This window comes from Miniopterus schreibersii, assembly GCF_964146895.1.
Source record: "Miniopterus schreibersii genome assembly, chromosome: 10".
Classification (NCBI taxonomy): domain Eukaryota; kingdom Metazoa; phylum Chordata; class Mammalia; order Chiroptera; family Miniopteridae; genus Miniopterus; species Miniopterus schreibersii.
The window spans coordinates 38,957,441-39,101,619 of record NC_138110.1 but is presented as its reverse complement, the minus strand read 5'-3'; the positions used below and the strand labels follow the sequence as shown (position 1 = coordinate 39,101,619).

Sequence of the window (144,179 nt, the reverse complement as noted above, 5' to 3'; positions counted from 1 at the left end):
CCCAGTGAAACCCATTTTGGACTTCTGACTTCCAAAGATTATAAAAGCGTGTTGTTTTAGTCCACTAAATTTGTTGTGATATGTTACAACATCATTTGTTGTAATTTGTTACAATGGGAATGAACACAAATTTTGGTACCAGGAGTTGGGTGCTGCTATAACAAGTATCTGAAAACGCAGATGTGGCTGTGGAATTGGGTAATGAGAGGACAGAATAATTTTGAGGAACATGATAGAAAAAGTCGAAGTTGCCTTGAACAGACTGTTAGTAAAAATATGGATGCTAAGAACTCTGCTAGCAAGGACTCAGATAGAAACGAAGAACATGTTACTGGGAACTGGAGGAAAGAGGATTCTTGCTATACAGTAGCAGAAAGCTTACATGAATTTTGTACTGCAGTTATTTAAAAAGCTAAATTTTTAAATTATGAGCTTGAATATTTAGCTGAGGAGATTTCCAAGAAAAGTTTTAAAGGAGCAGCCAAGTTTCTTTTTGCTGCAACAATAAGTGCCAGGAGAAAGAAATAGATTGAGGGAAGAATTGTTAAGCAAAAAGGAACTAAGACTCGATGACTTGGGAAATTCTCAGTCTATCCAGATTGCAAAAGATGCTAAAATTAGGAGATTCACTGTCAGGAAGTGCACTCTGAAGAGAAATCTAAAGATGTGTCTAGACAACCTCTGGCTAGTGTCTTGGATGGATCAAAATATCAGAGTATTCAGTCGCTCAAAGGGATCTTTAAAGAGATTGAGCGTGTGAGTTATAAGTTCCCTCAGCCATCTCAGCAGGAGCCAGGAATAGAAATGAGGTTATCCGAAAAAGATCTGCAGTGGAACTTCTTGTATAATGGAGGAAATCCCGTGACACATATGGGAGACCCACAAGGTTCTTGAGAATGCCATACCAACAGAAATGCTGCCAGCTTGGACTGACAGGGACAGAGAAAGTGTGAAATGGAAGAAAGCTGTCATGCTGAAAAAAACTACTCAGCTGCAAATATTGCTGCCTTTCAAGAAAAAGAAAGGATGGTTCCAAGAGCAGAGATGCAAACCCCAGGGCATAGCCATGAGCCCAGAGGCAGAACTGTGGACTACAGAGGATTATTCCTAGGCCTTCATGTTTACCTGGTTGAATTTTGAAATTGCTTGGGATCTGTTCTATTTTCACCCTTTTTAAACGATAAAGTATATATTCCAGTATTTGTTACCCTATGCCTATCCCGATTGGAAGTAAATAAATTGTTTACTTGTTTCACAGAAACAGTTGGAGAGAAATTTTTCCCTAGAATGGATTATACCCAGAATCCCATTCATATCCAATTCAGTAAATTTAGGTAATCAGATTTGGGGCTTTTGAGGTGATAAAATTTAGATGAAATTTTAGACTTGAGTTGATGCTGTAAAGACTTGATATCTTTAGGGGCCTTGAGGTAGGGTGGATATATTTTACAAATTAAATAAATGTGAATCCTTAAGGATCATTGATAGGACTGTGGTAGGCAGAATTATGTCCATAAGAAGTAATCATTATGGATTACACATGGTTCTAATGCTGTGTGCATCTGTTTGTGTGGCATTATAGTCTAGTATTGGGAAGTAAATGAGAAAATCATGGACTCGGAGACAGTCCTAGCTCCTCACACCCATACTAGTTGTGTGGCCTTGGACAAATTACTTAACTTCTCTAAGCCCCCGTTTCCTTGTGTGTGCAATAAGACTAATAATACAGCACCTATCTTATAACCTAGTGTTAGAATTACACAAGTTTCTATATGTAATCACACTCTAAGAGCTCAGGAAAGGCTTGTTCCTAGTCCCTTCCTGACATGTGGGACTATGCCTGTGTTCAAATATTCCTTCAGCTGCTAGAATTGAGTATCTTCTTCTGCTGACTGTTTTTCCTTCCTCTGGATTTAAATGATTTTATAAAGAAAAACTTTTTCTAAATGCTGATATTTAGGAGGTAATGATTTAACTTGTTCTATTAGGCCTCTTTTAGGAAAAGGAAATACTCCTTAAACAGGGTTGCTTTGATACTAAATGTGTGGGGCAAGAAAGGAAGAAAGAGAAAACAAAAAATTGTAAGTGGGCCCATTTAGAGCAATGGAAATCAAAATAACTCCTTGGATATAACGATAATGTAGCTCCTAAAGCAAAGCTCCTTCCCCAGCAATATCACAGCTCTCACCTTCTTTCAGCTCCTGTCAGACCTCTTTCCACATCTGTTATCCCTACTGGCACTTTTCCCCCATAACTTGAAAATGTTACAGTTGCTATTCCCATTTCAAAAGCATGAAGCCTCCACAGGGAATTTATTTGCTTTTGTGTTTTTGTGATTTGGGGGGTTGGATTAAGTTGTATTTCTCTGGGGGGTGGGGAGGTGGGAGGAAGAGATAGGAATTGTAGAACAGACAGGCTCAGGAGATGAAGCCATCTGAGAGTCAAACCCTCTTAGAAAGCTAAGTTGGCTAATTCTTTTTTTTTTTTTTTTTTTTTCAGAAGCGACTCAAACATTTATTTTGAAATTTGGGAGAATAATAGTAAGCATAGGTAAATTATAAATCTAGCCAGAGATGCAGATACATTTGAAAACGAGAATAGTCACACTAAACAGGTTACACATTCCGATGTAGATATGCACTTGACAAGAGCTAAGTTGATTAATTCTTCAAGGCAGTCATCTTCATCTCAGCTTCTTTTTCTTTTTTAATATGTCTTTATTGATTTCAGAGAGAGAAAGGGAGAGGGAGAGAGAGAGATGGAAACATCAATGATAAGAGAGTCACTGATCGGCTGCCTCCTGCACGCCCCCCACTGGGAACTGAGCCTGCAACCCGGGCATGTGCCCTGACCGGGAACCGAACCTCGATCTCCGGGATCCTAGGTCGATGCTCAACTGCTGAGCCACTCCGGCCGGGCTCAACCTCTTTTGACTTGGTTCCTTCAGTATGCCTCTTTGCTGCACCATTTACAACGAGTAATCAGGAAAAAGGAGTATGAAAAGAAGTGCGTTAAAAATGTTAATGATACACTGTCAGATCACAGAAAGGGCAGGAGAGTCTTAGTTATGTCACAAAAGATAAATGCTCTTCGAAACTACATGTAGTTTACAGCCCTATCTGTTACTGTTTGAGAACTCAAACTTAATAGTGCTTATCAGCTTACCTGCATATCCCCACTGCTGACTCCAGCACAATTTCTGTTTTGACCCTAAGATCATATAACTCTGTATTCACTGAGACACAGGGAATTCCTATAGCCCTGAACAGGGGTCACTGAAGTTGTAATCTCTCCTTTCTCTGCCTTATCTCTATTATAAATCCAAGGTGTCTCTGGAGATGGATAGGTACCAAGTTATCTCACTTAGCTTGGCCATATAGGCATCTGGGGAATTTCTCCTGATAATACAATAAGAGCAAAGTCCCAAAAGTACAATGGACATGTGCAAAGCTATGCTCCACCATTTTTTTTCCTACCCAACATTTGTCACTATTCCCCAAATACCAAAGGAAACAGAAAACAGATAGCAGCAAAGGGAATGAACTTGGAGAAACATTAGAAAAATAATGACTTATTAAGATAATAGGGGGGAAAGCACAAAGTCCAGCAGTATAAGAAAGTTACCTAACAGGACGCAAGCTGAAGATACATAACATGAGCCAGAGAAACCCCCTGGATTGTCAAATGACAAATAACATCCTAATTATCAATCTCATTGATAATTACCAAACTTTTTTGTATGGTGTCTGGACTCAAATAATACCACTGAGGTAGGTAAAAAGAGAAAGAAAATATAGGCAAAAGAAAACACTGAGAAAATAGCTACTTATAGGATAAAAACACTTGTATGGTATGGGAGACAGGAAGCACTCTGCCTGAAGCAACTGCACTGCAGTGCAGACCGGGGGCAGGATTTTGCTTCTGAGAGTCCCCTCAGTAGTCCAAAATTCCACGGTAATATTGGTAGTGTGCCCATCTGGATGAGCTGAACCACTCAGTCATACTGAAGCACAGCTATCTGCAAATTGATGCCCACATATATCAGGCCCAAAAAGCCACTATGGAACTGGAGAGAATGGACCTTTTGGGTCTGAATTATCTAACCTGGGCTAGATTTGTTATTCCATTTAACTATGATGCAAATTATTTAGGTACATTTATGTCCTTTGCCGTCTTCTTTTTTTAAATTAAAAAATGAAACCAGTCATTCAAATGATGCTAAAATAGCTATCCCAGACCTTCCTACTAGTCTGTCCTTTCAGTTGTTTTCCACTGTAAAACTCCAATATGTCTAACCCAGTGAAGATGAGAAATCATTAGCAGCTAGTTTGTCATGTGTCATAGTCATGACAGTGCTCCTCTAGATCTTCCACTGTGGGAGCATAATTGACAGTCTCAGATTCTGAGTCTCTGAAGCTACTACTGCATTTGCTAGAGGCCACACTTCCCATGAACTGCTCCCGGGCAACAATGGAGCACAGCAGAGGTGCTAAGGCAGGCCAGTCCTGGCACTATGCAGGACTCCTCAGGGACTATGACTGCAGGACTCCCCATCATCCTGGCCGTATCTTTGGCACTACACTGCAGTCTGGGACCTCTCCTACCCAATCCTCAGTCCTTTCCTCTTCTCTTCCACAGCTACAGTCTGAAGATTTCCTATCTCTTCCTGCTCCCTCCCCCGATAAATGACTCCTTTATTTTTAATCCCACTTTGGCATTTGCCTTGGGTGGATTCAAACTAATACAGTTGGTACAGTGGTCTGAGAAAACAGGCAGGAAGATGGGGATTTGGGACTGGCTCTCTCTCCAAACAGTAGATTAAGAGGGTGCCATTCTATGTGGTAGGTGGGGGCTCAGTTGCTAAAGATTTCGCCAGTGATGACCTGGGGAAATGTTCCACTGGAAAAGAACACTGGTACTGGTCCAATCATCCAGGCATTTGAAAGACACAAAATGACTACAAAGACAACAGATTTGGCAGGTTATTGCTCAGTTATATGGATGCGTAATGAGAGGAGGAGTAATGAGAAACTGAGGGCCACTGACAAGCAGTTAAAGGGAATTCTTTTACAAAGAAGCTCTTATCTCTTCAAGCAGAAAAGAAGAAAGGGAGCAGCAGGCTGCAGATCTAATAGTTCAAGTTGCAGCGCTCCAGTGATATTTGAATGTCAGCTAAGGCAGGTCTGTTATGCTAAGGCGAGGGCAATCACTAGGAAAAACTGGGACCCAGAAAAATGGTATGGGGACATCTGGATGAATGTTACCTGAAGATATTGGCTGTGCAGATTCTCCTGCACCCTCAGAGCCTGCAGAGATGCCTACCCATCCCTAGTCAGAGGAAGCACCTCCGCCGTGCTGGAAAATGCTACAGAGGCTGTCCTGACAAAGAAACAGCTGCCACTGCAGGAGATGCCCTCTCCTTCACTCTTGGCTACTCAGCTGAAGGCCTGCTTGGCCTGATAAAAGAAGAAAGAGACTACACCAAGAAGTTGCGAGAATTAGCTAGCATGTACCAGCGAGAACCAGGGAAGTAAACCCGGGATTGGATTTTAAGAGTGCTTGATGAAAAGGGCCAGAATATAAGACTAGGTTGGGTCAGACTGGCTTGACTTGAAAGTACTTTTCTTGGGACACAGGATTTAAAACCTGGCAGGGACCCCAGAGTATGGGGGAAACTCATTGCTAGGATGGCTCTGAGAAGTCTGATAATAGCAATGACCAACACTCAGAAAAGTAGAAATGCCTGAGTTGCTCTGACAGATGTTAGAGATGAAAATAGACTAAGGGAAGTGGACAAGGCCAAGATGAAGGTGAGGCAAGAGAGCTGCACAGGGGCAAAGTTTAAGGAGTCACTCACTCTCAGAGTCGGCAAGAACAGTCTCCTGCCTCACCCTCTTCCCAAACCTGGAAGCGGGCATCCTAGAATGCACACGTACGTGAGGCCAGAAGGCCTCCCAGAGGGCTTGTTCCATAGGAGGGCCCAGAAAGCCTTTTCCCACAGCCTTCAGGATGCACTGAGAGGGGCAGCAGCAGCACTAAGAAACTTGGTAGCGGCTCCTCTGCAGGCCAGGGAGGATGGTAGGAAAAACTATCACATTACTGGGCTCATTGATGTTCACAGAGATGACAGAGTCCTCAAAGTAGAGAAACCAGGTGACAGTACTTAACTGACAGATGTCAGAAGGTTGCAATTACCTTCATGACCTGCAAGACCAGAGGAGCCAAGAGGTTGGACCCATGAGGAGTTGTAGAAATGGTTAATAGAGTATGGTTTTCCTAGGAACAAAATAGAAGGGCAGCCAGTAAGTTTTCTACTTAACATCTTTAAAAAGGGGGTTCAGGGGATGGCAAGAATGGGAGAGCAAGAGGCTGGCAGCAACACCTATAAAAAATCATAATGCTTTGCTCAGTTCCCAGACCTGAGCAAATTTTCAAATTCAGAACCCCTTGACTAAACACCACAGAAAATACATACTGTAATGATTCCTATCAGACCTTCTGAGGCAACCCCTACATTGGGCCCTTGTCCCATGGAGTAAGAGCTAGCAAAGCGTGGAAAGCAAAGTAGAGATCTTTGAATTGTCCTTCCTCTTAGCCAACATAGTAAGTCAAAAACAATAGATATATTGCATCTTGGAGGTGATGTGGAAATTAGTGCTGCCACTGAAGATCTAATGGAGGCAGAGATGGTGGTTACCAGCATATCTTCATTTAATTCATTAATCTGACCCTTGCAGAAGCCATCTTGGAGAATAATTATAGACCAAGTTCAACCTAGTAGTAACCCTGATCATGGCAATTGTGCCAGATGTGGTACTAATACCCCTCTTCTAACTTTCCCCTCAGAAGGAGGAGCCCAAGTGGAGCTACTCCCCAAACCTATGTGAAGAAGGAGATCTGTGTGGTCCAAGGAGTAGACTGAGGCAGTCATGAGGTCTGCTCTCAGACCTCTTGTCATGGGAGCAAAATTGACTAAACAGCCTCAGATCCAGTCTCTCTGGATCCACCACTGCATTTGCCCCAAGGCCACACTTCCCATGGACTTCTCTCAGCCAAAGACAGAGCACAACAGAAATACTAGGCAGGCCCATTCTGGCAATATGCAGGACTCCTCATGACTGTGATTCCAGGATTTCCCATCAACCTGGCCACATCTTTCTTGGCACTGCACTGCAGTCTGAGACCTCTCCTACCAAATCTCTGCCCTTTCCTCTCTTCTTCATGATCTGAAGACCCTCCCTCACCTTCTTCTGCTTGATCTCCCAATAAGTCTATTTCTTAGTGGATCTAAACTAACACATTTTGAAAGCCTGAAGGACTATGGAAGAAAGGATCTGCATTTCCATTAGCAACTAGAATGTTTTAAAAGTATACAAGGGGATTAGAAACTTATTTTTCTATTTTTATTACAATGAAGGTAACCAGTTAAGAAAAGTAAAGTCTGAAGATGATTAAAAAAATAAACCTGGAACAAAAATGGCTTTGTATCTTAAAATTTGCATAAAACATAGCCAGAGCACAAAGGAAAAGGTGCGGCCTCAGTGCCAAGGTAAATGCTCACTATACTACTGGTGCCAGTCACACAAATGGGATCTGCCAGAGCTGGTCTTACTTGTATTCCTAACTTGTCTGAAAATGTTGAGAGATTGTCATTCCTGGATCAGCACTTTTAGTTTGGGTCTTGATGTCAATAACACCTTTAATTTTGTGGTTTCCATTCATCTGCTATTGACTTAGCTGTTGATGCATGCAGCCTCACCCATGTGATAATAAATAGTTCCCCACTTCTGGTGGAGTAAACCTAGGTTAGAAGGCATAGGGTGGTGGCTCTGCTCAGATGCGTCAGGTTCTGTCAGGTTTGTGATCAACATAACCTAAAATAAAATGTAATGATCACTTTCCAGATATGTCTAGGATTCTAGGAGTGGTCCAGGTTAGTTTGGATCCAGAAACGTGTGATTTACTGGGAATCACCCAGAAGTAAGGGACCTTAGAGTTATTTTTATTCTTGGTGACTAATGGACAGACCATTTAATGTCTCTGTCTTCATTTCCTAATGTATATAATAATCCTTCCCTTTGAGAAGGTTGTGATACTTTATATGTTGGTATGGAATGCCTTGAAATCCTTAATTGGGATAAGGGAAAAAAGTTCTCATATGCATCATTTTTAATATAAAAACAAAGAATTTAATTAATCCTTAAGGCTTAGTTCATTAAGCTTTCTCAACTTAACTGATCTTATCTATGCTGAAATCTCTTAAATGAATATTTTATTGGCACATTTTATTTTATTTTTCAAAAGTGTAGACTGCCTAGTATATCTTTGGCAGCAGTACCTAGCACCATAATAAATATTTAATAAATGCACATCAACCTGTAGAAAGCAATTTGGCAAAGCAAAGAAGTCACTGACTAAGATCCTGAGACCAGAGCTCTAGTTCCAGCTCTACGACTAATGCACTATAGAATCTCCCACAAATCTCTTGGCTTTAATGTCTCTCTTCTGAGGATGAGCACATAGTGTTAATCATCTCTTAAATAATAGTCAAGCTTTTTAAAAAAACTATCACAATTTATAAAGTTGTAAGTCTTTTATATTATTCTAATGATGAGCCACTTTTAAAAAGAAGAAATATGGACACATTCATAAGTAAGCATTTTTCTATTTTATCTTTCTCAAAATCTGTACTGCTTTTTAAAAGACACTGTGGTATAATTCCAAGAGTTCTAGACCTGTGTTCTAAAAGTGGATTTGCTATTCATTGTTTTGGGGGATTTGGTAACTCATTTCACATTTGTAAGGCTCAGTTCCCTTATTTGTAAATTACAGTGTTAGGTTAGATTAATTTAAAGTGCTGCCTATTCAATCTAAGATCTGTTTCAGGCCTAACAGTCTAGGATGTTTCCAGGTGACATTTTAAAATATTTGGGTGGGTTTTTTTTCTGATTACAGTGTTAATACTTATTTTAAAAATGTTCAAAGACTACAGAAATATATTAAGCAAAAAGTTAAGAGTCCTTCATGCTATTCCTTAGAGATTAGTGTTAACAGCTTAATATATAATCTTTCAAATTTCTCACTGATATACTTACATAGATGTATTATTCTTACCTTTATTTTACAAAACTGAGGACACATCATACATACTTTTATGATATTTGTTTTTTCATTTAATAATATGTAATGAACATCTTTCAACTGGGTACATATAGCTCTATCTCATTCTTTTTCATGATTCTTTTCCATTGAAGGGATGTATCCAATTTGTTTATCTTCCTCCTATTGAACATTTAAATTGTTTTAAAATTTCTATAATGGGAACCCTGGATCATCTACAGTCACCTTTGGTCATCTATTTTTGTACAACTTTGGAAGTATTTCTTTAAGGTAAATTCCTAAAACTGGAATTTCTGGATGAAATGGTGTAATTTCATATGTAGAGCCAAAATGCTCCCTAAAGAAGTGTTAACAATTTACATTCACACAAACAACGTATGAGATGAGTACGCTGTGTAGTGCAAAGCATGCTAATTCAAGTGCGCTACACGGCAAGGCTTGGGGAGCCTTGTTATCTAGTTTGGACCTTGCTTCAAAATAAATCTAGACTAGTGGTGACATAAAGAATATACCCTAATTCAGTCTGGTTGGTCTTTCATCAGGCATGTCACATGCACTCCCAGAAAGCAGGATTTAAAATGTATAGAAATAGCAGACAGGTAAGTTCTGGCTCAATGAAAAGACAAAACTTTCTATCATCAGAATTTTCCCATTAAAAAGTAAATTGTTTCTTAACTAGGGAGTAACCAGACACTACATTAAAGATGGTGATCAATCAAAGACTGGATAACCTTTTGTCAAATAACTAACTCAATCTGATGATCTCTAAAGTTTTCTTCAGATTCGGAGGCTCAAGGACACCCAGATTGGAAAGATAAAAATTGGGGTTAAATCCTCCCACAGGCACTTACCTCCTAGATTCTGTTTCATGTCAGAATAACACATTTTTATGTCTTCTTTATTCTCCATATTTGCATTTCATTAGGTTAATTTTTATAAGTTTAGATAGCTACCTCTTTAGAGCTCAAGGATAATATTTCCACCTCCATTCAATCATTCAACAAATATTTATTGATCCCCTACTGGGGATCTGACAATGAGCAAAACAGACAATTCCTGCTCTTTTGGAATTTATAGATCATGCATGTAAACATAAGCTCTACTTGCAGGCAGCCATAAAATATTTATTTTAACTGACTATAAAATTAATCAGATAGGCTCCCCAGTAAATCTGAATATATTTATTAAGAAAGTCAGAAATATGACTAATATTTTTAAACCATTTCTCACTGTTGATTTTTTTTTTTCAGTAGACATGAAGCAGAACAGAAAGCAGAAATAATTAACTGAACATTTGAGGTAAAGGTAAGAGCCAAAGTGATTAATCCAAAACTAAAACAAAAACAAATTTACTCTGATCGTCTAGGAAATTGCATCTGTGTTCCCCTTTCACCTATGGGTTTTCATGGGCTCAACCTTTACGATTAGAAACCTCTGAATACTTGAAGAACATGACTTCTCTGGTCCCAAGCCCAGTGGCATATTTCCTCTGACAGAAAGGCTACAGAAACAAGAGAGGATAATGGTCCACAGGATGGCTTGGGTTGAATTGTGTTTATTAAAAAAATGCCAACTAGATCACATGTGTCATGAGGGAAAACACCATAAAGAGATTTCCCTGAGAAATCCCAGAACCAAAATCCTTTCTTAGGTATAAATATTATCTCAGGTCACATTCCTCTCCTGTCATGCATGCATGAGCAGAATGCTTCCTGTTGAAAGTACATTCTGAAAACGAAATGCAGTCCCACAGTGAGCTTCCCATGAAGGCAGGACAGAGTGAACAGAATAATCCTCATTTTCAGCTGTATTTCTTTATTTTAGGTAGGATCTAGAATGCTCAGGGAATAGAATTTGAGAAATTCTCACCCTTTGAAATACAACCACACCAGTTAAACTTGGCCAAAGTTTTTAAAATCTCACTTTAAAAAAAAACCTCAGAATCTTAAAAAAAAAAATTAATCAGCTATTTCTTTACAAGGTTCCCAACCTGACATTCAGTGGAAATTGTTACCTTTAACCCCACGATCCAAATGTTTCTCTGATTATTTGTAACTAACTGGTAAAGTCACATGGGCAGACATGATTCTTTCCTATAACTTGTTTGGAATTTAACCCATTTAATGTGTCATTTTTACTTTAGACATTAATTCCTTCTCCTTACCAACCTCAAGGAGAGCTCTGTGTCATGATATGGAATGTACACTTTGATTTTTTAGGTTGCAACAAATGAAATTGCCAATTATGGACCATTTTTGACCTATTAAAACAGCAATTTCACCTGGTTCAACTCAAGCAAGATTTCATTTTTCTAGATCTCTCTTCAGCTGTAACATGATGATGTTCAAGATGAGCTCAAAGATCCTAGGCGTAATATTTTCTGATTCTAAGAGCTATGGGATCAAGTTCATACACAGATGCACAGGGGAACACATGCATGGGTGCCATTTGCTATTGTAATTCTGCTACAGAAGGAAAAATATCTCATTTAACAAGTATTCATTGAACACCTGCTTTGGGCAAGGCCTTATTAAGTAGGTATGTTTATGATATCCAAATATTAGAGCTTATGGGCTATTTATGGAGAGAGATGCTAAAATAATTTTTGGGCTTGAATTCCTTGAGCTTTAAACCAAATTTAATTTTGTGTATGTCAAATGCTTGGTCATGCTTAGGAATTCAAAGAGTAGTGGTTAATAATTACAGTCATAATTTTCTCCCAGTGCCTTCTGGAGCCCTGGGCTGAGTCTATGAATGAAAAGGAACACGCTGCACCACAAGAGTTTCACAATTTCTTTCAGGGACTCACTTAATTATAAAGGGTAATTTATGAAATCATAAATGTGCCAGATTCTCCCTGAGTAGCTGCTCATTCTTATGAATAAACAATAAACCACTAAAAGTGCACTAACTCTTTAGGCAATCAATCATTCATCCCGCAAACATTGCCTGGGTGTTTATTAGGTCAGGCACTGACTGAACTAGGATTTGAGATACGAAAATAAAAAGTCCTTCTTTTCAAGAAACTCACATTCTATTGGGCAAAACATATAAGTAAACAAATATTTGAACTGCCAGGTAACAAAGAACTATAACGACATAACATGAAAGGAGAGGGGCATTGGACACTTACACACTTACTTCACAAGGAAGGTGACATCCGAATTGGAAATTGAAGATAAAAAAATGTTTGCTATATGTCAGGGGTGTGGGGAATGGGGTAGGGAATGGATACTACAGGCTAATTAAACAAGATGTGAAAAACGTGAATGCCTGAAAGAATATTTTATATTCAGAGAAAGATGGGAACACCGACCTTAGGGGTACAGGGTATGAGGCAAAGATATTAAAGGAAATAAGATTAATAAGGTAGATTAGGACTAGCTTTTGTAGTCCTAAAGGCCAGCTAAAGAATATGAACTGTTCTGTATGTAACAGAAAACCACTGAGGGGCCTTTAAGCAGGAGAGCAGAGTGATCAAATTAGAAAAATTAGAAAAATTATTGAATGACAGTGTGGATGATAGTTTGAAATAGAGTAAGTTGGAGTCATCAAGATCAGCTAAAAGGCCAGTCTAACAACAGTAAGGAAAACAGATGAGGAAGGACTAAATTATTAGAGTAAAACACTCTAAACTACCACCAACTAGCACCCAGAAACAAAATCATTCATGTGTTTCATTCAATCTTGAGTTCAATCTATTCACAATTGATCAATTTGAATCTGTGTAAAGCCAAAACAACTGATTTGACTGATTTTTTCAACACATCAGCCAGTTTTTGTGATTCAGATAAAAAATAATTATCTGTTCATTAATTGCCATAAAATCGTGCAGGCTAGGAGACAAAAAGGAAATTTTTAACTTATGGAGGTGTTTTTATGATATAGTAGATACCTAAAGTGCATCTGTTCTAGGTGAGAAAAAAAATCTAATATTACATTTAAGTTCTCCTACTTGAATATTACATAAACTCATTAAATTAACTTTTAATATTTTATGTAGAGAGGAAACTGCAGGAATAATCTAACAGTAGAGAAACAGAAATTCAGAATTTTGGAATCTTTCAGGTAAATAGTTCTTAGCAACAACAGCACCATCTCCCTATGTTTTTTCTTAGATTAATTTTAAGATTTATTTTTTTTATATTTTAAAATGTATATTTATTGTTGAAAGTATTACAGATGTCCCCCTTTTTCCCCCATTGACCCCTCCCCTCCATCCCTGTCTACCCTCCCCCTTTCCCTCTGAGATTTGTCAGTCTGTTCCATGCTTCCATGTCTCTGTATCTATTTTGTTTGTTGGTTTATTTTGGTCATTAGATTTCACATGTGAGATCATGTGATACTTGTCTTTCTCTGACTGTTTATTTCACTTAGCATAATACTCTCCAGGTCCCTCCATGCTGCCTCAAAGGGTAGCTGCATAGTATTCTCTTGTGTAAATGTCCCACAGCTTTTTTATCCACTCATCTACTGATGGGCACTTGGGCTGTTTCAAGATCTAAGCTATCGTAAATAGTGCTGCTATGAACATAGGGGTGCATATATTCTTTCTGATTGATGTTTCAGGATTCTTAGGATATATTCCTAGAAGTGGAATCACTGGGTCAAATGGCATCTCCATTTTTAATTTTTAAGTGGCAGGCCACAAGCAAGCTAGGATATAACAAACCTGAGAGTCAGCATTTGCTACAGATAATCCACAAATGCATTATGCCCATGACCAAAATAAAATATTATTCTCAATTTCTCAATGTTAGATGATTGATTGGTAGTCTTCTCATTCTATCTATTAGATAACTATATAGGATGGAAGGATGGAGATGGTCAAATAAAAAGAATAAATTAGCTGCACTCTTATGAACTGTGAATCAAAGGACCATGCTTCTCATGGCCCAAGTTTGGCCTGAGTGAGAGAGAGCCCTTGAGGCTCTACCTTTATATGATCAAAAAGCAAAATAGAGATGGTCTCCAGGAGATGAATAAAGACATGTCCAGAGGCAGCAGGACTAAACTCTAGCACAATGAAATAAAACTGAAAAAACAAAATGGTATCTACATAAGTGGATCAGCAAATTTTGAATAATGTCAAGATCTTATCTTTTCATTCTTTTAACAGTGCCTTTTGTAAAGCAAAAGTTTTGAATTTTGATGAAGTTCAGTTTATCAGTTGTTTCTTTTATAGATTACATATCTTCAGTGTTATATCTAAGAACCCTTTGGCTCATCTCTGGTCATGAATATTCGTTCCTATATTTTTGTCTAATAGTTTTATGATTTTACATTTTATACTTAGAGTTATAATCTATTTTAATTTAATTTTTGTATAAGGTATGAGGTTTAGATGAAGGTTAATTTTTTTCATGTCCATATCCAATTGTTCTAACACCATTTGTTGAAAAGATGACCCTTGATCCACTGAGTTGTCTTAGCAGCTTTCCCACAGTATAGATCCCTTTACCCTCCCCACATCACATTGTATTTGTCTTGTGTATTATAGCTACATACATTACTGCTCAGCCCAAATTTCTACACAGGTAGAAAGCTAAGACTTAGTAAACGGACCTTCTGTTTATAACCAGAGTGTTTCCCAGAAAAAAAAATACACAGATTTCTCCTTGTGAAGCTGTTGAAGACGTCTGCTCTCACACCAACCTAGTTACCAGAGTCCAACCATTTTATTTTCAGGATTTGCTCAGTACCTAGAATGGTGTTCTGCACATTGTAAATTCTCAATATAAAAAATTCAAGTCCATTACTCTGCAGTCATATTATGTATATCTGTTGTTTTTATTCCATTTAAAATATTCCAGTGGATTTCTCCAAAATACACAAGGACTAGAATATGGAGTTAAAATTTACTGCGGGTCCTAATTACACTATTTTACTTGCTTTAATCACCAACACAGTGCCTTTGAATATAGTGGGCATTCAATAAATGTCGGAAAGGATAAAGGTATAAATAAATGAGTTAGCTGGACTACAACCCTAGATGAGGGAAAGGAATTGGCCCATTCTTTCTTGTGGCTCCCTGCACCAAACTATCGGAGCCAGCACGCCCACAGTGAAAGAACACCATCTGAATGAAGCTTCACAACTGCTCTCTCATTACCACTGGGCTTCTGGCATCCAACACATCTTAGAGTCCTAGTGTTAAGGAATGCATTCTGAGCCTCTGCCGGCACAGGCATGTCACAGTGATGCTTCTAAAACAAACTGGAGCTCAGATTTGTTTCAAGTCTTCACTTGTTTTTGATGGAAAGTGCGCTGGCAGCTGTTGTCATCATTAGCCTTGTGGCAATACTTTTTCCCTTAAGTGTCTTATGTCTTATATGAAAGCTTAAAGCTAGTTAAATAGGGAGGGACTTTGGAATAGGTGCCAATGTCAAACAGTAAAGTTTTTATTTTCTCTTGCTGTAACAGCTTTAAAGGTCTGAATTTCCAAATCTCAGTCCCTAACACCACTCAGGATTTTAAGTTAGATAATGGGGCAAGAACAGGAGGATCCCAATTCTCTCTCCTCTTTTTGTGATCTTTTCCAGATAACTAGGAAAGATTTAGAACCTGCTAGGCACTTGGGTGTGTAATTCTCCTGTAATCTTGATGTTTAGGGAATGAGTGAGCTGTCCATCCATGGCTCCTGGAGAGTTAAGATATCTAAATCTATATGAACAACCCAATAGTCCTCAGTGACATTAACATTTCCCAACATCTGATCCAAATGACACATTTAGAAATTCATAATAACTAATGTTCACTAGATACTTACTAAATTACAGGCAATATCTTCAGTATTTTACAACATAACATTTTCACAAAACACTCTGAGGTGTATATTTATCTCCATCTAATAGATGAGAAAACCTTAGATTAAAGAGGTATGGAACGTGCGCAAGTTCTTACCCACTGAAAGGAAGACTTTATTTTAATCCTCATTCAAGGATATATTTTTATTAATTTTAGAAAGAGAGGATGGGAGAGGAAGAGAAAACCATTGATCAGTTGCCTCTGGTACACACCCTGACCGAGGATCAAAGCCACAACCTGGTATGTGCCCTGCCCAGGAATAGAACCCCTGACCTTACAGTGCACAGGACAATGCTCCAGCCAACTGAGCCATAGTGCCTAGGGCTAAAAAGGGTAATTAACACAGCCTAATATTATGAAAACACCCACCCCACTGAACTGTATAGATCTCTAAGGCAAGAACTATTATTTATTTCATCTTTGTATCCCCCACAATACCTAGAACAATGTCTCACACATACAAGCTTCTTAATAAAAGTTTACTGAGCAAACGAAAGGTTCCATAGTTCTGGAGTGGCTGTATGCCCCCCCCCCATTTCTCTGTCTCTGCTTCCATTTTCTTGATAATAGGGAATAAGTTTAGGTTATGCAACCCTCAAAGTCATTCATACTTATATACATACTCATTTACCAAGTTTACCAGATCCCTTCATCAAATCCCAAAAGGTACAAGCCTCTGGGGCCAAAAGCAACAGCTGCATCATAGGTGAACTTCAACACCAAGTAACAGGTTGAGACAAGTAATTAAAAATATAAAATCCATTTGAAATTGCAGGGGAAATTTTGGGAAGTAGAATGTATTTATCAGAGTTGGAATTTGGCCAGGATTCTAAGGAAAACATCAATTACTCTTTGATAATATAAAGTAGCACATAAACATTGTTTAAGTGAATTTCTGTCTAAGGTAAGAACTTCAGAGACCCACAGAAAGGACACATCATCACTGGACAAATTCTTCCATTAAGGAGAGTTCTTTGTACTTTCATAGTAACCTCTCATATGCAACAAAGAACACCTCTTGTCAGGTTAGCAGCAAAAGTGAATCCCAGTTAATGGAGTTGAAGGAAGTAAAAGGTCATTCTGGCAGTTCAATCTATTTTGCACATTAAATTCTTCTAGATAGCTCCCTTCAGCAAAGTAACTCCATAGTCTCAGATATCTCAATGTGGAAGATACCTACCTCAAGAGAGCTGATTTCATCAAAATCAGATAGCACCTCTCTGTCCAAGATAGTTTAGGTGTGATCTTGCTTGACGTGAAAGTGAAGGAATGGATTGTGTAACCTCCCAAGATCTCTTTCTACCTTTAAGATAAGAATTCTGTTAAAGGATCTAAGCCAAAACATAACAAATAAATAAGAGGAGAAAATAAATAGATTTAAGAGATATACCAACTAAGTACCATGTGTGGACTTCATTTGATATCTGACTCAAATAAATTGGGTTTTTTTTCTTTTTTTTTTTCTTTTTATTGTTCAAAATATTACAGATGTCCCCTTCTCTCCCCATTGACCCCTTCCACCCCTCCTCATCCCCCAGTCCCTCAACCGCACTATTGTCTGTGTCCTTGAGTTATGCATATATGCATATAAATTCTTCGGTTAATCTCTCCCCACCCACCCACCCCCACCTTCCCTCTGATCCATGCTTGCATGTCACTGAATCTATTTTGTTCATCAGTTTATTAAGTTCTTTAGATTCCATATATAAGCGAGATCATGTGATGTTTGTCTTTCTCTGCCTGGCCTATTTCACTTAGCATAATACTCTCCAGGTCCATCCATACTGTCCTAAAGGGTACAAGATCCTTCTTCTTTACAGTTGCGTAGTACTCCATGGTGTAAATGTCCCACAGCTTTTTTATCCACTCATCTACTGATGGGCACTTGGGCTATTTTTTTTTTTAAATGAATTGGAGAAATTGAACATCAATTGAATATTTGATGACATTAAGGAATTGCTGTTAAGTTTTCAGTGTAACAATGATAAGTATATTTTAGAGATGCATACTGTAGTATTTATAAATGAAATAATATAATGTCTAAGATTGATTTCAACATGGCAGAGAAGTTTGTGAAGGTATAGATGAAACAAGATCGGCCATCTGTTGATAATACCTGAAGCTCAAGTATGAGGATTCATTATACTATTCACTTTCACTTTGCATGCTTGAAATTCTTCATAATAAAACTTTTTAAAGTAAATTAATATGACTGTTCACCACAGGTTTGAACATAGATGGGATGAGCCATGACTCAAGTGCAATTTCTAGAAACAATTTTCTCTTTTTCCAAAAAAGAAAGAAAAGAAACCATACAAGAATGTACATAACCTGAAACCTGTATAATTTTGTTAACCAGTGTTACCCCAATATATTCAATAAAAAATGGGGGAAAGAATGTAAATAAATGAGGACATTTTATGGCAATAATTTTAAACTTTTGCTAATTCATGAAATAGGTAAATTTTCTAAAACTTAAAATTTTTAAAAACATAAACCTTATACTACTATGTTTGATTTTTTCCAATAAAAGTTTTTTTAAAATTTATCTTAAATCAAGCAAATCACAGTATTTTTCTAAACTCCAATTGAGCTGAACCCAATCAATTAATGCTTTATTGACCAATAGATAAAGCCAAAGCACTTTGGCGGGGGATTTTTCAGCACTTTTGTTTTTAAATGTGCAATAAAATCATTCACTGTGTGTTTGTAAACATTCAAACAAAATTTACTGAATTCCTACATGCTCTCATTAATATGCTAAAAGATACTGTGAATACCAGTAAAAAGTAGAAAATCATATCTGCCTTAGAGAACTTATAGGCAAATTTGAAAGATAAGATTTACATAGGAAATAATTAGAGCATAATAAAAGTCTGAGTACTCAATTGATTGACTTACATTGCTAATCAGACCTAGAGTTGTTTTTAATGATCTCGAAATAAAACTGAACCCAACCAATTAACCATTCAGTCCAGATTACTGTATCTATTCACTTATTTATAATTATTTTTATTTTATTACTGCTTCAGTTGTTTTGGTTTGGGGGTTTTTTGGTTTTTTTTACATATATCTTTACTGATTTCAGAGAAAGGAAGGGAGTGGGAGAGAGATGGAAACATCAATGATAAGAGAGTCATTGATCAGCTGCTCCCTGCAGGCCCCCCGCTGGGGATCGAGCCCACAACCCAGGGATGTGCCCTGACTGGGAATCGAACCATGATCTCCTGGATCCTAGGTCCATGCTCAACCGCTGAGCCACACTGGCTGGGCTGGGTTTTTTTTATAGAGTCTGTTGCTGCCTGAACTTCTTTAAACCTATGTGCAGGTAGACTGCATGCTGATTCAACATGGTCCTCTTTCCAGTGCTCCTCTTCCTAGGCTTCCTTTTGCCTGATCCCCTCCACTTGAGTGTAAGGCTTCTCGCCAATAGAACAGGACAAATATAATGGGATAACCTATCACTTCTATGATTACATTATATTATATACCAGTCTGTCTTGCTAACAGACTTTAGAGACTCTCCTTTTGGTTTTGTAAATTAAACAGCTATGTTGGGAAAGCCCGCATGACAAGAACCTGTGGAAGCCTCAAGGACTTGCATGCAGCTGCTAGGAGATGAAGATGGCCTCCAACTGACAGCCTGCAAGAAGTCCCAGTCTTACAGTTATAAAGAAATTAATCTAGCCACAAACTGAGTGAGTTTGGAAGCAGATTTTTTCCCAGGCCAGGACTTCAAGATGGTGGTAGAATAGGTGGAAGCTACACTAACCTCCCAAAACCAAATTGGAATCACAACTAAATTAAAGAACAATCATCCTGAATAACCAGCTGAAGACTGGCTGAAGAGGAGTCTTATAACCAAGGATGTACAGAAGAAGCCACATTGAGACTGCTACAAACAGGTTGCTGAGGGCCAGGCACAGACAGCGTCTGATATTTGCCTACAACAGAGTCCCTCCCAAGAGGCCCAGAACCAACACACCAAGTGGCCGGCTTCCGACATCAGAGTAGGATCCAATAAGCTTCACAAAGAGCATATCCAAAGGGAGATCTCAGCAGGCACCAAACCCTGCTGAGGCAAATACCACTTCGCGTGGTCAGCACCTGCAAAGCAGCTCACACACTGTGGTTGGTGTCCAGCCTCATGGTCAGGCAACCTAGGGGTCAATCCCACACAGGAATGGGCCAATAGCAACCAAGACTCCATTGCAACAGAAGGACCCATATAACCCACACAAGGGACATTCCTAGAGCACCCAACTCAGGTGATCAAGGAGACTGTGCCACTAGGTCCCACAGGATATCTACTACATAAGGCCACTCCATGAACACCTGGAGTCATAGCATATTTATCTAATACATAGAAACAAACAAAAAGAAACAGCCAAAATGAGGAGATAAAGAAAGAGGCCCCAAATGAAACAACAGGAGAACTTTCCAGGAAAAAAAAAAAAAAAAGCTAAATTAAATGGAGGCAAGCAATTTATCAGAAATGGGTATTACATGCAAATGAAAATGCAAAAAAAAAAAAAAAGCTGAGGTAGCAATACTTATATTTAACAAAATAGACTTTAAACAAAGGCTATAGTTAGAGATAAAGATGGGCACTACATAATGATAAAGGGAGCGATCCAACATGAGAATATAACCCTTGTAAACATTTATGCACTTAACATAGGAACACCTAAATAGGTAAAGCAAATCTTGAGGGACATAAAGGGGAAGGTTGACAGTAATACAGTCATAGTAGGGGATTTTAACAAGACAGGGATGTCCACTTTCACCACTCCCATTCAACATAGTACCAGAAGTCCTGGCCCCAGCAATTGGACAAGAAGATATAAAAGGCATTCAAACTGGAAGGGAGGAAGTCAAACTGTTGACATGATACTGTGTGTGGAGAACCCTAATGGTTCCACCAAAAAGCTACTAAAACTGATAGATGAAATCAGTAATCTAGCAGGATACAAAATAAGTCTCCAGAAATCAGTTGCATACTTATACACAAATAATGAGCTATCAGAAAAGGAAACTAAGAAAACAATCTCATTTTTTAGAAAAAGAATGCAGCTCAGTCAACACCTTTATTACAGCTTGGTAAGACCCTAAACAGAGAACTCACCTAAGCCATGCCCAGACTCCTTGACCACAAAAACTGTAAGATAATAAATGTGTGCAATTTTAAGCCAATAATTGGGAGGTAATTTTTTACAAAACAACAGAAAACTACTACAGCAGGAATTTTAAAATTGTAATATGTAAGAGTACAATTGAATCCTGCTGTGCATTGTTTTAAAAAATAACAACACACAAAGCCAAAAGATTTGCCTGACTACAGTCAGAATGTCTTTTAAAACGACTTCTATTCCACCCTGAGAAATACAGTTTTTTAGATTTAGTCATATTTTTAGAAGGGCACAGCAATTCCAGAGGAAATACCTAGGAAAATTGGTGTGTGCTATACATGAGTTAGAAAGGAAGATGAATATCCACTAATCACATTTTAAACCAACTTCTCACTCCTGGGATAATTGATCATTATTTATTATACTTCTAACTTGCTAAAATTTTACAGATTTTTGAAGTGATGCCTATGAAGGATACTGGTCTGTACTAATGTTTTTGTGTGGTTTTGGTATCTGACTAATGCTGCCCTCATAAAATAAATTGAAAAATATTCCCTCTGCTTCAGTTTTCAAGTCTTCTATATCCTTATTCATTTCTACTTTTTTTAATCAATGTGGAGAAAGTATTGAAATCTCTGGCTAAAACTGTGGACTTGTCTATTTTCCCTTTCAGTTCTATCAGTTTTTGCTTCATGAATTCTGAAGTTTGTCATTAGGCACACAAACATTTAGTATTGCTATGTTCCCTTGATAATTGACCTTTTTATCATTATGAAATTAGCCTCTTTCTTCCTGATAATAGTTTTTGCTCTGAGATCTACTTTGTTTGGTACCATTATAGCCACTATATCTTACTTCTGATTAGTGTTAGCAGGTTATGTCTTTTTTCCATTTTCAATTTTTAAGTTATTTGTGTCTTTATATCTAAAGTAGGCTTCCTGTAGACCACTTACATTTCATGTGACTATTAGTGTGGATGGGTTTAACTTTACCATCTTGTTTTATTTCTATTTAGCCAACCTGCTCTTTGTACCCTTTACCTTATTTTTTCTGCCTTTTCTAATTTTGGATTGATCTTTATGATTCATTTTATCTCCATTATGTCATATTAGTTATAATTCTTTGTTCCGGTTTGTATGCGTACATGGTTATTGAGGATCTACCTATCATTGGCTACAATCAAGTAATATATGACTTCATTTACACAGTCCCACCTTATCTGCAGTTTCACGTCCCAATTTAAGTTATCCATGATAAAACCGGGGTCTGAAAATATTAAATGGGAATTCCAGAGATAAACAATTTATAAGTTTTAAGTTGCAAGCCGTTCTGGGTAGCGTGATGAAATCTGTGCTGTCCCGCTCTGTCCTGCTCAGCAGGTCAGTCCTCCCTTTGTCCAGCGTATCCACGCTGTATACCCCACCCACCTGTTAGGATCGGTTATCAGATTCACATAACACTTATTAGAGTATATTGTTATAATTGTTCTACATGTAATACAAGACTGTTACAACAGCATACTTCCATTTCTCCCCTCCTGGTCTTTGTGCTATTGTTTTTATACATTTTACTCCTTCATATGTTATAAATCCCACAATATATTGTTATGATGGCTGCTTTAAACAGTATGTTATCTTTTAAAGAGATCTTTAAAATAAGAAAAATGTCCTATATTTACTCACATATTTACCTTTTCTAGTGTTCTTCCATTCTTTTGCATAGATCCAGATTTCCATGTTATCATTTTCCTCTTTAACATTTCCTATAATGTAGGTAAGTGATAAATTATTTCAGTTTTTGTGTGCCTGAAATGTATTTTGACTTTATTTCTGATAAATATATTTACTTGACATAGCATTATAAGTTGACCGATTTTTATTTTCAGCACTGCAATGCTTCTCCACTATGTTCTGGCTTGCAATGTTTCCAACAAGAAGTCTGCCAACATTCCAACAAGAAGTCTTGTGTCATTGTCACAAGGATATAAAATGTCACTGGCATTTTTTATGTCAATAAAAAATACCTTTATTTTTCTGGACGTAATGTGTGTTTTTCCTGAATACTTTTAATATTTTCCCTGTGTCACTTGTTTAATTTTCCCCCCTTATCACTGTTTTTAATATTTTCTTTTTATTGCTATTTTATTATGGTGTTTATTCTTCATAAGCCTTGTGCTTAGACTTTGTTGAGCTTTTTGGATCTCTAGGTTTATTGTTTTCAGCTGTTTTTTCTTCAAATAATGTCTTTATATCTCCCTCTTACTCCCCTCCTTTGGCAATTCCAAGAACATATTTGGCTTGAAGTTTCCCATGGTTCACTAATGCACTATTGATTATTTCTTAAATACCTGTGTGTATTAATGTCCTAGGGCTGCCATAACAAATTACCACAAACTTGTGCTTAAAACAACAAAAGGTATTCTCTCGCAGTTCAGGAGGCCAAAAATCCAAAATCAAGGTATTAGCGTGATTGCTTCTCTCTGGACACTCTGAGGGAGAAACGGTCCTGTGCCTCTCCCCCACCTTTTGGAAGTTGCCAGCAATTCTTGGCATTTCTTGGCTTGTGGGTGCATCACCCCATCCTCTGCTGCCATCTTCACATGGCCCTCTTCCCTTCTCAGGGTTTTCCTCATTTGTTTCCTTTCTCTCAGGGATTACTATGCTTCACTACTTGATGTCCATTGTCTAAAAACTATCCTTTCATATATTTTGTTGCTGTTATTGTTGTTTGGTTTCTGTAGGAGAGTAAGTACAGTCTCTGTTTTCTATCTTGTCCAGAGACAGAAGTCTCCCACTACACTTTACACAGTAGTGTAAATGCCCTCTCCGTGAAATGTAGAATTTCTCATCCTGAAAACTACATGTATGTTTCACACAGCCTAGTATCTCACAAGGAATGAAATCAGTAAAGAAGAAGCTACGGTGGGTCATTATGATAAATAATTTGGACAGTTACAGACATTCCTCTTCTGAAGAACTGAATGTTCAAGCTCTTGAGTTACACACGTCGGAGTCTTTGAAATGCACACCAGCAACTTTGTTCTAGGGATAGATATCTTTACCCTGTAGAATTCACTATTTGTAACCTTGCAAGCCCTTTAAAAGGGGGGAGAAATTGAGTGAAAATCACTACGAGTATTTTATCTTTAAACGCTTCCATAAATTTTTCATTAGTGGTTTTGCTTAGTTTCTCAAAAGCCCTTGTGCTAGAACATGGCATTTGGATACAAATTAATTATATAAAGTAGATAGAAACTTCTGCTAAGGTGGCTACCTACAGCAAGACTTTTTAAAGCCTAGTAAATGACAGGAATCTTCTATTAGGGGATGCCCAAATCCCATTTCATCTCAATCTCTGTGCTCACAAAGGGTCCACTTTAGTGACTTATGAGGAAGGGATGGTATATCATTCACTCACTTGTTATTTTCTTCAAAACATTTGTTGGGTGGTTTCCCCAGTGAGAGAATGGATACTAAGTTTGAATGTTATAAATTTCCTGTAGTGGAGTACAGTCTAGCAATACACATAGAAAAGTTTAGGTATAAGAACGCACTGAATGGCAAATCCCTCAGCATTTAATTCTAGATGATGTAACTGAGCACCAATACAAAAGGCATCATAACTCTACCCACACATTGTAAGCCTCCAAAATATCTGTCTCTGCAAGCCCGGACATCCTGTTAGCTGACAGCCGCTTTGGGTAGTGAGATTGCTTGACTTGCCATGGCAAGGTTCCGTGTATTATGAATATACAGTGGGGGGAAATATTTGAATGGGTCCAATTGTATACTACCCCATGTCCCACTAGGACTGGTCACAATAAAGTGACTGACAGATCCTGCACTGCAAACCGTAATTGGATAGACTGTGTCTTCACCATGTTGAGAAAAGGCTATTAACTGGTTCATGTAGCCTTTTCTAATATTTGTACAATGGATGCCAAAAATGGAAATAGTGACCATCTGAGTCACCCATATGTCAGGTGTTAGTTATTTAGTCCTTCAGGAAATACATTTTCAACCAAAAATTAGTTCTAATTTCATAGTCTCAATCCTGTAGAAAGTTTCTCCTCAAACCCAAGATATTTCTATTTCCAGCAACAATTTTGGGTTATTCAGGGAAGGTAGTCTCTGACTTTTTGTTATTGTTTAGGTGATATTTACCTGTTGCTGAGCTACAAAGGACATCTCCCATTTCTTCTTTTGTTCTCAAAGAAAAACTTCCCAAAGGAAAAGATTTTTCATTTATGTCTGTAGCTTGGAGTCAGTCTTCCTGGTTTGGCTGCCTAAGGAAACACATAGCAATTAAAGCCCAAGTTAGCCTCTCAGTGTTTCCAACATTACCTAGAAGCCTTTGTATACTCAATCTCATTTGTTTCCCTATCTGTTATACTTGATTAGAAATAGCGATACTATTTTTTAGTCTTTGAGAGGGACATATTTGTTTACTGCTGTGAGAGCTGGGGTTTAGCACCTTTCATCTAGAAACCAATATGAATATACAATTATTAATAGGTATAATAATGCTAAAAATCAGACCCTATTTTTGATAGTGCTCATATTTACTTGGTTGTCTTGAACAAATATGAATATGGCAGAACAAGAATCCAGGGCAAAATAAAAATGTGGGGCCCTCACTCAAAATATTTTTTATATTTTACAACAGAGCATTAAACCAAGCGTAAGCCCTGTTGCGTGCACGGCTCTCTGTGACTGCACCGCTCACACACACATTGAGACAAAAGCCTCTCTTTTGCTAAATGTTCTACCTACTCGGATGATTGCACACATCACCTAATGACATCTTAATACCAATGCAGAGAAGTTTAGAGTAGTGCCACTAGGAAAGAGGAAAATAGATGTTCATGATAAGAAAATTGGAACATTTATATTTTATAAATTAGATGGTGATCACCACTTAATTATTGAATTTAATGGTACTTTGGGTCAAACCCTTTAAAATGGGTTTTAATGTTTAACCTATCAGTGATCCCCAAACTGTTAAACTATTTTATGTTTCTCATAATTCTCCCACCTGAAATCAGTTCATCAATGTTGAAACCAACTTGAATACTGAGAAGCCAAGGGGCAGAGGTAGGCAGTGAGAGGAGGCAATGGAGCTCAGGACATTAACATCTTGATATCTCACGACTGCGTACAGCAAGCTGCATATTGTAACACCCCTTGTCTTAGTCCATTCAGGCTGCTAAAGCAAAATACGACAGACCGGGTAGCCTGGTGGAGTGTGCAATTGGAGGACATTCGGGTCAGGAACAACGGAAGCCAGCTTAAGGACACCAGACCTGTTTATTAGCAAGAAAATAGCTGCCTCTGGATGGTAGTTGTTTTTTTCCCCCTCCATGATTCCCAAGAGATTTTTTTGCCTTGGTGTAAGCAAAGAGAAGCTTAAGTTATTTTCAACATATTCAAAAAGCCCCTTTAAAGCCCCCAGACTTCGGGCAATGTCTAGTCCAGAACTGGTGCCTGCAAAAAGGATGTTGACAGGCAGGGGAGCAAAGAGCCTTAGTTCTTCCTTATATCCCTGTGTTGAAGAGCCTAGGGTGCTCTCTGAAAAAGAAAATCTAGAAAATTGACAGCTTCGGTGCTAAATCTATGACAGGTGCTTATGATTCCCTGACTATCAGGAAACATTACTAAGTTTTTGGCGAGAGGGATAATCAATGGAGACCTGTAGTAACTGAAATATAAGGCTGAATGAAGGATGGTCTATCAGTTATAAATGCAGAGGTAGCTATTACTGGTCCTCACTGTGTTTTCATTAAAGGCCCAACAGAGATTTGGCTAAAGAGAATGGGATCCTTCCTAGCAAAGCAGAAAAAGAATGTAAAACTAAAAGCTAAAGTGTTACCCTGTGTTATGTAAAGAAAGTAGAGCATGTCAGACTAATGCATGGCAAGGGTTTAATCTGTGTTTGATAGTAGAAAGTTTGTATCCATTTTTGACTGAGATCTCAAAACACTTAATTTATATGAAAATTAAAAAAGCTCTCAAGAAACACGCCAAGCCCTAGTTATCGTATTTATCCCTTCAGGGGCTTAACATTAGCTTTTAGTTGTTTATGTGATATACACGATGCTTTGGTTGTGTGTGGTTTCGTTGGATTTTTGTTAAAATTTGGAAGATGTGTGCATTTTTTTTCTGCTTCACCTGAGGAAAAACTGATGTCAGAAATAGATTAGGTTTAGATAATTATTTAAATCAGAATCCTAGTTGCTGCATTACTGGGGAGAAAGGAAGTGGTACTTGTTAACCTGCATACTCTCCATTTATCTACTTATTTAGATGCAAATTTCTAAGGCTGTAATTACCTTAGCATTTTAATTGCAAATACCAGTTTAAGAGTCAAACCAAAAAATTATTCTACTTAAAAGGTCATCAAGTTCTATCACCTTTTTTAGTGTTCATCTATGAAGCTGGGCTTAACACTGTGCTCTTCAAAAGTTGGGTTATGATAAAAATTATGCTAAAATGGGGAAAAGATGGATGCACCAATATCCACTAGCAAACACAATAAGTTGGATTGTTTGAACAAATAACAAAAATTATGTCATTCCAGATATGAACAATTGTAAACCATTGTTCCCACAATTTTATTTGTCTGTTCCTCTGAAAACAGCTGCTTTTCCTCCAATTGCACAGAAATAGCATGACTCTAGCCGTTGTGTGGCCACCATGACCACTAGACATGTTGAGGCTTCCACAGTAGATAGACTCCCAGAGAGAACTAAGGCTAAATGGATATTGTGAGTTTGGGGAAACAGGCTTTCTCAGACATTGCTGGTAGGAATGCAAAATAATACCACCTCTCTCCCATTCTCTCTCTCTCTCTGTCCCCCTCCTCCTTCCCTCCTCCTCTCCCTCCCTCTTCCCCTCCCTCCCTTTCTCTCTCTCTCTCTCCAAGGGCAATATAAGTTAAAGAAAGAAAGAAAATTTCTACAATAAAAAGTATTTTTAAAATCAAAGATAATTTGGTTTTTAAAAAGGGAATGGAAAGGAAAGGAGGGTGTCAAGGGCTTCAATAAACAATTCTTGTCCATATATCTTCTCATACCAGTGTGAACATAGGGCAGGAGGTTGAACAATTAAGTGAACAGATGGTGGATGAGCCAGGTTTCTTACTGTCAGAGGTGAAAATTGCAAGATAGAATAAACCATGTGGTGCTGGATCACAGTCAGCTTTTAAAACAACTGAAGAAATGTGCACTTGTTCTTAAAATGAAGCTGCAACACTGTGCAGGAACTCTACAGACACCCAGAACAGAATAGCCTGTTTCAAAATTCAGACTAGTTACATTTGGTAAATTGGACAAAGAAGCAGTAATACACACTCCGAATATGTTACTTTCTTCTTAATCCACAAAGCATTTAGCACATTAGGCTAAGCAAAACACCAAAATTAGAAAAGGTAAGAAGCTACAATCTTTACTGATTATTCACTATTTTCATATAAACTTTCTAACATTTAAAACGGAAGATGAAAATTTAGAAAACTCTTAGCCATAGGAGTTTTCTAAAATTCAATAGCAAAGCAATAGGAATAATGAAATCCTAAAATTTGCACTGTATTTTGCTGAAGTACACTTCTGTAATAGTAAATGACAGGAAATGGGGATTATGTAAAAAATCTAGAGATATGAATGGCAATAATAAATTGCTTGAAGCTTCAAGTTACACAGCTAGAAAACAGAATCTCTGGTAAGTAATATCAATTACCACATTTTGCATTGAAGAGATGAAGTCTTTAAGCAATTCTGGCCCCCTTTCCCCCTTCTTAGCTACAGCTTGCCCAGTGAGCTGAGATTCATACAGTCCTCATTCTCTAGGGAATTACATGAGAGGGATTGTTTGAAAATAAAATGAGGGATGGAAACACTATACTTCAGAAGACAGAATCAGTTACCTGACATTCAATACCAATCCTCACTGTGTTAAGAATGTCAGTGTTTCACATACCCCGCTCCGGAAAAGGGTTGTTTCAATACACGCTTCTGTGACTTTATTCTGTTTGGTTACACCTCAGGGAGTTTAATTTCATGCAAAGCTTTCAGATAATGCTTTCCAGTGACAGGAGCAAGTCCAAGTACCATAAGACAGCACTTAGAAGTTCAGGGGAAATGAAAGCAGCCTGGGTCGCAAAAGCTTGGTCAGAACTTTGGCCTTGCCCTGGAGTTAGCCTTCGAGAACTGAGAAAGAAGTAGTGTTGGCAACTCCTGATGTAAACATAATGGAATGAAAGATGATCTGGTTAGATTGGGGGCTTATATTATGGCCATAAAGGGAAATGGCAATGAGAAGTGGATGTTGGAGATTTAACTACACTGAACTGATTTCATGAGAGGCTTAAGAATCAGCCTGGCTGGGAAAAGAGAGGCAAAACACCTGCAATACTAGTCCCCACATGAACAATGCATTTATTTTCAAACAAAGAGCAGATAATGCTCAAGCTTTGGAAGGAGAGATCTATTTTTTCAGAGAAAGTATGGACACCTGAAAGAAACACATGGGGCATTGTGTTCAGGAATGAAACATGTGATCTAGGGAAATGCCAGTTTATCCGAGCTTTGGCTGGGTTACTGCTTTGTTAGGAGAAGGGACATATTTTTGAAACAACTGTGATTAACTGAGGTTTAATGTACCTTCTTGTAATTGCCTATAATTTTAAAAGATTACATTGCAAGCTTGTAAGCCTGGTTAAAAAACAAATCAGGTGATGTGTTTTAAAAATACACCATCACACGTGTTTTATTGCTTAGAATTTATCTCTAAATACAGAGATAGTGTATGTTTTGCTATTTGCTAACAGTCATTTTGTGGCCTTAATTTGTCTTCTCTCCTTCACCTTTGGTTTCTTAACATGGTTATATCACCAACAATTATTTAATATTCCTCAAAGTTTATGTAATCATGCTAATTGACTAAAACTTCACTCGACGCAAATGGAATTTCAAGTACTATAAACTTTCACAATTTATCTTTAGTGTTCCATGTTCTCCTCAATTTAAAAGATAATGCCTGAGTGAATTCTTCTTACATCATTCTAGAACTCACAGATACAAGAACTCTCGGAGTCATGAGTTCGCTCAGAGAATGAACAAAGAATGTTAGAGTTTCTTTTTGATTCTTATACCATTTCTGAACAAGAGGGCATTTCTCTTAGATCTGTTCTTCTTTAGCTGTGTGATCGCACAAGTTTGATAACAGCTTCTCCACCCTTCTTTTCTCTACCTGCATTCAGTTTTTTCCTGACTGAAGTACATCACTTAGTGTTCTTTCTGGAAAGATCTGTGAGCTTTTCTCTTGAATGATATTTTGGGTCGTTATTGACTTCTAAGTAACAGTTAATTTACCTCAGCTCTTAGAAAATATTATTTCATTGCTGTATTATCCTGATGCTGATGAGAAATCTTCCATCAGCCTGTCACTCATTTATAAGCAACCAGTTTTTCCTCCCTCTCAGATGAGGATAACTGGAATTAAAGTCATTTTAGGTCCCTATCTTGTTTATCTGAAGGATAGATATTAACTTCAGATTTGTTAAAAAATTTATACAATTTAAGAAAACCACTGAAATTATAGAATTGTAGCTCTGAAACCAGTAGAAGGGGAGAAAAGAAATAAAATTGATTAAACCAATGAAAGAAAAGAAAGGGGAAAAGCATGGGGGCAAAGAGTAAATAGAAGCACAAAATACGATGACAAAAAAAATTCTATATATGTCAGTAATCACTAAGTGGGGTAAACTTATCAGATACAAAACAGACTCCAAAATTGTTACTTTCTTAAACCCAGCTACATGCTGTTAATAAAAGACAGTTAAAGCCTGAAAACACAGAAAGTTTGGAAGAAATGTAATAGAAAAAGATACACCAGAGGATTCTGGAAAGATCGTAGAGCAGGAAGCACCAGGAATCTGTCTTTCCACCTAGACAACAAATATACTGGTAGAATCTGCTGTAATTATTTTTAACTCTGGAGTCTATTGAAGGCTTGTAACTTCCATGGAAAGTTTTGGATGATATATTGGAGTTAATTTTGATCAATCTCAGCTCTTACACATTAGCAGCTACCTATCCCATCTTTAGTCACATGGCAGGCAGCTGTACTCATGTTCTTGGAGCAGCTTGCACATAGCTATGGGAAACAGGGTGGACAAGAAGGATCCTGTCCTCCAAATATCAAGGATCTGTGCTCTGATCACTGATTGCTGCTTCTGAGCACAGAGGTTCAGACAAAGAGGTGGGAAGCCATTGTTGTTGCCCTTTCCATCACTGATGCAAGCCGCTCCCCCTCTGACTGATGTGACTTCCATGGGACTTAAAAGACTAGTGCCTCTCCTCTCCCATTATTTTTCTCTTTTTCCCCTTTCATGAGTCAGACATTAAAGACCAGGACATTTTTTTAAAATTTCATATACAAGGAAAAACAGAAAGTGACCATACATGCGCAGGGAAAGACACAGAATAGAACTAAGACCTAAGTTTACACCTCAAACTGACCTCAGCACAGACAGTCTACAACAGCCAATAAACAAAAATAACAACAACAAAATTCCCAGCAAACCCAGAATTGAATGTGATTTCTAGAGTTACTATCTTATTAGATTCAAATGTCCAGTTTTCAACAACAAAAAAATCACAAGGCATCCAAAGAAAACAGGAAGTATGATCCATTCAAAGGAAAAAAATAAGTCAATAGAAATTGTCCTTGAACAAGACCTCTTGGCAGATATATTATACAAAAACTTTAAAACAATTGTCTTAAAGATGCTCAAAAAACTACAGAAAAATGTGGAGTCAAGAAAAAGCTGTATGAGAAAAATGTAAATATTAATAGATAGAAAACTTGAAATTCTGGAGCTAAAAAGTATAATAACTGAAATGAAAAATTCACTAGAGAAATTCAAAGACAGCTTTGAGAATGCAGAAGAATGAATCAGTGAATTTGAAGATACAACAATAGAAATTATCAAGTCTGAGGAACAATAACAGAAAAGACTGAAGAAAAGTGAGCAGAATCCCTGGCTGGGTGGCTCAGTTGGTTGGAGCGTCAGGTTTGATCCCTGGTCGGGGTGCATACAGGTGGCAACTGATCAATGTTTCTCTCTCACATTAATGTTTCTCTCTCCCCTCCCCCCTTCTTCTCTCTCTCTAAAAAAAAAATCAATAAAAACATATCCTCCGGTGAGGATTAAAAAGAAAAAGAAAATGGAAAGTGAGCAGAGCCCAAGGGACCTGAGGTACATAATCAAGCACACCAATGTACACATTTTAGGAGTCCCATGAGGAAAAGAGAGAGAGAAGGAGACTGAGAAAATATTTGAAGAAATAATAGTCAAAAACTTCCCAAATTTTATGAAATACATGAATATAAAACCCAAGTAAGATAAATTCAAAAAGACCCACTCTAAAATATATCGTAATCAAACTTTAAAGATAACAACAAAGAGAATCATGAAAGTATCAAAAAAGAAGTGAATCATTACATACAAGGAATCCTCAATAAGATTTTCAACAGATTTCTCGTCAGGAACTTTGGAGGCCAGGACACAATGGACTAATATATTCAAAGTGCTAAAAGATAAAAACTGTCAACCAAGAATCCTATATCTGGCAAAACTGTCTTTCAAAAGTGAGGGATAAATTAAGACACGCCGAGATAAACAAAAACTGAGGGAGTTATGATTGCTAGACCTGACCTGCAAAAAATGCTTAAGGGAGTCCTACAAGGTGAAATGAAAGGACGCTAGACAGTTACTCAAAGCCATATGGAGAAAAACAATCTCAAAAAGGTCAATACATAGGCAATTATAAAAGCTAGTATTATTGTAAACATGGTTTATAACTGCACTTTTTGGTTTCAGCATGATTTAAGAGACTAATAGATACAGGGGGGAAAATTACTAGTCTGCAAGCTAGTATTATTGTAACTTTGGTTTATAATTCCAAATCTTGATTTCTACATAATTTTAAAAACTGATACCTTTGAAATAATTATTATTAGTTTATGTTTTGGGGTACACAACATATAAAAATGTGATTTCATAATATCAACAACCAAAGGGGGGGGCAGAGCTGTAAAGGAGTAAAGTTTTTTAATGTTATTGACGTTAAACTGGTCTATAACCAACATAATATTGAATGTCAATTGTAATTGAAAAAAATTTAAACAAGGAAATTCTACCATTTGCAACAACATGAATGGGACTCGAAGGCATCATGATAAGTTAAATAAGTCAGACAGAGAAAGACAAACACTGTATGAGCTCACCTATTTGTGGAATCTAACAACAAAAAACTCATATAAAAAGAAATCAGACTTGTGGTTACCAGAGGCAGAGAGTGGGGGGAGGGGAAATTAGAAAAAAGTGGTCAAAAGGTACAACCTTCCAGTTATAAGATCAGTAAGTACTAGGGATGTAATGTACAACATGATGACTATAGCTAACACTGCTGTAGGATACAGAGGAAAGTTGTTGAGAGTAAATCCTAAGACTTCTCATCACAAGAAAAAAAAATTTTCCTTTTTTTCTTCTTCTTTCTTTTCTTTTTATTGTATCTATATGTTCTCTTCGCCTCTCTCACCCTGCCTGCCCTACCCCCCTTTAGACTGCCCCTGTGAAGATCAGGCTGCTGATGTGAGCTCCCACCCAGATCTCTTGAGTTCCTGAATTTCTCTGTTCTCTCTTACCCCAAGGTACAGATGCTTGGAGGAAGTCTGGCTTTGGTGCCAACTGAATGACTTGAGTCTGTTTTTCTTTGCCTCAGTTCTGGATAGATTTCCTGAGTTTGCATCTTACAGCCTAGTCCCTCCTCTCAACCTCCAAAGCAGGGACCAGAGACAAATTCCTATGTTGAATATGCTCCATCACTTAGAGCTTGATGTTCACCTGCCTTAGGAAAGAGCCTGGCTGGGAAAGACCTAGGAACAGGCTAGAGAATGTCAACACCTACAGTTCTAATGAGTCATTTATAACTTGCTCTGAAGATAAAATTCTTAAAAACCAATGTTAAGAATAAACTTTATATATATATATATATTTTAAATAATAATAATGTATTACCCAATAGAAATACCAAGAACCTCTATAAAGTACCAAGTGCCTTCCCAATAGAAAGATACACTCACGGTTATGCTTTTTGAGTCCCATATTCTGCTGGTCTATGAGTTCCTTCCAGACAGGGATCATACCTTACTCACCTTTGTTTCCCCAGGTCTAGCACTGAAAATAGTGATTAACATTATTTTTAATACATATTGCTACTACTTTTTAACTGGTTACTATGTCAGGCTCTTACTAAGCATGTTGCAAGTATCATCCCATTTAATCCTTGTAATAATCTTATTATTCCTCTTTACAGATGAGGGAACTAAGCTCAGAAACCCAGTAGCTGACCAAAGAACTTACTTCTAGGACATGGTTGAACTGTGATTTGAACCCAAGACTTCATAATTTTGAAACCTTAATTCCTGATAGCTACATTATAATGCCAAAGAGGAAAGGACTGGAGGGGTAGGCAGAGACCCATAAAAGCTTGCCGCTGCCTTGCCCTGGCTGGTGTGGCTCAGCTGGTTAGAGTGTGGTCCCATGCACTGGAAGGTCGTGGGTTCAATTCCCCATTCAGGGCACATACCCAGATTTTGTGTTCAGTCCCTGTATGGGAGGCAACCAATCGATGTTTCTCACTTTGTGTTTCTCTCTATCTCTCTCTCCCTTCCTTCCTCTCTCTCTAAAACCAATAGAAAGAAAAAAAAATATCCTCAGGTAAGGATTAAAAAAAGCTTGCCACTGCCTTCCAAGCCAGAAGTTAAGGGCGTGTTGCTACTTAGAAAATGTGACTTTCAGCCATGTTTCCAGCTCATTACAACTTCTTTGACATTGAAGACACTGGTCATGACATCCTCAGACACAAGAAATCTCTTTCTAACATATGTCAGAGAGAAAAATACATTGTAGTGACACAGGTATAAAGCGAAAGAAAGAGGGAAACGGGAAACATGAACTTCTGTAAAGGTAGCTGAGGTTACTTTTCTTGGGGAGTCTAGTTATTATCGCTGGCACATAAAATGACGCTGTTTTCAAATTCATATCTTAATTTGGCACAAGATAGCAATTTAAAGGAAAAAACTATGAATGGAAAGAAAAAAAATCGCTGCTTACAGCGCTCAGAACCAGAGTGATGCAATTTTCACTGCAAGTCTCCTCAGGTAGGAGAATTCATTAGCACCTATATAGTACTTAGGTAATTTGAGACAAAGCAAGTTGCAATATTTAACCATAACTTCATTTTGCTTTGTAGTTCTATAGCTTCAGTTTAGTAGTTTAAGTACACCAATTATTTCAACATTAAATATAGATTATAAAATACTCATTTCAAGTCCTTTTTCTTTTAAGTCTTGATCAATCATAAAAGTTTCTAAGTAATACATTTGCAAAGGTTTATTCTACTATTAAAGTTGGTTTTAGCCATAAAAATTGGAATACAGACCATATGGCTACTTTCTATTCTAAATAAATTTTAATTTACACTGGTCTTTGAATGGTAGACAATGCTTAAGGTAACTTTCCAGCTCCTGGTCTCACTTCACTGGCAAAAAGAATGGACTCCATCAGCCTGATATGTAATTAGGAATGGATATATAATCTAACCTCCGTCGATCTGATTCTCTCTCCTAGGGATTTGGAATTGGAACCCAGTTCCAATCAGCTAAGCCGGCTTACTTAAACTGAGTTGCTGCCACAGGGAGGATTCTTTTCTACCGTATACCAGTCCTACGAGCTGAATTATGTCCTCCAAATTCATATGTTGAAATCCTAACTCCCAGTACCTCAGAATGTAATTGTATTGAGAGATATGGTCCTTAAAGGGGTAATTAAAATGCAGTCATTAGGCCCTGGCAGGTGTGGTACAGTGGTTAGAGAGTCAGCACGTGCATCAAAGGGTCTCAGTTCAATTCCTGGTCAAGGTCACGTACCTGGGTTGCTGTTTTATCTCCGGCCCCATGTGGGAAGCAACCAACTGATTCTCTCTCTCCCTCCCTCCCACTCTCTCTAAAAATCAATGGAAAAATATCCTTCAATGAGGATTAATAAAAAATAAAATAAAATGAAGTCATTAGGATGGGTCCCAATCCAATATGACTGGTGTCCTTATAAGGCCAAGAAATTTAGATGCAGATATACACAGAAGGAAAACACAGGGTGAAGACAGCCTTCTACAAGCCTAGGAGTGAGGCATGGAATAGGATTTTCTCTCATGGCTCCTAGAAGAAACCAACCCTGTTGACATCTTGATTTCAGACTTGCGGACCGTGAGAAGATAAACATCTGTTTTTTAAGCATGCCCTCATAGACTAATACAACCATAAAAAGATGTGTCCTGGTTTGAGTTCTTAGGATAGAGTGTAAAACCCCGAAGGCCTAAGTATCAGAAGTGACATAAACAAAAGAGATGGTAGAACTACTCTGTATGACACCAGAAAAATCTGTTTCTCTCTTAAGGAGGGAAGGAGAAAGAATTCAGCAGGAAAGTTTGAAGTGGAAGGACTTTTGTGGGTGAAGGACCAAAGGAAATTTCTCAGAAGTCACTGAAGGTATCCCCAGCAATCAGTGCTGATTATATTGCTGTGATATAAAACCCCAAACCTTCAACAAAATCTACTACATATGGAAACAGAAACCAGGGCCAGAAGGGACTAAAAGAACATCAGCCCCCATCCCCTTATCTCACTGCCCCTCACTCAGCAATCTGTAGAAATTTCACAGAAGCTTCCAGAGTCCCAATGAATGTGAAATATGGTTTATGCCAACATTATCTAAATCTCAAGCCCTGGAATATTTTAGGTGACATTTGGATCTGCAAAGAAAGAGAAATAAAGTGGACTTGTAAATAGATGCAGAAATGAAAGACCATGTAGGAGAGAGAGAACATGAGAATAGAAGTAATGAGGCTTTCTGTTTCCTAGTTCTAACTCCTCATTTGGCCAGACTGAATCCCAGTTTTTGAAATACCTACATCCCTATATTCCTCTTATAGCCCCCAAATAAATCTCTGCCTTTCTTAGTTTAAAGTACCTCAAGTTAGTTTTATTTGTGACCAAAACTGTTTTAACTAAAATTTATATAACATACATATAAAGCAGCATGAAAAACAAACAGCAAAACCAGGTTGATAAATATGGGAAGGTTTAATCACACCTGCTGCTATTCCAAGGAGGACATTTGATACTACAACAGTGTGGTGAGTAATGGCACTTCTTGTTTTTTCCAAACTAGTGCCCTGCAGAAAAATTACTTCACACAGTATTAGGCAAGAGGTTGAGAAGTATGCTAGTATGCTACAAAAAAAGAGTGTTCTAGATCAAATATGTTTGGGAAATACTAACACAAAATAAATTGCTTCTGAGCAGTAAAGAGAAACATTTTTTTTAGAAGGAGGTGAATATAAAACCCTTCCATTTTACTAAGTGGCAGAAAAGAAAAGGTAGTAGACTATTGAAAGAAACTTTAAAGTTTCCTTAACAATAGCAAATATAAATAGAAGTAGCTAAATAACAGAATCTATAATAATAGTATCAATTTGAGAGTCAAAATCTAGTTCATCTCTAAGGCAGAAAAATGCAATGATTAAACACGAGTTCTAGAGCTAGGCTGTCAATATCTCGGTAACTATTTCCTCATCTCTAAATAGTACCTACCTTATAATGTTTTGTGCGAGTTCAATAAGTTACTATATAAAAAGTGCATAGAAGTGGAGAGCACCTTAAAATAGTAGTTGTTACAAAGAACCTACAGTCCCAACACAATACTGACCAGTAACAAAGTTGGAGGACTGACACTGCCTGACCTCAAGACTTACTATAAAGCTACAGTAATCAGGACAGTGCACCACTGGCAAAAGAGTAAACAAATAGATTGATGGAATGGAATATGAGCCCAGAAACAGACTCACATAAATATAGTCCAGTGATATTTGACAAAGGAGCAAAGACAATACAATGGAACAAAGATATTCTTTTCAACAAATGGCGCTTGAACAACTGGACATGTGAAAAAATATGACTCTGGACACAGACAATAGTGTGGTGAAGGCCTGGGGCAGAGGGTGGGTGCGGGGTAGAAGGGGTCACGGGGGAATGAAGAGGACATCTGTAATACTTTCAACAATAAAGATAAATTTTTAAAAATATTACTCTAGACACACACTTTACCCCTTCACAAAAATTAACTCAAAATAGCTCATAGACCTAAATTTAAAATGCAAAACCATAAAACTCCTAAAATCTAGGAGAAAACCTAGATGGTCTTGGATATGCTGATTGATGACTTTTTTAAAGCTATATTGAGTATAATTAACTAAAATTTAATACATTTGGAGTGTACAACGTGAAAATTTGATAAAGATATACATTGTTAAAGGAAAGACCATTAAGACCACTGTTTCTTAGCAAATTTCTATTATCAACTATAGTCATCATGTTATATCTTACACCCCCAGACTTAATTCAGCTTAGATCTAGCTGGAAGTCTTTACCCTTTTACCAGCTTCTCCTATTTTCCCAGTCCCCCAATCCCTGGAAACCACCACTCTACTCTCTCTGTGTTCTCTCTTTTTTTTTTTGAGTTCACATGTTACACCACACAATATTTGTCATTGTCTGGTTTATTTCAGTTAGCGTATTGCCCTCCAGTTTCACTCATGTTGTTGCATATGGCAGAATTTCCTTCTTTCTCATGACTAAATAATACTCCATTGTGTACGTATGTGTGTGTGTATATATATATATATATATACACACACACATATGTATATATATTATGTTCCATTGTGTAGTAAATATATATCACATTTTCTTTACCCATTTGTTCATTGATGAACATTTCGGTTGTTTCCGTACCTTGGCTATGGTGAATATGCTGTAATGAACATGGGAGTACAGATATCTCTTTGAGATATGATACATCCTTTGGATATATACCCAAAAGTAGAATTGCTGGATCATGTAATAGTTCAAATCCTTATTTCTTGAGGAACTTCTGTACTGTCTTCCATACTGGCTGTATTCATTTATTTTCCCACCAACTGTGTACAAGGGTTTCCTTTCCTCCACATCCTAGCCAGTTTCATCTCTTGTCTTTTTTTTTTTTTAATTGATCTTAGAGAGAGGAAGGGCAGGAGAGAGAGAGAGACATCTATCTGAGAAGCATATATTGGTTACCTCCTGCAGGCACCGACTGGGGATCGAACCCGCAACCTGGGTATGTGCCATGTCTGAGAATGAAACTCTCACTCTTCAGTGTACAGGACGATGCTCCAACCAACTGAGCCACACAGGCCAAGGCTACCTCTTGTCTTTTATACTGGCCATCCTAACAGGTATGAGGTGGTCCTCACTGACTTCGATTAGCGTTTCTATAGTGATTAGTGAAGTCGAATTCCTTTTCATGTACCTGTTGGCCATTTGTATGTCTGAGAGAAATGTCTGTTTAGGTCCTTTGCCCACTTAGTATTTGATTTATTTGGGTTTGGGTTACTGTTTTTGTTTTTGTTTTGCTAAGTGTTGTACGAGTCCCTTGGATATTTTGGATATTAACCACTTTTTTATTTTCTCCCATTCTGTAGTCGCCTTTTCATTTTGTTGATGGTTTTCGCTGTGCAGAAGCTTTATAGTTTGATGTAGTCCTACTTCTTTATTTTTGCTTTTGCTACTATTGCTTTGGTGTCAAATCCAAAACAGCATTGCCAAGACCAACGTCAAGGAGCTCACCCCCTATTTGTTCTTCTAGTTTTACGGTTTCAGGCCTTATGTTTAAGTCTTCAACACATTTTGAGTTGAATTTTGTGTATAGTTTAAGACAGTGGTCCATTTTCATTCTTCTGCATGTGGCTGTCCAGTTTTCCCAGCACCATTTATTGAAGAAACGATGCTTTCCCTATCGCCTGCAACCTTCTTCAAAGGAATATTCTTGGGTTACTAGAGCCACTTCTCTCGAAGAGCCAAAAGTGCCCGGAAGTTTATAAAACCCTGGAGTAGCCGGTCACCAGCGACTGACTGGCTCCAGGGTATGAAAGCCTAGTTCCTTTGCCTCCAAGTGGGATAAACTCATTCTTTGTAATTTATGCTCTCAGGCTCCCTGGGACCAGGCTGATGCTGAACCCATAGCCTTGCTTTTCTTATTCTTCTTTCTGGCCCTGCTTTCCTGCCTCCCTTACTGATTTCACACTGGAGCAAATTTCTAATAAATCACTTGCTCCTGAATCCATATCTCAGCGTCAGCTTTGAGAGGACACACCTTAAAATTAGCTTGCATTTTAAAATTGCTCTTCTGTAAAATGTCTCCTTCATTGGTCTATTTTGCTTTTGTTTTCACAGTTTTCAAATCGTTCACTTGTCCAAAAGAACTTCAGAATAAAAGTATTGAGCTAAATAGATATTTAGAATATATCCAATTAAACTCCCTCATTTCACAAATGAAGCAACTGAGGCTCGGGATGTTAACCAACTAACTAATCCATGTTTTATGTACCCTAAGAGTAACTGAGGCAAGCTCAAAATGAGGTTTCCTGATTTGGGCTTATTCAGGTAAAACATGCTCTTAATTTCACAGTGATCAGGTTTTACTAGCTGTTGGATAGTATGTTGCAAAACCTTACTTATGAATATTGGCGGGTATAAATGTGCACACTTTCTGCATGTGCAAGTTTGTACTTGTAACAGTTTGATCGCCTTCCTCATTTTGTGATCTTTGAACATTAACCCTTGGTGAGTGAATTTAACACTTGCATTTAAAAAAACCTTTTAAGTTTAAATCTAATACCAAAATCATATTTTATTTTATTTTTCTCTTTCTTCCTCTTCCACCCTCCTCCTCTCTCTCTAAAAAAATAAAATAAATAAAATAAAATGGAATTTTCCCCAGACATTGCCAAGTGGCCCCTGTGGGCAGAATCATTGCTAGTTAATAACTACTGCATTAGGGTGATGAGAGTTTTGAGATTTTCTTGGAGAGAAATTCTCCAGTCTTCTGCTTTCTAAGTGAGGCGCAGGAACCTGGTTACTAGCATTGAGAAGCCAAGCAGAGGAATGGATCTGGGCATCTCACCATTCAATATAGAGACTTTCACTTAATCTCTATGGTAGGCAGAATAACGGTCTCTCAGAGATGTCCACCCTCTAATCTCAGGAACCTGTGACTATGGTAATGTTACATGGCAGGGAAGTAAGGTTGCAGATGAAATTAAGGCTGATAATCAGCTGACCTTAATATGGGGAGGTGATCTTGTATTATACGGCTGGATTTAAATATGGAAGAGGAAGGCAGCAGAGTCAGTGTCAGAATAATACAGTGTAAGAAAGACTTGACTGGCCATTGCTGGCTTTGAAGATGGAAGGGGCCCATGAGCCAAGAAATGCAGGCAGCCTCTAGCAGCTGGAAAAGATAATAAAACAGATTCTCCCCCAGAGCCTCCAGAACGGAACTCAACCCTGCTGCTACCCTGACTGTAGCTGGTGAGATTCATTTTGGGCTGCCAACCTCCAGAACTGTAAGATAATAAATGTGTATTCTTTTAAACCACTAAGTCTGTAGTAACTTGTTATAGCATCCATAGGAAACTAATACAGTCTCATTGCTTTCAGTGTGGTGCTTTACCATTCACCCTCAGCTCTGCCTGGTATTTTCAAGTCCAGAACCAACCTGGGACAATCTCTCCCAGAATAAATCAGTAAGTCCTACCTATCTTCTGTCACCAGTCCTCCCATTTAAAGCCCCGCCAATACCCCAAATTATTTAAAGGTAACTCCAATTCAAGTTTTCTAAGGTTCTGCAGCAAAGGCAGACTTGTTTTTATTATTGCAAGTACACTTCCTCTCTCTATTCTGCTAAATTAGTCATCACTCATTCTCATTCCTTCTTCCAAAATTTATGGGCATCTTTGGTTCTTTACTATCATGTTAGTGTGGCTTTAAGAACTAATGAAAATAAACACCCATGTTCAACTAGTTTTATTTTTAGCTGACATTTTATTGGGCCCTTTCTGTACTAGATTTTTCATTAAAGCCTCATGTGAATTAAATTATTTGAATCTTACAATAACTCTAGGGATTAGCAACTATTACTTTCTTCTGCATTTTATAAATAAAATGAATGCCTGACTCAGATGACAAAGCTAATATGGAACAGAACTGGGATGGGACCTAAGTCTTTTTGACTCCCAAGCCCATTTTCCTAACCAATTATGCATTCTTATTAATTTTCACAGGTTTCATTCTAGAGCAGGAGTCAAATATAGCCTATCACCTCTTTTTAAGTTTTACTGGAACACAGCCACACCCATTCATCGACTATTGTTTATGTCTGTTTTTATGCTATCATGTTAGAGTTCAATAGTTGAAAGAGAGACAATCTGGCCTACAAGCCTTAAAATATTTACTCTCTGATCCTTGTGGGAAAATTTGCTGAGCACTCCTCTAGAAAATAACCTTATTACTAAGTTTTCAGGTCATGGTGTCCTCAAGTACTTAAAACTTTTATTTCTGTATCAAATCAAAGGCATTCTTTTTTTGTTCCTTCAACCTTTTGTTACCCTGCAGGTAGCAATCTTTGGTGATGGTTAAGAAAGGAAAGTCTCTAAAATCCATCTCCTTTGTGAAGCCTTTCCCATACTCAGTCACACTTGCTCCCTTTTCTGTGCTCCTACCTCAATTATTATAATTATAGTACTTAACGTAGTTTGATTCACATAATAGTTACAAGTTGTGATTCCCCTTGGATCTAGCAAGCCCTGGCACTGAGTAGATAATTAATAAGCATTTATTAAAAACTTTCTAAGTGTCAGTGTTCTGGACAGTGGACATACAAAAATGCAGTAACTTTTGATTAATATGTATCCTGTTTAATTAGGTACAAAAAATAGATAAGAAGCTGAACATGGACTCTGCGCCTCTGGTCTCTGCAGCAATTGCAGCATAATCACCGTAAGTGCTTGGGTAATATCCAGACCTACTTGAAAGGTTAGAGTCAGTGTTGTGTGGGAAGGCTAAATAACCATCTCAGATGGTGAATAAAGAAAAATTGAATTTATTTAAGGAAAAGGGGATAGGGGATGGGGCTATCCAAAGGGAAGGGCAGCCCGGCAGAGCGTGGCTCAGCAGTTGAGCGTTGATCTAGGATCCAGAAGATCAGGGTTCGATTCTCAGTCAGGGCACATGCCCGGGTTGGGGGCTCGATCCCCAGTCGGGGGCATGCAGGAGGTAGCTGATCAATGACTCTCTCATCACTGATGTTTCAACTCTCTCTCTCCCTCTCCTTTCCTCTCTCTGAAATCAATAAAGATATACTTAAAAAAAAAGGGGGGGGGGAAGGGAAGGGCTTCACAGCACTGAGCCAAAGGGTATAAGGTCCACGATGGCAGCAAAAATATACTTAGGATGGTGAAACAAGGAAGGAGTATAAAAGTAACGGGGGAACCTAAACTGGGCTGCTTTGGCTCACTGAGAAGTCAGAAAGAGAAAGGGGCCTTGAGACAGGTTCAGGGGGTAAGCCAGGGATGAGCTGCTACTGCCCATTGCTCCCCTGGTGGCAAATCTCGTGGGGTCCCCTCTGAGGGAAGAAGTAGGAAGGAGATGGTGCTAGTGTGCTCCCCTGGTTGGAAGCTCACACTGGGTCCTTTGTCCTGAGTGTATTTATCTTTTTCTTGCAGCTGGAAATCTTAGGGGAGGGTCTCAATAGAATATTCATCAGCTTTCCTGGTGTGCTCTGTCAGGGTCATGGTGTCCAATGATTGGTCGGTGCCAGGGCAGGTCCTGAGGCAGCCACTGCACCGCCTGTCTGGTTTTGCTGCTTTTCTGGGCCTGGAGCTGAAATACAACTGAGGCCTAGATGTTATCTTTAGGAAGGAAACACTCAGGGGGTCTAAGCCGCATGACCAGCAATATGCTAGGGGAAGATAGATTACCCTGGGGACAAGGTTCTTGTTTTCCCAGTTTTGCCCCCTTGCTAGGCATCCAGGGCTTTCTGCCCTGGTGAGTTTCTGTACCTGGCCCATCATCCTTGCTCTACTCATGTCTGTCTAATGCTACTGAATCAGAATCTCTAGAGGTAAGGTCCAGTAATTTGTGTTCTTCATCAGCACTGACATGTAAGCAGGAAAGTTTGGGAATCACTACATCAGTAGATAAAAAAGATTATTTCTAAATGTTCAAGTATTATGAGAGAGTAAGGACAAATCTCACATGAGGTCTCTTAATATAAACCAATTTCTGTCAAAATGTGATCTTTTGTTGCTCAATTTTTCCTCCCAAAAGAGTATTAGACATGTTTAACTGGGAACCTAAACATTCCTCCCATCTCTTACTAAACTAGTCTTTTTCACCACTGTAACCCTGTACTTGACATAGTTCCTGGCACCTAGTAGATATCAGTACCTTGTGTTCAAATATTGAATATTCGAAGTAAAACCTCTCCAAGTTGCCCTAGTATGTAGAAATAGGAGTTTTTCCAATCTTGGACTGAAATGGTATGAAGATTGTTCAAGTACAAGGAGGACAGCACACCTAGGCAAATGCTTAGTCAACATCTACCTTGTTTCCCTCACTCTAAAAAAGTTTCCTTCTACCTCTCAGGGCCACTACTCTTGTGGGAATATCGCCCACCCCCATCTTCCCCCACCCCCACCAAGGCTAAGCTAGACCAAACAGAGCCAAGTGGACCAGTGGAAAAGGTCAGGCATTATGGATTCTTCATTACCGTAGATAATCTCTTTCTAGAGGCTTTAGTCGGCCGAGAGCCTGAAGTACAGTTTAAAAGGGATTACCTACCTCCTAGGATGATAGATACTCAAGTATCTACAATGAGAGGTTTATAACAATGGACTCTTGCTATACCTGACACAGATCTACCCCTCCCAATAGAACTCTGAATTATTTTGCTGGAGGCTACAACATTCTGAGCAGTTTGTTGGGAGTTGACGGCAGGTGGGGATAACTCACCCAGTACAAGCTTAGCAGAGCTGAGCCGCTGCAGCTTGTTGGGCTAGCCTTTGATGCAGACTGGTTCGACGGGTTCTGGATCTACAGAAGAACCGGTCTGACTGGCCTGTTATGCCAACATATTCTGGTTTGATTCCATGTTCCACAGACTGTAGAAACCTGCCCAGCCAGTTAAATGAAAGACATATTAGGTTATCCATTGCACTTTGTATATAGCTTAGATGCAGCAGAACTCTTCCACATAGCAGTAGTGTCTAGCAAACTCTAGCGTGGTCCAGAGAGGTGGCTTCCACTGACTGATTTACTGTTTAAGTTCATAGCTTCAGGGAAAGTCAGCAGTGAAACACCTCCTGCTTTTGACCAAGAGCAGAGGTTTTCCAAATAAACTGAAGGGTAAGTTAATACATTTTTTTTTTCTCAATTTTCTCTGCAATTTTGGAAGCTTAAATTAAATGTTTAAATTAAATGTTTAAGAAGATACCTATTTTTAACATAATACCTGCATTATACCTTTTACATAAAGCTGGTTAGATATGGTTTTATAAACCTTGCATATATGTTCAATGATTTGTTTGGATAAAGGTTATGTGGTATATAATGCACTTTATTGCTATACTTTTTTGTAAGTTGAGCATGGCTATAGCCATTTAAAAAGCTATCTTTGCTAAATATATTTCATCTATTAGTGATTCATCTTAAGCCATCTACTTCTTTGATAATATACTATTATGTTTTATGGGCTGCTGCTATATGGTAACAATTTTAAATGGTAATCTAATTGTGGATGAAATAATAATTGCTTTTTTAAGGTGTAAAAAAAAACAATGGTGTTGGCCTCCTTGGTGATCCTAAGTACATTAAGAGGAACAATTCACAGCAAGAATTGAGGGTTGTGCAAAACAAAGATGTGGAATCTGGTAACTGATTAACTATTGGAGCTCAAAAGCATTTACTGAGCTGAAAAGAAAGGAATGAAGACAGGTTTTTATCATGCCTTATTACACCTGAAAAACTTTTGCGGTTAAAGAAAATTTGGTTCTTCCTTTCCTTTATATTTTAAAGTAATTCTTTTCTGTCTTTCATGGATCCAATTAATTTATTTTAATAGTTTGTCTCATTTAAAAAGAAAATTACCAATCCCTTTAGATTTATCTTGGCATACCAAACTAACCCCTTGATATTAGATTGAATTCAATGCACAAATTCAATCAATTTAACATAACAGTTGACATATGAATTTATCTGGAAATTAAAATAACTTTTTAACAGATTTATACTGAATAGTCTCATGTCAAGAGCTTTTGTAGAACATCTTAATATGACTTTGCCTTGAACTGAGCAAGACTGAAGCATTCTTTTCATTGTTCCTAGAGTTCTCACTTTGTTATTATGTTCAAACTCAAAGGCTATTAGGGTTTCTTTAGGATGTTAGGATGTTAATAAAGAATTTTTTAAAGAGAGAATAAACACTGAGATGAGATTTCATTTGCAGGGAAATCCTTTGGATGCTTTTTAATCCTACTCTCCAAGGCAATTCTGCATAAAACTTCTGATAATTCAGCTAGACTTCTAAAAAGCCATGTAATGTTAAAAGCTGCAAAAGGAATGTGCTGATTCAGCAAGCCAAAATTTATTTTTTTCAACATAAACTGTGTTCTGACAATTTGGGGGGGAATACGGATCAAAAATTTTAGTTGGCTGAACTTTTGTTTTTTCAATTAGTTTTCAGGCAAGACATAGGTATATATCAACAGAGTATACTTTAAGTGTTTCTAGTGAATCTATTACACATAATAATGTAAACTTTTAAAAACCATACGCTGAATACAGGGCTTACTGTTTGAAAATAAAATTAATTTAGGACTGCAAGTTATTTATGAGTATTTTTCATGTTCATGGTTTTGAGGAAAGCTACTTAGAAACTAGATGTACCTTTTCATATCAAATCTATGGGTAATGCTTAAAGCCTAACTTTACATTTTGGAGAGAGAGTCTACAGTTTTCATTTAATAGGATTTTCAGTTTCAAATATATGAAAGTCCTGTTAAATGACTTTTATGTATTTTCCATAAATTCATTCCTTTAAAATATTAATACACTGTGATGTTTTGATTAAAAGTAAGGATATATACATATATGGCAATCAAATTAGGAGTCTGTTTTTAGTATGTGTGCATTGTGTTTTATACAGCCATACATCATCTAAGGGCCAGGTCAAAAAGTGTTCTACTCACTTAAAAATCTTTTCATTCTTTAAGTCTAGTTGGGAATGCATTCCTTTGTCTTTATTCCCAGCCACACAGTTTCATACAATGACTCTTTTTGTCAACAACACTAACTTTCTTAACAGTAACCTCTTTGCTTCCTGAATATCTGCATTTGTTTCCTACCAAAAGCACTTAGAATCATAACATTTTTGAGCTAGAAGGACTCTTAAAGATAACTAAGGAATCCAACTCCTCATGTTTGAGTTGAATGAAAAGGCGCAAAATGTAGCTAAATTATTACTACACAACCTAATGCCACCAGAACATGTTTCCTCAGTAACAGCCCAGATCAATAGTTTTGTCACTAACTCTATATCAACTCTTCTGAATGCCACATGAAATCTGTTTTCTAAAGGATTTGTAAAATATTTAAATTGTATTATAGTGTTATATTAATGAGTCTTTGCTGAACTAATATACTACTTGCTTTTATATTTTAATCTATATCATTATTGCCCCCAAACATTTTTGGCATAATGACTGAGTTTATGGAGTTGCCATTGGTAATGAAGATGACTATCATTTTAAACCCTAGTCTCTTAATGCCATCATAAAATTTATATCAAACTGATAAGAGTGCCTCACATTCTTTCATATTGGCTTCACAGTCCTTCATATTTGTGGGTCCTGCTGTCATTTTCTGACTTAATATTGCTTTAAATTATCTCAATTTTTTATTTTCTTAGAATGTGTGTGTGTGTGTTTTTATATTGTTTTAGTCACTTTTATATGAATATAGTTTAGGATTTTCCCAAAAAGCCATCTAAAGTTTAGTTAGAACTGTCAGGAAAATTTCAATAAGATTATGAAGACCAGAATTGCAGGATTCAAAACCCATGTTAAGAGGTGATAAAACTTGTTATTTAAGGGGTAAGCTCTTAATACAGTGCTTTGCACACAAGTGCTCAAAAATGCTTTAAATGTTTTTAACCTGAGGAATTCCAAGGAAATGGGATTACAGAAAGCTTGAGAAGCAAAGGCTTAAAAATTTCTACTCTGATTCCTAGAACTAAATGTTAATTCTCCTAACCTTTCTTTCACAGGGAAAATCTTACCTGAAGAATACTTCTAAATTTGGTAAATTTAATTCAGTCCAAGTGGATTCTAGAAAATAATCACTTCCATTTGTTTCTTATCTTTACAGGCAAGAGAAAGAGTAGTATGTTGAAAAACATAGAGCTTTTGAGCCAAACTGAAATGGGTTTGAATACTGACTCTGCTACAAACCAGTGTACCCTAGGGAATTACTGACCCCTCTGAGTTCTCTTTTCTCCCTCTGTAAGTTAAGAAAACTAATACCATTCTCTAAGAGTTGTTGGAAGGATTACATAATATATTGTGTGTAAAACACCTAGCAAAGTTCCTAGAACATATTAAGTGCAGCAAATGTCAATATCCCTTCTACACCATTAACAGAATATATAATAAATTTCAACAAATAGCTTAAGTAAGAAAAGTCAAAGTTTAACTTGAATATACATTTTATTTTTGTCAGAGACAAAAACTAAATCAGTAACCTTGGAAAGCATTAAGATTTAATATTGGAAAACATTTTAACCTTATTAAATTAAAAAATTAGAAACCCATATAATTGAATCCAATTAAAGAGTCAAGAAGCCATTGTTAAACATATTTTGAGAGCAATATATCAAGGTGGTTTAAATAATTTCTAAAAATTCAAATTTAATCATCTATATACCAAAGAAAGGAACTTTCACATAAACAGACCAAATTACACCTTACTTGTGCCTAGTACCTGAGTTTTTCCAAGGCATTTTATATCTATTATCTTACATGACATCAAGTTAGTTATCCAAGAATTTCTACTATCAATTGAATTATTTCTTCACGGCTCTAGAATATGTTTTTTCCTCCAAAAGATTATCTTCCAAATTAAATTTATCGTCGATCAATATTAAATTATATTGCATTTCCTTGATAGTAAATGATAGGGAGAGTGAGTCCAAAATGTTTTGGATTTAATAAGTAAGGCAGAATAGAATTTAACATTTTCTAAAAATAATATTAAATTAGCTTCAGACTCATTAATTGATTAGGAGATGGAGATAATGAACAAAGTTCACATGTAAGATATTTATGAAATGTATGTCATTAATCAGAATGGAGTTCAGAATAGTGTGACAAAACATTCTAAGACCTAAGAGCAGGAAATAGGTTGACTTGATATTAGAACCAACAAATAGATCCACTTATGACACAAACTGATCTTATTGAGCTCTTGCAATCAACTTTAATTTCCTGAAAGATGTTTAATTGCTGTACAAACAACCTTTGTGCTAATAATTTGAATTTATATCCATGGTAAATAAATTTTTTCTCTTAAATTGAAAAGATTGTATATGGATGGTATACCTAAAGACAAAAGTACCACTTGCCAATTAAGCCAACTAATTATACATTCTTATTAAAACTATTTTATTAGCTGCAAAGCAATTTAATCTTATGTGACTATTCATTAAATAGTCGCTTTTGCACCATAAACCTGAAAAAACCTTAAGTTGGGGACTCTCTGTAGCTAATCTGGATAATTCAGGAGTAACCACCAAACATGCCATACATCAAAAAGTGAACTGGGAAATAAAGAATGTTATGGCTCATTATGTTAAAGACATGTAGCCTTAAAAGTAATCATAACACTATTTCTTAGAAGTTATTATTATTGACAAAGTGAAAATATAACTTGCATGGCAAATTTTTAATTTCAAAGTTCTATCTTAAGTCTATTTCCTTGAAAGTTCTTCGCCTACTTTTTCTACCATGATTTACATTAGGAGTGAGAAAAACTTACTTCCAAATAAAAAACATTTGATCTAATGACTTTCTGAATGCATCTTGAAACATTGAGAAATATAAGATCAATAACTTTATTCATTCACTTTTCTGAAAATATAAATATTGTAATTAATTTTCAATAATATGAAATTGGCTCAGTAGTTAGAGCATTGGCCCAAGGACTGAAGAGTCTCAGGTTTGATTCTGGTCAAGGGTGAGCACCTCAGTCGCAGGCTCCATCCCTGGCCCCAGTGGGTGCTTGCGGGAGGCAACTGATTGATGTGTCTCTCTCACACTGATGTTTCTCTCTTTCTCTCCCTTCCACGCTCTCTGAAAAGCAATGGGGAAAAAAATATCCTTGGGTGAGGATATAAAATATATATATAATAAGAACTGAATGGTAAATACCATCTACATAGCATTTTAATGATCTGTTAAATTCTGCTCTAGTCACTTTCCAAGCAATTGTCTGACAAAATTTAAAACAAATATATGTTGCTCAGAAACAAGTACACTGTTTTTAAATTATAATATAGAACTAACCACTGGAAGCTGGCTATGGGCCAGAAACCTGGAACCTGGCTACACCAGAACCTGGCTATAGGCCATTCAGTAAGGAAAGCTGTTTAGTCCATTCCAGCATGACAGCATCAGTCTCTTTTCCCACAGTTTTACTCTTTAAGATGTGTTTACTTCTTTGAGATGAATGACCTTTTCTAGTTCCACCAGTAAGCATATATTAAACACATCTAATGTAAATTAAATTCTTAGCAGTTCCTTGTTACCACAACAAACCACGTTAATACTAATGTTAAAGCCAAGTAAGTAGTATCATATAAAATTTCTACAAAGGAAGGGTACAGTGACTCTGAAATAAAAATTGGATTATCTTTTTAATCTGACTTCTCAGTGGTTTTAAGCTCAATTTATTAGAACATATTAACAGTACTAATTCAATCCCTGTGGGGTCAGTTAGTTATAACTTACTCCATAGTCATAGATTACACAAAGCAGTATTACTACTATAATAATGTAGCCATGTTTTTCAAAGTGTAATCTCTGGACCATCTGACTCACCTGGGAGATGCCTATTGAAAAGGAAGATTGCTAAACTCCATCTAGACATCACATTAGAATCTCTGATGGGTAGATCCTATGAATCTGCCTATTTACCTATGTTCTAGATTATGCTGATGTCCAGTATAGTTTGAGAAGCACCAAGAAAAGATTCTCTTGCCTATAAGAGACTGCACAAGAGTGTATGAGTTTCTTCAAATCCAGTCATTATCACTATCAGAAAATAGCCTCAAATGCACATGTTCAACCAAACTTGGGTCAGCATTAACATTCTTACAAAGTAGTCCATACAATTAATCTGACTTCTATCCATGCATACAAATGTTCAATGTTAAATTTTCCATTAATAATTTAAAAATAGTGAAATGGAAATAAATCTCATGTTTAACCATTATCTCTTAGTTTGGGTTTTCCCTGGAAAGTAGAGTCTAAATCCTCTAGATTACATGCAAATTATTTATTTGGGAAGTCATCCCAGGGAACAGAAGTGGGGTATTAGAAGAAGGAAAGGAGAAGGGAGGGAAGGCCAATACAAGAGAGCATTCTAGAGTTCATCCCCCACTATGGGCAAATGGGGATCAATCCCAATACCTTCTTAGGAGCCATGAAGCCGAAGACATGCAAGAGGAGCATTTATCCACCAGTTTTGACTTGTATCATTTAAGTGTTGCCTCATGAGTTGTTAATTTCCTCAAACTTTCAGGTTGTGCTTCTGATTCCAAAGGCTTCAGAGAAGCCCCAGGACAGAAAAGTCCCGGTGAGGGGCTGTCAGGCTTCACCTGCATGAATCTGGTTACCACTGCAAAGGTTGGAGTGAGCAGGGCCCAAAAAGGTGTCCAGGACATCATTATCACAGGACAGATATGGCCAAACTGCTTTTTCCTTAGTTTACCAATATAATTTTAATACACTATATAACTAAAATGGATTTTCTGAGAAATGAGTCCAACAATTTCAAATGGAAAGTGAGGAACTTCAGCCTATTTTTTCTGATGTATTTGATCCATTCCCACAAAACCTGAGATGCACCGAAACCTGATCTTCTGTGAGAAAGGTATTTTCTAATAAACTACTTTTCATTTCCTGAATTTGGTTGCCAATTTTAAAAGGGCCAGACAGCAGCAAAATGAACAATTAGTATGTACTCTGAAAATACTTTGTGTCCAGCATTGATCCAAAGACTTTAAGTTTACATTGGTAAAATTATAGTAGAAACAGATTGACTACATTAGACCTTCAAGTAACACTTCCTATTATAGTAAAACATAGAATTTTGAATAGTACAAGTTTGTCTTGGACTGTGTCCAAAAGGGTTTGGTTACAAGAAATAATTCATTATAACTTATAATGTGATCTTAGCATGGCTCTGAAGAATGCATTAGATGAAGGCTCTAGTAGAATAGGTAAAAAATAGAAAACTAAACATCCAGTTATGTGCTTTAATTAAGTAAATACCATATTTGTTTGCATAATGATAGAACTAGTTTAGCTAAATAAGGAAGAAACGGGTATAAATAAAAAAAGTCTGATGATCTCTTCATTTAACTTGAATTGTTAAAATAATTAGTATTTGAGTTTTAAAAAATAACCCTCTTTCTTAGAAGGTGGTTAAATAAGCCAATGTATTGATAAGGATGAAATAGGGAAATCACACTGAAGAGGTGCCTAGAAATAAGAAAAAGTGTAGATACACACTGCTGAACAAAGCCCAATAATAACAAATACTATTTTCAAAAGAAAGAATCAATATACTCAGATCTTCATTAAATTAGCTCAGATCACAATCAACTTGATACCAACACTTCCTTTCTTGGACTTGAATCTGAGTTTATCATAAATCTCTGTTAAATGATTTCTTAAAACCACCAATTTCTGACGTAAACAAATAAATTATTTTTTCCTTCCAATGCAATTTTGCAGTTGGGCTAGATGTAAAGTCCCTTGGAATAAAATGGAAATAACAATACAATAATAATACCTGATTTATTTAAACTTAATTATGTGAATCAAGTAAGATATGTAAAAGCACTTAACAAATTGTAATTTAACCCCTTCTATAATTATAAATGTCTCACAATTTACATAGCAATTCAACATTCACTATAATTATATAACTAGCAATTGAAGAGATCTCTATGATTAGCTGTAGCTCTTAATTCTATCTATGATTTAATGATAGTTTCTTACACTGTTTGGATACAACATATGATCATTCAGTCCTATCAGTAATTCTGTGAAATACCCAAGATGTATATTATTATCTTCATATTACTGATAAACAACTAAGGTATAGGGAAGTTAAATTACTTGCTCAATAGGATTACAATTAAAATTAGAATTCATCAAACCAATTAAGCGGAGTTTCTGCTGATTTTCCAATAGCAACCTATACAAATACATTACTATATACTTACAGTTTGCAGAATTCACAATGATTCCCCACAGCAGAACCTTTGCATATGCTTTCTGCTTCCAATAGGCAAGGTTCTTCTACCACTCTGCTCGCTCCCAATAGACATGCTGCTGCAGACTTCTATGAAGACTTCTCTAAGGAATTTCACATATATTATTTCATTTTTACAACCCCTTTGGACACAGTAAGTCTGAATACACTCATTTTTCAGTTGAGGAAATAGGACTTGTCTAGGAAACATACAGATAATGAAAGACGGTGCCAGAGCTTAAACCCTGGTCCTATCTCCTAGCTGAGGACTTGCCGTACACTGGGAATATGGCTGTTTGTCATCACTGATTGTAAAACACAGTCACAATTTTTTGGAGCACTTCCTGCTCTGGACCCTTCTGAGGTTACAACATAATTCAAGGCCCTTTAATCTATTTTAATCTATTTTAAATGTACTACATAGAAGAATCCACAACTTGGAGCTGGGAAAGGCTAATATAAACACATTTGTTAATTCCATTAGAAGTCAATTTATATTCATCTCTTAAATGTCCATACCTATTATAAGGCAAGTAAAAAAGCATGTGTGCCATAATTACTAAGAAATACAATTATTAATGCAAAAAAATGTAAAAAATGGCCAATATAATAGGTGCTTCACTCCAACCCTGAGAGAGCCCAGTTAATTTTTCTATTCTCATTATGACTTAAATTAAATTGCTATAACATTTAAAAGTCCTTTTAGTAGCCTCATAAAATGTAAAGCTTTCTGAAGTAAACAGAAAAATGTACTAGAACTGCAAATAGCCTGTAGGTGATAGGGATTTTTTATCAAAATTCAGAAACTTTATTTGGTTATTTTCTCAAAAACACTTTCTAAATTAAAAAATTGAAAAGCACATGATAAGTTTTAAATATATTTTACTACTCAAAAATAGTAGGGCGTACTGCAGAGAGCTTAGATGTAGGATATATAGCCAGAAGATTTGGTTTGAAGTCTTGGGTCAATTTATCTACTAGTTTTTACATATAATGCTAGTCAAACCACCTAATTTCTCAACTTCTGTGGAAAGGTGAAAACTGTACCTGTTCTACTTTTATGACACAGTCATTTTTAGATTCAAAAGAGAAGATATGTAGGAAAAGTACTTTGTATTTTACCATCACTAATTGTTCTTGAATCCATTTCCTATCCATATTAAACAAACCACTTCTAAATTCTGGAATTTCAGAGTACTATCAATAAATCAAATAATATTATGGCTTATACTATCTATACCATAATATTTTTTAAGAAGAGTTTAGATAGGTCTATACACAGTTGAGAAGGAAATACTCCTGACTACAAAAGGTCATTTTAAAAAATGACCTTTTTGTATTAGTTTATACCTCAAATTCCTTAAAGCTTCTGATCATATGATTTATAACCAAAGCAGAACATTTTTTTAGAGTAAACAGGATCCCTATTAATAATTAGCCAGAACAACAGACATTAACTGCTGCTGGTAACTGAGGGCATATGGTTCTTTATATAAGAAGCATACTAGATATGGGAAGAGGAAGTCTATTTATATCAGTCTTACCATCCATAAAAACAGTTTGTAAAAACTATAGTTAAAAAAGTCATTACAAACACAAATTGTCACCAAGGGCGTGAAGTGAATTAAAGCATAATTTAATTTCACTATATATTTCTAATATTTCTGATTATAACTTAAGTAAAATGGAAAAGTATTGGCTTAAACTGAAGGTCTCTAAGAATTCTGGACATAAAGCATTTTTTGAAAAGTAACTATCAAAGCTGCCTTAACCTTAGACTAATATCTGGATTATGAAAAGCACAAATCCAATATTTAAACAGTCTATTTTTCTCAAGTATAGTTAGAATAGGGAAAAACTGGGGGGGAGGAGGGAGCTAGTGAGCTTGTTTGAAGACATATCATATCTGTAATTTGGAAGGCATGAATACATTAAAAATCACAACTATTTGCCAGCAGTGAAGAAATTTATCAATTCATAGATGGAAAAATTACCATTTAAGGTGTGAACCATTATTTTATTAGAAGCAGACAAGGCAATGAATGTTAAACGTGTACTCTTGTGAATCTATCAAGGAATGCTTTAATTAATAGACTCAAAGTGACTTGTTCCTACAGTTAACCCTTCATTACATTTTTTATTTACATTATTGTAAATAAATATTGTTCCCACAGCTTCCATCATGGTAGCATTATACATATGTACATAGGACAATGCAGTATAGTACTATATTTACTATATAAAGGTAAAGATTAGTCTTTCAAGATTCTCAAAGTAAAATCCCCGTTTTTACTCTATAGTCTAGTGATCACTGTTAAATTCTTTTATCATCTCTGAGATTCTTATAAATGCCAGTGTTTAACTGGCAGTGTTAAGTGTTAATGCCAATCCTATAAATGACAAAGCTAACTGTCTAACAAAAGTCCTGGGCTTCATAAACCTATATGCATAGGTATGAAATACTGCCCAAGCAGCCACTGTATTATATAAATGGATGACCTGAAAAAGATGTCCCTTTCCATTGATAATAAATTATTTTGCAATAACATCATTAACATTCTTGATCAGCTCACCATCATTTAAACCTAGGCAACTAGGGAATTTTATAGTATACTGTACTCTTTACCAAATATAAAAAGATAGTCCCTAAATTGGGCCAAGTACCTATCTAGTAACATTTTGCCCATTACTGATATGAAATGAAGTAGCTAAGTGAATGATATTTAGAAACACAAACATAAAACTACTTTAATAGTTTATAAAAGGAAATGAAGAAAGTATATATGTAGCCATAGTAAAAATCAAAATAAATGAAGCTCCTTTATATAAGTTGGAAGTTGGCCAGACTACATTAGGCTAATTTTTCTAATTGGAAAGCCATGTATAATCTTTAATGTGTATTATGGCACTTTAATGACTGCCTAAGACTGCCAAAATAAAATAAAAAGTGTGATACTGACACCCTTTATGAATGTTGAATTTATCTTTTAAAACAATTTTAAAACTGTTCAACCTAACTGGATCTAAGCACCATCAACTCAAATCATAAACAAGACATTTTGGCACTTGGGGCAAGATTATTTAATAGATGTATATGCCTACCCCCAAACAACACTTAGTAATTACTGTAAACAACTTTTAAAAAATTAAACGAAGTGTTCCAGTTGACACAAATGTTGACAGTTAACATAATTTTCTTTTATCCTTTATCTCAGCCTTTTGTCTTATTCTTAAAATAGTTATTTTGTCTTATTCTTAAAGCAACTGAACAGTATGATGTAAATATTTATAATGGGTTTGACTACTTACTTTTAAATTTTCGCCTGAAGATACAGGCTCTCAATGCTGGGGGCTGGGGGTGGGGGATGGAATGAGGTGAGGAGTGAGAGAGAGATGGGAAATGCCTAACACCAAGAATAGAAATAACTTAGACTAGGAATCAGATATCCTTGTCCCAGTCCCAGCTCTACCCTGCTTCTTCAGATAAATCACATAACCTCATTTGTTCATTATACATATTAGGTTTGTGCGGTTTAATACAGTAGCCACTAGCCACAAGTGGGTGTGAGCACTTGAAATGCAGCCAATCCAAATTGAGATGTGCTGTAAAGATAATATACACATCAGATTTTTAAGAATCAGTACAAAGAAAAAGAATGTAGAAAGTCTCAGTAAATCTTTATTTTGATTACATGTTGAAATAATATTTTAGATATTTTTTTTAACTTATTGATTTGAGAGAGAGAAACATTGATTCGTTATTCCACTTATTTATGCATTCATTGGTTGATTCTTGTAGGTACCCTGACGAGGGATCAAACTGGCAACCTTGGCATATGGAAACGATGCTCTAACCAACTGAGTAACCTGGCCAGGGCTATTTTAGATAAATTTAATTAAATAAAATATATTAAGTTAATTTCACCTGTTTCTTTTTACTTTCTTAAATGTGGCTACGAGGAACTTTTAAATTATATATGTGGTTCTACTGGATACTGCTGTGCTAAGACTCTCTAGTAAGAACTGAAATGCTGAGAAGAATAAAGGAAGAACCTTCTTTGCTGTCAAAGAATCACCCACAGCCTAGTTGGAAAAGATAAATGATATAAAAATAGTTACAGTATAATGGTGTTAAGTGCAGTGCTAAAGATACACATTCAGGAGTATGGGAGAATAAGGAGGGCTATTTCTGGAAGGGGGTAGGAAAGAAAGGTGAAGAAAGATGTTAGGTTAGCCTCCTGGTAGCAGTACCACCTAAGCTGAGTCTTAAAGGATAAGTAAAAAGGTAAAATATCAAGGATCTGAGTGGAGGTAATTCCAAAAGAAGATTATATGAGCCAAAACAATGAAATAGCAAAGGGGAGGGAGGAAGGAAAGCAGTTTTCTACTGACAGAGGGAAAGGGTGAGGTTAGGGGTAGAGAGTGTGCAAGGCTAGAAAGGCCTCCTGTGACATTTTAAAGGGACTGAATTTTCACCTTTAGGCAAGGGAGGGTCCTGAAGGGTTTTAAGCGTGACAGCCCCAGGATCAGAAATAATAATTTAAATCTCTGGCAGCTGTGTGGAGACTGGATTAAGGTGACAAGACTTGAAGCAAGAAGGCTGTAGTGTAGGTAAGAAATATCAGGGCCTAAACTAGAGTAATGAGTGTGAGGATGGAAAGGAAAGCACTACTGTAATTCAAAACTATATTTAGACCTGGTTGATGTGGCTCAGTTGGTTGGTCTTCCTGTACACAGAAGGGTGGCAGGTTCTATTCCCAACCAGGGCACATACCCAGGTTGGGGGTTCCATCCCCCATCGGAGTGCGTTCGGGAGGCAACTGATTGATGTTTCTTTCTCTCTCTAAAACAAACAAACAAACAAACAAACTATATTTAGAAGGTAACAGTCAAATAGAGTGGTTGACTTGTCCTGACTCCATGGAAAAGGGTTTGATTTTATTCTAAGGAAATGAGAAGACCCTGGATGTTTTGAGCAGAGCAGCATCATGTACTGACAGGTTCAAAAGGACCACACTGACTACTGTGGACAATACACTGCAAGGGAAAAACAGTGAAGTAAAAAGATAGTTGATTTAAAAAAAAAAAAGGGGGGGGGTATTGCTGCAGAAGAAGTTTGAGATGATCTTGGTCCAGGGTGGATGCAAAAAAGGGGGTGAGAAGCAATTGAATTTGGGTTTCATTTTTTACTTGCAAAATGGTATTACCTAATTCACAGGACTGAGAAAGGAAATGGGGAGTCCAGGAAGATCACTGTTGAGCCCAAATATTTTGTGTAACCAGAAGGCTAGGGCATCTGCTGCGAGTGAAAATATTATAGAGAGGTTTGAGAAAAATAGTAAAGGTTTGGAAGGAAACAGCAAAGGAAACAGAAGGAGCTGAACAAAGGCTATTTTAAGGATGAATTGATGCCCGACATGAGGTGTGAAAACATGTAATTTTAGCAATATCAGTCTAACCTATTATGTGATTTTAACCTTCACAACCCTCAGCTACCCACCTGTAAGAGTTAAGCAGACTGTAGAATCAATAGTTTCAGTTGTAACATGGCTTAAAATCTATAGTTTCAAAATTCTACAGTTGCAAGGATCCTAGAACTTTCACTGCTACCACACAATTTTTCTTACTGTAGTTAAATGTACATAATATAACATTCATCATTTTAACCATTTCACCAGGCAATTTTTAAACAAGCATCCTAAGTCTCCACTGGGTTTTAAGTATGCTGGGACAGTAAAATCCCAGCCCTCAAGATGGCAGCACTGGCCTGGGGTGGCTGGAGTTACAGCTTCTGTTGCCTCTGAATGAAGGCAGCTTCATCTTTTTATCACAATATAATACAAGTATTCATTTACTAAGTACTGAAAAAGCTTGGGAAGCATTGTTCTAAGCCATAAAAAATGAGAAACCCAGTATTACAAAAGGTTCAAAATAAGGAAAAGCTAAGAAGGGATTCAAAGATTTTCTCCACTTACATGAAAAATAGGAATTCCTCAAGGGATGCCCAATTCATTTATCCACAGAGTACTTAACTTTACGGCAAGCACTGAGTTAGTTTCTGGCGATAAAAAGGTCTTGACCTCAAGAAAACGTACAGGCTAGTGGAGAGAACAGATTAATTAAAAAATAATTTAAATTGTAATAAATGTAAGATGGGAAGGTACACAGAGCTATAAGAGTATCTAATAGAAGAGACTATGAAAACAAGGTAAAAGGATTAGCAATCACTAGGCAAAGGGTGTGGGTAGGTTTATTTGAGAATTCCAGAGGCAACAGCATGCAGAGCCCTGGGACTCAGAGGCCAGTGAGGCCACAGGGCAGAAAATGTTTGGAAATGAACCTGGGGAGGTAGTAGAGGCAGTTCAAAAGGGCTTTCTTCAAAGAGTAACAATAAGCCACTGAAGGGGTTTAAGCAGCATAGTGCCATTATCAGACTTATTTTTAAAAATTATAGTAGCTATAGCATAGAGAAGTGGTCTCACAGTGGGCAAAATTTAAGGTGGGAGAAGATACTAGATTTTAATATTTTCTCATCCTTTAAAAAAGTGTTGTAATAGTCATCATGTACTAGCTCTGATGTATTAAGGGCTAGCTCTTTCTTGAACACATACTATGTATCTGAACACTCTACTAAGCAGTTTATTAACTCATTTACTCTTCATAACTCCGTGAGGCTGGTACTATTAGTATCCTCAACTTACAGGTAAGAAAAATGAGACAGAGGTTAAGAAATCAGCCCAAGGTCACTTGGTAAGGAAGTACTGGAGCAGGATTCAAAGCCAGGATGTCTGACTCCAGAGCCGGTAACTTACTCATTAGACTATATACCATTTTTCAGCAATACATGTATACAATTTAAAATTTAAATATATACATGAATTGATAATAGATGCTCAAAATTTTTTCTGAACACTAGTGAAGAGAAGGGTATAGGCGGGGTTGTTGGTTGGGTGGATACGGACAGTAGACTAGGTAAGAGATAATGGTATCTTGGAATACGGGGGTAGCAATGAAGACAAGGGGATGGCTTTGGGAGACACCTGGTAAGTAGAATTGACAGGACTTGGTGATAGATTGGATAAGGGGGCTAAGGGATAAGGAGCCAAGGACGATTCTCAATGGCAGAGGCCAGAGGAACAGGTTAGTTCATTCAGTTATGATAGTTTTTCTTTGGACCACAAGTACACTGTCCTTTCCATGTGCCATTAAAAGGCAAACTGATTACAGGTTCTTTCCATTAGTAACACAACTCTCCATTTCCATTATAAACATTTACACAAGCAATTATGCCTCCTACGTTGTATTAAAAATGGCATGGTCAATTTTTCACCCATTTTCTCTAAAAGTGTTATGAACTAGTCAGTCTTACAAAATTTGGAAGTGAATGGTGGTTCCTGTACCGGGGCAGTGACGGTTCAGCAGCCCTCCTCTTTAAAGATCCCACAGCTCCTACGGCGTTGCTAGAATGGTACAGGGACGTCCCGTCCCGTTCAAGCCCAAGACGTGACCTGTGATATTCATTCCTTAAGATCGATAGTGATCGGAAAAAATTACTTTTACATTTTCTATTTTTTACTTTCTAACTACTACTGAACCTTTTAAGGTTTATAATATTGTCCTCTGTTCTTCCTCCCGGGTCTTAGAAATATTACAGAAGAGAATTTAACCGGTTTCACAGATACTGTGATTCTAGTCTACAGCTGATTTCCTTCAACTTCAGGTGTAGAATTTCTACTCCTAAAACGTCCTAACAGTTTGAATGTTATCAGCCACCGGAAATGTTGATTTAAAAAAATAATATGCCCCGGCCCCGGCGCGCAGCGGGTCAGAGCGGCCACCCGCACGCCCCGCGGCGGCGGCTGGCCCCGACGGGGCGCACACCTGGACCAGCCGAACGCACGCACCGAGGGCTGGGCAACGAAACCCATGTCTCTCCTGCGCGCTCTCTCTTCCCCTCTGACTGGGAAAAAATTTTTTCTTTAATCAGTAAAAAATATATTACCTAATATCTTGCTCCAACAAATAACGCTGACTTCCTCCTCATTTCAGGTTCTCCAGAAACTTCCCACTTAGCCTCAGCAACGGAGACATCGCGCTGCTCTGCCCCGCCACCCCGTCCTGCCAGGTCACATCACTGAACCGCAGTAACAGCCACACGGCAGAGGACTGCGTGAGGTAAATCCGTGTCCCTTCCCTCATCGGTTAATGTTAACTTTCCATTTGGTACAGGCCACTCAGACGCTTTCCCTGAAACGTGCTTAACTCTGACGCATCTGTAACTTTCGCGAGACACCAAGGAATTGAAACTTCCCAAACAGAACGGCTCGGGGCGTCCCAAATACGCCGCGGCGGTCGCCAGCTCCTGGAACCGCTGCTCCCTGCCACGCGGCGGGCGGCGCCCCGCTCCTCAGTCTCCGGCCCGCGCGGTGGGCCGCGGGGAGGACCCCACTCCGCCGCCCTAGGGCGGAGGGCGCCCGCCTCACGACGAGGCGGGAGGGAGGGGCGTGAACTCCCAGGAACGCCCGCGTGACGTCGCGGCGGCTCCCGGAGGGGCGGGCCCGGCCGCTCCGAGCCCGGCCGGCGGCCCTCGGGCCCTCCCCCACCCCCGGAAAGCGCGGGCTGCCCTGAGGGGCTCGCTTTCCAGCTGGGCGTTTGGCAAGTTAGTGAGGGAGAGGAGGAAAGCAAGCGCGCTTCTCTTCGCAGACCGGGAGCGTGCCCGCCTCCCTGCCGGGGCTTTCGAGACTCCCGAGGCAATCTTGGAAGCCGTGAGTAAGTGGAACCTCTTTTTCCCCCCCCGACCCGGAGCGCTGGGTCCTAGAGGTCACTTCCGGTCTGGAGCTGTGCGCTGAGCGAAGGCACTTGGCCCTCGGGGTGGGGGTGGCCGTACGGTTCTGGGGCTGAGTAGCAGTAAGTAGGCTGGGGCCGGGCTACAGTTGGCAGGAGGTGAGAGAGGACAGGCCGGCGCTCCTGTTTTTCGGTCTCCCGCGCAAGCTTTGGAGCAGCCTCCCCCGGCGCTGGGCCCGCCCCGCGCATGCGCAGGCTTCCTCCCGGCGCGGGCGTTGTCCCTGCGCTTTCCGCGCCAGTCGGGTGGTTAGCCTTTGAAGTCTCTGGCTGAGGCGCCTGGGAAAGGCAGCCTGTGGACTTCTGCCTTGCTAGTAAGAGCACCCCTCAAAGTCCCTGCTCAATTTAGGGCTCCCGCGTGACTCGGGGCGCGCCTCTTATGTGAGAGCCTGCCTTCCTTATGCGAGGATGCGTGTGGTGTGACAGGAAATATTTTCTCGAGCGCCTTCAGTGTGGTGGTTCGCACGGCCACGGGATGCGCGGAAATGTATCCCGTGACCTCGCGCCCGGGAGCCCACAATGCACCTTGAGCGGCGAGGTGCACATTGCGGAGGGTGTAGCGCGCACCAGCGTTCAGTGAATAACGGTTCCTTGCGGAGAGAGATGCCTACGAAAAGTGCTGGGCGTGCGGGATCGGATGGAGATGGTTCTGTGAGCCAGAATTGGCAAGTTTGATACTGATTGTTTGTTTGTATGTGGGAGAAGAACTTTTTTATTACCCCTGAAGATACATTTCTTAAATGACACTTTTTTACACTATTGGTTTTAAATTATTTAATACTGTGCATTTTTTTTAAAGTATATCTTTTTTGATTTCATAAAGAGGACAGGAGAGGGAGAGAGACAGAAACATCAATGATGAGAGAGTGATTGATCGAGCCCACAACCCGGGCATGTGCCCTGACTGGGAATCGAACCCCCATCGCCTGGATCCTAGGTCCACGCTCAACCGCTGAGCCACGCCCGACCGGGCAATACTGTGCATTTTAAATTCATTAAAGTAACTAAAACTGTTCTACACTGCTTCCTTAATAGAAATAATTAATTCACCTGTTTTTGGGTACTTAGCAGTATGTTGTAGTTATTGGCATCACAACTTGAGTTCCAGCTGTGACCTTGGAGAAGTCACTTCATCCCTTAAGCCTGTTTCTCCAACTCTAAAATGAAATTAATAATAGTAACTGTTTTATAGAGTTGTTCTGGAAATTAGGATAATAAATGAATATAAAACATCATGATTCTTGGTATATAGTGAACACTTTAATAAGTGACGGCTTTTATTGACAGTAGTATAGGTCCATTCATTTCTCTTTTAGGGTTAAGAAATGCTAGAATACAAGTCTCTTTGGAAATAAAACTGTACTAATGCAATGCACCCAGTCCCAATTTTAAAAAACGGCATTATGGAAATAATAAATGTACACAAGAGAGACATTAGAATTATGAACCCCCTCATATACCCACCCATCCATTGCCCAGCTTCAATAATTATCAAAGTTCAGCCCTTCTTGTTTCATCTTCCATCCAACATCCATTTTTTCGTTCATTTTAGCTGGATTATTTTAAAGCAAATCTCAGAGAATATGTCAGTTTACCAGTGAACACCTCAGTATATATCTTTTTTAACAGATAAAGGACTTTTTTTTTTTTTTTTTTAACATGACCACATCGTTATCATACCCAAGAAAATTAAAAATAATTCCCTAATATTCTCTAAAATCCAGTCTATGTTCAGTTTTCACTGATTGTCTCAACAAAAGTATAAGCACAATTTTTGAAAACTTAAAGTGTTTTTTGTAGTACTTTACAGTTAAACAAATTTTTTTATTATCAATTGATTTTTAGAGACCGAGACATAGATCTGTTTCACTTATTGATGCATTCATTGGTTGCTTGTATGTGCCCTGACCGGAGATCCAACACATAACCTTCGCATATTGGGGTCAGCACTCTAAACAAAACAACTGAGCTGCCTGGCCAGGGCTCTAGTACTTTACAATTTACCAAGTGGATTCACACATCATCTTGCTCACTTTAGAAATGTCACTGCTTCTTTTAGCTTATTCATTAGTGACCTCAAGAAATGGAGACCCTTGTATCAGTTTGGATACTTGTTAATAAGGCATGGCTAAGGAGCCAGATGCGAGGTTTAATAGACTTGTTAATCATTTGACTTTTATAGTGGTAGCTAGTTAATGACTTCAGTTTAAGAACACATTAAAATATTTATTAATTCACTTGAACTTCTTAATAATCTGTTGCTTCCTTCAAGGGCTATACAAATAATCAACTTTTTCACCTTTGCTCTGAGAGAGGCACAAAATAGCTTTACTCTAGTTGCCTTGTTATTAAATGTTTCTGGGTTCACAAATCTTTGCTGTGTCTGTATCTTGCTCACTGATTACATGAGAAAGCTATTCAGATACTCGTGTTAATACATCAGTCATCTTTCTTGGTACTTATAACTTGTGTGTTTGTATGTATATAGATGTATGTATATATGTGAGTGTTAAGTCAAGAATATTTTAGAATGTTTTTTCAGTTTTGGGTTCAATATATTGTTGCATTCTATATCAACTGAAAAGTTTAAAAAGCAATAAATTCTTTTAGAATGGTGTATCAATACTGACCAAGAATGATTACAAGCTTTTCTATATTAGAATCCTTTCAATTTAACATAATTTAGGTAGTTACTTTTTTCTAGGAGGAATAAGAGAAAATTTGCCTGAAAATTTAGCTTAACTAGATTACTAAAATCAGGGCTTTTCTCACCATAATCATCTTTCCTTCCTCCCCCCCAAATTCTCAAAGTTATTGATTATAGGTAAATAAGGAAAACTTGAGAACAACTGGCTGGTCTCATATTACATAAAGGTAAATGCAGGATTCATTTATGTTGCAATCTGTCGTTTCAGGTATTTCAGCTGTCCAAAGATAACTACATACCTATATAATGTAACAGAAAAGGTCAGAAAACATTAGGCAAATAGAAGTGTGGAGCATCTTAAAGCAAGATGAACGTCTCTGGAAGCAGTTGTGGAAGTCCTAATCCTACAGATACATCTAATGACTTTAAGGATCTTTGGACAAAACTAAAGGAGTATCATGATAAAGAAGTACAAGGTAAAATCTTTTCTCCAGTACTTAGCACAACAGTATTGTGCTGGGACTGTAATAATTATAACTAATTTTGTCTGACAGTTCAAAGATCTCATTTTTAAGGGACCTTAGTTACTATTGTAATTTTTTGTGAATCACTTTTATGGTTAAGTTGTAGCTTTTCAACTACAGACAACTGCTACAGTGTGGAGCTCTTGCACAATTTGTAGTTACTTGCGGTAATATGTATAATACGATGGAAAGGGCATAACATTTTTTGACTGAAGATCTGGATTTGAATTCTGATTTCATTTATCTACTTGCTCTGTGATCTCAGCCAAGTTACATAACCTCTAAACTTAATTAATTCATTTGAGAAATCTTTGCTACCAGTACTGAGATACTAAAGTAAATGAGTTTGCCTTCAAAGATCCTGCAGTCTAATAGAGAAAGAGTCATACGAACAGATCATTACAGTGTAATGAAATAAGAGCTTAAAAGGTTTATATGAAGTACAGTTAGTGAGCAGATGATTGAGCAGTCATGGTTAGAATGAGTATATAAATATTATTTATGACTGTGTTAAAGTGTATTCCATATAAAAAAATTTTCTATTAAAGCTAAACTCAAGGTTTGATATTAAGCTTTAATATACCTATCTAATTCTGTGACTTTAATGTAATACATTTTTCTCATGTGTGGGAAATACTTCGTATTATATTTGTTTCTTGCAACCATTGGTTTAATTCTATATTACTTCATAGTTTTAACATTATATCAGAGTGCCATTAAAACGTAATCCACCTGAATCTGAAGTATAGTATGTGGTTCTGTGTTGGAACTTTCTCATGGCACATTTAGCCCATGGTACATTTAGTTTTTGGCAAAACCTCATGATAAATGTACTGAGAAATTAATGGGTTCTGAAATATGAACCCCAGAAGTATCCTTGCAAGTGCCAGTGTACTTGGAGATAATTGTTCAAGAAATGTTTTTGGGGACACTTACTATGTGCCAGACCTTGTGAGTAAAAATGAATCATATACGGTCTTAGTTTTAAGAGATTTTGTAGTGTACCATTTTTTCTGAGAATATAAAGGAAGAACAGGTGTGTGTGTTGGGGGTAGAGTGGGTGGTTTACTGATAGGCCAGGTTTTATAATTGAATTAAGTCTTATTAACTAGCATGTACTATGCTGAAGGCAGGATTGTCATTATGCCTTCCCATCATGCTTTGTCTTTAGGATTAAGTCTAAAACTTTCCTCTTGAGTGACTACTTTCATTGATAGCAAGTGGATGGGAGTAGTGCTATGCTAAAAAAGAAGCCATGTGATGCGATGCTTAAATCCATGAATTCTCCATCTAGACTACCAATATTCAAAAGCCATATCCACCACTTGAATAGAGGTGGTGACCTTGTGCAAGTTATTTAACTTTATAGTGTCTCACATTCCTTATCTATAAAATAAAGATACTAGTAATAGCTACCTCGTATTATATTAAGTAGCTTAATACATGGAACGCATGTGGAACAATGTCTAGCCCATAGTAAGCAATATATGTGTTAGCTGTTGCTATCATTCTGAAGCAGCAACTATTATGTACTATCAACTCCGAGCTAGAGATGGTGGATTACTACCAAAAGGTTGTAACTGATATTTCACATACAGATTACTTATAATCTCCTTTGCGGTTTTTTTTTAAACTCCTAATTTCTTGGAGGAAACAGAAAGAATGACCAAAATAATAATATGAAAAAATTTAAATGTTTAGGAAATCTTAGAAAATTCTTTTGATTTTTTTGGTGAGGGGGAGGAGTGGAAATACTTTAAGAAAAATTGTCATGAAATACACATACATAATATAACATCTTAACCATTTTTTAAGTGTACAGTTTAGTGGTATTAAATATACTCGTAATGTTGTGTAGTCATCACTAGCCATCCATCTCTATAACTTTTCATCTTGTGAAACTGAAACTCTATACCCACTAAACAATAACTCCCTGTCCACTCCTCCCTCCAGCCCCTGGCAACCACTATTTTACTTTTTGGTGTCTGGTTTTAACTACTCCATGTACCTCATATAAGTGGAATCATGCAGTATTTGTCTTCTTTATGATTGGCTCATTTTACTTAATACAATGTCCTCAAGGTTCATCCATGTTGTAGCATATTGCGGAATTAACTTTCTTTTTAAGATTGTATAATATTCCATAGTATGTATATGCCATATTTTGCTTATCCATTCATCCACTGGTGGACATTTGGGCTGCTTTCATCTTTTGGCTATTGTGAATAATGTTGCTATGAACATGGATATACAAATATCTCTTCAAGACTTTGCTTTCAGTTATTTGGGGTGTATACACAGAAATTGAATTGCTGAATCATACAGCAGTTCTAACTTCCATACTGTTTTCCCTTATGGGTACATTGTTTTACCTTCCCCCTACAATGCATAAGGGTTTCTATTTCTCTATATTCTTCCCAGTATTTGTTATTTTCTGTTTTTCTTTCTTTTCCTTTCTTTTTTTCTTTCAGTAAACCTCTCTCCTCCCTCCCCCCTCCCCCCTCCCCCTCCCGTCCCCCTCTCCCTCTGTCTCTCCCTCTCCTGGTGGTAGTAGCCTTCCTCATGGATGTAAAGTGGTATCTCATTGTGGTTTTCATTTGCATTTCCTTAATGACTAGTGATGTTGAATATCTTTTCCTGTACTTATTTGCCATTTTTATATCTGTGGAGAAATGTCTATTCAAGACATTTGCCTATTTTTTAATCAGGTTGGTTTTTTTGTTATTGAGGTATAGGAATTCTTTGTATATTCTGGATATTAATCTCTTATTAGAAACATGATTTGGAAATATTTTTTCCCATTCTCTGGATTGCTTTTTTACTACTAATTGTGTCCTTTGATGCACAGATTTTAATTTCGATATAGTCCAATTTATCTCTTTGTTGTTGTTGTTGCCTGTACTTCTGGTTATATCCCAGAAATCATTGCCAAACCCAGTGTCAGTAAGCTGTTGCCCTATGTTTTCTTCTAAGAGTTTTATAGTTTTAGCTGTTATGTTTAGGTCTTTGATCCATCCATTTTGAGTTAAGTTTTGTCTACTGTGTAAGGTAGGGGCCTAACTTCATTCTTTTGCGTGTGGATATCTAGTTTTCCCAGCACCATTTGTTGAAAAGACTGTCCTTTCTCCATTGAATGGTTTTGTCACCCTTATCAAAAACCATTTGATCATATATGCAAGAGTTTATTTCTGAGCTCTATTCTATATCATTGATCTGTATGTCTATCTTTATGCTAGTACCACAGTTTTGATTACTTTAGCTTTTTATTAGGTTTCGAAATCAAGAAGTATGTGACCTTCAACTTTGTTCTTCTTTTTCAAGATTGTTTTGGCTCTTCAGAGTCCCATGAGATTCCATATGATTTTTAGGACACATTTTTTTCTATTTCTTCAAAAAACATCATTGGGATTTTTATTTTTTTCATTGGGATTTTGATGGAGATAACATTGAATTTGTAGATCACATTGAGTAGTATTGACATCTTAATATTAAGTCTGTGAACAGGAGGTTTCTTTCCATTTACTTAGGTTTTTAATTCGTTTCAACAACACTGTAGTTTTTATTGTGTAAGTCTTTCATCTTCCTGGTTAAGCTTATTCCTAATTCTTTTGGATGCTATTTTAAATGGAATTGGTGGTGTTGGGTTTTTTTAATTCTTATTTATTGATTTGAGAGAGAGAGGAAACATAGATTCATTGTTCCCCTTATTAATGCATTCATTAGTTGGTTCTTGTATGTGCCCTGACCAGGGATCGAACCTACAACCTTGGCATATTGGGATGATACTCTAACAAGCTGAGCTACCTGGCCAGGGCTGGAATTGTTTTCTTCGTTTCCTTTTCAGATTGTTCATTGTGAGTTACAGGAATACCACTGATTTTTACATGTTGACTTTGTATCCTGCAACTTTGCTGAAAGTCTTCATTTCTTAATTATAGTTTTTGAAGTCCTAGCTGAGATAAACATTAGAAACTCTTTAGTTAATTAATTTATTTATTTATCTATTTTATGAAAGGTTGGATTTTAAGCAACTTCACTACTTTACCTGCATCCTTTATTACTCTGTCATGCTCATTCTTTGATAGATTGTTCTGATCCATGTTTCCATTATAAACCCCTTTCAACATACAGGATTGCCGATGCAATCAGAGTATAGTAGTGTTCAGCCAGACATCAGTGGAGCTACTAACTGTTTTCTGTTTTTTTAAACTTAAGCTTTTTTTCTAAAAATGTCAAAACACAAAGTAAGCAGTGAAAAGTTATCCCTCTCCCACACCCTCATGTACAGGTAACCACTTTTATTATTTGTGTGTATTCATCTATGTTCTTTTCTAATTTAAAGTTTAAGACTTTACTTTAGGAAATATTACACATATACAAAACTAAAGAAAATAGTATAATGAACTATATACCAATCACTCAGCTTTAGCCATTGTCAGTACATGGCCGGTCTTGTTTTTCCTGTATTCCACTCAGCTATTTTGAAGTCTCTAACATAATTGCATCTATAAATACTTAAGTATAGTCCAGTAGTTTTTTATCTTTTTTTTTTTATCCTCACCCAAGGACATTTCTTCCATTACTTTTCAGAGAGAGTGGAAGGGAGAGAGAGAGAAAGAAACATCGATGTGAGAGAGACACATCGATTGGTTGCCTCCCGCAGTTGCCCGACCAGGGCTGGGGATTGAGCCTGCAACTGAGGTACATGCCCCTGGCCAGAATCGAACCTGGGACGCTTCAGTCCACAGGCTGACGCTGTAACCACTCAGCCAACCTGGCTAGGGCTTCTATTGATTTTTTTTCTTCTCAGAGTAGTTTCAAATTTGTTGTTAGTGATAAAGATCTAATTTTAAATTGCTTTCTTTCCATCATATGTCCAGGGGACAAATATAAATATTTTATATTAATCCTGCTCTTCAATTGATTACACTATTTTCTCTTAGAAAATCTAGTGTGAAACATTGAAAGAGGATTCTGAGTACTGTTTAGTCATTGATTCAGCAAGAAGTTATTAAATTATGTGCCTGGGATGGTAGCAGTTGCTGAGAATATAATAGTGAAGACGACAAAGTAGGTTTTGCAGACATTGTATTCATCATCTTTAGGGAAATAGTTATACAATATAATAATATAATGAAATGATAGCAAAAATAAGCCAGTTACAAGACAGTCTCTCTTGGTAACACTGACACCGATAACAACAATGTGATCAACTTCATGTACTTGTTTTTAAACTGGGAAGGAATAAACAATGTCTCCCAAATTCTGCAATATCTTCCTTTTGGTTTATAATACTGTGACCCCAGCATATAGGTTTACCAATAAACGGCTTCAAGTTTAAGCAGCTATTCTACGAGCTAAAGCTTATTCTTTGTGACCTGGAAGTGAAGCAAATGCAATATTTTGAAATAATTTAAATAGGACCAGATGTACTTGAGTTTTTATTAAACATTTGATAGAGGAGAATTAGTATTCTGCCATCTCCAAGCATAAGGTTAAATTCTTTATCCTTCATATAATTACTTTCTGTTGTTTTATAACTGGTTATAAAACGATCATTAAATTTTTATTATGCAGAGTCCCTATCTTACTCATCTTTATATCCCCTTAGGTAAAAGTGCTTGGCACATAGTAAAAAATCAGTAAATGGTATCTGAATGAATTGCATAGTTTAAAGCTGGATCAGTGGAATATTTTCTTGAATATCAGTTTTTAAAGCCCCCCACATTTGAAAATATCAGAATTCTATATCTGTCTAAAACTCAGAAATACTCTACTACTATTTACTTAAAATTTTCTAGTTTTAGAAAACAGTGTAGAAAGTTGGGCAAGGAAAAATAAGTTACCATTCTACAGAATGACATTTGTTTATTCTTTCCTAGTTTTAAAAGATATGCATGTAGCTTATTATATTGTGATCAGTGTAATGTTTTATACTTGGCTTATTTTTGCCATTTTATTATTTTACTAAGCCGTACTTGTTTTTCATGTTCCACAGCATTGTCATTTTAGAATTTTTATACATACTTAAAACTGAGCCAGTTTTACTTTTAAGCTCTTAACAGGGATAACATATTTGGCAGATTTAATCATGTTTCTTGGTGTTTCAGGGTCTTCAGGAGACCTCTATTTTATGATGAGGAAGCATCAAGAAAATACATAATATACTGTTTGATAAGAGCAATATGCCATATTCATCAGATTATAGAACATGTCAAACACACAAAGGTTACATAGTATATAATTTTCTTAAATTTACTCCTTGTAACTATACTGTAATAGCCCTCACACTTTCAGGTGAGTTTATATTCACTGAAAAACTTTTAAGGGAGTAATACAGCAGTTGTTGGTATATTTGGTTAATATCCACATGCTTTATGAATAGTAGGTGTTGAATATATATTTGAGCTGATGAGAGAAGGTAATCTCAAGTACATTATAATATATTGATCAAGGCATTTTCTTTCAATTTTAAATCATGGACTTTTAAAGGTATTGAATGAGCACTATTTTTAAAAAAAATTGTTATGTTATTTAAAAACATTTTAGTTTGGGCTAGGCAAATTTGCTGAGAGCAGGCTTTTTAAAGAGTCCTTTGTCAATGTGTTTCACATAGTTCCATATAAAATTAGATCCTCCAAGTGTGTGATAACATCAAAGACATGCCTAAAGGGTACTTCATTTTTTTTTTAAGGTGGGGGATCCACTTGGAGAAACCAGTATAAGAGGCTATTTGAAAGACATCAAACATGGACTTGTCCGGACTTTACAGGTTTTGAAGTATATATAGGAATCAAAATTGACTCATTACTTTTAAACCTTAACATCAGTTGAAAAAGAAAATGTTATAAATGGTAGTATTTGAGATACATAATTTTTATGTAGGTGTCCAAGAAAGTCTACCCATGGTGACTTAGATCCATCTGAATACCCTGATATGTGTATCTCGAGCTTTTTTCTCATTTGACCAAAACATAATACACTGATAGCAAAAACATATAAGACAGTATGTCCACTGATCACAAGAATATAATAAGCTACATGCATTACTTTTAAAACTAGGAAGTAATAAAGTCTTTTAGCTTCTATTGAAGAAAAGCAATATGCTAACCAGATTTTTATTTTGGAAAATTCTAGAGACATTTGTGACTGAGTTTTTTTTATCTTTTATTTTTAGGGTAATAGTATCCTTTCATAATTGTTCATTCTAAGTCTTAGTTCCTTCCGTGACAAATGTTGGTAGTGTCAGGGTTAAACACAAATTCTTGTTGGTAATATATAGTCTTTATGCTTTGAATTAAGAATTAACAAGTTTTAATAAAATTTAATAGAAATTTTAGAATTCTTTAAATTTTAAAAGTTTTAATGAAGGGTTCATTTGGGTACTTTTTTTTTTTTTTTTTTTTTGCCTTTTTAAGTTTTTTAATATCAGGTTTATTATTTAAAAGCACAGGTAACAAATGGAATTTAGATTCTTTTTCAGAGTGCCACCATTTTAAATTAACAAATGGTCCCTTGTCCATGGCAGGTTCTGCCATCAGTGTCTCATCTAATAATTTTTTTATATCTGCTAAATATGGTTGTCAGTTTCATAGAAAACCAGGCAGATTTGGGGGACAAAATTGGAACCCTTTTGAAGAAATGAGAAGGCATGGAGGTACTAATATGACAAAATATTTCTTGATTCAGTTTTGGATTGCTTCTTTTATTTTCTTAGATGTTTCCTCAAAAATTCCAGAAAGGTTTTTGGATAACACTCTTATTAAGACTACACAAATTAACAATGAAGGGAATTGCATGTAATGTTGGTCCATAACATCAATGTCCTTCTCCTTATTAAGAATACTATCGCCCTGGCTGGTGTGGCTTAGTGGGTTGGGTTGCAGGTTTGCTCCCTGCCCCTAGAGGAGGCAACCAGTTGATGTGACTCCCTCACATTGATGTTTTTCTCTCTCTCCCTTCCTTCCTCCCTCCTTCCCTTCCGGAAAAGCAATGGAAAAATATCCTCTGGTGAGGATTAACAACAACAAAAAGAATACTATCAGTAACTCTCACATGTTCTTTTTTCATTTGCATCAACATCCATAAATTCAATAAAATCCACAAAAATTTATTTACCCATTTTGAGATAATTAAATCTTAAGAGGAAACTAAGCACACCTTAAATATGGCTGTATCTCATAAAGACAAGAATTTTTACTTTGGAGTTGAAATAATTTATTAGGCAATTACAGAAATATCAGTAGTAGTATTTTTGGTAGAAGTTAATTACTTGGGCTGTATATATAAAGCCACTATTTGTCAAGAAAGCTGTTATTACACTTATAATTTATAATTCAAAATCATAAATAACTTGTTTAACAGTACATGCATTATATGTGGTCTGTTATGGATAGAGAACTAAAATAAGTAAAATTCACAGCAGTGATTTTTATTTGGATTTCTTTCCTCATTTCTGAATTCTTAAATTTGTTTCATGTGTTATAACTGTACAAATGGGCTCTTAGTTTTCATTTCCTCCAAAATTCACATCCAGGTGGGTGTAGGGTTCATTGTAGCACAGCGCTTGGTCTTTTGAGCGCTCTTCCTCAGTAGGCGTCTCGGGTTGCCAGTGTTACAGTCCCAGATACGTTGCTGAACAGTCACTGCCTGTTCATACAGGAGCTGCATTGTTGTGCAGCCTCATTCCTTCCGACGGGCGTGGAGCGGGATTAAAGCACACTTTATAGGGGTTCTAATTGTAGGTGCCTAATTGACTTGATGAATAGCAAATGCTAAAATTTAAACACACACATACCCATGCACACATAAACCTGTTTCAGAGCCGATCTACGTGACAGAACAAATGTCTCGCAGGTGTTGAATGCTTGCAAGATAAAAGAGTCGTCTTTCCATATTTCCCAAGAATTTTCCTTTGAAGTTTATGTGGATTTTCTGTCTTATTGTTTCTTATTTTAAAATGGTTCATGGCAAGAATCCATTTTATCTTTGGGTGCACTTTTCACTTCTAAAGGCAGACCCTGAGTTGTAGTAGTCATCCAAAGTTTTTTTAAAAAAGGAAATTTGTCAAAAAGGAAATTTTCACACAGTTTGGGAAGAGAAGAAGAGAATTAAAAACTAGTCTTAGACCTTGTAGGGCCACATGTCCTTAATTCTTCAAGAATGATTTGATGTTTTACTAAGTACTTTCAAGGTCTCAAGAGTTTTTCATCATTACCTGAAAAAAGGAAGCGTCTCAAGCTAGGAACTTGACAGATAGATGGAAAAGATTTTTTTTTTAAATAAAAAATAGTAATCACATGATCACACCAGTTTTTATTTTTAATATTCTTAAAAAAAGCTTTTCCTTTATCGTATATTTTAACAGTGTTCCAACTCTCTCAGGGCAATTATTTTTTCGTAATTTTTTTTAGCTTTTTATAGATTTACTTGTAATTGTAAAAAAACAATACAAAGAGATAGCTTAACCTTTTACCCAGTCTCCCCCAATGGTAGCATTTTGTATAACTATAGTATAATATCACAGCCAAGAAATTGACATTGATATAATCTGTCAGCCTTATTCAGATTCCATCAATTTTACATGCACTTAAGTGTGTGTGTGTGTGTCTGTGTGTGTATTTAGTTCTGTGCAATTTAATCACATGTAAATAGATTCCTACGACTACCCTTATGCCACCCTCTTAAATCCCCAGCCACCTTCCTACCACACTTCCAATTTCTGGCCACCATAATCTGTTCTTCATCTCTACCATTTTGTCATTTTAAGAATGTCGTGTAAGTGCAATAACATAGGATATACCCTTTGAGGTGGGCTTTCATTTATTTTTTACTCACCATAATTGTGATCCATCCAAGTCTTTGCATATATAAATACTTCATTCCTTTTTATTGCTGAGTAGTACAAGGGGTTTTTTGTGTGTGTATTTTTTGTTTGTTTTTTAAATACATCTTTATTGATTTCAGAGAGAAGGAGGGAGAGAGAGAGAGAAACATCAATGATGAGAGACTCATTGATCAGCTGCCTCCTGCACGCCTCTGACTGGGAATCGAGCCCGCAACCCAGGCATGTGCCCCGACCAGGAATCAAACCTCGATCTCCTGGATTCTAGGTCTACGCTCAACCACTGAGCCACGCCTGGCCAGGCTGTTTTTGTTTTTTTAAACAACTCACACAGCAAGGACATTTGGGATATTTCTGGTGTTTGGTTATCATGACTGAAGTTGCTGTGAACATTTGACTATAAGTTTATTCATAAGATTTTTTTACTGTTTTATTCATCGCATTTTATTTATTTAAATTATAGGGCATAGAAATAAGGATAAAATGTATCATAGTAGTTGAATATTTCCTAGAGGTGAAATTTGAGACATAGGGCAAAAGTGTAATGCCAAAAAAATTATCTGGGGCCTCCATTTTTTCATAATATCTGAGTTTCCTGGCATTAAATCATTACCACTTGGGCAATTGGAAGAGGTGACTTCCCTATCAGTATCTATGTGACTTTTAACTGCATCCCTAGCCAGCACCATGGAAGGGGAGATGGTGGGGAAATATATATTTATTTTTAAAACTCTTATTTGTCTTAAATTATGTTGTTCAAAAGATTGTCCTAAATTAAACAGATAATGAAAAACCTTGTTCTTAAGACATGACAAATTCATTAATGCTTCTATACACATTATATGGAAAACTTCTCTAAACATATAACATTAGAATCCATAAACCACCAAAGACAGATAATAAATTTTTGAATTTTTTTAGAAATTAGTTAGCTAATAACTACTTATTGGGAACTAACTCTGCCCCAAGTAAAATAAATTCCTGAGTAGAGACAGAATTTTTAAACTTCCTAAGCATTATTTTTAAAAGTAAATAAAATATCCACAGTTGGCAAAGTATAGAATAGTAAAAAGATTGATTTAGGTATCAGAGAAAGTATACACAGAAGCTTTTCCCCAACCTTTATGATAATCACATTGCAGAAAGTAGCATAGAGAAACCAAGCAGTTTAGTGTTGCTGAATAGAATTAATATTTTTATTTAATGATTTTAATAGCTGTATATTATTCCATCAAGTGGTTATACCATATTTTACTTAAACATGTTCCTATTTTCAGCAGTTTATATTGCTATAAATTGTTTACTATTCTTTATGACGAGTTTCTCTATTGTTTGGATTATATTCTTAGGTTAGAATCCAAGATGTAAGATATTGATTTTTTTTTAAAAAAAAGTCCTGTTACATATTGTTAAATTGCTTTCCAAAAGAGTTGTGTCAATTTATAATATCTCCACCAAAGTGTGGGAGTATGGTTTTATGACACTTTTATCAACATTGGGTATTATAATTTTGCTAAGTAATTTCTTTTGGTTTGGATTTATATTTAGTTGCTAGTGATGTTGGATATATTTTCATGTTTGTTAAGTGGCTGTTTTTCTCCATTTAATTAATTGTTTCTGAAAACTTGAAATGTCACTCTTATTTTGTCCTTGCAATTTCAGTGCCTATCAGCCTGCTTTCACAGTAACTACCCAATTTCCATAGGCAGTGGTCTTATGCTTTATGTCATATTCAGTTAAGATTAAAAATACATATAACATCTTTTTTTTTAATATGTCTTTATTGATTTCAGAGAGAGGAAGGGAGAGGGGGAGAGAGAGATAGAAACATCAGTGATGAGAGACTTGTCATTGATCGGTTGCCTCCTGCTTGCCCCCAACTGGGGATCGAGCCTGCATCCCGGGCATGTGCCCTGACTGGGAATCAAGTCACGATTTCCTGGATCCTAGGTTGATGTTCAGCCGCTGAGCCACGCCCAGCCGGGCACATATAGCATATCTTGAGATAAAAATACTAATGCCCTTTGTTAAGTATTTTCTGTAAACAGTTTTGCTTCTGTCCAGAACTTCCTGCCACGATCTATTTCAATCCTAGAAGACTTGAGCCTACATAAGCACTATTGCTGTTAGCAATACACAGGCTATGTCAGAACATATACCTTCATTTATACTGAACTTCTAATTATATACTTGCTCCTGCTATTAAAAAACAAATAACTCACTTTAGGTGGAGAAAATTTCATTCTAGTTGGCCATCATATAGTAGATTAAAAGCAATAATGTCACAGATAATACTTTTGTGATCTCAGGGTATAAGTAAGGTAAATAACTCTCTTCAAATTAATGGGACCTGGCTCATTCAGAGGCTAGTCTCCAGTGTAGCATTAGACTTAAAGAAATTTAGATTAACTGCTTTGCAAATGATAAAATGTATAAATAAAACACTATATTTTTTTCCATTTTATTTTTCAGGTTTACAAGTAAAAGTAACCAAACTGAAAAAGGAACGAATTTTGTAAGTATCAATATATAATACGTCTTATTTATAAAGTAATTGATACTGGTGTCCTCTTTGACCCCAATGTCTTATTTATAAGGAAATTAGCTTTGCTTAGTGTTGCTAGTTGACAGGGAGTCTTTCAAACTTCTAAAGTAAAAAGAATGACTTAATTTTGAGTATAGTCTAAGTTAATATTTTCATATATTTACATTTTAATATAATTTTGATATATCTTTTTCCATAAAGTATTTATTAGGATGGGAAATGGTCTGTAAACTCATTTTAATCTGTCAACAGCATTCTTTTCTCAACTATGATTAACACCTGGAATTTAAGATACTGCAAGAAATGGGGGGACAGAATAGTTCTGGGATTTCTAAGCTCATATAAGAAATGGGAACTAAATATTCTAGACCTCCTTTAATTCATTTAAAATTACCAGTGGCTCTGAATTGTTTTGGTTGTTAAGCCCAGAATCAGATCTGATTAAGTCAGGAGAAGATTTTTACTCATGGTTCTTTAGAGCTTCCACATTCAGGAATCTGAAACAGAGCACATAGTAGAATATTATTACTAATAACAAAAATTAATGTCATTGTGACTAATATCACATTCACTTTATGGTATATACAAATGGATCTCAGTTAACTTCATATTCCTAAAGCTTCCAAGGCTGTAGTCAAAAGCTAGAGTTCACTGAGCACTCATCAAACGCACCTAGCTGTTTTCTCCAATCTGAAAATGAAAATTGCAGTTTTTATATACACTTAGAAAGTCATGTTGGAAGATGACTTAGAATCAGAAATATAAAATCATAAATTTTTAAAACAGGTTTTGTGAAGGACTCTGACCTTTTTTCTTTTTCTCTTTTTATCCTTTGCTTTGTAGACATTTATTTTTTATTTATGTATAGTTGATATATAGTCATATATTGGTTATATTAGTTTCAGGTGTACAATACAGTGATTTGATATTTTTATAGCTTACAATGTGATCACCCCACTAATTCTAGTAATCACCTGTCACCACATAAATTTATCACAATATTATTGACTATATTCCCCTTTCTCTTTTCACCCATCCCTCTACCTCCTCCCTTTGGCCTCTGTTTTCTCTGACCTTTTTTGATACCAAAAGTGTAGAGTTTCAAGTCTGACTAGTAGTTAGACAATGAGCTCTTTATATTGTACCTTGTTTCAGTGTTGAAGTTAATGATCTTGTAAATGCTGGATTAACAACTATTGATTAGAATGACATATTTTAGAATCACAATGTTGGTTACTTGTAAAAAGCAATATAGGCAAACCCAGAAATCTTTGGTGCTATTTGATTATACATTTTAAGCTATGTTCACTAAATTTTTTAAAGGAATTTAGTTTTATTAAAATGATCCTTCATATAGGCCTAGTAATTTTATGTTCTAAAATTTGCTTTTTTAAATGATAGATATATATCTGTAAAATAATAATTCCTCTTACCTAGAATCAGAATCATTTCCCTGCAGATTGAATGATTAGACATAATTACAAATAATCTAGATTTGCTTATGATAAATGCACTTTTTATAACTGAGACTTTTTATACAAAATGTATTTCTCCACATCTCTAACCAACCAACCACATGAAAAACCTTCTTAAATTTGTAAATGACTATTGAGTATTATTTTCTTAAAAATCACTATAACATGTCTGAATTTTAAAGAGTGGAAACACGGCTGGTTATTCAGTATCTCATAATCCTTACTTCATAATATAGTTTACAGTCATTTGATCCTCTTAGCAAATAATATATATTGTAATTAATCTGTACCTGTGTACCGCAGGTAGCTTGGGGTTATACATTTAGGAAGCACAGGTAACTAAATTCCCTGAGTAATCAGAGAATTAAAGGGATGCTTTATCTTATATTAAGTTAGATCTTTGCATTATTTGACCAGGAACTTGGGTTTGCCTATATTACCATAATCTCCCTTTCCTAGTACATTTTTTAATAGTCAGGGGCAATAACAGGATGTCTTATCTCCATATTGTTGTAGTAGCTGTATTTGTAAGATATTAGTCCTTAGGGATTCCTACCTGGAAGAAGCAGTTAGAAAAGTAATCAATAACTATACTACATTTGTCCATTACTGAATTGTTTCAGAACTGTGGTGTATGGTTTTTGTTTGTTTTTGTTGATCCTCACCTGAGGATATTTTTTCCATTGCTTTTCAGATAGAGAGTAGAAGGGGGCAGGGAGAGAAACATAGATGTGAGACACATTGATTGGTTGCTTCCCAAACTTGCCCCGAACCAGGGGTGGGGAGTGAACCCAAAACCCAGGTACGTGCCCTTGACCAGGAATAGAACCCATGACTGTTTGGTGTGCAGGCTGATGCTCTGACCATTGAACCACACCAGCCAGGGCCAGAACTGTGTTTTGGTGATAGTCGTCTCTGCACATGGCTAAAGCTTCTCTTTAACACAAATTACAAAATTAAACATGTAGAAATGTTGACTATTAAATATTTATTTATTCAATACTCCCAAAATAGGTCTAGTGAAAACCTGGTGCTGCTTCTAAATTAAATGTGTTTTCTAGAAGTATTATAAAAATTTTATTATTAAATGAGAAACAGCCAAATTAACAAGTTTCAGCTATCTATTGCTACCTATTATTTCCAGTTTTTTAAAATGTCTGCATATGCTACCAGAACTATATTTGTTGTATAACAGGAGGCTGTCACTCTTAGATGAATTGTTTTTTTATTCAATATCAACTATTTAACCAATATTTAAGAAGTATCCCTGTATATTAGGTATCTGACATTATGACTTTGAGCTGTTTTACTTGGAGTTGTTGACTCATCTGTTTAGCTGCCAGTAATATTACATTCTACATTTTAGCCTTTTTGACATAATCATCTGGACATCTGCTTTTTGTGGCAGACTGGTTTGTCATCATTTGATATTTTAGAACCTTGAGGGGGCTCAGGGTTGGGGGAAGATGTTTGAGCCTCAGTATTAAATTTTTAATGTGTTTTCTCAGACTTAAAATATATGCATACTTGTCCTGGCTGGGTGACTCAGTTGATTGGAGCATTGTTCCATACACCAAAAGGTTGTGGGTTCAATTCCTGGTCAGGGCACATACCTAGGTTGCAGGTTTGATCACGTTCTGGAAGAGTTCAGGAGGCAGCCGATCGATCTATCCTTCTCACATTGATGTTTCTCTCTCTTTCTTTCACTCTCTCCGCCCCCTACCCCTTCCTCTCTTCCTCTCGAAGATTGATAAACGTGAAAATATATGCATACTTTATATAATGTGATTTATGTGATTCGGGTTGGATCCCCATTTGGGGCGCATGAGGGAGGCAACTGACCGATGTTTCTCTCTCTCTCTCTGTCTTCCCCCGTTCCCTCTCTCTAAAATCAATTTTAAAAAATCATAATGATAATCAACTTAAATAGAACTTACTATATACCAGCACTGTTCTGCATGCTACATATACATTAGTACTTATTCCTTGCAAATGCCTTATGTGGTAGATATTAATGTATCCACATTTTTTGAGGCACAGAGTGTGTAGGTTACTTGCACCAGGTCACGCAGCTGGTAAATGACAGAGCTTAGATTCAAACCTAGGGTTCGTGTACTTCCACCCCACTGTTAGCCCTGGCTTAAAAATAATACCAGGTAGAAGTTTTAGCAACACAGAAATTAATAAAATAGAAAGTATACATCCCCCATAACAGGAATAGAGATGAAACGAGTAGAGTAGAGATATCTGTTAATTACATTGACAAATGTAGACAAAATAGTAAAAAACAGTACGTTTACATTTTATTGGGAGCTTTGACAATGTTGAGTCAGTGTTGGCATCACAATCCACTCCTTTATCAGTGTTCCATCATTGTATAATGAATGCCTGGTACTTAGGCATAATATATCTGTAGTACAAATTCTAGTATAATTTGAATTCTAATTAACAGGATATTCAAACCTCACCTTTTAAGTTATTTGTTTTGGTACAGCAAATTCATGATATCTGTAAGTAGTGAGACAATGCTTTGGAGTTCTTATGACAGAATTTTCCTGTTAAAATATTTTTCCTTAAAAAAACAACAACTTATTTCTTGACTTTTAGAGATGCACAAAGACTTGAAGAATTCTTCACCAAAAATCAACAGCTGAGAGAGCAACAGAAAGTCCTTCATGAAACCATTAAAGTTTTAGAAGATCGGTGAGTGTGTTTCTTGGGTCTTTTTGAGTCAGAGGTGATTTTTCCCTTTAAGAGAAAGTACATTGGTTTTAATTTGTGATCAACTCTGGGACCGAAAGTGGTCTTTTTTCCCAACCATATGTCAACTTTGGATGAAATTAAGGACATACCCTTGCACGCTTGTTGTTTTTACCCTTTTACATCAATTTACCCTTTAAATGGTGTTTCTTTATCTGGTATTTGATGTAGAATGAGCTTAACAGTAGCAGTGTTCTAATTCAAAAATATTTGCTGCTTTTAATTCCATTTTACTTCTGAGTAGGTGAGAACTACTTCACAATTCTATTCCTGTTTTCTTATTTCTGCCATTCTCTTTTCTTTTCTGCACATTCTTCACTTCCAGGCAGTCTAGGGATTCTTCTTTCTGAATATTCCCGAGATAATGCCTGTCACTTACTTCACCTCCATATACAAAACTTTTTCACTCCTATGAGATTAACACCCTACATTAGAAAAGGCTTCCATTTTGCTGCATTCTTTTGTGTGAACTGTAAGTGCTATTTAGGACCTTGAACTTCCTATAATAAATAATGTTACTTTATAGTTGATATTTTTCCTTTATTACTATTTTCGTTTATGTTACAGAAGGTCTGGTGGTTTGAATTTGCTCATGTTCCTTTAGTGGTGGAATCTAATGTTCTGCTCGTATGCAAACTGAAGTTGAGTACTCTTCTTCTATCACTACTGTCTTAGTAGATGTGCATTCACTTGAATAGGCAGCCCGTAGAGGAATAAAGCTCCATGTGCTTTGGAATGAATCATAGATGTGAACTTGAATTTCAGCTTCACACTGTGTCCTTAATTACTATTATTTACTCAATAACAGTGAATAGTTAAGTCTTTACTATGTTCTAAGTGTTGCTCTAGGGACTAGGAATAATACTATGCCTAATATATCATGGAACTGATATTTAATTTTCAAAGGTTGGGAGTAAGTCATACAAATAAGATTTCAGATTTTAAGTGCTATGAAAAAAATAAAACTGAATGATGAAATTGAGTAACCACTGGCATTGGGAAATGAAGGGGTACTGATGGATGTCAGGGATGGCCTTTCTGAGAAGGTGCCATTTGCACTGAGACCAGAATTACACAAAAAAGGGCCAGTTATTTGAAGAATTAGAGAATAAAAAGAGGACAGATGCAAAAGCCTAAGGTGCAAATCCGTTTTGAAATATTTGAGGAACAGAAAGTCCACTGTGGTTCTAACTTAGTGCATAAGAGGATGAGTGACAGGAGATAAGATTGGTAAGGTGGGAAATACCTAGGTTATTTTGGGATATAAGCAAAAAAACTTGACTTTTAATTGCTATGGGAAGCCATTGGAAGGTTTAAAATAGGTCCTGGCCAGGTAGCTCCGTCATATGTTCCTGGCTTTTCTCCTACTCTCTTAATTTCTCTTCTGTCATCTCTGCCACTCCACCGCTTACCACAAGCAGTGAGGTTCTTCCCTCACTGTAATAGTGGTAGTAATGGCAAGAGATTAGGAATTCTTTCTGTTTAGTGATTCCTACATAAAGAAAATTTTAAGTTTGGCTTTAACTTAATATGTTAGTCTGAATTCTCTGAGAAGCAAACATTCAAAAGATCTTGGGGGAAATGACTGTAGGGAAAAGGAAGAGGGAGCTGGAAGAGCTTTGAGATCTCCATGCATCTAACCCTTTTGAAGAATTGAGGGGAAAAGGAAGATCTTAGACTGAATTAGAATTTTAAGAAAGCAATTGGGAGTAGTGGGGAGTGGCCAGTGGGGAATTCTGGAGCACTAGTATACCTGCTCCACTCATTCATTGGCTGGCGTCTGACTCTGGAATGTCTGCTTTGTTCACCTGTATGAAAAGGTAAAGGATTTCAGAGCACAGCAGCTGGAGCCAGTGATTTTACTTCCCACAGAAGATTTATTTTTGTAACTACCACTCTCAAGGAATGATTGTATTTCTTTCCAGCATACTTCCTGTTTGTTTGTTTTATTTTACTTTATTTTTTTAATTATTTTTGCTGAAATGTTGTGTCCCAAATAAGATACACCATTTTTTTGTTTGTTTTTGTTTTTTTTAATTTTAGAGGACGTTTATTTAAAGCTGAGGACAACAAAACAAGGAAGGGCTGGGAAAATGAGTCTAGGTTGGTCTGCTTTGGCTCACTAAGAAGTCAGAGGAAAGGGGGCCTTGGGAACAGGCTCAGGGGATTTGCCCAGGATGAACTGCCACTGCCCATTGCTGTCCTGGTTGCAAGCCTTATGGGGTCCCTTAAGGTTTAGGAGATGCATGCCTGTGGGGAAAGAGGTGGGGGAAGGTACAGGCTCTCTCCTGGGGGAGAGAGTACACTGATGCACCATTTTTAAAAAATTGTTTATTTATTGATTTTGGGGAAGGGAGAGAGAGAGAGAAAAACACATCATTTGTTGTTCCACTTATTTATGCATTCATTGGTTGATTCTTTTTTTTCTTTTTTTCAAGAATAGTTTATTGATTTTGATTTTTAGAAAGAGAGGAAGGGAGAAGAGAGAGAAACATCAGTGCGAGAGCATAACATTGATGGTGGCTGCCTCCTGCACACCCCTTACCGAGGATCAAACCTGCAATCTGGGCATGAGCCCTGACTGAGAATTGAACCAGCAACCTTTTGATACACAGGATGCCGTCCCAACCACCTGAGCCACACCGGCCAGGGCCAGTGATTGATTCTTGTACTTGCCCTGACCTGGCATTGAACATGCAGCCTTGGCATATTGGGACCATGCTTTAACCATCTGAGCTACCTGGCCAGGACTTATTTTATTTATTTATTTTCCCCAGTGCACTTCCTGTTTAGTTGGTCATTAGCAAGTTTAGGGCCCAAAGTTAATACCCTGAAAAAAAAAATTTTCACAAGATAAAGTTTTTATTATGTTTTGTTTAAATTAGCTTGATAAAAATCAGCTTTCCATTTCACCTCCAAGATACAGTGTTCTTCCTCTTAGCCCTTGAATACATTCCTTTCTAGTGTCTTCTGATCATTTCCTCACTTTATGATTTTCAGTTTGAGTTTCCAGTTCTGATATTCTTTGTCTTTTGTGTTTCCCTTCATTTCTTCTTCAGTCTCATTCTGAGAAAAAATGTCAGTGGATGAATGCCCCCACCCTTCCCGTTGAAGTATTTTCTAAATTACTCTCTTTTATTCAGTTAGTATATTTAATTGTGCAAATTATCTTTTGGTAGAGTTTCTGAATTGGCAAATATGTGGAGATGTGAGGGAAGCAGTGTACCTGGGGAGGGGAAAAATACATACGTGTATGTGTGTGTGTATATCTTTTATTTTGTAGTTTCTTTTCTTTTTTAAAAAATTTTATTTATTGATTTGAGAAAGAGGAAGAGAGAAACATTGATTTGTTGTTCCATTTATTTATGCATTCATTAGTTGATTCTTGTATGTACCCTGACCAGGATCAAACCCTCAACCTTGTCTTATTGTGATGGTGCTCTAACCAGCTGAGCTACCCTGCTAGGGCTATTCTGCAGTTTTTTAAAACTAGACTCTTTTCCATTTTTGATCTATGGTCACTAATTTCATGTGGATATCCTGCTTCTCTGTTGTTTCTTTTTTTCTTTTTTTAAAAAATATTATAGATGGCCCTTTTTCTCCCCAATGACCCATTCCACCCCATCCCCTCCCCCTCCCCAGGCCCCCTCCCCCTCCACCCACCCGCCCTCCTCCATCCCTCTGACATTCGTCAGTCTGATCTATTCTTCCATGTCATTGAATCTCTGTTGTTTCTTATCCTAAATGTTCTCTTGCCTTTCATTCCCTTCACCTTTAGGTCCTTAGGTAGGTGGGCCTGTAATTCACTATATGGTATTAATTTGGAGGTGGGAGTAGAGTTGGGGCAAGGAGTGTGGCTCATTTCTTTATACATATACTTTTTCTCTCCTTCAGATACAAATCTGAAATTTCCTTTTGGATGTACTTTAAGATTTATCCCTTGTTTCATGAAGCCTCATATAATTAAACCAAGAGTGACTTAGATCTGACCATTATTGTTTTGTGGAGGAGCTGATATGTATTGAGGGCCCACTTTGGACCCAGGCATTCAGCACTTAATCTTCACATTGATGCTATAAGATAGATGGTAAATCCATTTTACATGTGAGGAAACTGAGCTGGGAATATAAGTAGGTTAAATTTGATGCTCCACTCCCCCCCATTTCTACCTTTTCATGATTCCTTGTCAGAATGTTGTCCTAATTTTATAAATGCTGTGTAAATGAATTATACTTTAACTGGTTATCTCAAAGTATTTGTGCTTGACCTAAAGTTAGCAAGACACATACTCTGAAATAGTCTTCACCTTTGCCTATTATCTAGTCTGCTTTCACCAATGCCTATTATCTAGTCTGCTTTCTAGGAAGTTTTTTTGGTGGTTGTTCGTTAAATACTACTAACAGAATACTGCCTTTATTTATTTTTTAATTTAACTGTATTGTTGAAAATATTACAGATGTCCCCTTTTTTTCCCATTAACCCCTTCCACCCCCCCAACCCACTCCCCACCCTAGACTTTCACCACACCATTGTCTCTGTCCATGGGTTATGTATATATGCATATAAATTCTTTGATTAATCTCTCCCCACCCACCCCCACCTTCCCTCTGAGGTTCTTTAAATGTCTTTATAGGTAACATTTGGTAAAATTCTGCCTTATATAAAACTGCATTTTAGTTTTATACTATATATAAGAATGATGTCTAGAGTAAGCTTTATAAATCTATAAAAATTAATGTTTTTCTGAGACCTTTAAAAAGTAACACGTATTTTGTTAAAATTTCTATAGTAATTCTAAAACTTGCCATCTACTCTTCATAAGATGAAGTGATTCTTACGCTAATGTTGTAAAAACATTGTGAGATGTTTAGATGAAAGGAATTACCCAATAAAGGCAAATTAGATAATAAAATGTTCTAATTTTATGTGGCTCATTTATGTTGTACTGCTACTGTTACTACATTTACAAACTTCCCTTTAAGGAACAAAAGTATTTCACTGAATCTAAGACGCAGTCACTGTGCTGGATAAGTAGTTAGAATGCATTTTCTAAAAAAAAAAAAATCTGAACAAAGCAGTTAAACCATAGTTGTTCAGTAGATGTTAATATTTTTAAAAGCATTTTTGGCAGTCATAGGAAACCCCTATTTCAGCTGTCGTTAAAAGGGAGTACACCTTCCTTTCCATGTCCCCATCCCCCATGTAATATATGTATTTTCCTCTGCCCTTAAGCACTCGCACGTAATTAGTAAAAGCTATTTGTAATTTTTTTTTTACATAATAGTGCATTATGAATTTTTACTAACATGTTTTTTTTTAAATGCTGAAGAGAGCAAAGTATGAGATGACGTCTTTAAAAACTTTGAGTTCCTTAATCTTTAGTATTAATTCAACTAAAAATGTTGTTTGAGCACTCAGTGTTATAATCTGTGCTAAGCAAAGCAAATGCAAGCTTGCTTAAGATATAATTCTGCCCCTTAGTACTGTACTGGGGTTCATTTTTTTGGCTATAATAAATTAAAACAAGGTTAGTTTCTTCAATAAATAAGTTCCCTTGAGTAGAGTTTAAAATTAACAGATTTTTACAGAATTTCATTCAGAATTGCAGTCTGTAGAAAGTAATGTTGTAACATGATTTCAGCCTATCTGAGAATTTGTTAAAGGTATGAATATATCATTAAACTAGTTAATTTTTTCTGTTTTCCAAGTCATTTCTTTAGATCTTCATAAAGAATAAAAATCTTGGGGTTCACATATAAAAAAATATCTTTTAGTAGAAAATATTTTGCTTTTTCCTTTAAATTTCAGCTTTATTGAGGTATAATTGACAAATAAAATTATAAAATAAAGTGTACATCTTAGTGATTTGATAGACATATACATTGTGAAAGAATTCCCACCCTTTGGGTTAACACATCCATCACCTCACTTACTTACTTACTTACTTACTTACTTACATTTTTATGAGAACATTTAAGTTCTATTCTAAAAATATTTTGTTTCTGTTTCGTAGATTAAGAGCAGGATTATGTGATCGCTGTGCAGTAACTGAAGAACATATGCGAAAAAAACAGCAAGAATTTGAAAATATCCGGCAGCAGAATCTTAAACTTATCACAGAGCTTAGTGAGTTTCCTTTTTCATTTATTAAGTTTTTAAAGCATAATATACTATTGTTAAAACCTATTAGTAAATTGGTTGCAAAAGGATTGCTTACATATATTTTTCCTTATTTAGGCAAAAGATCAATTGTCCTTTCCCTTTGTGTAGATTTAATCTGATTATTTTAGTAAGAAATACTTACCAGAAGGTTGTGCACATACTGTCCACATTGGCCTTAAAGTCTCACCAGCTATAAGACAAGAAGCAGATTTCCTACAGATAGGTCCATATTTCCTTTTTTGGTTTTATCTTTATTTTGTGTAATTTGACTATTTAGTAAAGTTAAATACAAAGCAGACAATTTAGTGTTCTACAAAGGTGTATACTTCTTTTTTTTTCATGACATACTATTACAAGTATACCATTTTCAGTTAGGCTCCTTACCCATTTAATGTAAAGTTTTTTTCATTTTCATTCTTAGCCTTTTTCTTTTAACCTTTTTCTCTTCTGCTACCTCCCTTAACCTTTTCTTTTACCTATTTTTATACTCTCCCAGTCACCCTTACCAGGATTCCTTATAAGCAACTTACAGTCCACATGTCCAAAATCTAATTAATCTTCTTTTCCAACCTAATTCCATCTCCTGACTGTATTTTTTTTTTAATTATATTGCTAGACTATTTGAATATATGCTCATTATTTTTAAAAGAGATAGAAAGTGCATAGTAGTTACTACTAACAATCTGTTAAATATCTTTCCAGGTCCAGGTTTGTCTGTCTTTCTCTGTTTTTTTAAATTTTAATGGGAGCATACCATAGTTTTTGTTCTGACATGTTGCTGTATTTTATACGATGGCTTAGAAGACTTTACATGCTAGTATATTTATGTCTATAGATTCTGTGATTTGTATGTGTGAATATATGCATGTGTTTATTTAGGAATAAAAGAATATTACTGAGTAGAAATTAACATTTTATTATATCTCAATAAACATAGTTGAGATCCACCATTATATTATCATTAGTAATAGAGATAATCTCCAGTAATGTCTGTATATCTAATAGGCAGATTTCAAGTAACTTTATCTGTCTGAAAATAGCTAGAAACTTCAAATAAGTGAAAAACCTAAGTTTAGGGATTAGGACAATGATGTTTTTCACAGCTGCATTGTATTTCACAATGTAGATATGTCATTTATTTAGCCATTCTTATATTGATGGACAGCTCAAGGGCTTAATGTTTATGAATTTCTGGTGCTCAATTATTTTGTTTGTTTGAAAATGTCATTTCCCTACAGCTTCTTCAGCTTTGGAGAAATGTAGTAATTGATAATAAGAACGATACCTTTTGCCTGGCCGGGCATCACTCAGCAGTTGAGCATAGGACTAGGATCCAGGAGATCAGGGTTCAATTCCTGGTCAGGGTACATGCCCAGGTTACGGGCTCAATCCCCAGCAGGGGGCGTGCAGGAGGCAGCCGATCAATGACTCTCTCATCATTGATGTTTCTATCTCTCTCTCTCCCTCTTCCTTCCCCTCTCTGAAATCAATAAAGATATATTTTTAAAAAAGAATAATACCTTTTAAAAATTAGCATCCTCCTTAATAGTCCAGGTCAACTATCTTTTCACATGATGTCCAGTTTGCATTTCTTGGGTGATTGGCTTGAATATCCTTTGCCTAATTTTCAGATGGATAAAATACTTTATAAGTTCATATTGAAAATTCAAGACTACAGATCTTTTACTAACCTTTTCTCTAAAAACATCTATATCTCCTTTCTTCCACACTGAGAATCCTGGTTCTCAGGGACACAGAAATAATAGAATTAAAATATCATTTTTTAATCTCATATTACTAGCTAGTAGTCTCAAAATAACACCACTAATTATACCACCACTATGATTACTGAAAAGTCTAGGAAACCTAATTTTACATTTAAATAAGCAACAGAAAAATCATTGAAGTCAAATTCTAAAGTTATTAAAAGAATAAAAACACTAAGTAAGGGCTTAATGTTTATGATTTTTTGGTATTTCTTATTGCTACTTTTTTCTTCCTGTCCTGCCTTTCTTTCTTTTTTGTTATCACTCTTACCTAGCTATTGAATTTTGAGGGTATTTTTTTTTTCTTATTTTAATTTGATTCTCATTCTTGGTTTGTACCACCAATTTATTGAAGGAAAATGTCTGGGTTGTGCCACTTGCTTTTGGACACACTCTGAGTGTCACAGCTTTAATTTTATCCTTTACCGTTTTTTTGTCTTGTTTTGTTTTTAAACATTTTTTTAATATTGATTTTAGAGACAGGAAGGGAGAGGGAGAGAGAGAGAAACATCAATCATCTGCCTCCTCACGCCCCCTATTGGGGATTGAGCCACACCCGGGCATATGCCCTGACTGGGAATCGAACTGGCAACCTTTTGGTACATAGGTGACACCCAGCCAACTGAGCAACACCAGCCAGGGCTTTATCGTTTATTAAAAGCTCTTATTTCTATTCTTTTTAATCAACTTATTTCTTTCAACAATAACCTGACTTGTCAATGCTTTCTTCTCACTTTGGTATATATACCTAGTAACAAATCAATCTTCCCATCATTCTTCTGTGAAAAATAACTGTTAATTTTTTAAGATAAGTTTTAGATTTCTTAGCCTGCTTTTGAAGGCTTTCTACCATTTATTATTCCCAGTCATTGAACCTTTGTTTCATTAATTCTCTGCATAGAATAGTCACCTGTCCAGTTCATTTGTTTTGTGTGATGAATTCTTTTCTGATCTTCTCAAGGGCCCAAAACAACCTTTTTCTCCTTGAAATTTTCTTTAATACTATATCTGTTCCTCTGTAATGCCCTTGTCATTTTCAGCTATATAAAAGGTGTTTATATAATAGTTTGTCTCTCATTAGACTACACTTTTCTTTAGGTCATTGTCCGTATCTTAAGGTTTTTTTAGATCTCCACAGGAGGTAGTCTAGCAACCTCACATAGATAGTCAAAAATTTTTTTACTCAGTGTAAGAAAATATGTTTAGATTTGTAAAGCACTAAATTCTAAACTAATTTTTAGAATATGATCAACTTTCTTTGGTAGAGGTTAATTGTGTTTACTGTCACTTGATCTCTTATATATATTCCTGCTAGTAAAGCACGTACTTAACCAGTGACATCATACTAAGGAATGGTAAGACTTTTGTACTGGCAACAGTGGAGATTATAGCCCAAAACTGAGTTTCTACTTTATAAATTAAATATGGGTGGATAGGAAAATTTAGTTGAGGTAGATTCAAACAGATACTACTTCAATGGGTAGGATTAGATTATTAATACCATAATTATTCATGAAACATAGAGTGTGACTAAAGAAGAAAATACGACTTAAGTGTGCTTATGTTATAAAAATTACACTGATATCCATTGTTATAGTACTTTTATAATCAGATTTATTTCAAGATAAATGACTCTCACTAAAATGGTATTTGAAATTAGTAGGACTGAGTAACCAGATGGAATGCTTTCTTGTCCTTAGTATGAATAATTAGACTCTACTCCCCAGTACATGAGGTACTCTTTTTTGCCCACAAGCATTACATAAAATTAACAGTCAATCATTTACATGGAACTGGCACAATATGAGATATAATCACTACCTAGTAACAAATTAGTTTCACATGGCAACATTAACCCTGACTAACATTTTGACTTAGAATTAGAAATCCTAATTCTCTATAATTGTTGAAATTCTTGAAAAAGCCTGACATACATGTTAATAGAGTTATAATATGTGCCTTCGTTTTCACATTATTTTTAAGTGAATGAAAAGAATACTCTACAGGAAGAAAATAAAAAGCTTTCTGAACAGCTGCAGCAGAAAATTGAGTAAGTATTTTTTTCTTAAATTGCCATAGAAAATTGAATATTTTCCCCCAGTTTTTCTTTCTTCATTTTATTTAGCTATACAAGCTAAATAAAAAACATGTTAAGAGTTGCAGATTTCATTTTTAAAAATTATTAAGTGCTCTGCAATAAAATACATAGAAAATCAGTATATTTTTGTTCATGCTTTGGGAGTATACATATGAAAAGTGTATGCATCTCTTAGATTAGTGTGCGAGTATATAGAAAAAGTATCTGAACATTTTAATTTAAAGAGTTTTAACTTTAATGATTATTATAAATAATACATTATTAAAATGCTTATATTTCAAATAAATAATTGAGTTTTGTTACCTGTCCTAAAAGCATCACAAAAGCAAACTGAATAAATATTTTCTCTTACACATTTTTCAAGCTGCAAAAACTTTCTCTCTCTGATCCTCTCTCCTCTCCCACCATTTCTCTTAAAGAATGAAAATAACTTTTATCCTGTGTACGAGTTAATCTTCTTTGTGTTTTATGTTTATTATTTCTATTGTTCATTATGATTCCACAAGGTAGCGTTACTATCTCTACTTTATATTGAGGAAACCAGAGCTCACAAAAGTCAAGTAACTTGCCTTGGTCTCACTCCTCGTAGGTTATAACACCATCACTCTGACCCATATCTTCTGACTTAAAGGCCTCTGTTCTTTTCATTATGTGACAGTGTCTCAAAAAATAATCTATTTTAGGGAGCATAGTCTGGCTGATGCAGAGCAGAGATATGGTTACTTCATATTTTCCATTTACATAAAGCTTATATAATATTTTTTTAAGGATTAGGATTCAGGATAGTCTTAATGGTTTTGTAGGACTGTTAAAGATGCTATTACATGTGAGTAGACATCTATAACATTTTTAGTACAAACTGTGCAGGTGTAACATTATTTTGGCATCGAAGACTTATTGTCTTGTATATAAACACATCTCAAAGGTGGAATTAACATCCTTATCAATATACTTCTAGGTAGATGTCCAGTAGGATTTTGATATTCCTCCCATGTGATCAGTCCACTATATATTGGTAGCCAAAGGGAATTTTGAGGAGGGATAATAGTCAGATGAGGAAAGAAGGTGAGGGGAGCAGATTGAGGTAATCAAAGGTATATATGAAAATGTCAACACTTACTAATTTTCCTCATGCTGTATATTGAAGTGAGGCTAGAACACAGATCCACAAACTTTTATATATGATTCCAAAACCCAAAAGGTTTTTCTTTTGAAATGTTATCCACAACCTAACCTTACCTCAACTGACAGGATGCTATTTATAATTATTTATCCCACCACTTCATGTGAGCATTCAGAGGGTTTGCTTGAAAATTATCAATGTGCTTGACTACAGGATACCACCTCAGGCTCCCCTGAAAGTGTTATGTAATCATCTCTATATGCTCTATGTTACTCTTCATGTAAAATACAAATCTGAACTCTGAATCATATCTGCTTCCAAAGATTTCAGATAAGTGTTCACCTGTGTTAACATACATTATGTGGGGTTATCTAGCACAGGTAGCTTGTGATATTTTGAACACATCAACCTTGATATCTATGAATACTGAAGATAAGTAAGATAATATTTATATATTATACAGAGGTTAATACAGAATTAGGTGGTTACCTCAACAACCAAGGTGTATAAAGTTTATTGAAACCAAATAATGTCATTTTTTGGAAGAAATTTAATTCTGATTAGTTTACAATGAGTTTATTTTTAGTGTTCTCAAATTCACATATTTTTCCTGTTGAGGCTCATTGATATTTTAGAAAAGATCTAAAAGCTGAAGTTTAAATTACAGTAGAGATTAATGTAGATGAGCTCAGGGCAGGTATGTTTATTTAGGATATGCCTTAGAATAGTGTAGGAGTAATCTGTTGTATCTTTCAATTCTCTTCTGAAATTTTAGTTGCTCTCATAAGGTACTTTGTAGCTTGCTCTTCTTGAACAAATTTTCTTTTCCTTGTCAGTTTAAAAAAGAAATAGCAAGTATTATCTCATAAAGGCAACCTGGTTTCCTCTTGACTACCTTATTGTAACATTATGCTATTAGTGCCTGGAATTCCCCCGAACTTTAGAAAAAATATTTGACCTATACTTCTGCTTGTGAAATGTAGTATTCTAGCTCACCTAAGTTGGGTGAATTTTCCTGTGTGTGTGTTTTTTAAAAGTGTTTTACTGATTTTTTTTTAGAGGGAGAGGGAGAGGGATAGAGAGATAGAACCATCGATGAGACAAAAACATCAATCAGCTGCCTCCTGCACACCCCCTACTGAGGATCGAGCCTGAAACCCGCGTATGTGCCCTTCACCAGAGAGCGAACTGGTGACCTCTTGCTTCATGGGCTCAACCACTAAGCCATACAGGCCAGGCTCACCTAAGCTGGTTTTGATGTTACAGATAGATACCTTATATGGTAGGACAATTGTTTAGTGACATTATGCTGAGAAATTATTCAGTGACAGTTTGTCGTTACAAAGTTTAAATATATATATTTCAACTCTACCAGTCACAGAAAGCAGATAAGTAAGCTAGGTATTGGGGTCATGACTCTTTATTTCAGGAAATGGATGTGCTGGTTCAGTGAAAGTCAAAGTCTATATGTAAGTGTATATACTTGAAGGCTATAGGATTCATTTCATTCACTGTTCTAGATGGACAGAATTTAAAATAAAGTTTTTGTTGCATTTTGTTTTTTACTGCCCTCTACACTGCCCTCTTCTAAATTGAATTTCTTGTATGACGTCTTTAACGTAGAATTGTTTGAATACCTCTAGTATAAGTTCACTGTCTCCCAAGCCTATTCAATTTCAGTGAGATGAAATTACTAGAAAGTTCTTTCTTAGTTTGTGTAGAAACCACTCTACTTACAAGTTATATTTGTCGATTCTGATTTTTGCCTTCTGGGACCATCTGGAACAAGTTTATCCCCTCTTCTAATTGGTGGTCCTTTGTGTACAGGAAGACAACCCTCATGGCCCTCCTGAGTCTTGTCTTAGAGTAAATATCCTCTGCTCATGAACTGTTCTTAAAATTAGTCTTACTTGAATTACTCATGTAATGAGCTTATACCAGTTTTAAGAGAACAGTGTATCAGACTCACTAGTTTGTATTTTAGGGAATTCTCTTCTGTTTTCTTGAAAATCATAATATTTTAGTGAACTTGATGGCTGTAATTTTCATTAAGGTTAAATTATGTTTTAGCTGAAAGTGTGTAAGTTCTTTAGAGCAGAAGAGGAGAAAGCTGAATTCTAAACACTTTTTACAGACTTTAGGAATGAAAACCCTGTATCCTTATAGATCTTTGGGGGGAAAAACAACTAGCCCAGCTAGCATGGCTCACTGGTTGAGCGTTGACCAAGGAACCAAGAGGTTACAGTTCGATTCCTGTCTGGGCATATGACTGGGTTTCAGGTTTGGGGCTTGATCCCCAGTAGGGGGCGTGCAGGAGGCAGCCAATCGATAATATTTCTCTCTCCTCAGTGTTTCTATCTTTCTACCCCTCTCTCTTCCTCTCTCTCTAAAAATAAAAAAAACAAACAAAAAAACACACCCAACAACTAGAACTGTTTTAACAGAATTTAAGGGAGGCCTACAAATAAAGTAGACAACCAAAAAAAAAAAAGTGCTCTCGGGCCATTAGAAGGGAAAGTGAACGGAGAAAGATGACTTGCGTGCGTAATTAATTTAACCAGAAGCTGTGGTGTGGATTTACTTCCTTCAGCAAATCAGAGTAAGTAAGACCTAATGCTTAAAAGAAGAAAACTTGGTTAACACATAGAAGCTGTTTTGTTTTTCCTTTTTCTTTTTTTTTTAATGAAGGACAAAGGAGGGCAAAGTCAGCACTTGTTTACTTAGTTTGGACACCTCTAGTTAGAGCTAGTTTTCTATTGTATTTTTCTTTCTTTTGTGATCCCAGATACTTCTAGATTGGCTCTGCCAGGAAATCAATTTCTTCTCGTGACTCATTCATGTTTCAGGTTGAATTTTTATGACTAATAGGCAGGTAGACTGTGATGTAATTAGTTAAAGTGAGGTCAGATAGATTTCACACTCCATTAATTTATAAGGCTTTCTCATATGACCAGCTTACTCTGTTTTTCCAGAATAAGTCCATTGAATTTGTAGGGAGAGATTAAAAATTAGATAGTAACTCTAAATGGCTCTAAAGATCTTCAGTAAAGAATATAGGGTTATAAACCAGACTAATATTGATATGATCCAGGAAATTAAGATATAAATCAATGTTGGGGGAAAATTGATCTTTATCTTCTAATATTTTTTAAAAATCTCTGTTGGCCATAGTTTATAAAATTTTCATATTATTGTATGTTTATAGATAGTATTACAAATTGATATGAGTAGAGTAGGACAATCTCGTTTTGTCGTGTAAAGCCTAAATGCCTGACAGACTGGTAAGAATTGGTTGGCAGATAAAGCCAGTAATGGCTTGACATGGGAAAGTCAATTGAGTTAAAGTTAATTAACTTTACTCAATAACTACAGTTTAATCCAAACCCACTCTTTAGGTGCTATTGGTCCTTCAGTGAGTTGGACATATGCCTAGATCAGCACAAATTTATTTTTCTAGTAGAATCTTGGAATCTCTCATATTCAATCATTTATTCAACAAATATTTATTGAGTACCTACTGTGTGCCTATTCTTGTGGACACTTATGATGTATTGGTGAACCGAAGATCTTATCCTATTGACATTTACATTCTAGCAGGTGAGCAATAGGTAAGTCAATTCTATGCTATGTTCGAAAGCAGTAAATACTATGGATAAAGTAAATAGAATAACGAAGAACAGGAATACTGGGGTATGAGAAGAAGAGTTGTAATTTTAAATAGTGTGTTCAGGTAGACCTTAATGAGAAAATAAAACTCCAGCAAAGACTTGAAGGAAAGGAGATCATTAGCCATGTGATGTATGGAGGTGTGCTTTCCAAGCAGATGAAACAGCTTGAGCAAAGAACTTGCAGTAGGAGTATGGCTAGTGTGTTTGAGGAACCTCGAGGAAGCAAGGTGGTTGGAGTAGAGCATGATATGAAAACAGGCCAGAGAGGATATGGGGAGGGGAGCAGTCAGGTCATGTAGGACCTTGTAAATCATTAAAAGGACTTTGGCTTGTGTTTTATGTGAAATGGAAAGGTGTGGCAAGTTTTAATCAGAGGATTGACATAACTTGAGTTTTAATAGGACTGTTCTGACTGATGTTTTGAGAATAGCTTGTGAGGGCACCTGGATAAAAGCAGTGGCAGAAACTCAAAGGTTGAATCCTACTTGTAATCAGTCATTTGTCTCATGGTCTACACTAAGGATAATGCATTGAGTAGTTAGCAATATTATACTAAGAGTCTGGCTGCTGGGATGTAGATCCTGGTTCTGTTATTTATTATTTTAGTAAGTGACTTAACTTCTGTAACTTCATTTTCTCATTTGTAAAATGAGAGTAATACCTTATACAGTTATGATAATTAAACTGATACATGTAGCACTTTGAACAGTGTCTGGCAGTATAAACCTATAAGAATGTTGATAGCTAATATTATTTATCACTGTATTTTTGTCAGTTGTCAAGTCATATTGGTTCTACTGCCACAGTGTTTAGCACTGCCCCCTTCCTGTCCATAGATGTTGTCAACATCCTAGTTCAAACCCACAGGAGCTCTTGACTGGACTATTACAGCCACTGCCTAATGGATTTCCTTGCCTCCTTTGTTTCTGTCCCAGTCAGTCTTGCACACTGCTTCTGGATTGTCACATTACTTCCATGCTCTAAAACCTTAATTCCTTTCCTCTTGCTTTCTGAACTTTGTGCACACTTAATCAAGGCCCTCCTTCATGTAGTTCCAGCTTGCCCTTCTCCACTAAGTATACAGTACTGCGTGCTTTTACTCAGACTATGTTGATCCTCTGCTGATTTTCTCTGCCATTTGAAATTCTTCTCATTTCAAGTGGCAGCAACTGCACTTTGTACTTTACTTCTCACAATAATATTCCCCACTGTAATCATTTGAGTACTCCTCTAATCCTTATATTTAGGTTTTGAACATTAGATGCGAGGAATTACATCTAAATTTTATACCAGTGTTTTACTCTAGCTCCATACCATCGTGATGTTTTAGTAAATATTTTTTTAATTAATTTTCTTGGAATTGTCATTGTTTTCCTCTAGGAATGATCAACAGCATCAAGCAGCTGAGCTTGAATCTGAGGAAAATGTTATTCCAGATTCACCAATAACAGCCTTTTCATTTTCTGGCATTAATCGTCTACGAAGAAAGGAGAACCTCCATGTTCGATACATAGAACAAACCCGTACTAAACCAGAGCACTCTGTGTGTACAAATGGTAAGGATTAGAGTTGTATCTGAATTATTTGGCATTGTAAAAATAGTATTCATCTATTGTTTTTGTGTTCTTCAGTCTAATGGAAGGTGGACCGTCATTAGTGAAGTGACTGGGAAGGCATTTTCTGCCTGTATTATGTATAGACCTATGTTGCTCTTCTGAATATGTAAACACCCAGCATTTTATAAACATAGTAAAAAGTTACCTGTTTCTATTTTAAAAACATTCTTATGTGCATATATCTGAGTGGGATAAAAGGTAAGAGGAAAGGAACTTAACATTAATTTTTATCCACTGTGTGCCAAGTATTATGCTGAGTGATTTGAATACATTATTACTATATTTTAATTCTCATGACAGGCATGCAGGGTAGCTATTAGCACCTATATTTTATAGATGACCAAAGATACTCTTTAGAAGAGTTAAACTCAGGATCACTTGTCAAGTAAATAGATGAGTCAGAATTCAAATGTAGATCTTCCTCACTCTAAATTTTTGTATTTTCCAGGTCTTGCCACAGCTATTTTATACTGAGAATCCTGTCTTTAACTGGCTATTTTTACTTGTTATAATTTGTAACAATTGGTGGTAATAAAGAAATGGCATTGTAATGTATCTACTTTGTGACTTACCATTTCTGTTAAATGTTTTGGAACTACCTTTTCATGTAGTCCTGAAATTTATCATGTGACATGATACAAAGATTTACTTTAATATTGATCTAAAGTAAATGATAAAGACTATATTTAGTTTTTAACCTAAATTATTTGTAGCAAGGAAAGCATTTTGGGGGGAAAGGGTGTACATAGTTCTAGACATATTTTTATCGTGCAAATAAATTGCTAACAGTAACTATGCCATTGAAAAATAAGTAGATCTTATTGTTTGATGTTGGAAAATTGGCATAATTTTCATCATTTTAGTATGACCTTGTATCACCATCTAGTGGAAAACAAAAGAACTGTTAAAAATCTTACACATAATTAGGAGCTAAAGTAAAATATAAGATCATAGATCTAAAATGAACATTCATTGGCCTTTTAGTCTATTATCAGACAGGACAGGAGTCACTACAGATAAGCAACTGCATAATTTAGGTCATGTTTAAATCCATGTATAAGAATATTCAGGAAAACAAATTACATCAATTTTCTTTATTAGGAAAGTCACCTTTTGTATCATAAAAGTTTCTGGCATATTTCTTCATTGTATGAGAATAATGTATAACTATATTTAAAAATTTGGTTTGTCTGTTTTAATCTTGTTCTAATTTTTATTTGGAATCTGAAATTTTGGTTTAAAATACAGGATAACGTTTGAGTCACGCAAATTATTTTAAAACTGACTTAATGACTACTTAATCTTTTCCTCTTTTTGACCATCTTTGCTTGTTTATTTTAAAGTTTATACTGCTTTAATATTATTTTCAGGTTATAGTTAATAAAAGCCTATTTCCCTTTACATACTGTTTTTTGTTTGTTTTCTTTGAATTATTTCTGATAAATTTCAGTATTTCCTTTTAGAAAATAAAAACTAAAAGATTGTAGAGATAATGTGATGCAGTATTCATTTTAAATTAACCTACTGCTTTGCAACAAATACATAAGGAAAAGATACATTAAATATTACAGCTCTTGGAGACTTGGGTCAGAAGAAGCTTGTCTGTTCTAGTTTTCTCTCCCACTCTCCTAACTGCTACTGATCTAACTTCCAGCTTTATTTCTAATGAAAGTATAGGAATGAACTCTTTATTAGAATATGAAAATTGTATCAATACAGTAGCACTTCTAATACATTTAAAGATAGGTTTGTATTGACTTATCAAAATATTATTTTGATGATATTTTTTCAGTGTGATTGTTTATAGGTAATCTCTCCTTTTTCCCCCTTAGAATTGAGAAAAGTTCCAAAATCTTCAACTCATCCACAACCTAAGCCTAATGAAAATGAAATTCTGGTGGCTGACACTTGTGATCAAAGTCACTCTCCAGTGGCTAGTAAGCAGGATATTGAGATTACTTTATTAGTTTAAAATTTGTGGTTATTGGTGGGCGGTAAGGGAAAGGGATATGGGGAAGGAATGAAGGAGGGCGAAGAAAGGGGGAGGGCAGAGAAAGAGAATATGTTCTCACATTCTCTTCTCTTACTCATTACATTGGAACTGCTCTGGCAGAAGTCATCAGTTACCTCCTGGTTGTTAAAGCTAATGAATATTTCCCAGTCCTTGTTTTACTTGACCTTTCTATGATGGTGGACATTATCGAGCATTCTCTTGTTTCTTGAGGTGGTGCCACTCCTGGTTCTCTTGTTCTTCTTTTTTCACCTTCTTTTATTGACCTTTCTCTTTCTTTTAAATGTTACTGTCCCCAATGTATATGGTTCTTGGTCTATTCTTGTCTCACTTTCTAGAGGGATCTCACCTAGAGTTAGTATTCTGCGGCAACCTATATGGTAAATCCCAAATCTATCGCTGTCCAAGATTTTTCTCCTTATTTCCAAAACAGTGTATCTGCCTGCTGTTGAACATCTCTACCTGGATATCCTTCAACTTCAGTATGTCCAAAATTGAAATTTTTCTGTCAAACCTACTCCTTACCCTTTTATTTACAACCTCAGTGAATGATACTCTACATCCCTCTCGGAGTTACCTAAATCAAAAAACTTGGGAGTTATCCTGGACTCCTTTTTCATCTCTCATATTTAAATACTCTCCAAGTCTTATTGATCCCACCTCCTACATATCTGTCATAAACATTCTTCTGTACCCCCATTAGGCCATCAGCATCTCTCATAAGATTGGTTTAGTAATCTAATTAGTCCTCTTACCTGTTAGGACTGCTTCTTGCTCTATCATCCTATCATGACTAGAATTACTTTTTAAACCCAAGTATTGCATCTTTCCTTTATTAAAACCTTTGGATATCTCTTCATTGCCTACAGGATAAGTTTTATACTCTTTAGCATAATCTGATCCCTCACTGACCTGTCTGGGCTCCTATCCTACTACTGCTACACCTTTTGCACTTTGATTTCCAGCAATTGAACCACATACAGTTTCCTGAATGTGTAATTTTGTTTTACATATATAGACCCTTACACATACATAGAACCCTTCTCTCTGCTCCCAGTCCAGTTGAACTGTCATATTCCTCTTTCTCTCAAGGGTCAGCTTAGGCATCACTTGATGTAGCTTTTCTTGATTTTCCGAGGCAGATTTAGGAGTCCTTACTCTATGTTTAAATCACCCCTTTTTAATGTACTTTTATTGTAATGTTTGTCACATTTTATTACAATTCTCTTTTTACCTTTCTGTTTTAACTGTAGCCCCATAAGTTCCTTGAGGATATAAATATTTTCTTTTCATCTAGTACCTAGCACAACACCTGGAACATAGTATGTGCTTCGTAAATATTTGTTGAGTTATTGGAACTCTATATGTATAAAATATTTGAATATAGATGATTTCTGTATAATTATGTGTTAGCTTAAAACTTGAAAATTAAGTAGTGCTGAAAATCTCTCCCATAAAGTATGTTTTCATGAATAGTATTATAAATATGATATGGTTTGATATTTGTAGTATGTCTTAGGTCACAGTAAATCCATTATAAATATATATTTTTATGATTTTTTTCATTGATAAGAAAAATTATCTTTTGCATTCAATTTACTTAGGATAAATGGAAAACTTACCTGAAAATACTTTGCAAGTGTAGACACTAGATATCTGCAACTTATTGCCATTTATAGTAGGTATTTTGGGCCTTTTTGCACAGAATTTAAAAAATTGTTCAGTGCCATCTTATAAAATAGTTCTGTGAGCCGTTTATTCCTTTTTAAAAAAAAAAAAATTAAACTTCAAGGATATGTTTATTGATTTGAGAGAGAGAGGAAGGGGAAAAGAGAGAAACATTGATCAGTTGCTTTCTGCACGCTCCCCGACTTGGGATTGAACCTGTAGGAATCAAACCTGGAACTTTTTTGGTGTATGAAACAATGCTCCAACTAATTGAGCCACCTGCCCAGGGCCCCCTTTTGTATTTTTTTATACATCTGATTTCTATAATTGTATAATTAGGTGTTTTTTGCTTACTTAGAAACACATGGAACAAGCAGTTATCCCACTGATAAGTCATCTTTTAATTTAGCTACAATCGTTGCCGAGACACTTGGACTTAATGTTCCAGAAGAATCTGTAAGTAATTGTTTACTCTGATGATAATATGAATTAATTGGTGTCTTTTTAGGTCAGTTTTTAGAGAACTGAGCAAGAGAAATACTGTTTTTTTCCAAAGATCATTGGATAAAGGCCTAGAACAAAATTGATATGACTAGAAAGGCTCTTTTATTTTATCTACCCCAAGCAGTCCCAGAAATCTAGTCTTTAGAATTTTGGGGATATAGGTTGTGGGTTGAGTCAGAATTTAGGGAAATGATAATGGCTTAGAGGGTTTGGCCAATTGTCTTCCCTGCATCCTCTCTTCCCCCTATTTCTACCGTTTCATCTAAGATAAGGCCTAAACCTTTAGGTTTATTTCAGAATTTATTGGATCTTCTCAGCATCCTTTAAACTGGGGTTTGATTTGAAAAACAGGATGAATTCTTAGGACTACCATATATACTTTAGTTCTGTGTCCTTACTAAGTGCCAGTCCAAAAAAAACCAAACTACTTCTTAGCAATTGCGTCAGTAACTGACCCCATGATTTTTTCATTATTTTAGTGCTTCCTTAATGAGACACATTTACTTTTTTTTCTTAATCCCTAAAAATAGAAAACTTGAATTCTTTAATCTTAAGGAAGTTTTACTTTGATACAACTTTAAAATAGTATTCTGTGCTTTAGTTGGTAAATGTATATGAGTCATAAAATTGTGTTGCTATTTATTGAATTTGTAAAAATGGAATTGGTTTTTTATTACATTTGGGAAATTTGTTGTTTTTTCTAGTTTAAAAACCATATTCAGGTGATAGCTGGTAGTTTTTAACCTTTGAACTTTAAATGGGTTTTAATGGTTTTTAATTTTCTCCTACCCATAAGCCTGGCAAGTCAGTAGTTTAAACACCAAATACATTAAAGGTGCTGATCTCTAAGGATTTGGCGCTCCAATGTGTTTTTTCCTCTTTAAACTTAAAATGTGCTTCATATGTTTTATTGTGATAAAAAATGCACATAACATAAAATTAACCATTTTAAAGTGTACAATTCAGTGGCATTTAGTATATTCATAATATTAGGCAACTACCACTTCTATCTAGTTCCAAAGTATTTTCATCATCCCAAAAGAAAGCCTGTTAAACCTTCAGTCCTTGTTCCCTACCACTCGCCTCTGGTACCCACCAGTCTGCTTTCTGTCCTTACAGATTCACCTATTCTGGGTAATTCGTGTAAATTGAATCATACATGATGTGGCTTTTGAGTCAGGCTTCTTTCATTTACCCTGTTCTTGAGGCTCATCCACATTGTAGCCTGTATCAGCTTTTATCCATTTTAAGGAAAAATAATCTCTCACTGTGTTTATGTACTTTATATTTTACTGTTGAAGGAATCTCACAGCCCCATGAGCCCCCTTGGTGATGAGCTCTACCACAGTCTGGAAGGAGATCACAAGAAACAGCCGTCAGAGGAGTCTACAAGAAATAATGAAGATCATTTAAGGTAATTGGGGCACTTTGGTGAAAATTTATAAGCTATTGGTGAAATCCTATTACAATGAGTTTCATATAATTAAACTATTTCTCTCCTTCAACATATAGTTTTGTTATTCTGGTTGTTTTAATTTTTATTTTAAAAAAATATTTTCTCCAGTTTATGATCAATTGAGGGCTTTTAAAAGCATTACTATAGCAAGATGGATATTATTTTTAGATTCTTTCTGTACTTCTCTCAAGCAGTACTTAGGAGTTCCCAGCCTTGTTACTCTGCCCCTTTAAAGACCCAGTCATCCCTTCTGGGTTTGCATTTCCAAAAACTGGATGTTGTATAAAGCTTGGATAAGATCGTATAAGGATTGTGTTGCATCTCTTACTAATTTCACAACATCCATTAACTTAATAATACCTATATCTGTGTAGCATTTTACTTTTTAAAAGAGCTTTTGGGTTTAGGTACATATATCACATTTAACTTGTCATCATAGTAACTCATTAAAGTAGGTTTTCTTACCCCCATATTTCACAGTCAACAAAAATGTAGCTTCAGAGAGTTTAAATGTCGTGTTTAAGGCCACATAGCTGTTCAGTACTAGAGGCAGTGCTCTTACCCATCCCGTGTCTTCAAACTTAAACCTAATCCTCTTTCTACTACCAAAGCTGTCTCCTCTGCTAGAGGCAGACTGGGCCTTAGTTCACGTTCAGTTCTGTAGTATAAGAATTTTGTTTCTTAGAATTATTCATGACAAGGTTTCATAACAACAGAAGAAGTTGGGTCCCCAGTGGAATTTATTAAAATATTATTTTCTTATATAGTGAAGTGATTTAACTTATTTAGGAAAAATGTTTGTAAATAGGAATATCATGGTATTGAAATAGGATGACTGTATCGTTTTCCTCTGCTTTTTGTCAGCTAAAGGAAGAGAAGCCAGCAGCTATACCCTATTGTAAATGCTGCTGAAGCATCTCTCTCTAATATGTGGATAAGACCTTATTATTAATAATCCTTTATTAGCATACGTTTCTTCACCATTCTTGTCTTTTAATTTTTACCCTATTTCTTTATCTTCTTAGATTTTCAGATCCTAATTCAAAGACTCCTCCTCAAGAACTGTCTACTCGGGTATCATCTCCTGTATTTGGAGCTACCTCTAATGTGAAAAGTAGTTTTGGTTTGAGTACAAGTTTGTCCCCTTCTCTTTTAGAGACTGGGAAAAAAAGCCATCTGAAAATAGCACCTTTCAGCAGCACTTCTAATTCCAGATCAGAGAAAACTAGATCAAAATCTGAAGATAGTTCCCTTTTCACACATCCTAATCTTGGGTCCAACGTGAACAAGATCATTAGCCAATCTTCTAATAAGCAGATGCTTATAAATAAAAATATAAGTGAATCCATAAGTGAACAGGATAGTTCCACTCACGTTAAAGATGCTATTACTGATAAACATGCGGGGCCCCTGAAATCACTGGGATGCAAAACATCCAAAAGGAAGAAAATTGAGGAAGAAATTGAAGATGAAGGAAGCCGCCCCCAAGCCTCTTTTGATAAAGAAAATGCTTTTCCTTTTCCGCTGAATAGTCATTCTTTTATGAATGGAGACTATGCTATGGATAAACCTCTGGATCTGTCTGATCGGTTTTCAGCTATTCAGCGTCAAGAGAAGAGCCAAGGAAGTGAGACATCTAAAATCAGATTTAGACAAGCGACTCTCTTCGAGGCTTTGAAGCCCATTCCAAAGGGCTCTTCCTCAAGCCGAAAGGCCTCGAGTGGGAGCTGTGTGCCCACCAAAGATTCCCCAGAGGAGCCCCATTTACAGGAGTGCATCCTCCAGCCCCTGAGTAAATCCTCTCCAGATAACAAAACACTACAAATAAAGGAAGAAAATCCTATCTTTAAAATCCCTCTGCATCCACGTGAAAGTTTGGAGACAGAGAATCTTTTTGATGACATGCAGGTTTGTGTTAAATGTTCAAGGAATTTATTTTAAATGGTTGGTTATGATTTCACTTAGATGCTAATAATTCTTTCTGTTTTAGGGTGCTGGTTCTCATGAGCCAGTAAGAACAAAAACCAGATCAGTTCATGGAGCATGCGAACTTGCATCAGTTCTTCAGTTAAATCCATGTAGAATCGCTAAAACAAAGCCTCTACAAAACAATCAAGGTATGTGCACTACAAGTAATACTTCCACTCTTCATATATCTTATCTTGATATATCATTTAAGATATTAAATGTATTATTTACATTCTTTGGATAGATTGAATTGTTTTGGAAGAAAATATTTTCTTACTGCATATTTCTGTATTTACAGAATAAGTCTCATTGGGTTCATTTTACATGTGATTATCCTTCTCTTATGCTTTTAGAAAAATGAATTGAGAGCTTAAATAACTACTTTTATAGGTGATTTTGTGGATTTATTTTATGTAGTTATTTCTTTTTTAAAATTTTTATTCAATTTGAGAGAGAGGGAGAAAGGGAGAGATTTGTTCTACTTATTTATACATTCATTGGTTGCTTGTATGTGCCCTGACTGGAGATCAAACCCACAGCCTTGGTGTGTCTAACCAACTGAGCTAATCGGCTAGGACTGTAGTTATTTCTTATTTTCTTTGCAAAAGCTTTAAAAATTTTACACAGAATTTTAAAATATATAAAGTAGAATTTTCATCATCCAAAACTTGTTCCTCACCCCATAGATACTCTGTTCTTTTTCTTGCATTTACATGTATATTTATAAACATATGCATATATATACACATATATATATATATTTGTATGGGTTTTTCACCTTGTTTTTAAACATTGTCTGCTGTAATATGTATATCAATCTTTTCATAAGTCTGCTGTGTTTAAAAAGAGTCTTTGGTTTTTTTACCAACCAAATATTTCTGTACTTCACATGCAGTGTTTTTTCTTTTATTCTTCATTGGAAAGTTATTCCTTCATTCTGGGTTTATTTTCCTTTTTTCCTTAAGTACATTTTTTAGTGGTTCTTCTAATGAGAGTTTTTTTTAGTCTCTGTATAAAAACGTGTTTTTTTTCCTCAGTTCTTTTTTTTTAAATCTTTTTATTTTTTTATAATTGTTCTTAATGATTACAGTATATACTGACTTAACCTTTTGTAATCTACTTAGAGTTAATATTATGCCACTTTATGTCCTGTAACTATACCTTGTGTAGTTGTCATGTATATCTACATACATTGAAAACCCCTCCAAACAAAGTTACAGTTTCAACTGTTTAAAAAAAAATTTATTGACATAAAAATCACGTATTAAAATTTATAAGATTTACCGGTTTCGGTATACTCATAGAGTTGTGCAAACATTACTACAGTCTCTGTATAGAACATCTTCATTATTCCAAAAGAACAAAGAACAAGACCCATTAGTAATCATTCTTCATTCCCCACTCCTCTTTCCTCTTCCCCCAGGCCTAGGCAGTCACTAACTTACTTTCTGTCTCTATAGATTGGCCTTTTCTGGAGTTTCTATGTAAATGAAATAATAATCTTTTGTGACTGTTTTTTTACTATTTCACTTTTTTTTACTATTATGAATAATGCTGCTATGAATACTGGTGTACAATTTTGTGTGAATGTGGTTTTTTTCTTTGGTTTTTTTTAGTTATACATAGTAGAATTGCTGGGCCATATGCTAATTTAGTATAACCTTTTGAGAACCTATGTAACTTTTCCAAAACAGCTAAGTCATTTTGCATTCCCACCAGCAGAATATGAGGGTTTCAGTTTCTCCACATCTTCACCAACACGTTACTATCTGTCTTTTTCATTCGATCCATCTTATGGGATATGAGGTGGTATCTCTGTGTGGTTTTGATTTACTTTTCCCAGATAGCTAATGATGTTGAACATCTGTTCAGGTGCTTATTAGCCGTTTGTGTATCTTCTTTCAAGGACTGTCTATTAAGATCCTTTGCTCATTTTTAATTGGAGTATTTGTCTTACTGAATTGTGAAGAGTTCTTTATATATCATAGATACAAGTCTTTTACCAAACATATGATTTGCAAAACTTTTCTGCCATTTTCTGCATCCTATAATGTTTTAAAGGAATGAGAATTTTTAAAATCTGTTCTTAATTATATATATATTTTTCCTCCTTATCTAAGATGTATCCTTTGAAAATATCCAGTGGAGTATAGATCCAGGAGCAGACCTTTCTCAGTATAAAATGGATGTTACTGTAATAGATACAAAGGTGAGTTAGAAAGTAAAACCAAAGCCCATGTGGTTATTCTAGTAAGCTCTTAGTCACTCTCCTCTCTCACTCTGTGACCTGGAGATAATACCTCTTAAAACTTGCATTTATTTATTTAGTAAACTAATAAATAAAAATGCTTATTCTTCCAACTTTATGGTATCTTTGAAAGAATAATAATACTTTTGACTTTAAAGGCCTTTGCTGAAAATTATTGTTATAGTTTTAAAGTAATACAAAATGCTAGTTAAATATTTTAAATAATTATTTATCAAAATAATTCATTATATGCTTTGATTCACTTTTAAAGTAATGTCCCTTCAACAAAAAAAAGTTTCATTTTCCCAGTTGGCTAGAGTTTAAAATATTTTTTTAAAAACTTAAAATTCAAAGTAGAAATAATTTTTTTGACTTATATTTAAATTTTATATAGTTTGAGAAGTTCTCTTTTACTTGGTAGTATATTAATAAAGTATTTAACAGTTATTAAAGTAATATATATCTATGAAGAAATAAGATTTAATTTATGAAGTTATTCTTTGTGTACATTGATGCACATTACTGTAAGGCAGATCAGAGAAGAAAGGCAGGAGGAGCTCAGGGCATGCAGTGTTCTGTAATCCTCCTTTCCTTGGTAGCAGGCCTCCTTTCCTAGGCTTGAGAGAAGATATTTGTGTTGTATATGAAAGCTAAAATGTTCTACAGGCAATAAAACCTGAATCATATCTCTATTCCTAAAAAGTTAAATATAACTTAACGCAACCGAAGTGTACACTTAAAAAAATGGTTAAAATGGTAAAATTTATGTTACATATAGTTTACCAGAAATATTTTTAAAATAACTATAAGAGCACAAAGGGATGATTATTAAAATTTTGAATTTTTAAATATTCAGGATGGCAGTCAGTCAAGATTAGCAGGAGGTGAGACAGTGGACACGGACTGTACGTTGGTTAGTGAAACTGTGCTTTTAAAAGTGAAGAAGCAAGAGCAGAAGGGAGAAAAACGTCCACGTAAGATTTGATTTTTTTATTATTATTTAGTAAAAATGTGGAGGGAAGTTTATAGTCATACCATTGCATTGATAAGCACAAGTGATCTCTTCACCATAAACCAGGCGGTTTTTCCCCTGTTCTGATAATACTAGATTTCTTCAGTAAAGTTCAGTTTCAGTATTTCAGAGGACTAAAACTCTTTAGCCAAAATAATTTTTACCCTAGAAAGAATTCAGATTGTTTTCAAGGGTCAGCAAACCACAGCTGGCTGCCCATTTATAAATAAAGTTTTATGGGAATGCAGCCTCGCTCATTTGTTTATGCATTGCCTATCGCTGCTTATTGATACAGCAGAGTTGAGTAGTTGCTACAGAGACTTTACTGGCCCCAAGGTCTATAAATATTTACTGTGTGACCCTTTAAGTAAAAGTTTGCTAGTTCAGCATGAGTGCCATGGGCATGGGGATGATGACCTTCAGTCAGAGTTGGGGACCTGGGGCTGGGCCTTGCTGTGCCACACTGGAGGGGCAAGGTGGCTACAGAAGGAAGGAAAAGCCACTGACTGCCCTGTGGAGCTATAAAGCCTGAAGGTGGCCTGTGAGGCCTCAGATGGTAAGAAAGGAAGTGACTGCATTCAAAGTGCCAAGCTGGGAGCCTCAGGACTGGCAGCAGCAGCTGGCAAATGTTCACACCATGAAGAGTGGGAAGTACATGCCTGTGGACCAACTGGGGGCTGAGCACTGCTATAACCCCAGTGCTCCCCCAAAGGTACAGAGGTACCAAGTGCTGCTGTCGCTGATGTTCTTCAGCCAGACCAACGACTAGGTGACAGCAGTGCCATGCAGCGGGTACATGTTCAGGGCCTGACGGTAGACAACATCCTACAGACAGAAGACACTGAACACACTTGTCTACCCTGTGGGCTTCTGGAGGAACAGGATGAAGTACATCAAGCAGACCAATACTATCTTGCAGCCATGCTATAGTGGGGACATCCCAGCCTCTTTGGCAGAGCTGATGGCACTGCTAGGCATAAGGCCCAAAATGGCACACTTGGCCATGACTGGCCTGGGGCACTATGTTGAGCATCACAGTGGACTCACGTGCACAGAATCAACAACAGACTCAGGTGAAACAAGAAGGTCACCAAGTCCCCATAGGAGGCCTACACAGACCCTGTCTGCACGTCCACTCATGCTACCGGGCCTGCTTCAATCGGGCCCTGTGCCCAGCTTCACAAGGAGCTCTGAAGGCTGTGTCTGTTCTGCAACTTTGCTGAGGAGTTGCAATCTTTTCATAATAAAGCTTGGGGGTTTGCAAAACCAAACCCAAAAAAAGGTTACTGATTCTTGGTTCAGATAATTTTTTTCTAAAATGTATAAAAGGGAATCTTGAAAGTCCTGTTTTAGAAATACAATTTCCTAAAGCAGTTTCGTAAGGCAAAACTGGGATCCCACTGAGAAGTATTAGTATAGATTTGCAAATTAGCAGTAAACTAAGAACAATAGTGTATATGCTGATTTACTCTGCCATACTCTGCTTCTACATTAAAAGGATACAGCCCTTTGTGTTGAGAACCTGTTAAAAAATTTCTTATATTGGCTTTCCAAAAGAGGTGGGAACAATGAAGGGATTTTGGTTGGCATTACCTTAGCAACATTCCTAACTAAAGAAGCATATGACATGAGACCAACTAGACTGGGACTAGTTTCATTTGTCAGCCTTTTGAATTGAAGGTGTAAGACCTGCTACTTGGGGCTGCAGTGCCAAAAGCAGAGGCATTTTCCAACCCTCATCTGTTGGAAACTGAGGATATTCAGGCTATATTTGCATTCTCTCTCTTCTGCTGAATGCTCTGTAGTCTACCTGCTCAGAGCCAAATAATAAAACGGCTATGCTTGTTCTCACTTCTTTGAGACACCTTATCCTTGCTGCCCTAAATGCAGTAAGTGAAAGAAAAATTTAATACTTTGCTTTAATTCTTTGTCCTTTAGAAATGAATAACTATCCATATGACCAAGTATCTGGCTGCCTAAGTTGTGAGAGGATAGTACCTATTAAAAGAAAAACCTTAGCAGCCTGCCAGGGTAGCTCAGTGGTTGAGCATCGACCCAGAACCAAGAGATAATGATTTGATTCTGGTCCTGGCACATGCCCCAGTTGTGGGCTGGATCCCCAGTAGGGGGCGTGCAGGAGGCAGCCAATCAGTGATATTTCTGTCCCACCCATGTTTCTATATCCCTCTCTCTTCCTCTCTCTCTCTCAAAATCAATGAAAACATTTTTAAAAAAGAAAAGAAAAACCTTAGCAATGATGTATTGTCTTTTTATAGTGAATGTCACAAATAATTTTCTTCTTAAGAAGATAGTTTACTGTTTCATTTGTATAGGAAAGGGAAAAACTGAAGTATGACTACTTTGGCTTCAAATTTATCTAGTTGATTAAAAGAACATAATCGTTCCCCAGTGTATTTGAAGCAAGTGTTGTGTAGAAGTGAGATTAGAACTTCAACTAGGTATCGTGTGTACTGTTGATGCATAATAAATTAGTACAGTAATTTAAAGGATTAAAACAACAAACGTTTTCTTCCATAGTTTCTATGGCTCAAGAACTCAGAAAGGGCTTGGCTGGATGGTTGTGTCTTAGGGTCTCTCATGCAGTTGTTGGCAGATGGTGGCTGGAGCTAGAAGACCAAAGTGCTAGACAGATGGGGTGACTTTGCATCTCTCCTCTATCAGCGTCAGGGCTCCACAGTATGATCTTTCCACGAGGGCTAGTTTGACCTTTCTCATCACATGGAGATTAGGTTCCCAGAGTGCAGAGTGAGAATCCCAAGAGAGCAAGATAGAAATAAAGGACATTTTTATGATCTGGCTTCAGAAGTTGCCTAGTGTCACAAAGACCTGCCTAGGTTCAAAGCAAGAGAAACATGGTCCTCACTACTCAGTGGGAGGAGTGTCAAGATCACTTTGTAGGAACAGCACATGTGATAGGAGATACTGTTGAGGCCATATTTGGGGAAAAAAATCTGCCCATTTTACCCATAAGGTAAACCTTTTTAATACTTAGAAATGGTTAAAAATGAAACACACCAATAAGAACTCCCAGTTGCTGCTAATATTTCAACTCATAAAATGTTTTTTGTATCTCTACTCTGTGTTAGGACTTAGACTGTGATAGAAAGATCAGTAGGATGTCATCTCTGTACTTAAGAATTTCATAGCAGAAGTCAGACCAAAATTAAAAAAAGATCAGTGACTTACTGTGATTCACTAATAGCAGATACGGATTGCTTTGGGAGTGCCTAGCACACTGCCTGGCACATAGAAGTTCTATTTTGTCTAGAAATTTGACTCTCAAAATGAAAAATAAACAAATGTTTAATCATTCAGTAAATATCAAGCTGCAGTTCTATACCAGGAAGTATTCCAGGAACTGGAGACAGTGAGCAAACAAAACACAATGAAAGTATCTACTTCATGGAACTTACATTCTAATAGGGAAGAAACAAGCAAATAAATATATGGTATGATAGGTGATGGTAAGTGCTGGAGAAAGATAAAATACAATATGGGCAGTAGAGCACCATGATGGGGAGAAGATGGTAATTACTTTATAGAGTGATCTCAGTAGGCTTCTGTCAAATTCGTTAGCCAACAGGATCTATTTCTGTTTTTTAGTAAATTCTGATGTTTTTTTAAAATGTGATTATATAATGGGAAATGTAGTTACTACTCTGAAGATGAATTTAGCACTTTGCATGTCAGATACAGAATTTGAATTCATTATACCTATCAACACTATCAAATGTTAATGGTCATGCAAGAAAATACTCTTTTTGCTGCCACTTTAGGAAAATAAGCAGATAAGCAAAAATCTATAGAGATTTTAATGTCAGCTATTTATACACATTTTATTTAAACAGTATTTTTTATTATTCATTATGGTATTATTAAGAATACCATAATGATGTGGTTCATATTAACCATATAGTATGGTTCATTTTCTATTCCTCACAGTTTCTTTGGTAGGATGACTTTTGGTTTAGTATAAATTATACATGATCTGATTGGGAGAAAAAGATTTTTAATGTTTGTAATGAAAATAACAAACACTAGCATTCTCTTCACATGAGTAATGGACATTTAAAGCCATAACATAGAGGTTTTATAAATGTATAGTAACTACCTAGACTTGGGGGTTTATTCTTGCCTCGTGCACATCTGAATTACTTTGTGGCAATTACTACAAGTTTCACACTGGTCAATGTAGAAAGCAGAAAGCTTGCATGTTACCCTGAATCAGTGCTTTCTTACATAGATGGAGAAAGAAAACTGAATGATAGCTTGGAAGATATGTTTGATCGGACAACACATGAAGAATATGAGTCCTGTTTGGCACATAGCTACCCCCACGTAACAGAGGAAGAGGAGGAATTGTCCGCTACCACAAAGAAACCAAACAGTAAGGCTGTTTTCTTTCTAATTATGGCTTCTCAGTTACACTGAGTTCAGTAAATTAAGTCATCAGGCTAATTAACAGAGGCTGGATGATGTATGTTTATTACAGTTTCATGTTGTTTGTATAAATTTCTTTTTCACAGGTTTCTTTTTTTTCCCCTTCAGACTAATAGAAGAATTACAAAAATAGTTCAGAGGGTTCCCCTGTATCTTTCACTCAGCTTCCCCTTATGTTAACATCTTATATAACCATAAAATACTCATCAGGACTTAGAAATTAATATTGATTCAGTACTGTATAGATTTTTCTATAACACGTGTAAAGTTTATAAAAAGTTTTGAGAAATTCTTTTTCAAGTAATAAATTAATGATTGTAATAGAGTGAAAAGAGAAATTTTACAGAAAATTCAGGCTCATGTCCTGCTTGAATGCTTTACCTTTCCAAACAAAATACTTAATATAACTATATTAAGTATATATACATATATATCAGTCTCTTTAAACTCTGTTTTATTAGAAGCAGTAGTTTATAATGTAGGGTAGCAGCCAGCGGTAGAATACTCTAAGTGAAGCTCTTAAATAGATGGTCTGAATGGAAAATTAGTTAAAATTCTTGCTGCTTTTCTCATTTTCTCACTGTGAGCAAAACAATCAGAATTTTTAATCTTGTGCAAAGTTTTTTTTATGCTGGTTTAAATGAGCATTATGCTTTCATCAGGTTTTTAAAATGACAATCCTGAGCTCAGAGTGAATGAGACCCTGAGTGAAGATACAGAGCAGCATGCTTTGCTTGCTCGGTCTATGGCAAAAACTTGGTCAGGCAAGCTCTGTGTTAAAAATCTACAACTGTTCAGTTTACTTTTTTCCTTCAAGAAGGGCCTTTTACCAATTGGTTTCACTTTTTAGAAAAAGGATATTCTTTTATAAGATCTAATTAATTTCTTTTTCTTTCAAAGTTACATTTCACCCTGACCGTCCCAGAATCCCTTCTCACTAAGCTTTTGATACGGTGCTGCACTGTTCTTTTGAACTTCGTCAACCTTTTTTTCCTAGAGTATCCCCAAGACACTGTTTTTTTCCCTTACACTCGTTTTTTCTCACGGTTTATTAACCACCTCTGAAATTATGACCCCAAATCTGCACCTCTAGTTTGACTTCACTTATGAATCCCAGACCTGCATTTCTTAGTATTGTTACTTTTGTGTCTCTTCAACAGCTTAAATCTAACGTACCTAAGCCAAGTTCCATTTATTTCCTACCAAGTGACTTTTAGACGTTTTTATTTTTCCCATCACCCAGAAATATAATTTAGAATTTGTTTATTTCATTTTCTTGACTCTCATATCAAAAAGTTCTCCCAAGTCTTCCCTCATAGGAAGAAGCAAGTTAGAGGGAGAGTATCAAAGGCTCAGTTCTGGGCATGTTAAACTAGACATTCATTAGAGGTATTTAGTAGGCAGTTGATGTTTATTGAGTTGGGACAAAAAAAATCCAGAATAAAGAAATGATTTAGGGTGCAGGAGGTCAAAAACTGTGAAACTGAATGAGATCATCAAAGTATTGAATATAAATAAAAAAGAGAAGCATTTCCTAGTTCTGACCTCTGAGGTATAGCAACTTTAAAAAGTCAGAGAAACAAGGAAGAACCAGCAAAGAAAACTGAGAAGGAGCTGCGGCCCATGCAGTACAAGGGAAAGAGAGTGTATGCTGCTCAGGGGCCAAATGAAGCTAATGCTTCTGTATACTTACTTCCAGCCTCATCCCTTCTCTTTTGAACCCCAGATTTGAATCCAACTACCTGTTTGATATATGCACTTTGAACTTAATATATTCAAATTAGAAAGCTTTAGTTTTTTTACCCAAATTTGATTCTCCCCTGCCTTTCTGCACCTCACTGAGCTTTATTACCTATCCTCGCAGTTACCAACAATAGAGATGTGAGTCATATTAGCCCTTTTCACCTCTCCTCCACGCCCAGGCTGCCACCCCGGTGGTCCTGTCTCCAAAATACACTTCATAACACGTCATCTCTGTAGCAACCGCCCTAGTCTAAACCACTCCTGTCTCTACCTGTTCTATCACAGGCCTCCTAACTGGTCGTTTTATATCCGTTATTTTTCCTCTCTAGTTCAGTCTCTACAGAGATTCAAAAGTGAATTCAAAAGAGATTTATTTTAAATGTAAATTGGCTTGTATTATCTTCTTGCTTAAAAACCCTTCAATGAAAAGAAGATATTTGAATGACCAATAAGCACATGAAAAGGTGTTCAACATTATTAGACATCAGGGACAAAGATACCACGTCACACCTGCTGAAATGGTTAAAAAGACGGTAATATCTAGCTTCAGCGAGGGTGAAGGGCCCCTGGAGCGCTCATGTGTTGCTGGTGGGAGTATAAAATTGTGCTTTGGAAAACAGTTTAGCAGGTTTTTTAACAGTTTTATTGAGGTTGGTCAGTTTTTTCACATTTAAGTATGCACCTATCCTGTGACCCAGCAATCCCTCTCCTATGTATACACCCAAGGAAAATAACAACGTGTTCGCAGAAAGATATGTTCAAGAATGTTCATAGCACTGCTGTTTAACATAGCTCAAAACTGGAATCAACAGGCAAACAAATAAATTGTGGTATACTCATGAGGAATACTACCTTTCAACAAAAAGGAAGGAACTACTAGACTTGACAACATCGATGAATCACCAAAACTTGTTGGATTAGAAAAATGCAAAACATAAAAAAGCATACCTACTATAGAATCCCATTAATATGAAGTTCTAAAACAGGCATGACTAAGCTATGATGATGAAAATCAAATTAGTGGTCATGGGGGACGAAGAGTCTTGAAACAATGGACTAGGAAACTTTTAGGGGTGATGGAAATGTACTTCGCCTTGATTTGAGTAGGTGTTACACTAGAATATACATTTGTCAAAATTTATAGTACACTTAAAATCAGTGTATTTTATATGTAAATTATACCTCAATAAAGTAGATTCTTTTAAAAAGTCTTCAGTGGCTTCCTATTACACTTTACAATTCAGACTGCTTTTGGCCTCCAAGACCCATTGTGATCTGGTACTTGCCCACCTCTCCATCTCAGAACCTTTCCCTAGAACATTCCCCACTCCTCCCTCTCCTCATGGCTCTTTTCTTGTTGTTCATCAGTTACCACCTTACATGTTCTTCCTCAGATAAGCCTGAGCTGTCTGCTTGCTTAGTGTCTGTTTCCCTCACTGCATGTACACTTCATGCCCAGAACTTGGCACGATGCTAAGTAAATTTTGATTATTTGAACAGATGATAGCAGTTGGCTGTTTCAGTCTAGACAACTTGGGATTCGGGTCCATGAGCTATAGTTCTTACTTTCTAGTCCTTACTCAATTTTCTAATAAAATTTTTTAATCTCTTTATTTCCTAGTTATAACCTACCTTAAGGACACATTATAAAAATCAACAGGACAAATAAGTGAAACACATTAAAAGGTGTCTTGTTTGGTATCCAGTGATAATCAGAGTTCTTTTAAAGCCTAAAATACTTTTATAAAAGACTGTATGTAGAGACTTCCCCCCCCTTTTCTTTAGTTTCTCTTCCTTGTAGAGACTTTTATGTATAGTTTTTAAATCTAAAATACTTTTATAGATAGGATTTTTATCTCTAGTAGTAATTTTGAAGTAAGATAATTAGCATTCTGCTCATTATGTAGATGAAAAAGAAAGGGAAAAATTAGTTATAAAAATTTTAAACAAATTGCCCAGAGGTCAAGAGTATGAAACTCAAAATGGAAGTTTTGGTACACCCCCACACTCCACTAATTATTTCTCAGTAATTCTGCATTCAGTTTGTTGTGTGCTCCTTTTGCTTACAGCTCATGGTGACAAACAAGATAAAATCACACAGAAAGCATTTGTGGAGCCCTATTTTAAAGATGATGAAAGGTAAGTTGGTCTTGATAAATACCAGCAATGTGACTGTAACTGTAACAGAGCTTTCTTTGTCAGAACATCTCTGAACTGTTAAAATTGCTACTTCGGTTAAAATTCAGTGTGTTTCCTTTACTTTATGACCCTGACAAAACTGGAACTCAAGCTTTACAAAAATGACAAATTTTACAATTAAGGAAATTTTTACTATCACTACCCCCTCCCTTTTTTTTGACAGTGGTGATAGTTATTTTTCTCTGCTTTATTGTAACAAATATTCTGTTTTATTGTGAAGTTTATTTGAACTTTGGGAATTTTTTAATTATATACTGTAACTTTTATATAGTATAAGACTTTAGGTGGTAAGCCTTAGATTGTGCTTCAGAATTATTTTCTAAGGATTTTTAAACCTTCAAAGCAAGTTGATTTTGAACCATAGTGCTACATTCTGCTAAATTCTGTAACTTTCAGTCATGTAGTAATTCATTCCAAATTGTTTTTGTGCTTCTTTCCCTTTATGATATTGGCAAACTGAGTCACTCAGTAAGCAGTTATTCCTTATACTTCTATTTTTGTAAAGAATTTTAGAAATTAGATAGACTAAGATAACTTTATATTGATTCCTAGTAAGACTCTAATAGATAAAAGCTGTCATTTTGTGGCTAAATGATTTCTTTTTCTTTATTTTCAAAGAAATAGTATCCTAGCATCTCAAATGTGACTAGGGAGTTTTTTGTTTGTACTAAGTTAATCGGTTCTAACTCATGGATTTATATATATATTTGATGTTTCAATCCATTGCGTTTATTATCCTTATTGATATTGAAATTGTCCCCTCTTTGCCCAGTGGAAGCCTCTTTGAATGGATGCCACCCTAGTCATCTTTCATAGCTTCCTTGCTTCTGGTGTGATAGATGTCCCCTGTACACTTCCTGCCATGGGCCTAGAATCTACCATTTCTCCCAGAGCCCTAGATGTTTTATATTTTTTAAGGAGAAATGGTATTTAGGCCACAGTCTAGCCACTAGTTTGCTCATTGCAGCTGTTTATCATTGTTTCTAGACTTTTTAGGTGAACAGAGTTAATAAAGTTTTTGTTTCATTTTGTTTTTTAAGATGAACTATACTTCTTTATACTGATAGCTCCAATTCAAGTTCAGACCTGTAGGATTTTTACATAACCTCCTGTGTCACATCTATACCTACTTTCCCACCTGAAAATTCCACTTCTTGGTGCCACCAACAACATTCCTTATTTAACTGTATTCCATAATGCACACACAAAACAGTCTCAGAATAATACAGACTGTCACCAACTGACCCACTGGCCAGGGCAGTATTCCTTTTTAATTAGGCTGTTTCATACTTCACCTCCTAATCTAATTATTATTTTCAGCCAGTCAGAGGCAAAAAATAGGAAGTAATAGTTATCTTTTTCAGAGAAAAATGTCCATAAAAATACCTCACATATAGTAGGCTTTTAATAAATATTTACTGAAGAATGAAGGAAGAAATATTTGAGTTTTTTTAACATAGTGAATGAATATTTTAAGTAATATGAATGAATGTTTTGGGATTATTTCTTCCCCTGAGCTCTCACCTTTGTTAATTTAAAACTTAGACCACAGATTTTTGTAATAACAAATGGATTTTTAAATTTAATTTTTCTTTCCCCCAGAGAGACTGGCTTACAAAATTTTCCTCATATTGAGGTGGTTCGGAAAAAAGAAGAGAGAAGAAAATTGCTTGGACACACATGTAAGGAATGTGAAATTGTAAGTACTACTATAAATGCTGTTCAGTTGGGACTTTTTTTTGTTTTTTTTTTTTCAGTTGGGACTTTTTTACAGGATGGCTTATAGATCATGAAAGCATGATTTAAAAATCATAGATACAAATTATATTTGTATGTAGAAACCTAGTTTAAGCCAAGAATACAGAGTAAATAAACAGAGAGTAGGGACCTGAGAGATAAATAGATAAAAATGAAAGCCCTTAATTTCTCTTGGATTTTTATTCGTGAATCTGGCATCTCACCACAAGTTCTTATTACCACCTTAAGACATTTGTGACATTTTTCTTTTTTATATTGATTTGTATTTATTTTAATTTCTCCCCTTGAGTTATGTTACAGCAAAGGCTCTTATATGTATACTCTTTGGGGGAAATTTTAATATTTCAATAGGAAACTTTATAAAATTTATTACACCAGCACTCTCTGGAAATGAGATATGCTCATAATTTTTTTTTTTAAATAGTGGTTACAATAATAAGCTCTTATTTTTTCCCCCTGACATTTTCCTTTCTAAGCAAAATGTAATGAATAGACTCCATCTTTCTAACACAATTATATTTTCCTTTTGTACATTGGCTGTCTTGGGTAGTACAGTTGTAATATGTAGATAGTACTAATGGTCCTATGACTAAATAGTTCGAGGCAGGTTCTCTGTTTTCTTGAAATATGCTGTTATTATTTCTTCAGTGTTATCCATTAGCTATCAGATGTCAGCTTCCAGCGATTTACTTTCTCTTTTAAATTCCCTTTTTAATAACTATGGGCTAGTAAATTTGATGACCAAGTGCATTAAAGTTATGTATGAGTAGATTGCAGTACAGGTGTAAACATTTGGTGAGAAATATGCTCTCATACACTAACAGTGGAAACTTAAATTGGCCTCACTATTTTGGAAAGCAGTTTGGCAATATAAGCTAAACTTCTTGAATCATGAGTTTTTATACACAAATTGAATATATCATGATTTCTTAACTGAGGAACATGGTCTACACCAAGTAAACCTCCACTTTTTAGTTCTAATCATAACTACACAATCTGGAACTAATATTACCAATTAGAAAAACTCTTCTTTGCTAGAAACACTGTTAATTACTTTCCTTCTCTCAGGAATAATTTCCTTTGCTGTCTATTATCCTGTCTCTGAAAAACATTGTTTCATGCATTTTATTCCAATTTTTTAGTTTAAGGTAGGAGAGTAAATCTACCCCCTCATGACCATGAGTGCCAGTCCCATGTGTTTAAATATTCTCTATAAGCTCACAATTCCTAAATTTATGCCATTGCCTATTCCACATGTGCAATATGTAATACACATGTGGGTGTGTAGTAGTCATCTCTAATTTCACATGTCCAGAAGCAAATATTCAATTTCTGCCCCCAACTGCTAAACCTCACCTCTGAGTCTACTACATGTCCATTCTTCTAGTTGTTTAAACAAAAACCTTGTAGTCTTTTCTATCTCAATAACTGATCTATCAGCAAATCCCCCTGATTGTGCCTTCAAAAGATACCCCATTTCCAGTCACTTCTTATCTCCACCAGTAACCCCCTGGACCAAGGCATTGTGTTTTATCTAAACTACTGAAATAGCTTCTAAGTGACTTCCTTGTGTTTGGCTTTTTATTAATAAACTTCTTTTGAATGGTTATAGGTTCACAGCAAAACTGAGTAGTACAGAGGGTTCCCATATGTCCCCGTCCCTAGTCTCCTTTTCTTTTCATTCTTCTCTCTCCACGGTTATTTTCAACACAGCAACAAGTGGACTTTTTTCTTAATGATCTTTTTAGAATAAAAGTTAAATCATGTCGTTCTTCTACCCGGAACCCTTAAAGTCTTCTCATCTCACTAATAAATAGAACCTAAAGTTCTTATCAAGGACAGCGAACTCTGGTACCCAATTTTCTCTGACTTCATCTCCTACCACTCTCCCACTTGCTCACTGTGTTACAGCCACACTAGCCTGCGTCATTTGTGAATATGTTGTAATTTGGTAGTAGCATTTCTCTAACATTGATTGATAACCATAATTCTCTAAGGGCATCTCATCCCCCTTCCCAGGCTAAGGTAACAAAGGCTTATATTCATGGCCCTGAGAACGGTGAAAAAGATACCCTCCCCAAAAAAGTTGTTCCAGAGATGCTCTAAAAGTCTTTAATTAAAGTTACAGAAAAGAAAAATGTATGAAAAACTTTTACTTCAAACTTAAATTTTAGTCCAGAGTCTGCCACTTTCAATACATGATATCTTTGGTAAATTATCACTTTGACTTTTAGTTTTTCAACTGTAAAGTAGAATTAGCTGGATTGTGTGATTCCACATCTGTGTTCTATTATACTTTGCACTACTGCTTTGTTTTTTTTAGATCTAGAGCTTGAAGACCTGTTCAGTTTGGACATACAAGTTTTATCCTTGTTTGCATAAAGTTCAGGTTCTTTATGATTGCAGTTGCAAAAAATTAGATGCCTTTGATCCTAATTGAAAAGTACAATTTAAGGGGAAGTCGTGAAGCCTGTAGCATTCAAAGCTAAACTTTTATTTTTAAAAACTGTAGAGATAGGAAAATTATTTCAAAACACACACATCCAAATAACAAATGAGAAAGTGCTATTCAAAGTGCAGTTCTCTGCATTTCTGTTACTGGTCTGACAGGGGAAGAGTTTGCACCAGTCGGTAAATCAGCCGCGTCACTAAGCACATTGTAAAGTTCAGCTGGCATTTTTTCCATTCTAGACTTTACTGATAATGGAGGCAATATGTTGATTTGCATTGTAATACAAGCTCCTTTTCTCATTTGTGAAGCAAACATTTCACAGACCAGCAGTAATTACTATTAGTAAGTAATTAATACTATCATCACAGAGTATTAAGTTTCCTTAGGATGCCTAATACTTTAATAAATAGCTTTCTTAGCTTCAGGCTTATAATCAGTAAGCATAACACTCCATTTATTATTCCTAAGTGGAAAACTTACCAGTTTTTATTTTTAGTATTATGCAGACATTCCAGCAGAAGAAAGAGAAAAGAAGTTGGCTTCCTGTTCAAGACACCGATTCCGCTACATTCCACCCAACACACCAGAGAATTTTTGGGAAGTTGGTTTTCCTTCCACTCAGACTTGTATGGAAAGAGGTGAGAGCATAGATTATAACATTTTCAAATTAATTTTTTCAATACATACATATACAGGCCTAACCTTTTCTCCATGGTCCTCTTTACCTTGGGTATTAGTTTTATGACATAAAAAACAAATTCCTAAAGATAAAAGGCTTACCTTCAACTCTTCAGCTACTTTCATTGGAATCAGATATTATTTATAATCACTTAGCGTGATTGTGTGTGCATTATCCTGGCTTATCATTCAAATTACAGAAAGCAATTGCTCCTTCATGCTTTCATCAAAACAACTTTTACTAAAATAGTTTTACGAAAGTTGCCAGCAAGGTTTATGTTTTTAAAGCAACTACTCTGAACTTTAGATTTTAAAACCTCACTTATCCAGAATCCTGGTTATTTTTAAACCATGTATGAGTAAAAAGGACCTTTATTTGCTCCAAAAATTGTTGACATGCAACTGGCTCGTTCATATTTAACATGACACTTATATTTAATATAATTTGAGAATGTAACTTTAATGCTCCAGATATTTAGTGGTAAGGTAGTTTTTCTAAAAGATACAAAGTCTTTGAGAGCCATTACTGTATTTCCGCTTTCCCCCTTAACAAGTCAGATTAAGTCCTCTGTGACATGACGTCTCTGCCTGGTCAACATATAGAATTAGATGGTCTGGATGAGAACCTGTGTTCGCACCGCTGATATGGCCTAGGCATATGGTTGGAGGACAGTCCTCCCCTGCAAACTACATGGTTGTACACACTTTAGGAGAACAGAATAATCTGAAGAGTATAGGGGCACGTCATCTAATGAAACTGCTGCTACAAAAAGCCTTTTTAATTAGCACCTGGAATGTATCATAATAGCGTAGTAAAGAGTTGTGTTTAGCCATTGTCCCCATTGCAACCTGTGGGAGGCAGATTAGGAAAGTGCTTAAGAGCTCTGGTTCTGGAGTTAGATCTCAGGCAAGGTCCCAGCTCTTCTACTTCCTACCTTTAGGAACTTGAGTGATTTAACTTCCTTGGGTCTCCATTACCTCACCTGTGAAATAGGTATAGTGGAAGCTACTTCAAAGGACTGCGAGTGTTACCTGAGATAATGTATGTAACACATTTGACAAATGTTTGCTGCTACGATTGTTAGTATAAATGAGGAAACTGGTGCTAAATAGTGAAATCATTCGTCAGCATCACTCAGCTAATAATCAGAAGAATCATGTAAACCTAGAAGGCGTTAAATAAGACAAATGTTTACTGGATATGTGCTGAAAGAAATGTATGTTGCTAATACATCTTCTAAATTTGTAATGTTTTAAGGTTACATTAAGGAAGATCTCGATCCCTGTCCTCGCCCAAAAAGACGGCAGCCTTACAATGCAGTCTTCTCTCCGAAAGGCAAGGAGCAGAAGATATAGATGTTGAAGCAGAATCATGATAGAGAACAAGTGTTTTTTTTTCTTCTAGTTATTTATAGCTAATGTTGGTATTAAACACTGATTTTTTTTTAATCTTCTGTAAACTGATTTATAAATCATTTTTCTATTGAAGATGTTTTCAAGCAACATTTACCCACCGTACAACTACTTAAAATATGGATGTTTATATTATTTTCTTGCTTTTGCACCTTTAGACAATAAGGTGCTTTCATTTTGCACTCTTGACTTAAGAGCTGTTTATTTACTTTGTTTGGTATTACCCAATTACAGTTTTGAAAACATGGTAGTTGTCTGTGATTTGTTGCCTTTCAGATCTTTTCTTTTTACTCCGTCTTTCCTGGGTATTTACATTCAGCAGTGACTTCATGGTAATCGTTATAAATTTCATTCTTAATCAGTTGCTCTTCTGTCGGTCATTTCAATATCTAACATTTAAGCCTTTAAAAGGCTAAATTTTAATAGTCCTTTTAACTGTCCAGCTTTTTTCTTTTGTTGACTTGAAATGTACTGCTGTATAGTGTATTCCTTTCGAGGTGTCCGCAAATAGCAGCTTTTTTTCCTCTCATCTGAGGCTAATATTTTAGCTTCTCACATAGTTTCATTATACTTTTTTTCCCCAGTTCATTTTTCAAGCTGAATTTGTTGAGTTCTCTCCCCATATGTTCAAATTTAGTTCTATTGTTTCTCTGGATTGACTAATATCATGACCTCCAATTTGGCAACAAAATAGATTTCTCTGTTTAGCAACTTTTACTCCTCTTGGACCTAGTGTCTGAGTCATTAAGATGACTGAACACATCTGTGTCACCTTTCCTAGTGGCATTTTGCTTATCAGTGTCTTTTTTGTGTATTTTAATCCATGTCTTGATCGTATTACATAAGCAGGACTACATAGACACTGAAGGGAATGCCTCACTAAAACCTAAGTAATCTTGCAGGTATATTCTGTACTTCTCAGATCTTTGCTTAGTCTTGCCCTTCTCACTGACCAAGGGTCTCGTGTGAATAAATTACTTCAGTTTGTGTTCTCACAGGGAGGATGGGAAAAGAAATCCCTTAAATTGAGTATCTACTATATATATGTCAGATCCCCTGTACGTTGTTTGGCTCTGACTGTGATTCTGAACCTTTTACAATCTTATCATAACTTTTATTCAGCACTTCTCTTCCCTTCCCAAATTATTTATCCTGTTTGATTTTTGTTCTTGCTGGCAGTTACCTAATAGTAGAAACCATTCATTGTTCACATACTCTATGCCAGGAGCTGTATTATGCTATTCACATAGGTTTTTCTATTTTAATCCTCAATCTTATGAATTTATATATCAGCTTAACATTAAGCTGCCAAAAGTGGATGCAAGAAGCAGATTAAACAACAAATGACTGGTTTTCTTTTTCTCATCATTAAAAAGCCCGGGTTGGCAGGTCAAAGCTGGCAATGCAGCTCTGTGATGCCCTCATGGACCCAGGTTTCTCCTAGCTTATGCTCTTGTATGCTCTTGTGTGACCTTCATCCTTGTGACTGCAGAGTAGTTAGGCCACCTCTAGCATCATGTCCATGTTCTGGGCAGGAAGAAGGGAAAGGGGGGAAAAAAGCACATTATTTGTTTTGGTTCCTCTTTAAAAAATTTTCCTGAAGGCTCCACCCAATAACTTTCTCTGTTTCTCAATGGCCAGAATTGTCACTCAGCTTCCTGTAATAACTGAGAGATGAAATTAGTGCCTCAGGTTGCCTAATTCCAGAATCAGATCTTGTACCTACTGTGGCAGAGTGCTTCTAAAGGCCAGGAGACTGAGAGGTTCCTGGTTTGAGTAGGGCACCGCAGGATGTGTAGTTTGAGCTCCTATCGATTTGGCTATTTTAAAAGCAGCCTAAGCAGACCCAGCGAGAGATGGTCTATCTGATAGTAGCTTGACAACGACCGAACCCGTTATAACTAGCATTTCATTTCATCCTCAGTCACCTTGTAGAAGGTTGGGTAAATTGAGGTCTTTCTCCCTTTTAATCTGCTACTAACTAGCTCTACCTTTAAGTGAAGTCATGAAATAGATGCTTTTCAAAAACACTTGAATTAGAAGAATTCACTTAAGTGCAAAACTGCAAGGTCTGACAGATTGTGTCTTTCAAACTTTTCTTTAAAAAGATTATGTAGAAGGGCTTTCTCCATTTGTAAAGCATTGCTTGTTAGACAATATTTTCATACAAATACAGTGGTACCTCGGGTTTTCTAATGTAATCCATTCCGGAAGACCGTTCAAGTTCTGAAACATTTGAAAACCGAGGGATCAACAGCCGACAGCTAGGCCTCAGGATCTTGCCCTCAGCGGAAGCCACGTGGCATGTTCAACATCCGAGGCGTGTTCGAAAACCGGAGCATTGACTTAAGGGTTTACGGCGTTCAGAAACCGAAATGTTCGTCAATGGCGACGTTTGAAAAACAAGTTACCACTGTATATGTCAATCAGTTTATATATAGATAAATATAGTGTCAGGTTGCCTGTGAGCTTTTCAAAGTTAAGGCCTCTGATTTAAACTTTGAAAGCATGTAGAACCTGTGTGTCAGCACTTAACATTTGAATGACACCTTCCTGCCTTTAAACAAGCAGGTATTTTGATTAAACCGTTTGAAACCTAAGATTGTCAAAGGCAGTGGTTTGAATGAGTTAACCGTGGGTGCCCAGATGTATGTAGAAGACAAAATATGTCACATTGAGAGAGAGCAAAGTGAAACAGAATATTCCCTAACACCTTTCATGAAGTAAAAATTTTTCCCAAAGCCCAACTGCAAAGGCTGCTGTTTGTAGGCTTAATGTATTAGCAACTCAGTTTAAACTGCATCTAGCGTATGTATGTAAAAGTGTGTAGAGGACATTCTTAGACCCTCTAAAAGAAGTAACTGAAGGACTGCAAGGATTCCTCCCCAGGTGGTCTCTGATTCATAATCCAGTTACAAAAAAACAATAGTGCTACATAAACCAAATAATACATTTAGTTATCAAACATTTATCAAGCACTTTGTCAGGCACAGTACTGAATATAGTATCAGAATCAGGCAAAATTTGACAAATTTTCTTTCAAAGAAACAAGCTTTTAAAGCAACACACACCTCAGGATCTTACTCTGTTATCCCTGACATCTTAACAAGCATGAATTTCATTTTGGCAAATGCCACATTAGAAATAAGCGTTGGAAATATATCTCAAATTTTACCATCCAGCTATCTGTTTTCAACAATTCTAGCAGTTTAGGAGGCATCTCAGAATATTTCTCCTTGCAGAACTGATGCTGTTAGCATGGTTTCTTGGGAAACTTGAGTCCTGCAGCGTGCACTTATGCAAGCAGTTGTGTGCTATTAACCAGCAGAGGCCAGAAGAGAGCTATTTTTGCAGACTAGTCAGTGGAAACTAGGGGTTGAATGGAACTATCAAAAGAAAATTTCTAGGATAAATAAATATGAGATGGGAACCTTTGGTACAGTAATGAAAGCTTATTGGGCAAAAAGCAAGCTTTCAACATAGCTCTAGTTGGAATAAAACAAATGGTAGAGGCAATAATTCACAGTCCTAAGGAAAAAAACAAACATTGCATACATACCATATGCTAAGCATTTAGGGATCCAGAGAGAGATGTGAGATCTGTTATTACCCAGTGGGAGACCAGACAAATTATATATAGAGAGAGAGGGATGGATACCTAAGAGGTCAAAAAAGCTTAGACTGAGTAGTAAAGAAATGTTAAGGATAATTAGAACCTGAACTTGCCTTCGGATGGGTTAACCTAGGGAAGCAGAGAGGAAGAGATGGTGCAGTCTAAACTGGGAAACTAACCTGAATATGGAAATATTAAAATACCAAGATTCAGAAGGAGCCATAGAGATTAGGGAGCACATATAGGTATGTGTGAGTACGAGACAGTAAACTTGTCATAAAGGCTAAAGAATTGAGACTTGAGTCTTTAGGCCTTCAAACCTTACACAGAACCCCAATAAATAATGATGTTTTAAAGGCACAAGTTTATTTCAAGCATTCAAATTGATCGCCTAATTAATCTAATCAGTAACAAGGGATAAATACAAAATTGTGAAATGAGTTATGGATGGCAGGTTACATTGGCCTCGGCCTCCATGATATCCCGTCCACAGCTGGGCATCTGTGGATGTAGAGGGCCTCCTGTATGCATTGTTCTGTGCCACTGTATATAAGGGACTTGAGCCATCTGCAGACTTTGGTATCCGCAGGGTGTCCCTAACCCCCACATTGTTCAAGGGTCAACAGTATATATGACGATTTAGGGGGGGCAGGCATAGGGTAGTCAAGCATAGAGTCAGGTATGCAAGAAAGAAATTTCTGGTAATCATCATAATATTCTAAGCACAAAGAACACCTGGGCCAGGCTGATGGCAGTAGGAATGAGAAAGAAGAAATTTAAGTAACCACTTAATAATTGTTACATACCAGAACTGTGGTGGCTGAAGATACACAGGAATATGACACAGTTTCTCCTCCATGAGCCTGTAACCAACTCAGTGGTAACAAAGAACATTAGAAGTAAGAGTCAATTGGACAAGGTTTCCTGCTGGTAATGGGGAGTGACCCTTGTTCTACATGCCATTTTTAACTGAAACTTTTAAAAATAAGGCTGAATCCATCGATAATCCTAAAGTGAACTTTTTTAACATACTGAAGAATTCAGCAATAATTATATAGTAGATACTTGCTCAGCAAAAGCAACATATTAAATCATAGACAGGATTGTTTTATACGTCACAAAAACTGGCCTAGATATTCTTTCTAATGCATTTCCCTAATATGTGTTACTCTCCACTCAAGTTCAGGGGTGCTCATTATTCAGTTGGAGATTTGTTCATGAGATTTTTCAAAATGTGTCCTGTTTATTCATTTATTCTCTCAGATACGCGTTCATTCATACTTACTGACTGTGCCCTTCCTGTGTTTATTACCATTTCTATCAAAAGCTGGCAGGACTAATAAACGACGGAACTCAGACCAACCTTAGACCATTGCTTTATTTTAATAAGGTATTTGGGAGAAAATGTAGACTCAAACTTGGAGGGATGATGTGGATTTCCAGGGATGCAGGCATTGATTGGCCTGACAACCTAAGTCAATTGTTCTTGGGAAAACAGAGATGCAGGCAAACTAGGGAAAGCCTCTCAGTTCAAATTAGGGAAGGATGTTCACGTTCCAGATAGGATCAGTTAGATTTTTTTTTAATTGTCTCTTTAATTGCACTAGAGAGTTGCTGAAGCAACAATGGCTAGAGATACTGAGAGTGTAGAGAGAGGAGAAACCTCCGGGAGGTGAGCTGGATTCTGCTGATGGTGTTTTCCTGGGGCAGGAGGCTGAGAAATCCAGGCGTCACCAACCAGAGTCACTGCTAGGAGCAGAGAACCCAACAGGACCCCTGGTATCCTCAAAAGGCTGGAGTGACCGAGTTGGAGGACAAGCTTGGCGAGTTCTGCATATACCCACATGACAGCAGAAGAGTGACAGGCTTTTAGAATCGGATTAGACTTAGTTGGCAAAAGCAGGAGTCATGCTTCCTGTTTTCTAATGCTTGTTCCTGAAATAGTTGCTTGAGCAGCACTGAATCATCTTCGTCTCCAGAGCCTTTTACGCTCCCTACATTACCCTGTAATCAAACACCTTCCCCTCCAGTCTCCACACCCTCTCCCGGGGATCCGCAGCTGCTGGGAGTGTGGGGTCAGGTCAGTGACCAGGGCACCATGCCGGGGCCTACCTGAGCATGGCACTTTTGAACACAGAGCAACACTCAGGGGAGGCAGGGATCTACTCCATCCCCGGTTTAACAGGAGTACCCAGAGAAGGTGAGGTCAGGAAGGGTACTCGGCCCAACACAGTGCCTTAGACATAGAAGCTTTAATATATGATTGTTGAATGAATAAATGATGATTGAGTATGAGAACCAGGAAAACATAATTGCCTAACTGTGTGGCCTTGAATCAAGTCTCTATAGTCTTTTAAACTGAGGGGACTGGACAATATGACCTTTGAGGTCTCACCTCGCTTCATCAGCTTCTCACGGTTAGATGATTAGCACCTTTAGGGAGGGAAGACTGGAGAGCAGTGAAAAGCATGGTCTTCAGAGCCAGGCAAACCAAGGTGGGAGTTCCAGCTTCGTTACTTAGAGTATGACGTGGCCCATGCACTCAGATTCTCTGAGCTTTCCCCACCTTCCAGGAACAAGGTTATGAGAATTGAAAGAGATGCCACAGGAGCTTATTCTAGTGCCTGGTACATAATAACTGTTCGGTCGTTGATGGCTGTCATCACTATTGTCAGTATTGCAGAAACGGTGGTGATGAATCAGAAAGAAAGCTGCTTAGAGAAGTCATAATTAGAGCTGGGCCCTGGAAACAAGGTAAGATTTAGGTGTATAGAGGGAAAGGGTCATATGAACCAAGGCCTGGAGGTGGAAAAACAAGGTGGGTGTTGCAGGTTGTGCTGGGGGCTGCAAGGAGAAGACAAAGCTGGGTAGGAGACTCCAGTAAGCAAGTCAGAGCCCAATGGGCATGTGGGTGCTCAAGCCACTCTCTCTAAGGAAAGTTACACAAAGGGGGCTCCGTGAGACCAGTCCCCTAAGCCCCTGGATCCTCCCCACTTCCTGAATGTTCAAACTCTGGAGGAGGGATGCAGAGCAGGTGCCACTTCTAAGCCACAGAGTTATTTCAAATGCTGTCCATTTTAAAGAGTGAATTTAATTCCATAGATTTTATTTTGCAGCTATTAATTGGCCACTACTTATCTGCTCATAAGAAAGTCAGCGGAGACTAGAGGTAGACGTAGAAGAGGGTTTCGAAGCCCAAATGAAAACCGAAAGACCAAATTAGTGCTTTTAGAAGAACACCCCACAAAGGGATTTTCCAAAAGCTGCACAACCTTGTTTCATAATTCAAAGCTTGAAAGAGAAGCCAGCGTGACTGTCGCAGACACAGTGCACACAACACCAATAGCTCCACCGGTGGGTGTGCATTTCAGGTACAGGGTGTCTGCTCGGCAGCACTACCTGTCCCCCAAACTTACCTTCCTGGGCGCCCCGCTTGTTCCAGACAAGCGGAGTAACCAGGTTAACCTGACACAGCTGCTGAATTATCCAAAGATGTCCTTGGCAGACGCCTCCCTCTCTGTACATAGAAAACGGGTGAAAGCCTCCTTAGTCAGAAAAACAGTGCGATGGGGAGGCTTACCCCCCTAAATGTTAAAGCAGGACTGACTTAAGTAATGTCCAAACATCAAGGGGGAAGAGTGTGGAAATGTTAGAAATACAGTCGTTCGTGAAATGGGCTGTGTAAGCTGAGACGTACGTCATGGCGCTGTTTGTTCTTAACAGTATAAACGTTGCATATTTTCATTCATTAGAAATGGAAATAAAACACTGTAGCCCTCATCCCACGAGGAGACACGCGCTGCTGGGTGGCTCTGACCCTGCGCCAGTCATTTACGCATCCAGTTCCCCTGACTTTGTCTCAGCTGAGGATCATCCCCATTTGCCCGTGGCCCTAACCTGCAACGCTCCCCATCACAGAAGTGTTTCTTCCTGCGTAGGCAGGAGACTTCCAGCAGCAGTCTCCTGTTAAAATGTGAACATGCCTGCCTGCCGACCTGAGTAGCTCCACCGCTACTGGAAGTTTGCATGACATGGTCCGCACATCCAAGGGGGGCCCTGGACCTCATTGACGACTGCAATGGCCGCTCGCACCCGGCAGCGATTCATTTCTCAGGCAACCAGCTGCCGTTTTGGAAACGGAGAACAGGGTCTCGGGGAAGGGTTTCTGTAAAGCGAAATGTTGAAGAAAGGAGAGAAGAGTCCAAGGCACAAAGCACTCCCCAAGGAGTGGAGAGGACAGGCATTGCCCGGGAAAAGTGGCAGGGGGGCCTGCGGGGCACCGCGGAGCCTGTGCCTTGGGGTTCCTAGAACTGCAGCACCTGTAGTGAGCAGGACAATGACGGTGGCAGACTTGCTCTTCTGTGTCTGTTGAAAGCTACGCCACACCCCCGGGGCCCCTCCCGAGGGGCCTCAGGCAGCAGGAAGCCCAGGGCACGGGATGCTGGGAAGGAGACACCGACGAGAAGGTTCCTAGGAAGAGGCAGGAGGGTGCCCGAGTGGCTCCTGTAGGCTCCTGCTTGTGGTATTTCACCTGGGCAGAAACTGTGCCCATCGGTGGGGAGCTTTGCTCATACGCCCCAGCTGTCCGTGCTGCGCCAGCCCTGGCAGGCGTGCTGGTAAAAAAAAATCTGAGTAGCTCCACCCCTGCTGGAAGTTTGCATGACACGGTCCACACATCCAAGGGGGCCCCTTGACGTCATTTTCACAATACTAAGGCGTCATTTGCCTTTTCCTCTGTGCTGACATTTTCGCCGACAGCATAAAGCAACCCTAGATAAAACTGGTGAAAATTTTATATTCTTTACTGCCATGCACTGGCAAGGGGGAAATAGCCATCTCCACTTCAGAGTGTCTTTGCTAAAGCAGTAGAAAACTTTTAATTTCAATACCATTTTGATATTCTGCGTAGGGACGCTTGCCTTGAGGGCAAGCGCTTGTACAGTGAGTTACCAGCTGAGCTAGCCACCCTCAGCGTGGAATATCACTCCCAAAGAAGGACTGATGAAACAATATGGTTATTCAGACTCGGTCCTCTGGCAGACATTTTCTAGGAAATGAATGAAGTAGGCCTGTCACTTCAAGGAAAATAGCTGTTCATATTTATTGCCAATGATAAAATTTTAGCTTTTCAGTAAAAATGAGAATTTTGGATAACTTGTATCTGCTACTTAAAGACTTTTCAGCCTGGGGGCCTGGCTCAGTGGTTGGACGTCGACCTAGGATCCAGGAGATCGCAGTTTGATTCCCGGTCAGGGCACATGCCTGGGTTTCGGGCTTCATCCCCAGTAGGGGGCGTGCAGGAGGAAGCTGATCAATGACTCTCATCATTGATGTTTCTCTCTCTCTCGCTCTCCCTTCCTCTTTCAGAAATCAAGAAAGACATTTTAAAAAAAAAAAAGACTTTTCAGATGAGACTGGTGATGATATTGATGAGTGTCACTTGCTTATCATATACTGAAATGTGTCAACATCTAGGAGATTCACATACTTCAGATGAATCAATATTTTTCAAATGATCAATGATTTGTTACAAATCATGCGTAGGTAAAAGATCCAAACTGAATAAATACCTATGAGTTTTAATGCAATGGGACAAAAAAAATTCATCAATATCGTTTCAGATTCTACACTGCAACTGACCTTTAAAAAAGTACAACTTACTCAGCAAAATCGCTTACCATGACTCAGCAAAATCCCTTATCATGACAGTGAAATTGCTTATCATGACTGCAGAAAATCTGTTACCGTGACTCAGCAAAACCGCTCACCAGGACACAGCGACCAGGGCAAATTCAGTACACTTTTATCACGTGTTCCGGTATCCACCACAGTCACCTTACAACCAATAATCTGTTTTCCAATTCTAAAATTTATAATTTCACAAGTGGCAGGTTAATGGAATCAGAGAGTATATAAGCTTTTGGGACTGGCTTTTTTCACTCAGCATAATTCATTTAAATGTTGCATGTACCAATTGTTGCCGACTGGTGTTCCGTGGTACGGATGTACCACAGTTTAACCTGCTGAAGGACATCTGGGCTATTTCCACTTTGAAGCTATTAAATAAAATTGCTGTGAACATTTATGTACTGGTCTTTACGTGAACGTGAATTTTCATTCCTCTTGGAAAATGCCCAAGAGTGTCATTACGGAATCATATGGTAAGTCTGTTTAGTTTTATAAGAAACTGCCAAACTGTTCTCCAGAGTAACTATACCACTTTACATTCTCAATAGCAACGTATGAGTTTCTCCACATCCTTGCCAGCATTCGGTATTGTCATTATTTCTTATTTTAGCCACTCTGGCAGGTATGCAGTGATAGCTCATTGTGATTTTAATTTGTATTTCCCTGACAGCTAATGATGCTGAACACCTTCTCATGTGTTTATTTGCCGTCTGTAATTTCCTCTCCAGTGAAACGTTTCTTCACATCTTTCGCCCACTTTCTAATTTTATTGTTGGGTTTTTTTAACTGCTTTACATTGAAGTGGAAATATCCTCACTTTTGTCAGTCAATAGAAATCTCATCTGTATTCTTGCTAAATTTATTCCAAATGGAAGTCAGCGTTACCCCATAGCAATTTCAGAGGCGCTAAGAATTGTTTATGGCCACCTGGTGAGTACCAGGTTTTAGAAAAGGTCAGAAAAAGATGAGGCAAGTTGAGTCCCTAGGTCCTTAAGATTTCCCCTCCTCCTGGTGCTAGTGCTTCACGCACCCCGCACCCCAGCTCTGCAGCTCCATACCCACTTCACTGAGCGAAGGGTGCCAAGCCCAGTCGGAAATGACATGGGCTCAGTGGCTTGTTTCAGCCCAGAGCATCAGCCTCTGTTCCCCAGGGATGGTCTTGAGGGTCCCCCGGGCACAACTGAGGGTTACTCAGCACTGATCACTGGTTTACTCTGTAGAAACTGGACCCAGAACACACTCAGCTCCCAGAGAGTCACAGGACCGGGGGTGTGGGCAAGAGGTAAGGAGTAGACTGCGAACCCCTCTCCGTGGGAGCCTCGGAGGGTAGAAATTAAAGGGCAGGCAGTGAGGGGTGGCTGCTGTGTTAGCGCTACTCGGCCTCGGTCAGCAATCCCAACATTTCAGTTCTCCGGCCCTACCTACCCTATCAAGGCTCTTAACGTATCAGCACAGGCCAGCACTCCACAATTTGGGAAGCTTTTGTTAAAGCCTGACAAAAGATTTAAAACATATCTGAAAGTGCTCTTCCTTCCAAGCTTTGATTCCACTGTCTGCACGTCCTTTGATGTCACATAAACACACCCATCACACTGACCTTGCCCCGAGGAATGCAGCTCTACCATTTGCTCAGAACTGAAGACGTCTGTTTTCTCCTTCAGAAAAAAGAAAAATGTTCCCATTTCATTTTTTTTTTTTCCAGTTCTTTTTAGGAGATAAGTTGACACTGAAACACGCTGATCGGTCATGTTATTTTTAAATGAATTTTTAATAGCAAATAATTTGTTCCATCTGGGAAAAGGCTGATAGCATTTGCAGCAACCAGGCACAAATCAGGAAGGATTGTTCCCAGTATTAAACAAGAACAGTTTATTTAGGTCCACGTCACACTGGTCGCAGGGTCAGTGGCGTTTCCTGACCCTGAAGAGGGGCTAAGCCCTTGGCTGCTCCTCTCATCCCTCGAGGCCACTTGCCTCTCACAATATCACAGACCTTTTGCTCACCACACCCCTCCCCCGTGGGTCCTGTCAACCAGTTTGGGAGAGGGGACTATTGTGGTTCACACTCTGGTAGCAGTTCACACTGAACTTAGCCCCACCCATCTGCAAAGGCGTCAGGTGGTTCACCCATCAGCAGCTGAACTTGGCTTCTCTGGGGGCTCGTCCCATAGCACAGCCTCACGTGAGAGGAGGGAGCAGAAACAGCCACCAAGCATTTAGGGAGAACAAGAAGGAGATGGTCCTGGGGCCCCATTCTGATCCATCCAGCTCTTTTAAAATATATATATATTTTTATTGATTTCAGAGAGAGGAAGGGAGAGGGAGAGAGAGATAAAAACATCAATGATGAGAGAGTCATTGATCAGCTGCCTCCTGCATGTCCCCTGCTGAGGATCGAGCCCGAAACCCGGGCATGTGCCCCGACCGGGAATCAGACCTCGGTCTCCTGGATCCTCGGTGGACGCTCAGCCGCTGAGCCACGCCCGGCCGGGCTCATCCAGCTCGTCTCTGTCCTCCCGGAGCACCAGAATTAAAGGCATTTATAAAAAGGAAGGAAAGAACAGTTGTTTGTACAGCCCTGTTCAAAAGCAGCATTATTCACAGCAGCCAAAGGTGGGAGCAACCCAGTGTCCGTGATGGATAAATGCAGACAAACTGTGGTATATGGAGGGTGTCCAAACAAAAGGTATACACACTTTCAATGATTATAAGGTCAGTGTTTATCATCTTCAGTTCTTCAGTTCTGAGCACAGGATAGAGTCACATTTTCAAACTTCCAGTAGCATTTGAGGATGAATTTCCTTTGTTCAAAGCTTAGTCCGGCTGAAAAGAAACATCAATTGAGCTATTGGCTGTTAAAGTTTGTTTTGGGGACACATTGTACATATAATGGAATATTACTCAGCCTTAAAAAGGAAGGAAATTTTGACACATGCTATTATATGAATTTATTATCATAAATTTTACTTACATAAAGGATGTGAGTCACACAATTTATAAATAATAATAAAATAGCCAACACTTTACTTTAAATCCCACATAGGCAATTGATTTTCACAGAATGATTTCATTGACTTGTGCAAACTCCTATTTCTAAAGCCAACAAGGGTTGCAGTTGATGAACAAGTATAGTCTTGACATGAATGTTGGTTGATATTTTCATTTATTTTAGTGAGTAGGACAAAAGTGAAACAACAAAAACATATGTTGGAATGGCCCTTAGTCATCAATGATGTAAGCGATTTTTTGATGAATTGGATAATAGAGTATTTCCTCAATTTCTTGTGTTATTCACAATATAACAGCTGTTTTAAATTGTTGATGCTATGACAGATGTCCCTCATTTCCTCCCCCCTTACCCTCCTCCACCCAGCTCCCGCTCCCTCCCTCCGGCCATCGCCACACTGTCATCTGTGTCCATGGGCTACGCATATATGTTCTTTGGCTAATCTCTGTAAGAGCTACAGACACAACACACTTTTAAGTTTAATCTACATTATTATTTTCTCCACCATGTTGTTACATCTAGACAATCAATAAAACAATATTCTAAGCCTTGACTTGTAGCATTTGCTGATTTCTATGGGCTTGTAGTATTTATTATGTTTTTAGTATGATGTACTTAATTATAAGTTTATATTATTTAATTTTTTAAGAACTGTTTAACAACTAGCTCACAAAATTACTAAAAATTTAACGACTGGCTCTCCCAGACCAGATTTGACAAACCACGAAACACCTTGTTTCTCCATGGGAATTATGGAGCCACGGAACAGCCCCCTACCTCTAATGCAACCCCAGGAAGCACAGAAATTGGAGATCCACATTGGCCTGCTGACATCTCTGTAGATATTTTCTCCTTTCTCTATTTTCTTTGTCCTTCCATGGATCTTGTTCTTTTCTGTGCAGCATTCTCTGTACAGTATTTCTCACTAGTTCGTTTTCGTCTCTATGTTCCCCCTGTGGCTCTCCCAGGCCCTGCTGTCACTGGTGTGTTTTCCTCTTCCTGTCACTGCAGTCTTGGCCCTCCTTCCACCTGTTCCTCTTCCCCCTTTTCCATCGACCAGCACACAGCTTCTCAGTTGCCATTTTCCATGGTTTTTACCAACCTTCCCTCTCCTTTTTCAAGCCTTGCAGGGGCTTATGTTTAAAAGGGCCCACAGGGACCCATGTTTACCCGAGAATTATGAGGAAATCTACAGCAGGCTCAGCCTTCGGGGGCATTTCCTCCCTAGTTTTCCGATGCTCAGTGCAGCATTTTCACGAACTCAACAATCAGGAGAGGGGGAACCTCAACAGATGTATATATAGGAAGTGGGATCCTTGAGGTGGCTGCCCATTAAATGGGATTTCATTAGTGAGAAAAGCATAGCACACTGGTGGAAAAAGTTAATAAACCCTATAATAAAACGAGGCAATAAAAATGGTACAAATTCCTAGAGGACCTATTAAGAAAATATCTTTTAAAAAACCTTAATGACATCTGGTCATCAAATATTACATAATTCATAGATCCTTTTAAAGAGAAAAAAAATGTTATAGACCCATTTTAAAGGGAAAATAATTCTCATGGACCTTCAATAGTGCCTTAAATAATTTTTATTATGTTACTTAAATAGTACACATGTAAGGCATAAAGCCATATGCTTATAAAACCCTCACACAACTGTAAAAACATGTACAAAAATACAAACGAAACCACAAAAATCAGTAAGATTTTAATGAACAACATTAATTTATTGTGACAAATGATGTACTTGGAAGTAAGTTGCCACTGTTGGGTTTTAATATTGGGCTTGTTGAAAAAAATATTTACTTAATCAGAGAATAAGTCTTGACCGCACTTGCTGGTGGCAGGAGGCATCCCTCTCCTTCCCAGTCCCCAGCTCTCCCCATAAACATGAGGCGGTGGAAAGCACCAGCTACCACAGAAGGAAGGACTTCTCCCCTCTCACACTCTCCCAATAAACCACTACTAATAAGCAAACAAAAGAAGAAAGAGCACCAGATAGCTCGTACATGTATTTGGTATTTAATTTTGCAGTCTTAAGAGTGAGCCAGGGGAAAATTTTTACCCTTTTTTTCTTTCTTTTCCTGTAACTGATTTTATCTCTTGGTCCCCATTTCTGCCCAGCAGTGGGAGAGCCGTCTTGCCAGCCCAGACCCTCCTATGGAAATTAGTCAGTTCCTGCTTCTCTCACACTGCCCCTGGACAGTGAGTTCAGCTGCTCGGTCACAGCGCTAAGAGCTGGGGTGCAGGTGCTCTGGTCCTTTGACTCCTGGACTTTAGATGCCTGGGACCCCCAAACTGAAAAGTGAAAGATAAGAGAATCTTAAATATCAGGACTATCTTTTGATCACTTGCAAATTGTCTCTTTTCCCCTGCCTCTCCCTCTGACAGACAGTAAACTGTTCGAGGTAACTCAAAGTGACTTCCTCCTGAAACAGTGAGGAATAATTAAAAGTGACAAGGGCCAAAGACATCAGATTCCTAGTAACCTAACCACTGATTGCTTTTGGAGCCCAGGGAAAGGTGGCCTCAAGCCCCGGGGACTTCTCTGTGTACTCGCTGTGTGACTCTGCAAAAGCTGCTCAGCAGTCCCAGCATCTGTAAGTGGAAATGATACTTTACGCTATAAGGTCGATGTAAGGAGTCAGTGAAGTTTTATGTAAAAGAGTAATTTGCAAACTAGAGCTCTGTACAGATGTTTGCTATTGTTACTCAACATTGATTTCCTCAAAAGTAGAGACACATGATAATCTTTGAAACCACAGCATCCAGCACAGAGCCCAGCCCAGGTGTGCCCTTCATGAATGTTATCAGATGGAATTATTGAAAGAGCCACTGTGTCAGGCACAAATCATACTAGTTGTTTTAACAGAGCATCTAAAACTGGAATTGGTGCAACAGATTTTGGAGAGTAAGGAAAGGCGAGGTAAGAACATGGGGTAACACAGAGAGGACAGTCACTGCAGGAAGCAGCTACCACCCGGGAATGGAGCAGGGGCCGGGCTGGGGATGGTATCTCTGAGGGGGTGCCAGGGTGGGAAACCTGGAAACTGAAACTTCTGGATTCTGGAGTTAACTGTGACATCGGATTCCCATTAACCTAACCGCTGATTGCTTTTGGAGCCCAGGGAACTGTCAGCTGTGGTGACTGTCAGGGGAAGGGCAAGCAGCGCAGGAAAGGGCTAGTGCCTTCCCCCCCCTCCAGCCCTCCGTTTGTCCTCTCTCGCCCCGTTGGCAGAGCCAGCAAGGATCCAGGTGGCAAAGCAGAACCGTGGGGAGGCCCAGCCTCACAGGGCCCACCCAGTATAAGGGGGATGAGATGAGCGATAGCTTGATAACCTCACATCTCTATCTCTGTTAAATTCGGGGCACTTGAGCCCGGCCCGTGTGTGTGTGTGTGTGGGGGGGGGGGCTCAGGCTGCGGCCAGCAGGGCGTGGCATGCATATCACACCCAGAAAGCTGCTCTCACTCTCTGGCCAGTGCAGGAGGAGTGAGAAGAGCACTTGCCTGGATGCTGGGGGGGGGGGGGGGGGGCGTGAGAAGCAGCTGCCCGAGGAAGGAGCGCCCAGATTCCCACTGGTGATGTGACCTGGCTCCCTGGGCAAACGCCCAGCTACCCTTGGTGGATTTAAGAACCAGGAGAAACAGCACTTCCCCTGATTTCCACCCCTCCCCACCCCCTCTCCAAGGAAACACTGGTTATGCTGAGGCCATGAGAAGACGGATAGTAAGACTAACTCCCCGGCTCAAACCTGAAAATGTTTGTTTGTGTTTTCCTGCTTAAGTCAGAATCTAAATGAAACTGTTACTTCTTGCGTGTCGCCTGAGCCGATGTTGAAGTCATGGCCCATCTATCACACTGCAGCAGGCAGCCAGAGGAAAGATGCCCTGTGGCTCAGGAGAGGAGGTGGATTTCTGCTGCTCCCTGAAGGGTAACCATTTGCAGACGCCCAGCTCTGATTCCCCCATGAGGAAGGCAAGACTAACTTCTCAGCAGGAACCTCTTCCAATGTGTTGCTTCTCTCTCTCATCCCAGGACAGGTAGCCCTATTCAGGATCCTCAGAGACAGATCCACCCTGGGGGGCTACAGCGAAGGAGGACAGTGCTTACTTCAGGTCCCACTCCACTTTCTACCTCTTTTCAGCAGGCTGGGTTCCTCCAATCTACCCAGGGATGTGATATGCTTTCCTGCTGGCCCCTGGCTACCTGCCACCTTACCCCCCAGACCAGCCCCAAATTGCAGTCAAGTCTTCTCTTTCCAGGCAGAGCTCTGTGCTACCTGGATCCCTCACACTGTACTCCCACCCGACTATAACCAGTTTCATGACTCAGTCTATCAGGAATCTGTTATCTGTTTCCCAGGGGCTCAGCTGGTTATATCCAAAGGCAGGGGGTGGGAGGGGGCGCTGCAATTCGATGTGCAATGGAAATTGGAGGCGGAGCATTTCTTAAGCCCATGGGCATAGCTTTGCATTAAGTGTTAGCCCTGCAGTGATTTTCAGGGAATTCTGTGGAGCCCATGACAAGCAGCCCTGTGACTGCTCCCTGAATACAGACAGTGGGTGGCCCCAGGTGGGCACTGGGCTTCTCCCACGGCGGCTGCCAGGTGCAGCATGCAGGACACTCGCTTCTCCAGGCACTGGCACTCACAATGGAAGCTAACAAGGATCAAAAGAGGATGGTCACAATCAGCAGAAGCAAAGCACTTCAAACAGAGTTGTAAACATGGGCCAGCAGTTCTGCTAAATACAATTGGGAGACAAGAGCACCTTTCCAGCCGATAAAGAGACCAGAGTGTCTCTAGAGTGCGGACTCTTTGTACCCTGAGGACTGGAACTTTTTTAAGTGACCTAGTTATCATGTCATGACTGACTGCCTGATAGCAGGACGGTGCTCTGTATAGATTCTGGAGCCTAGGAGAGGGAGCTGAAGAGTAAGTGTTTGTCGGTGTTTATCCTGTGCTGCCAGTATTATGTTTGACAGGTCACAGGATAAAATAAAAGCCAACATTTACAGGACACTTACTATATGTTCCAGGCCAGATGTAAGTCAGCTTTACACCGACTGTCTCATTTAATCCTCATCAGCACTTTATGAGGTATGTTTATCCATCAGCCTTCTGTGAGTTTGGTTTCTGGGAATCAGTCTCCAAAAGCCTGATTTGCTCTGGGGACCTGATGATACTGAGTATCTGAACTTGCAAAGTGAAGAGTTGGAACATGGGGACTCCACCAACATGCAGCCACCACAGGATGCCAGGCTGAAACGGATGGCTGAACTCTCTTAAATCATCCTGATTACAAAAGAGATCATCTGTTCCAGCCCTTGGTTGAACTGGGCAGCTTATCAAAGTCATTCATTGCACGATGCGAGACTCCTAACACACACAACCCAGATTGGAACGGTGACATGACACGGGGTGCCAATGGGTCAGTCTCTGGAAACTCAAGCTGTTTGCCTCATACATGCTTAATTTTCAAGGGCTTGTAAATAGAAACAAGAATGCATTCCACTCAAGACAGGTGACATGTCTCAAACAGCTTGTAGGGGACAAAGGGGGGGGCATGGGGTAAATTTTTTTAAAAATTTACCTTTATTTTTGAAAGTATTACAAATGTCCCCTTTTTTCCCCCCATTGATCCCCTCCACCCTGTACCCCTTACCCCAGGCCTTCATCCCACTGTTGTCTGTGTCCATGGGTTATGCATATATGCACATAAGTTCTTATGTTAATCTCTCTAACTGCTCAGGAAAGAAGAGGAGGAAACCTTGCTCCCCAAAAGAGCATCCAATGGAAGATTTGAAACTTGAATCACTGACATTATCATCTTACCACTATGTATCAAAATCTAAAAGGAGAGAATCATTATTGTTCTGATACAGCTTTTAGCCTAATTTCAGTCCGGGCTGATGACCCCAAGACAACTGGCTGCCCAGTGGCGTGTGGCTCGCCCACCCGCTGCCCTCCCATGATCTAAGCCAGCAGGGCCCCGGGAGGGGCCGGCGCTGTTCCTGCACCAGGATGAAGGCGGCGGCTAAGTGGGCCTGGCTTGGCAATTAGAACCTTCATGGTAGCTCTCAAAAGTAAAGCCAGGCCCAGCAACTTTCTTTGATAGTGAAATATTCCTTCTTCCAGGCATGGAGACTGATCCAAGAGGTATATGTTTATAGTAACAAAAGGATAAAAAACTGGATATTGACGATCAGAGAAAACTTGTCAAACAGAACATACGTATGATCTGAAAGACAGTGAGACAGCCTCCAAATGTGTACCTCTGGATGCGTGGATGCGGACCCCGGGATGGCGCATCAGCATGGACTCAAGGAGATATGGATAGGAAGAGAAAGGGGCATTTTAAAATATATTTAATGTATATTAGATATTTATATATACTTAATAGATATATTTTTTAGACTCCTTTGCTTTCCTAACCACGTCTCCTTGAAGTCAGTGCTCACGCAGTATCCTGGGCTCCCATTCAATCATTCCCTTCTTTCACCCATCCTTCCATAATCAAATATGGGAGAGAAGACTGTAAACAATGAGCAGAGTATTTGTGGTATTTTAGTTCCAGGACGTGGGGAGTGGTACAAAAGGACAACAATTTCTAAGGCTGTGTCTCCACACACAGGGGCAGGCAGTTCCAATGATTCCAACTGTCTCTTTCAATCAAACCGAGCTTTTTGTCCACACCCCAGTGTGATCGGAACATCTAATCCTCCCAGCTTTCCCTGGCGATGCAGACAAACAAACAAACAAACAAACAAACAAACAAACATCAATCCTACTGCAATTATTTTAAGAAGCAGTTTCAGAAGGGTGGCAATTCAGTGAAAATTTGCATGAGTCTATGGGCCAGTGAAAATAATTATAGGCAGAAAACTTTTTTTTTTATCATCATGTTAAACGAAATAAGCCAGTCAGAGAAAGACAAGTGTCACATGATCTCACTCATCTGTGGAATCTAATGAACAAAATAAACCGATGAACAAAATAGATCCAAAGACATAGAAGCATGGAACAGACTGCCGAATCTCAGAGAGAAGGTAGGTGTGGGTGGGTGGATGGGGAGAGATTAACATAAGAATTTATATGCATATATGCATAACACTTGGACACAGACAACAGTGGGGTGAAGGCCTGGGGTAAGGGGTACAGGGTGGAGGGGATCAATGGGGGGAAAAAGGGGGACATATGTAATACTTTCAAAAATAAAGGTAAATTTTTTTTAAATTTACTGATTTTTAAGTAATACAGCTCAGCACAGAAAAATCAGCAAAGCCTGAAGAAAATAAGGATCACCAATAATCCTCCTCCCACCAGCTGTGAAGAACTTTTTCAACCTAAGAGGCAGAGCTAAATGAATCTTCCATGGTCGAGAAACCTTCTAAAATGCTGTGGTATCCGCCCTTCATTCCCGGAGTTTCTCATCCACAGCGCCAAAGCCAATGTTGACACTTCCTAGGCCAACCTTAGTTTTGGGAAGAATTGGGAGCCCCTGTAAAGTGAATGTTCAGGATGCCCAAGGAGGCTTCTGCCCAGAATTATGCTTCCAATCTGCTCTTCAGAATCAGAACTCAGG

General features: G+C 37.2%; 1 protein-coding gene and 1 pseudogene across 3 annotated transcripts; both read left to right on the top strand.

Moving 5' to 3' along the window:
- Positions 1–45,229: 45,229 nt before the first annotated feature.
- On the top strand, positions 45,230–124,529 carry RBBP8 (RB binding protein 8, endonuclease). 2 transcript variants are annotated; one of them, XM_081148769.1, is made up of 20 exons: positions 45,230–45,457; positions 61,694–61,819; positions 65,401–65,608; positions 77,973–78,015; positions 82,128–82,223; positions 88,294–88,406; positions 92,192–92,258; positions 98,478–98,653; positions 100,546–100,650; positions 102,751–102,848; positions 104,198–104,310; positions 105,378–106,260; positions 106,343–106,469; positions 108,441–108,529; positions 109,425–109,542; positions 113,845–113,988; positions 117,854–117,923; positions 119,586–119,682; positions 122,690–122,831; positions 124,130–124,529. In XM_081148769.1, the coding sequence occupies exons 3-20, from the start codon at positions 65,500–65,502 to the stop codon at positions 124,225–124,227; spliced, it is 2,688 nt and encodes an 895-aa protein (XP_081004895.1). In that variant the 5' UTR covers positions 45,230–45,457; positions 61,694–61,819; positions 65,401–65,499; the 3' UTR covers positions 124,228–124,529. The 2 variants fall into 2 exon arrangements, with proteins under 2 accessions (XP_081004895.1, XP_081004894.1); XM_081148768.1 differs by lacking the exons at positions 45,230–45,457; positions 61,694–61,819 and adding an exon at positions 62,184–62,413.
- LOC308562781 (endonuclease III-like protein 1 pseudogene) lies at positions 110,134–110,657 on the top strand (annotated as a pseudogene). Its single transcript has one exon. The product of its transcript is annotated as an endonuclease III-like protein 1 pseudogene (transcript).
- Positions 124,530–144,179: the final 19,650 nt, after the last annotated feature.

Excerpts from the sequence above, each read along its gene's own strand:
- RBBP8 (XM_081148769.1), top strand. The coding sequence starts at position 65,500 with ATGAACGTCTCTGGAAGCAGTTGTGGAAGTCCTAATCCTACAGATACA. Across the intron at positions 113,989-117,853 it reads TACCACAAAGAAACCAAACA|CTCATGGTGACAAACAAGAT; the intron begins GTAAGGCTGTTT and ends TTTTGCTTACAG. Across the intron at positions 122,832-124,129 it reads TCAGACTTGTATGGAAAGAG|GTTACATTAAGGAAGATCTC; the intron begins GTGAGAGCATAG and ends TAATGTTTTAAG.